Genomic DNA, 135,256 nt, shown 5'->3' with positions numbered 1-135,256 from the left:
AACCTGGGGGGGGTAGAGGATGAACGATGAAAGGGATGAAGAAGAATAGGAGAACAAAAGCTATTGCTACAGCTTTTTCTTCTTTGTCATCATCTTCTACTTCTATTACTTCTTTTATCCCTCTCCCTTGCCTCCTTCCCCTCCCCTCTCTCTCTCTCTCTGGCAGCTCCTCCACCCCTGCTCATTGCTCCATCCACTGCTCGTTGCCCCTTCGCCCGTTGCTCCTCATCGCCCTGCAGCCCACCTTGGAACTTCGCCTGCCGCCCTATAACTCCACTACTAGTCGCCCTCGCAGCTCCGCCCTCCGCTCGCTATACTGCTCCCCTTGCTCTCGACTCCTCATGTGCCTCTACGCTGGCTCGTTTGTAGCCCGATGTTGCTCTCCTACCCGCACCTCTCCGCCAGCCTCCATCTACCCCTGCTCTACTGCCTCTTGGCCTGCAGTCCCTCTGCTTGGCTGCAACTCCCCACCCGCTATAGCTCCACCCATAGCAACCCTGCCTTTAGTCCCCTCTGTCGAGCTCTCCCACTACCCGTTGCCACCATCGTTGCCCCTGCTGCTCTGTCATCGCCTCCTCATCAAGGCTGACCCCCCCTCCCCTCCTAGCCTCTAACTTAACCACACACACCCCCTCCTAGCCTCTCCCCCAGCCTCTTGCCTCGAATTCCCCCTCTCCCATAGCCTCTCACTTCCTCTTTGTTTTCAGCCCTCGGGATTGGGTGTGCCTCCCGCCATTGGGGGGGCTCATGCTCCTGCACTAAGACCTGCACCCAACACGGGATTAACCAAAAGAAATGGGGAAAGCTGGCAAAGATATGGATAAAGCTGCCAAGAAAGACGACAACAAAACCAAGAAACAAATACAACTAAAACTCGAGGATGTGAATGCATGCTACAACCGAAGTGGACTCGGAGCAGCAAAGCAAACACGAGGTTCACCTCAGCCTCAGCTTTAGTCTCAGCTTCCATCTCAGCTACATCCTCATCCTCAGCTTCAGCGCACCAGTCTCAGTTTTAGCTTCAACGTCAAGCTCAGTTTTAGTTTCAGCTCCAGTTCCAGTCATAGCCTCTACATCCGCAACTACAGCTATACTGGCAATGATATACCCATACCCATGACATCGATTGCTCCACCCTCGCTTGGGATAGAGGTATTATCACTGACATCATCTCTCCCTTCCTCTCCCACTACAGTTTTCTCACCGATTATGGCACCTACTTTAGAGGGGTCATACTATGTTCCACACTATGCCTCGACCTTTCTCTCCCCTCTACCTCTCAGTCAGCCCACATTCCCACACCCTATTGAAATCGCCTCATCTAGCCCTCTCCATATCGCACCCATCTCACCCAATCATCACCCAGCCTCTAGTCTCATCCTCACACTTTCATGCCACAGTCTTTTCAGTTTTCGCTAGCACAGACGAGCTGACCCCCGTCAGAGGCTTGGGAGAACTTGCTGATAGAGGTACATAGTATCCGAGAGCACGAGATGGAGTTGTTATGCTTCACACAAGAGTAGATTCACTTCACCCAGGAGTAGGCACGTCTCATATAGGAGCAGGCTCAGGCTATCTGAGACCAGGCTGATCTTATTCAGGGACCTAGAAAGGAGATCTCACAGCTCCGACAAGAGGTCACTGCTATACGCACAGTCCCAAGGAGCACCCCAGTTGTGGAGGCACAGATTGTGTGCAATTTGCCATCGAGGAGACATCCAAATGGGTCGACGTAGCCAAACGGGAACCTACAAGGGTAACCATTTCAACTACCCTCCTAGAGCAACAGTAGAGAGTCCGTAAGCTCTCAACATCAGAGTATGTGGGATCCCATGCACTGAGGCTACACCAATGGCAGATGCGACGACCTTTGTGGCCACTACTTTGGGGGTGAAGGATTGAGAGAGCATGGTGAGTGGGGGGATCCCAATCAAGAGCAGCCCCTGATCATACGGTTCCATGATGGTTAGGCACGACTTTCAGCTTTACATCACAGGTAAGCCTTATGAGACCAGCTAGTGATCTCCATGGATGAGGTCCTCACTCCACTATAGGTTGAGGAGAGTTGTTTCTTGTTGTAGCAACAGGATCAGGCCCACAAGGAATGGAAGTGGGTAGTATCACGAGATGGACGACTCCTTACAGGCCCTCGTCGGGCACCCACCTTCCCTCCCACATAGGGAGGTGGGGTCTATGAGACTCAGATATCCAAGACCCTATCCTGCACCATTTGGAACTGTAATGGTACCTTATGGTCAGAACTAGGGAACTTCTCGAAATCCTATACAAGTCACGACATAGTCTTTTATATAGAGCACATTAGAGCCCAGAGTGTCCACTATCAGTAGTCAACGGGGTATACTTGGGAGTGTGCCTACAGAGATGAGATGAGGGATACAGGGGGGTTTCAAGGGTCAAGAGGAGTCGCAGTCCTTTACAGATTCACACTTTTGGGGGCCATCTCAATAGAGCAAAGAGATGCACATTCCACGTTTCTTTGGATCCAGATTTGGCACATGGACAGCCGGGATCTGTTTGTTGGCAATTTGCTACTTCCCCCCTTGAGACCTCCCACTTTGCCAGAGATATTCGAGGTGAGGACGAGACATCTCCATTTTCTACTTTTAATTAGTCCATTGTTGACTTCTTTAGCTGCAGAGAAGTCCTCCAAGTTGGGGACTTCAATGCAAGGAGAGGCGCTCGTCAGGCACCACTCAACTTCAGGGATGATTCCACTCTACTACCAAACATTGACCTTGAGGAGATAGGTATGCTATGGGTCTCTTCTAATAGACAAGGACTATTCACATCTTATGGGTAGGTCCTATTACACCTGAGCAAGATGCATGATCTCATTATTTATAATGGTCTTGACAAATGGCCCGCCTCAAGTGGTTTCATGTGCTTTCCACATGCGGGAGGCTCCAGTGTTGACTACATCATGGGATCCACTGCCTTCACATCCCGCATTAGTGACTTTACCATAGCACCTCTCCCTCCAAGGGATACATGTCTTTTCTTTAGCATTTCCACGTCCCGTTGCACATCATTTCCCACCCCGCTGAGTTCTTACTCCACCTACCATGATATACGCTTTGACCGAGATCACTCACCTACTTACTCTGGCTGTCTGCACATACTTCTCGCCTAGATTGACTTCATACCCCTATTAGAGGATCGTGTTGCCCTAGTCACCCGCTCATGATATCCCAAATCAGCTAGTCCCTATCCTCTCAGATATGCCACGCCCCACATCCTGCACCCTCTTCACTAGGGGGACGGTAAAGGATGCCATCATGAAACTTCATAATGGCCGAGCAAAGGATCATGAGGGACTATGCACTAAGTTCATTGCATATGGGATTAACCTCCTTGCCCCGATCTTAGCAAAGCTATTTAATGAAGCTGTTTGTTTGGGGTTGGACCATTTACACTATCTCACCCATCCACAAGGCAGGGGACCATAGTAAACATTTTGATAGCTCATTTGTTGTACCATGTGCACTCTTCTTTTCATTATAATTTTTGCATGCTCCCCTCGACTTTTGATGCATTTTGATTTATGATTTGATGGGATGTGCAAATATCACATTTGGATAATGTGCTTGTCTTTGATACACTTATAGTTTTGAACCTCGTATGCCAAACTCTACTGAACGTAGACCTAGACATGCTCTTGTGGTGCAAACTAGTTAGTGTAATTTTCACCTCTTACAAGATATCTATTTGCTTATACACTAATGGATTGACAATTAAAAGTTGTGTCTCCCTAGAACTATTAAAAAATGTCATGTAACCCTTATGTGGCATTGTATCTACATTCTTATCTTTGCGAAACCCATGAGCCCAGAGAACTACAGGACCATTATGATTGGACATGTCATATCTAAGATTTATGCATCAGTACTTGATTCTGAGGTCATGAGATTTGTGGAGTGTCGAGGACTTAGAGCAGCATGGAAGGCCAAATTCTGGTGTGATCATGGGACCATGGACCACATTCTCATGCTCAGATGTATCATCAAGGAGGCGAGGGCACAGAAGCAGAGGGTTTACTATTGCTTTGTGGATTTTCGCAAGGCTTTTGACATGGTCCTGAGAGCCCGCCTCATACGATGCCTACAAGATTTGGGTTATGACCAGAAGAGCATTTGGGCTATCATGGCACTTTATGAGAGAGTTTCAGGCATAGTCCAGGCAGGATCTGGGTGGACAGACGAGATTATGAGCACTATCGAGATCAAACAAGGGTGTCCATTAGCACCTGCCTTGTTTGGCCTCTACATTGATGAGCTTGAGATAGTGATGCAGACACGGGGGGGTAGGTTGTTCTCTTGCAGGCACATTGATTTGGATATTACTTTACACAGATGATGTGGCTCTCTTGTCTTCCTCAGCAAAGGGGCTCCAGAGACACCTTGATGCACTACAATCCTTTTGTGAGTCTCATGATTTGAAGGTCAACCTGGGTAAAACCAAGGTTATGATCTTCAATACATCTCGAATCGTCATGCACCAGGAGTAGTTCGTATTTGATGGGTCACTTGTTGAGGTAGTTTCATCATACACTTATCTTGGTGTTGTCTTTTCTGGACCCATCTTCACTATGAGACCCGCAATGCAGGCACGCTTGAGCAGAGGATATGCTTCATTGGCTTCACTAGAGAGATAGTGCTTTCGCTCGTACTTTTAGGATCCATGGACCAAAGGGTTGCTTTTTGACTCCTTGGTCTGTCCAACAGGATGTACGTTAACCACTAGTGCTTGGCCCATGAGCAAGAGTTTGGCAGAGCTCCAGTATGAGAGCTTCCGCCTAACACTCTCTAAGACTAGGCTGAACTGTCGCTCTATCGAGATGTCGATGCCTAATTGGTAGCCTAGGTATCTTGCTGTCTCCCCTCGCAGGATCCATTGAAAGCCAAAATCAGCTCCCAATCTCGAACCTCCTAGATCTCCTCTATGCCTATGAAGAAACCAGTAGATTTGGTCTAGTTTATGCGAGCTCCAAAAGCCTCGCAATAAATGGGCAGGGCCCCCCTGACCCTCTCCAGACTAGATGCAGAGCCGTTCACATAGAGTGTTGTATCATCTGCAAATGTACAGTCTAGGAGCTCCTCCTCTTGTCTAATCCGCAGCTGCATCCCTATAAGGACAAGTGCCTTGGAACACAAAAAATATCCCAAGGCCCCTACCACAAAGAGGGAAAAATAAGGGGCCAATCGGCAGCCCTACCTCACTGAATTGGAAAGAGGGAAGGTCTCGCCTATGTGGCCCCAATAATTACCTGGCGATTGCTACCCACATAAAAAGTTGAAACCCCTCTGATCCATCTCTCTAAGAAGTTGAGTCTCTGGATACTCCCCTCCAAGAAGGACCACTCCACTCTGTCATATGCCTCCTCAAAATAGAGAAGAAGAATGGTGAGTGGTTGCACCTCCTCCCTAGCCCAATCCACTACCTCCCAAAAAGTGAAGATGTTATCCACCAGGATGCTACGCTCATGGAGAAAATCGATCTATGTCTCATGAATACCCAAAAAGGTCGGGGTTAGGCCATCTTCTCCTTGGCACTTCTGGGTTGGAAGGGCCTATAAGGCCTCCCACAACTCCTCCTCTCTAAAGGGTGCCTCCAAACGTCTACTAAGGCCCTATGAAACAATTGAGGGGACCTGCTTCCAAACTACCTCTAGCTAAAAGAGTGGTGGGCAAGGCCTTCTTCGATTGAAAGAGCTGGTAGTAGAAGGTTGTAGTTATCTCAAGGATCTCATGAGGGTCTGTGTGGATATGCCCCTGTCAATCCATGAGCCGCGGTAGCTGGATCACTGTAAACTATGGTCTTATGGGCTGAAAGAATGCCTAGTCATCCTATCACCCTATTAGACCCATCTGGCCTGAGAGGAGTGGTGATAGAACTCTTCTCTGTGGAACTCCATCTCCTATAGCTCCAAACGTGCACACTCCAAATGGTCCCTAAGCCACTAAGACCTTGGATTCTGCTCCCCGAGTCTCTCAATAGATGCAAGATCATGACGGAGAGCTCTCTCATGATCCTGAAGGGCGGCTCTCCTTCTAAGGGCCTAGCACTGGAGCTCCTGACTGCTTCACTGGATCATCTCAGCCACGCATGCTGCCACCTCCCATTGGGTCTAAACTTAGGCTATCTCCAGAGTCTACTATGAACTGCTGGATGCCCGCCTCTTAGAAGAGATCATCTGATATACAGAACCCCTTTTGGGGGAGTTTGTGAATAGGGTTTCTCCAAGTGAAGAATTGATGGAGTGGTCCAACATCGTAGTACTTGCTAAATGCCGGTGGAGGTGCCATGTAGTAGAGCCCAATCATCGATATAAAATCAGTTTAGATGCTCCAGTAGCCCATCATGTTGCCGTTGGCCAAAGGAGAAATGATGGCTACTCGGAAGCTTGGTAAACTTAGGCTCACACCATGGATCTCTGCGGCCATCAATCGTAAAAATGAACTGCTCCCATGTACTCCTCTCCCCACTTGGCATCTTTGCAAAGGAGACTCCTTCCTGCTTATCCTCCATGAACTCTAGGTTGTTGAAGTCCTCTCCAACAATCCATGAGTCCACCTCTTGGAGGCAATCCGTGAGCTACTGTCAAAAAGTGGGCATGCTCTCTGCAAGTGGGTGCATACACATTCAAGATATCAATCGGGCATTTCCTGCCTGAAGACCCATTCGCACTGCATGACCTGGAATGAGTTGGGGCCATTGCTTGGGATACCAAAATGCATACAATCCATTCTTGCCCATTGCTAGGGACCAAACCTCTGGGCCCCACCCAGGGAGAAGGCGGTGTCGATGTGTGATGTCTGATGTGCTCCTGAATCAAGAAAGTCAAATGGTCTACCTACCAAAGCCCATTGTAATTCTTGACAGAGAATCAGGTATTGCAGCTGAGTGCATGCATGATCATGAAGCCCACACATGTTCCATCTCACCACCGCCAATCTCATGGCGATGGGATGATAAGCCTTGTCAGTGCATGGGAGCCTGCTCTAGGAAACCAAGTTTCAATGACTCAAGCACTCTAGGGATTGGAGGGAGTGCACCAATATGCTACTATTGCCACTGGCTCAATCCTTACCCTCCCATGCCCAATATTACATGAAAGAAAACATCTACACCAAAAAGGTTGACGCATTGCTGAAGTGTCCATTAGTGGAGCTATGAGAGAACCATCTATGGGCAAACGAATCACTACTACTACCAAACATGACCCTCACATCATTGGGGAAAAGCCAACCTGAAAGTAGGCAAAACCACCATGAGCGAGCCAAGGATCCATGCCTTGAGATCCCATCCACTCGTCCATCATCTAGTATACATGGTGCACCATCACTTCATTGAAAAGCCCTGGAGTCCATGACTCCACCCCTATGGAGGCAAAATGGAGGACCCAAACTAGGTGGATGTGGGATCCTACCTTGCTAATTCCCCCTTCCTAGGGTTGTAGGATCAGAATGGTCAATTCTAGGGACATGGGATATGAATCCGAGATCTCCAAATAGTTCCATGGTCCCAACAGCCAAAATTCCCATGGTAGAGGCCTCTCGGCCCACGTGAGGATGCCTGAGGACTCAACATTAGAACCCCTCTCCCTAGAAGTGTGAAGAAAAAGTTGAATCCTGGATGGCCAAAGCATTGCCTTGCTGACGGGAAGAGGTCGGCACAAGAGCCTTTGCCTTGCCCATGCTCGCGAATGAGGGGTCTACTATTGAACCTAGTAGGGTGCATGAGGAAGAGGTCTCAGGCAGGCTTCTACCATCTAAGGGGAAGGAGAGGGGCAAGAGGGGGGGGGTGTTGAGGGTTATCACCATAGGAGGGGTAGGCGGCAGAGGCAAGGGTGGGGAAGGTACAGAAGGGGGTTGCAGAGAAGGGGCTAGCGAGTCCAAGGGGACGAGGAAGGTGGCTGTGCAAGATCTACCATTGTCCTAGTAGAAGGACATTGTGGCCGAAGACACCTATGTCCTATGAGGCTCCTCCTCCAAAGTTTAAGGAGGGTGGGTCAAGGGGGCTGTGGGCACTGGTGCTTTGGGGGTCTCTCATGCCTGCTCATGTTGCACTGGAGGATCCTATAATGGGCGAAAAGTCTCCCCTCTGGAGGGACCTGACGAATGTCCTGAGGTCAAGGGCTCTCTCTTTGAATCTCATGGTATGCCTACTTGTGGGCCATCAACTTGATCTCCCTATGATTGCACAGCTTCCTGTGCTCACCTCTTATGGTTGGCGCATTGTCGTTGGTTCTTGTTGGCCCATTTACTCTGCTTCTTTTTTCCCACCTTGGTCCACCTTCTCTATGAAGGCTTAACCCAGAGGGTCTGCGTTTCTACCTGATGTCACTGAAACTGTTGCTATGTCTACCTGAAAACCTCTAGGAGGGTATGCAAGCTCTTTGCCACCAGCCTAAGTCAAGGAACCCCATCATCTGTCAACACTACCACCTCCAACTCTAACAGGTACTCTAAAATTGTGCCAAAACCTGCTAGGTGGAAGGGAGGATGGACCTGTATTCCCTCAAAAGCCTTGAAAAGTGGAGCATCACTAGAAAGTGGGGCACATGGTGAGGCGAGTCCATGTGCACCACCATGAATCCATGATACCAAGGGATAAGATATACCAAATGAGGGCCCAGGAGAATAGGTCTTCTCTCCACAAGAGCTAGAGCGATATCTAGGGAGCCAAGCTAGAGGAGGAAAACACCGCGTCCAAGATAGTGACCTCCTAGATGTGGTCACCATCTAGTGCCTAGCTAAATTGGATCTAATCCCTAATCTATCTCCTCAAGGGAGTGGGGCCAACTATCTTGCCTATGATTGCCTTGTCTCTTAAGAGATTCATTGCCTGCTGTATGTGTTGCTTGTTTGCTAGTGAAAGAATAACTTTGATAGTTGGGGGACTCAAGGGTACTACCGTAGAGCCCCTTTGGCCGTATCACTACCAAAGTCCCAATCACTAGCAATGAGCAATAAATTACACCACCCACAAAAGGTGGGATACTAGAAGGAGAAAAAAAAAGAAGCAAAAAGGCACCCGCAAGAGTAAAGATTGCCAAGAAGCTCGTCTAGCCACGTAGTAATACAAACCCAAAGTTCTTCCACAAGCAAACTCTCAATCATGGAGAGGATAGTGAAACATACAAAGTGAAGTTGCCAAAAGAAAGAGTAAGCGACCAAAAAACTTTGAAGCTCTCCATGAACTCAGGATTATCTTTAACTCTTCTTCTTCTTGAGGGGAGGATTACCAAAAAGCGAGCGAAGAAAAGCGAGCGAGGCCAAATAAGCGAGCGTGGACAAACAACAATGCAAGATGTTATCTGTTTAATAACAGCCACATCATATTCAACCAGGACAGCCAATTACCACAATTTATGCTCCAAGAAAGCTTACCCACTCGCCTGCATCTTGGCTGGCATGTTTCCAAAAGTACATGTTCAAATCATGTTTCCTTTGCTGTGAAAAAGTAATGATAAAATAAAACATTGAATGCTTTCAATAATGAGAATAGTAACATATTACATTAACTGCTCTTCATGTTGTCAGAAGACACCTTTTTTCTAAAAGTTATTAACTCCATAGCACAAAAAGCATATGTCATACAAAAACAAATTAATATAAAAATTTGATGCTTCAAAATATCTTCCAACCCTTGGAATGATTGTACAAAATGTTTTTGTGTGCATTGCCAAAACATGGAAGCACACCTATGTATATCATCCGCTTCCAAAGGAAATATAAAAAAGGGACATCTAGGGTGCCTACTAAATGCTTGATGGGTTTCTTTCACCTTCAAAAAATACAACTTAGTGCAGCTTCATGCAAGGAAGCACACCTACATATATTATCCGATTCTGAAGGAAATGCAAAAAAAGGGCATCCAAGCCATACACTACATACTTGATGGGTTTCTTCTACCACCCAGAGCTTGAAACAATTCAACTTTTATCAATGCAGCCTGATGCATAAACTGATGCACCATTTCAGTTAAGCCCAAGACAACAATAAACACGAAGTATATGTGCTTGCAAGGCATGTAGGGACTTTTTCTTGCTTCCCTTTCTGTAAAATCAAGGCATGTGCAACGTGGAAACTCTGAAATCAAGACACTATATGTTAGCCCCTTGGACATTGATCCTGTTGTACGAACATGGAATAGATGCACCTCATGTGGAATAATGATGTTCTCTCTCACCACCTCCCCATTTTTTGTAACTGCCTTGTGTATCCTTTCCTTGAAATCTTTATTCAACTTACTTCTCCATGAAACAAGCTTTCCATCACGATGAGAAGGGCGCACATGGCTAGGTGTATGGATTTGCTATGCATAAGGAGGTCCCATCACACCAATAGGATCATCACTATTAAATACGAACCCTGCCCTTACAAGGGCACCCCTCTCATCTACAGTCATTGATGTCCCACTTGCAACCTTCCATACACCTGGGAGGCACCTCGAGAGACCCCAGGAACACCTTGAATGGATTTATCCACATTCCATGTATGGGTGACAGAAGTATTACAAAACCATACAAACTGCTCTATCACTCCATGAGAATGTTGCCTTCTTCCCTTAAAACAAGGGGCTGGCACACCATAACTTGCACTTCTACCAAGTGAATTGATTAGTGCCCCATATCGTCTCTGACTCTCTACCAAGTAGCCAAAGCATGTGACAACGCTATGTGGTTCGGTTCTCCTGATTGCCCAATTGGCTTCATGAATATCTATCTCTCTACAAACCACGTCCTGTGATGGACTTTTAAAATCAAATTGTCTTCTTTTTCCTATCACTCTCCTTGTTGTCACTGTCATGTATTCTGGGCGATGACTATCACTTCCATGGACCGATGTTGAACATTTTGAACCCCTCTTTCTTCTTATGCTCACCGGTTCTGTTATTGGCCTATTCATCTCAGGAGATTGTATCCCAGCCTCTTCAATCACTGTGTGTGATAAATCCACAAGCCTATTTCTGTCCCCTTTACCAGATCCACTACCATCAAGTATTCTTCGCCGGAGAGCATCCAAATTTGGTCCTGTACCCAAGTGTCTTCCATTCATAAAGGCATTGTAGTGGGCACTCTGAAGGACACTCATTGCAAGATCTGCTACACAAGCATCATACAATGTTATGTGTTTTGCATATCCATGTGCTGCTCTCATGCTAGAATGTTTTGTCTCTAAAAGGTTCACTGTAGGAACAAATCCAGAGTGCTCTTCTTGCCGCAAGAACATTCCCCCCCACTGGTTGACTCTAACATCCCACCAAGCAAGCCACGTATGCAATGTTGGTAGCTCACCCTCCTTCACATGAGTCGGGGACCAATACAAATTCAATGTTTGTTTGCATTGGTCTGCAGAAGTTGAAGTTGTTGCCTCTCTCCACTTCCAACATAGAACTTTATTCTCCTCCTGAAATTGTGGCTTAATGCATCGTCTGGTGTGCTCAACCATGCTCATCTCCCAATGGAAAACACAAGTTCTTTCTCTACCATCCATCACATTTTCAGGTCCACCATTGTAAACAGTGCGGATAGCCAGCCAATTTGCTCCTGCTCCATTTGCCATGAATCCACGGAATTCAGGTTTTTTAAAACCATTCTTCTCCATTGTATTGTTCAGTGCTCCCAGAATCTAACTTGAGCATGGTTATCCTCCACCTTGAATTCACATATTGCTATAGTTAATAGTTCCCTTATGAATGGGTCATACACATGAGCACCCATTGTTGACCATCCCCTCACTCAATGCACATGGTCAAAATGAACCCATTATGATCCCAAGCTTCCACTAGGCCGCATGCGATTCACTAGATCAACTCCTGATCCTGGACCAATGGTCGACATTTTGAAGATATGTGGTTGTTGTTCATCTTGCAATTGTTCAGGAAATAGGATACTTTCTAGGTATGGATATTTGCATCTCCTCTTTAAATCAAGTATTAAATCCATTCCACCATCCCCTCCTCTAGCCTCACTTCTTGCGCTCTGCACCACTCTCTGAAGCCTCCTTCTTTGGGTCATTGGTGTAATGGTTTCAAGCACTTCTTCGAACTTTTGATCATCTAGCGGCTCCACAACAACCCCATCCTTTGCTAGCATCATCTCCATCACAAGGTCTTGTGCCACAGACACCTCGATATTTTTGCAAGAGGAATTTCCATTCAACCTAGCACGCATTGAAATGAGATCCTCTACTTGCATTTCCTTTGCTGGACTTCTACCTTTTTCAACTGGATGGTCATGGAAACCCACATGCACTGCGCATCTCGTTGTCTTCACTCGTTCATGGGGAAAGCAATAATATATAATAGCACTACATAGGTAAACACACTCTGGTATTGCATCACAATGCTTGCACACAAGTGACCCCAAGGCTGGATCAATGGGACCAGGTAGAGGAGGTGTCCTAAGCTTTCCTTTCCATTGTGTATCATTTAAAATTCCCATTCGTTCAAGGAAAGGACAATCCAAATTACAACATCTCAAATAACCCGAACATCTACTCATTCTCACAACACCATTGAAGCAGTCTTGCGAACATGTGGAATATTTTGTCCAAACATGACCATCAGCATTCTGTTCCATTCCAGACATTGGTGAACCCTTAGGCATAGGTGGAAGTTCAAAGACAATATATCCATCGTAAGTTAGAGGAAGCTCAGTAACCTTCTCCACCCGAACTGCAGATTTGAGCGCAACATGAAGAGAACTATTCAAAGGCATCCTCTCTATAAGTGAAACCACACTATTCAGTTCATGATTCATAAAGTCACCATGAGTACCTCTCTTATCGGACATGTGAACTCTTAAGGTAGATTGTTGGCCACCACTAATCTTGAACCCTTTTTTACCATCCTCTAAGTTCACCAATGGAAGTACGATGGCAAGCTCATCTATTCCAATTTCTTGATGCAGCTCAATGTCCTCGTTCTCAATGTGAAAGTGTTTCTTAAGCTCCACCAATGAAACCTCCAGGAAAGGAGTGTCAAAACGAATGGTCAATGATTCGTGTTCTCCAAAGTGAATGAAAACTGAGAAAGGCATGATTCAAATGCTAGAGCCAAGATGTAGCACCAGACGACACCAACCAAAGAACAAGAGAAAAGCTAGCTACACAAAGGGTCCGAAAGCAGGGAGGCAAAAGAAGAAATGGCATAGATGTGTTGGAGACCGAAGAGAATGGAGCAAAGAGAAGTGTTGAAAGAGCCACTGAGAGGGATTATGGGAGAGAAGCAAGTTCGTCTCTATAAGTGTCAAATGCAAATGGATGTCATTGTTAGCATCCAAGGTGGTCATTTAACTACAGGTCTTTATTGAACGAATATGTGTTTATTAGCTACAAGAAGATGCCTTCATGCATTTGAATGACGCCTCCATGCATTTCATTCAGTAAGGGTGTACATTTAATATAAATGAATAAAAAGAGAAGTAACTTTCAAATCTATATATTGGTATTGAAAGACTAAAATATCAAGAAAAAAATTAAAGATTTATAATTACTATATTTTACTAGCAATAGTTAGAATGAGTAGTATCTTCAAATCCATATCCAAAATGAAAACTATCGAAATGTGTTTGTTTACTTCACATTTGCATGAACAAGCAACATTACTATTTCCATCATGAGTCATTACATGGTGTTCTCCTCACTATTACAAGGTGTTAGTTATGCGGTCGTCTCTTACCGTCTAATAATGACCAGGCCTGCAAAATCCCTCAAAAATCATTTCTCTAAAGGCTACGCCTGCAAAATCTGTCTAATAATGACCATCGCCTGCAAAATCATTACTACAAAATCGCCTGCAAAATCTGTCTAATAATGACCATCGTCTGCAAAAGGAAGGGTGTGGTGGGCTGTCTAAACTTGAAGCGATTTTATCTCTCTTTCTCTCCAGCCTTGAAGCTTCCCCCAAATGCTCCTCACACTCCTCCAAATGTCCAAAAAAATTTATTTTCCTGCCCTCTCATCTTTTCACAGTTCAAAAGTTTAGCGATGTCGACTCCTTCCTTTCCGAGGTGCCTGCCATGACATCGAGTTGCTTGTGGCTTTCAACAAACTTCAACGACATCAACCTCCTTGCGGCCTTCAACAAACATCAACGGGCAAAGAGCTTTTGAGGTAAGTACTCTTTTCTCTTCAGAAATTCAACGACCATAGCCTAGGGAGGCAAGTGTAACGGCAAGAGTGCAAGCAAGAAAAAGATATGAAGCAAAGTGAGCCGAAAGAGATATGAAGCAAGGTGGCTCACTGTGGTAAAAGTTGGACTCCCTGGGGCAGCAAAAGAGGCAGCGCGTTAACGCGCTGCCTCTTTTGCTGCCCCAGGCAGTCCAACTGCCACCACAGCGAGCAAGGTTATCCAACTTCCTTCCCCGGACTGCCTAGGGCAGCAAAAGAGGCAGCGCGTTAACGCGCTGCCTCTTTTGCTGCCCCAGGCAGTCCAGGAAGAAAGTTGGATACCTCCGGAGCTCGAGGCTGGAAGCTTGATGGTGAGGTCGACAACGGGTTCAGAGGCAAGGAGATGGTGACGTCGACGACGGGTTCAGAGACTTGTTTGAAGAGGAGGAGCTCACGGGTGGTGAGGTTGAGGATGCACAAGTTAATGTGGAGTCTGGAGTCCACACTACATAAGATGAGATTGCTCTCAGACCCCCTCGTTGTGTCCTGAATTTCCTTCTACATTTAGTCGCATTGTTTGAATTGTTTTCAGAAGAGATTGTTTTTCCTTATACAATCTCAAAATACGTGAAGCCTCCGATTCTGCAACCGAAACGATAAGGTATGGAGCGGATTAAACGCAGGGCACCAAAGCTCTTGGATCACTATCTCCAACTGGGCGCTTTTGCACTACCTACATTTCTGCATTCGCCTCGTTTTGAAACGAGGGAGAAGTGGGCTTTGTAGTACTTGGCCGAGACAGGATACCAGCAAAAGCATGTCTCTCATTCATCTTCTTCATGAATGGAAGGACAAGGAAAGAGGAAAAAAAGCAGGCATTTAGATAAGCAGCGAATTATTGAAGGCAGGAAGCTATTTAGGAGATTCCAACTACCAAGCCAGGAGATGGTGGCAAGGAAGAGGAAGAAGAAGAAGAGGGAGCTCACCGGTGAGCTCCCGCCTTTCCTCAACCTACAATGAATTGAGTACTCTGCAATTGTAGGTTGAGGAATTGTAGGTTGAGGAGGGTGAGGAGGAGCTCATGGGTGGTGAGGTTGCAGAAGAGGAGGAGCTCAAGGGTGGTGAGGTTGCAGAAGGTGAGGTGGCAGTTGGACTGCCTGGGGCAGCAAAAGAGGCAGCGCGTAAACGCGCTGCCTCTTTTGGTGCCCCAGGCAGTCCAGGAAGGCAGTCCAGGCAAGTGCGAGTGTTCGGACTACAGCGCTCCTCCATCATTCGTGTGAACAAGAACATCCTCCCAGCGAGTGTTCGGACTGCAAGAGGGCTACGTCACCTCGGCCTGCCTTCAGCAAAACGTATATGATTGTGTTATAAGTACTAGTGTTTGGAAGGCACCCCATAGCTATCATTATCTCGAACAATTCGAGAGCTTCATCTATCTTTCCCTCCTTCCCAAACCAATCGATGAAGATATTGAAAGTCCCAGTGTCGGGACTGCAGCCCTGCTCCATCATTCGAGAGAATGTAGAGAGAGCCATGTGGCCTCGGCCTGCCTTGAGCAGGCCAGATATGACTGTATTATAATTTATGGTGTGTGACTGGCAGCCCATGGAGGCCATTTGCTCCAACAATGCCATAGCTTCACTGATTCTCTTCACCTTGATATGGAGGAGGGCATTCAAGAGTGCGTTGTAAACAAACACATCGGGCTGGCAGTGGAAATCCTTCATGGACAAGAATACCTTCTCCGCGTCTCCGACCATGCCAACCCTTCCGAAGATCGCGACCAGGGAGGTGAAGAATCGGGGAGGAGGGTGGACTCGGGCCTTTTTCAAGGAATGGAGCGAGGAGAAGCCAGACAGCTTGGGGCTCATTTGGGGCTCATTTGCGGCAGAATGACAAGAGGGCAACGACATTCCCATGGGTCCCCAGTCATCTTTACAGGCCGAAAGTTCAAGGAATATGTACAAACCAAGGCGATTGATTGATGTGATGAGGATACCGTTCTTGCTCTCTTCCATCGTCAGGAGCTCAGCTGTGACATCCATCAGAGAAGCTTTCTACTTCTTTGAGAAGTTCTGATTATGGATTTACAAGAGCAAGAGCAGTTAGAGTACCCACTCTTGATGGTTTTGCTTGTTCATGGCGATAGAGGAGAACGACTCGGGAGTCGGTATGATGGCTTCTTGTCGCCCATATTCTTAAATCAAGAGTATAAAAGCTAGCTGATTGCTGCACTGGAGGATCCTAGTGAGCGTAACAGTGTCACGCACCTTGACATGAAGGAGCACGTTCTGGTTTGCTTCGATGAAGCTGCTTGTAGCTTCTCCATTCCCGTGTGGCATTCGTCCCAATATTCATCGTCCTCTTTGTAGCCGCCTGCAAGCCACGACTGATTCTGATCCTTGAACTCGTATGCAACTCGTATACAAGTCCAAAACTTACACAATGGTTCTACTATGGAAAGCATCGCCGCTAAAGTTCAAGACGTATAGGACATCCGTACAGACGCGTTTGCACGAGCTTTGATACCAGAGACTCCTCGATTTTTAAAGCTTGTAACCTTGACGATTCGAGCTCTTCTAACTATGTGGCGCTGAATGAGAAAATGAACAAGGACTCCAGTGGATCTCATTGCAGATACACACCGGAGAGAAAATTGTCTGGCCATTGAAAAAACTTGTTCGGTTGTCGTATTGATGCAGCCCAAACAGATTCGGCTCCCCAACAGGCATTGTGATCTGCATCAGAAACGTATGTCAGTAGAATGAGCATCGGGACTCCCGTCCGCCCAATCCATATATATACACTGATCCATTACTCAAGGAGACAAAACTAGACTCGCTGTCTTGATCTTGGTTATTACAATCCAGAAAGCAGAGCCTTGAGTTCGTCTAGCTCTCGCAAAGCCATGCACGACGTGTGCAACCTAGCCAAGCAATTTGATTGGCAAAGAGAGACTCCTGTTAAAGCCTTCTTACAGCAACTCGTATGCAAGCCATAAATGCATGCAAGAGGCGAAACGTGCAAGTTAGTGAGTGTGTGTGTATAGTGCCGATCGAATAGAAACCAGATGAAATGTCCAGGAAGTTCACAAAGACAATTTAAGTGATGAAAAGCTTTCAGCAGCAAAACTAAAGCCTAGACTCTTGAATCTAAAGCTGCAGAACTGGAATTACACTAGAGAGCTTCCATGGTTGCTCTCAAGAATCAGAGATGAGGTCAGAGTAAGAGGACTTTAAACCAGTTAGAAGAAGAGGAACATCTGGAATGCTGTGCAGCAAAGCTTAGGCAACTCCAGCAGGTTCTCGGCTTTTGTGAGGAAGTTGTAATGATTCCGCACCCTCAGACCAAGCTTTCCCCAGCAAACGAGTCTCGACCACTGCATCCAGATTTTCAGCAATAGACTTGGCCACCTTCTTCTCCTCTTCGTCCTTGAGAATTTCCGATGGAGGAACAGCTTAAGCTCCAGAAAAGCAAGCATCGCAGAAATTGGGAGCCTCCATTCCTAGCATCCCCCTCAACCTCTCCAGAGGTAGAAATGCAAGAGAGTCTGCTCCTATAAACTGCCTCGTATCCTCCACATTCATTTTCATATAATGAATTGTAAGTTGAGGAGGGTGAGGAGGAGCTCACGGGTGGTGAGGTTGTAGAAGAGGAGGAGCTCAAGGGTGGTGAGGTTGCAGAAGGTGAGGTGGCAGTTGGACTGCCTAGGGCAGCAAAAGAGGCAGCGCGTTAAGGGTGAGGAGGAGCTCACGGGTGGTGAGGTTGTAGAAGAGGAGGAGCTCAAGGGTGGTGAGGTTGTAGAAGGTGAGGTGGTAGTTGGACTGCCTGGGGCAGCAAAAGAGGTAGCGCGTTAACGCGCTGCCTCTTTTGCTGCCCCAGGCAGTCCAGGCAGTCCAGGAAGAAAGGAGCTCGAGGCTGGGAAGGAACGAGCTTCCTCGGCTTCCTCACCGCAACAGCAGCTATGGCCATCCCCGCCGCCCTTTGGGCTTGCTCACTCCCTTTGCTCCTTCCCTGATCAAAGAAGAACGACTACTCCACCGCTGGGAGCTCTTCGGTCTCATCACCTGGAGGTACATCGATAGCAATTCCTTGCTCCGTTATGAAGCTCACCGATGTTTCAATGAGAGCATCGGTGAAGAGCATAGCAGAATTTGGATCTGAGCTTCTTTGTTTTGGCTTCAGTTGTGGGTAGAAATTAATGCAATAACTACATGCCGGGAGGCTCTTTCAGCCAACCCTGCCTTCTCTCTCGTAGCGCCTCTCCTTTTCTCGATACCTGCTTCATTGGCGTTTCCTTGAAAGATTGCATCGTTTCCCTCAAAGATCCCGATACCTTCTTCATTGACGTTTCCCTCAAAGATCCCGATACTTATAGCGTTATTATTACTTTGCAAGGGAGGGGAACTTGGACTGTCGGGGGTAGTAAAATAGGCAGCGCGTTAACGCGCTGCCTATTTTGGTCCCTCGGGCAGTCCAATAGTCCCCTCCTTGCATAGCATTCAAAAGACCATGTGACCTATCCCTCCAAGAGTCCAATAGCATTCCAAAGACCATTAGACCTGTACACCAAAGCATACTTGTAGACAAAAGATGAAATGGTCGAAGCAACCTTTTGTGATTATGAAAGAAAGTATTGATACATGGAGGATTGAGTAGAAAAGCTTTCATAAAAAGCCTTCATGAAAAGACAGCTTGAGATGCCAAAAAGGATAGCGCGTTAACGCGCTGTCCTTTTTTGCATCTCAAGGTGTCTTTTCATGAGGGTAACGGGCAGGCATAGAAGTGCATATTTACCATTGCAATTCCATATATCCAAGTGTATAGATACCACTGCAAGTTGATATACTATGTGAATTAGAGATGAACCTTTTTCTTTTAGGACAGAAGTGGATGAATGTTCCCTAAACCAGAAATCAATTGCATTGGTAGATACATGTATTTGTTTTTAGTTTTGGTTTTTATTGAAACGGTTTTGAGAACTATGATTGGAAAAATGCCTTGTTTTTTGTCTTTTCAGGATGACAGGAAAAAAAGGCAAAAAATGTCAAGTGGCACATTCTACAAAGGTGACAAGACAAGAGGAACAAAAGTAGATCACAATGTTGAATCATCAGTAGGTGGAATGGAAGAGCAAGAAAGTGTGGTGGGTCTAGAGGTTGAAGTATCATCAACTCAAAGAGATGAAGGTCCAAGAGTGGAGGAGGATGAGTTAGATGATAGCGAAGTTCAGGTGGAAGGAGGAGGTGATGTGATTGGCAAATGTAGGATGCTTGATTCAGATTAGTGTCCTCGCATTCCCTTGTGTAGGTTGATACCTTATGCAAGAGTGAGAGGACTTCGTGATGATGTATCTTCACTCAAAAGTACATTTCAAGTGGAGGGCTATCTCCCAGAGAAAGGGTCTTTCATTGTATCTGTCTGCAAGAGTGATGGAGAGGAGATAGTTGTGACAGATGATATGAGGAAGTGTTGGTCTCCCACCTAGAGAGAGGTGGATGGGGAGTTTGAGAAAGATGTGATGTCTAACACTGATTTTCATTTTATGTCGCAAAAGATGTTATTTGTTTGGGAGGGCACTCATAGGACCACTGCATGGATGAGTGTCATCAAGGAAATCTTTCCTACAAACAAGAAAAGAAATGTACGAGTGGTATGCACAATAATTGACCCACGGAAAATTAGTGAGATTGCTCTCTTGGCAGGGCTACAACGAATGAATTCGTAAGTACATGGACTCTTTGAATCTTCTCCACATTTGTGTTTTATGCTACTTTGCATTTATTGATTGGGTTGTGTACTTTGCTGTTTGTTTTCTAGCATGAATGAACATGCCATTATCAAACCCAGTCTAAGGGACATACTCATAAATGCACACAACATTTGTGAGTGTGACTCTATGGTGTTTATGAGAACATTGTCTTCGAGTGAGATCAAATCAATAGAGAATTGGAGGGCTCAAGAGAGTAAAGGGAAGAAGCCATGGTTTCCATTGACAAGAGGTTATCTGGCAAGGCTTGTCTTCCAGGTAGAATGTTGCATTTGTATTGATGCTTACATCTTTATCACTCCTTTGCTTTCTCTAATTGGAACTTATGTATGTAGGTTGAGTACAATACAGAGCTTAAAAAAGCAATGGACAAAATATCTACAAAGCTACCTTTAGATCAAAGGGGAGAGGCAGAAGGAAAGCAGCGTACCATAATTCAAAAGAGAATTGCTGATCGGATGGGAAAGGTGTGAATTGAATTTTCTATACTTTGTTGCATTTATTTTGAAGTTAAGTGACTGACATGTCATCTTTGGATAGGTGTTGAATTGTATAGATCCTGATCTTGGAGAGGCTTGGTTGGAAAAGTTGTTTGCCTTGCGCTTTGATGGTACAGACTCTTTCGTGACATTGGAGAAGCTCCAACTCATTGCAAAGTCTGATTTGAGATTAGAAAAAAAAAATATTTTCCTTTCTTTGTTAGAAGCCACTAAACCTATGCGAGACATGTACTTCATGCCTGTGGGTGACCTTGAGTACAGAGGGTGTGTTTCTTATACCAATACAAATCATCTTTCATGGTGTTTGTTTGTTTCTTGCCAATGGCATGACTCTTATTTTTTTATTATAAAATTGAGTCAACTTTTACTGTTTAGGTGGATTAGTAGAGAGATATTTTTGGAGAAGGTGGAGAGACAGTCATTGAAACTGCTTGAAGATTTGAGGGTGATCACAACAATGGGCATGCCTTTGGATACCCCTAAGGATTACACATTGCAGCAATACATGGAGGATATAAAACTGGAGGGGAGAAAACATATGTTTGTGGTGCTAAGATCAAAGGAAACAAAGATGGAGAGCAAGGGTGGAAAAAAAGGAGATGGACTATCTGAGTTGGACATGGCTGCCCATAGGGTGGTTTATAGGTATGTTGTCAATTCATTTGAAGGTTCATTTTTCATTTATCTATGTTTCTGCTGTTGATTCATGTAATTACACAATCATTTATGGTTGTTCCACTTGATTTCTTGACCTTTTGATGGTTTGGGACATCCAATTTTTTTTTGTTTCTTGGTTGATAGATATCTCTCCCACTTGGCAATAGAGAAAAGGATCTCTGACATTCCAAATTTGTGCAAGAGTTGATTGGTCATGCTGCATGCATGTATCCACGTGGCATGCACCGTCTCTCTCAATGGGAATTAGCACATTGTCCCTGGTGGATAGATTTCCCTAAAGGACAAGTACTGGTGCGAGAAAGAGACTTGTACAATACTTATGCTTCACAAAAAGCCAATGAAGCAAGTAAGGACAAAGTGGAGGGAAGCTCAAGGAGAGATAAGAAAGAGAAAGAGAAACAAGAACATCCTACAGAAAAAGGTAAGGAAGATACAATATGATTGTTTGTTGATGTTGTCTTCAATTCGTTTTGACATTGCATTAATAAGTTTATGATTGTTCTCTTTCTAGATGAGGGACCATCTAGTCCTATGCGGCATGAAATAGATCACATAGAGAGTGCAGGTAAGGGTGTTGTTGTGTTCTACATATGTAGTTGTTCCTTTAACACTAGTTTTACTTGTAATTGATTTGCTTTTGCATATAGGTGGAGAATCAATCTCGGGACTTGTGAAGCAATACGTGTTCCATCGATCACAGTCACCTGACATTTCCTTGGCCCATGGCATCACACGTTTGTTTGCTTGTACAGTTGGAGATTACATTGCAATGGGCAAAGACTTTGCTGACTCTAAAAGAAATGATAAGTATGCTATTTTGCATGAGTTTTTTATTACAGTGGCTAGTCGAGATCAGGACTACAAGAGGATGGGTAAGAAGGTGAAGTGGGCTTCAGATTTTATATTGCTCGATTTTCCATCTGGCTATCCACTTGATGAGAGAGGATCCACTCCTACTTGGAATGTCTTGCTCGAGGACCATGTGCGGCATGGGCTTGCAGTTGCATCAGCTTCTTTGTCTGATAGTGGTTGGTTGGCATGCATATGTCCTTTGGCAGGTAAGGCACAATACCACAATTGACATTTCACATTTTGTGTTTCCATTCTACTAGTTTTAAATAAAATTAATTGCTTGCAGGACAATGTATTGGTTGGATGGAACGGTTTGCATATGTCCAGGGCTTGGAGGTTGTCAGACGTGTGATCATTCATGACAAGTTTCCATATGGATTTTGTAGAGAACATGATAAAAGTGTTAAGGTAAGCTACCATTACCATTCCATGCATTCTATGTTTGCATTCCATGATAAAAGTGTCTTTGACAAATGTCTCCTCGTTAGTCCTATGCATGCTATGTTTGGAAGGATAAGTCCTATGCATGCTATGTTTGCCATCTTTCATGCTATAATGCTTGCTAGTTGAAGTCAATATGCTATACATGTTTTTCTCCATGTGGTTTCCAGATGCAATCTTCAGTATTAGCTCTAATACGTAGAGCAAAGAAGAATCCAACAGTTTTTTGGGAGGAGAGCTTTCCACTTTTCCAATAGCTTTTGATTGATCCACGTGAAGATGTCTGGACTCATCACATACCTCCCTCTGCAAGGACAATCGTGCCGATGTCTTCTCAGCTAGCACAAGGTGGACTAGAGAGGAGTAGTTTTTTTGTAGGTTGCATTATGTCTCTTCTCTGTGCTCCTAGAGGGCTGGTTCTAGAGATGGGTTGTGGTACAACCCCTCTTATGTGTGCTTGTCAGGCCATTGGCAGGCCTTGTTTTTCATTTGATTCAGACAACGGTATTGTGGCTAGCATTGTTGAGCCACTTGTGGCAGATCATTCTGGAAAATGGATCAGGTCAGAGCATGATGGAGAGGGGGAAGAAGAGAGAGTGGAACCTATCACAAACCCCTTTGATGAGTAGTATGCTACTGGCCCGAAGTTTTTTTGTTGTATATTTTGAATGCTAAAATTGAGGACTTTGAAAGTGTTATTTAGCATCTCTATAATATGGTAGATAGTGAACATTTACGGGTGCCTTTGAATCAAGAAAGTACAAATTTTGATGCTTTGGATAGTGTTTGTAAGGCCTTGATCTAGCAATTGATTTTTTCTGCTTTTTGTTGGTAGCGAATTGTCTTTTGTATAACACATAAGGATGGCAAGTTCTTCTTATTGGAAATTATTTTCATTGTTCCACTTTGACTTACTTTCCTTTGAAATGTATGTTTTGTTGTAGTTTGTTACCATGCTATGCAGAAAAAATGGCAAGATTCATGACAGCCGACAAGAGATATGATGAGTGCCAATTAGATAAACCACATGCGCGCAACTACTTTCTTGATGATGAATGTCAGGGGGATTAGAATATGGTTTAAAACACCATTTTGTTCATAGACTGATAATTGTTGTGGTGAACCATGGACACATTTGGAAAGTTTTGGTCTAGTGCATTTTGCAGGTGAAGTGGTATTTCAACAGTCATCTATGTTATGAGTTTGGTAATTAGTTTATGTTCTTCAAGTGAAAGATAGGGTGGATTGTAAGTCTGATTATTGGTATTCTTATTATGACAACATCTTGCTATAGTAAATTTGGTCTCAAATTTGTTCTCATCGGAGGAATTGTAAAAAAACTCGCTCGCTTCATTGGGCCCGCTCGCTTTTTCTCGCTCACTCTATTGACTACCTCTCTTGAGGGGACTAGCCAGACATTTGAAAGAAAATCTTGAAGGTTGGTCATACAATGCTAGCCCCTAAAGCATGAGCTGCCTACATAAGCTACTTGGAGCCTTCTTTGGTCGATGAAGATGTAACCTCTAATCGAAACGTGCCAAAGAAGGGCTAGATGACTGATAGCAGCAGGCTGAGGGTTTGTCTTCTTACTTGAGGTGAGCTCCAAGTAGAGCTGAATCATGTGGGCATGGGTTGAAGACTTGACCATGAGAGCTACAATAGCAGCCTTGTATGATGATTGATGGTAGCCTTGCTACTATTGACAATAGCGAGCACCTGTATAGTGGCCATAGCCCATATGGTGGGCTATGGCAATGGAACTACATGAAGATAGATGGAACTGCATGAAGATAGGGTCGAGTGATCAGTGCACCCCCTTAGGAAGAAGCTTATGTGCTCTCAGCCTCCACTTAGGCAAAAGAGCATGCAATGGTGTAGCTCATAGGTAGAGGCTAGCTCCTATTTTGTTAGCTGATTGAGTATCACAATATATAGCACCTAGCTTTGTTTCATCAAACTAATCCATTTTTTACAAGATTCTTATGAGCCATATACATTCACATACCCTTATTGTGAGAGCTCTATATTCGACTTCTATTGAGAATAAAGAAAGTATATGTTGTTTGTTGGATAACCAAGAAATAACACATGCTAATATCTATGTGTCATCTTTGTGGTTCATGATCACCACCATACTCACTATCATAGTATCCATGTAGTCTTGTATGAGTTCCTCTATATTCTATTCCAAACCATTTTTTGCCGATGATATATCTTAGCACTCTTTTTCCTACATTCTAATGTGTTTGCATAAATTGAGTAGAGTGTTGACTGCATAACAAATATCTAGGCTGCTCCTTGTAAGATAGATAAATGAACTGATGAGTTGCCTACAGTGCTTTTTAGTGACTATAATATTTTATTCTTCTTTTGTTGATCTCATATTATATTTCATAGTTGTAGCTATAATCTTGCACATGGAATTTCTATAGTAGTTTATCCACATATTTGTATTGACTTATGAAGGTGCTTTCTACATATTTTCAAAATTCTATTCCAAGACAATAATGCATAAGACCAAGATATTTTATTTCAAACTCTATAGATAGATCTTGATTTAGTTTTCTAATGAAGTCTTCATTACTTCTTTTGACAATCAAATAATCTACATGCAATAGTATAATGGCCCTATGTTCCCCTTGAACTTTGTAGTAGAGTATATGATCTGTGTAAGACTTTGTATATCCAAGATTAACAAAATATTTGTGTATTTCTTTATTCCAACTTATTGGTGCATATTTTAAACCATAGAGACTCATCTTTAGTCTGCATATTTGACTTGGTTTTCTAGTTTCAACATATCCATAAGGATGGTGCATGTAAACTTGTACATCCAAACATCCATCGAGACATGCATTCTTGACATCTAGTTAATACATGTTCCATTTGCTAATGGTCGCGAATGTTTTCCAATGAGGCCAATATTTATAGAAATATGTATAGAAATGAGGCCAATATCTAGCCAATTCATGTTCCATTTGCTAATGGTCGCCAATGAGTTTCCAATGAGGCCATGTATAGAAATAAAAAATATTGGATGAAGGGTTGCGTGAAATTCCATGGAAATGAGCATATTGGTAGGTAATCAATGCATGTTATTGTATAGAAAAGGAAGCAATTGGAGATTCATATATGAAACTATAGATAGAATGCCAGACAAATGACGTACAAGTAGTACCAAAATAACGGAAACACAATATATATATTGCCAATTTTGTAAAAAGACAAGGACATAATACATGAAATTAATGATGTGCAATGGGTGGTCATGCCCAAAGGAATCTAACAAGCTACTTTGTCTCACATGTTAAATAAAGATTTCATTTAAGAGGTACAAATACCACCAATAATGGGTTTCTTAAATGTGTCACATGCATGTCATCATTGCATTTGAAAATATGTCCACCCAGATTGAATGTGAGATATCAAAGTACTTCAAAGAGAGAGAAACATATGATAAGATGGACCAAGAAAAGCAAAAACTACCATTGCTATTTCCTCCATCAAAGGATAGAAGTCATATGTTCCAATTAGAGATGTCACTAACACGAATGTTGACCAATGGACATGGCCACAATGGGTTTGGGAACTTTGGCTTGGGGGTATGAAAAGGTGATTCTAACGTCATAATTGGGTCACTGGAAAAATGTCTAGGAGACTTAAAGACATACCAAAAAGTAGAAAGGGTTCTTTTGTTGACCTTTTAATGTACCATTTGCCTTACACTCTTGTTCTTTCTCAAGCAATGCTGCGACACATCCTTCCAATATTGGATCCGATAGATTTTTCAAAGTTCTAGTCAACTTAGTATACTCTTGTAGCATGCTTTTGAGGAGGATAGCTAACGCATCTTTTTCTTCGACTGTTGCATTTACACCTTCCAAATGTGTCATGATGCCTTTAATTTTGTTTACAAACTCTACTAAGGACTCACGAAATTTGATTTGCAAACCATAAAATTCAATTTGTGGTGAATCTCATGGTTCTTTGCTCTAGCTCCAAACACCATATTGAGTTCATCCCACTCTTATTCTGCCCATTCCTTTGCATGTATGTGAGGAATTAGATTACTCCCCAATTGTAATCCAATTAATGATATTGATTGTTCATCCTTTTCTATCCACTCTTCATTTGGTTCATTAGGTGCATTTTCTTTCACAAATTTCCATAGATTCTTGTGCATTAGAAGGCATTTCATTTGCATGCCCCATGTGTGAAACCCTTCCCCTCTGAACCTTTCTACATACATAATATTTGTTGATGACATTTTTGCAAGGTCTTACTAGAGTACTACTCGCAGAGCAGTGCTTACAAAATATTTGTTGATGACATTTTTGCAAGGTCTTACCAGAGTACTACTACTCATAGCAGTGTTTACTTGCATATGATGCTTGGGATATGATAAATTTGTAGATTTCAAAGAACTAAGTGGCTTTGCCTCTTGTCAAAATACATCATGAAGCAAGTTATAAGGCTTTAAAAGGTTGATGATTGGCATATATGTTCACATGCACAAGCATAATGCTTCACAAAAGGTGGATGTGTGCCATGTGTCACCTACTAAACAACTTTAAGAACTTTAGGGATAAAGGAAAAATAATTTTAGAATCATCCTCGATGCAAAAAGCTAACGGATAGATTGAAATGATGATGTGACGTGATGAAGATCTCACCATTGGAGCTATTTTGCCGAGCTGAGTCATCTAGTCAAGGTCACTTCAAGGCTACTACTACTTAGCACTAGTTAGCCTTGTGTGGCATTGCCCAACTCAACCAGCAGGTCGATGTGTAGGATGGTTTTGAGCAGCTAGACCAAAATATTAGGTTCAGAAAACTATATCCACTGGAGTTGCAACCAAACATAGTATCTCTGCTTCACTATTGATGACAAGCTGCAGACAACGAATTGCAAATGCCGTTGATGACCCGATAGCTTCAATGCTGTAGGAGTGCTGTCATGGAATTGGAGAAGCTTAAGAGGCACACTCAAATGGCACTATTTGAACTCATGTAGGTGGTGGCAAGACCTTGTAGGGGATAACCAATAAATCGAGGATTAAGTGAATCCTTCAACATGATTGCAATATTCGATTAATGCTTGAAGGCCCAAAGTATACAACACTAAGCAAAACACAGAGCACGCTATTGCTTATTTTTGTAGTCTATCACATAGTCAAATAACAACCAGATAGGAATAAAATGAGCAGCATCAGTAGGGAAAAACACTTGAAGGTAGACTATGAGCTACTTGGTTGTAGGAAAGACAAGTTGAGGATTTGAAGCTTGAGTGCTAGTGAGATGACAACGAGGAGAGTACTAGGAAAGAGAACTTCAAGAGACTCTGACACCACATGTTGAAGATAAGAAAGGTAAGGAGGCTCAAAATAGATACACATGGCAAGAGATACAAGAAAACCCCACACGCTTTCATATTTGATAGTGCCTTAATGTATAGGAAAAGTACATGATCAACATCGTCTTCTCCAGTACACCTGTCAATATCTGGTTGATGCAATCCATAACCTCCAATCATATATTTTCTCTCTTATACCACTCTACTAGCCCTCTCTAGTCCATCATCTTTTGCTCTTGCAGCCACCATACTTTCATTTTCTCAACAAATTTCCCTTTCCCCGCCATCCCCCCCTCTCCTCATGCCCCTTCCAAATATCATGTTCTACCATCCTTTCTCTTGTCCCCCCATCCTCCATCCCCCTTCTCCCCATCCTTTCTTCCCCCTTACCCATCCCCCACCTCCCTTGTCGTCCCTTTTCTCCCCATCCCCCTTCTCCCCATCCCTCATCCTCCATCCCCTCCTCCCTATCCCACCCATTCCCCCTTCTCCCCATCCCTTATCCCCTTCCCCTTCATTCCCCTCCTCCCTATCCCCTCCATCCCTCCTTCTCCCCATCCCCTATTCCCTTCCCCTTATCCTCATTCCCCTTCTCCCCATCCATCCCTCCTCCTCGTCCCCCTCCTCCCATCCCCCATCCCCCTTCTCCTCATCCCTCTTCTTTTGTTCCCCCTTCTCCCCATCCCTCATCTTCCATTGCCCTCCTCCCTATCCCCCCTATCCCTCCTTCTCCCATCCCCTATTCCCTTCCCCTTCTCCTCATCCCCCTTCTCCTCATCTTGCTTCTCACCCCTCCTATCCCTCTTCTCCCTGCCCCCCTTCTCCCCATCCCTCCAATTCCTCTTCTCCCATCACCCTTCTTCTCATCCCTCCTTCCCCCTCCCTTGCCCTTATCCTCATCCCCCTTCTCGCCATCCCATCCCTCCTCCTCCTCATGGCCATTCTTCTCATCCCCTGCCATCCCTCTTCTCTCCATTCTTCCCATCCCTCACATCCCCCCATCTGCTTCCTTAATCCTCTTTTTCCCATCCCTCCTATTTTACCCTTCTCCTTGACTTCCCCATCCCCATCTCCCTTCTCCCATCCTCGTTCTCCCTCTTTGTTTTAGAATCTCTTTTTCTCATTGGGATTGTGTCTTTGTTTTGGTTTCATATATATTTTGCATGGCATCTAGTGGGAGTAAGCATGGCAAGTGGCCTTACAAAAGGCACTAGTGGTTCATCAAAGAATAAGTTTTTAGTTTTCAATAGAGTGCAAAAAAGCTTCTTCGCAAGCTCAATCTCTATGAACAAGAGAAAATCATCAATAAGATAAAGCAAGCACACGAGTGTTTGCTCTCAAACTCAAGCCACAATTTAGGCATCATAGGCATCGAGCATTAGGAGCCATCGCTCCGATCGTATGAGCACATCTCATTCACATGACTTGAGTGCTAGCTAATGATGTGATGCCCCACTTGATGATAGTGTCCATATTCAATATTCTAATGATGGTGATGGGGGCCTCATTATGGATGCAAACAAGAATACCATGCTCTCACAAATGTATCAATTATGCTATACAAAATTTAAATAAGTCATGAAGGTCTTTATATTGCAATCGAAAGAAAATAAGATAAATGTCCTCCAATGTTTGCATAAAGAATTTTGGATGCTAGAGCCTCTCACACCTTTTTTTTTTTTTCCAAGAAAGATCTCACACCTTTGACTCAGGGTGACTAGAGGAAGACAAGGGATAAAGTAAAGAAAGCCCTTGAGAAGCACCAACAACATCATGCAACTACAATCCCACTTTGGATAGTGGGAAAAGCTAGATTTATGGCATACTTTGTCTTTTCTTTTTCCCTACATCTTTATTTACTTTCTTTTTCATACATATCTATCTCATATGCCTTATCATGTAATGATTCAATTGTACAAAAGCACGTAATAAGATGGGACTACACCTTTACTAAATACATGTCACCCCTACTAAATACACGTATGCATATGACAAAAGTATGATTGCTTCATTGAAAGGTTGGAGGATAGAGGTGAAGATGTTAGGGCTATCTTCTTTGATGTAAGAAATTATTGAATCTTAAACTCAAAATTTAATTTATGCAAGCATGAACATTAAGAGAGATTCTAAATAGATACCTTTTGTGTCTTTGATGCATAGACTATTGAGGCCAACTTTATATATGCATACAAAGATTGCCTGTTCGAGTCACTTGCAACACAAGTCTTCTATACCAGTGAGTATATTTGAGTCACGTGCAACACAAGAAACCTTTTCTGCATCAACATCTGTTACTATAATGTCCTCAATACCTGTGAGCATGCCATTATGATACTCTTGATCACTACTATAGCTTCTTATCAAATTGGATCCCATTTGTGTTATAGTCCTTTTCTTCTGATAATATTCCGTTGTGTCTTCCATGACATTGAGGGAAACTGTCTTGCGAAAACTTGATTTCAAGAAAGCTAACCCCCATTTACAAGTACTACGAACTTATAGATGAGACGTAGTATTATGGATGTCTAGATGTGAAGTACTATCCATTGCATTTTGAATGACACTTGCACTAGTCAACTTAATTATCTCCACTATATAGAGCCTAAACTCTGAGCATAGCCCTTAAAGTTGCCAATGTAGATTGAAGTATTCCCACATCCCTCCTTCACATCCACTTCTTGTAAACATTTCATATAGCAGGTAAGGGAGACAATAGTGGATGCATTGGATGTCACGATTTCAAGACTGGTGAAGGAGTTGGCAAGAGGGTTTGGACCTCAAAGTGTGCAAAGTCACCCATGATATGAGGAACCAAGTTGCAAGGAGTAAAAGAAGCTTCGGAACATAGAGCACATCTTTGACTAATCCTTTTGTACCAGTGAAATTTTTCATAGGGATAACACCTGTCCCTTGAACTAGATTCGGTGTATTGTCTGTTGTGTAGATGACATTCTTCTGACCTTCTAATGGCTTCATTTCTGTGAACCATTCCTGATGATTTGTCATATGAGATGATGCACCGCTGTCAATGTACCAAGGATCCTGTTCCACTTGGTCGACTTGATAGCTGTAATCCTCTTTGGGATTAAAATCAGTGTCTAGGTACATTGTATCAGTCTGATGCAATTCTTCACTTGCAAGAAACATATTTCCATGTTCATTTGCAAAATGACTGTGACTAGAATGTCCACCATGATGATTTCCTCTTCCTCGAGAATTCCCTCTCGATTACTGTTGGATTGACCGCCTTGGTCGTACTGCTTCTTGCGGCAATCTCTTTCATAGTGTCCAAACTTGTGACAGTAGTTGCATTGAATGTTTGACACATCGGTATGCATTCCCTCATCCTTGAAATCTTCCTCGGTTGGAATGATTTCCTCTTTGCTGATTCTGATGTTGCTGAGGATGATGCTGATGCTGATGCTGATTCTGACTTTGCTTTTGTTGATGATGACCACTTTTCTAATATGATCTACCTCTGTTTCTGCCTTTGCCTCTGCTTCTGTCTGAAGCTGTGAATGCCTGATCATTAGAATGACCTTTACGTGCTTGAATGGCCTGAGTCCTGACTTCTTCACCAAGTAGAACTGACTGAAGTTCTTCCAGTGTTGGAATTTGCCGTTGGATGGCAATACTCTGGACTAGATTCTCATATCCTTCTCCTAGTCCATTTAGGATTACTTGAACCATTTCTGCGAGATTCATAGTCTCTCCTGCTGCTGCAAGTTGATTGTTGTAGTCTTTGATGCGGAGTACATAAGCATGACCGGTTCCAATGCTGTTGCGGAAACTCTGCTTGATCTGATTTCTTAGGGTGAGAATCCTGGATGTGTTCTTGGACTCGTATAGAGCTGCGAACATATCCCATGCTTCTTTTGATGTCTTGACTGTGTTGAGCTGTCCTAGCATGACATCTTGCACATTCTGCTTGATCAGGTGATAGGCATACTTGTCTTTCTTATCCCATTCTGCGGGCAATGGCAGGATCTACTACTGGTGCAAAAACTATTTGTGTAGATGTAGATCCTGTTGTAGATCCCGTTGCTGGTGCTGTGACAACAGATGTAGAGCTACTGGTGGCTGGATCGGCCAATGGTCTAGGTGTAGACCCATCGACATACTCCCATTTGTCCTGAAGCACAAGAATGGTCTCTATTCGGTATTTCCATGTACCGTAATTGGAGTTGTCTAACTTAGCAGATGCCTCCAGATTGAGATTGCTAGTCGACATGGTGCAAAAAATGTACTCAAAAAGTGTCCTGAAAAACTCTGTATGAATCAACTGCAAATACACTGAAGATGCCAAGTGAAATCTCTATACCATCGATGAAGATAGAACTGCAGTATGTAAAATCTAATCTGTGTTACAAGGCTTGTGGCAATGATGCCGGGAATAGCCAAGAGGCTTTACAAGGCTGAAAATGATGTGCACGATGCCATGAGATAGCCGAATAGGCTTTACAATGGTGGCATGTGTGTGTGAAATCAAGTGCTATCTGCCCACTGAATCAATCTGCAATGCCTCTGAACTCTGAAGTCTACTCACTGAACTAATGAACATAAGGTTTCAGGTAAGGTAATGATGTGAAATCGGATGTGAGCGTATGGACTGACTCCGAGTAGGTACTAGTCGAGAATTTGGGGCATGGCTTAGATTGGCAACTTGGGGAAATTCAAAGCGTCCCCTCTATGGTGATCTAGTCTACTCTGATCTAGATCTAAAACAACCGTCGATCGATGAAAGAACAGCAAATAATTCCTTTTATTTTGTTCTTTTTAAGTGCTGGGTCAGATGCGTCGATGTAGAGGCAATTGTGCGTGAAGGAAGTGGTTTTGTTGGCGAGGCTCAAATGTGAGTGTAACTTGCACCGAAATGTGCATGTGATGTGACGAGAGCATAGAGCACGAAAAAATGAGCGACTTTCCTTTTTGGAGCACCCTCAAATTCTTCCTGGATCAAGAGATATGACTTGATCTAGGTGGAGGGGCAAAAGGAGTGCAAATGGTGCTCAATGATGATGTGTCACTGTGAGTCACATGCAGCGATGATGTGACACTGTGCCTAGCAAGAGGTGTGCCAGTGAAGCTCTGTGCTGAGGTGGCAGGAGTGTGCACATGCAGTGTGTGCACAGTGTGCTTGGCAAGGGACTGTGCCTGCAGGAGTCAGAGCTGAGGTGGCACAGATGATGTTAGCAAGGTGATGTGGCAATGCTGACGTGGCACTGATGACGTGTCCTTGATGACATGGCACATGTGACGTGGTTGATGACATGTCACTGATGATGTGGCACAAGTGATGTGGCTGATGACATGTCACTGATGATGTGACAAGTGATGTGGCTGATGATGTGTCACTGATGACATGGCGCAAGTGATGTGGCTAATGATGTGTCACTGATGATGTGGTACAAGTGATGTGGCTGATGACGTGGTAGAATGACATGTTTGTGCTGATGTGGCAGTCGGTGGTGACGTGGTAGAATGAGCTGGCAGGGTGATGTGACAGTCTCACGGGGCTGCTGATGTGTCAAATAAGGATTGCCACGTGGCAAAATTTTAACCAAAGACCAAACCTAGGGTCCAATGACCTGCTCCGGGTCAAGCCTATCTCCCACGTGTCACAACTGTGATCAAACAATTGACCCAAGGTCATCTTAATCGGACCCTGGTTCTATTCTATATGCCACGTGTCTAACTGCTGGGCACCAAAGTCTTTGGAAGATTCTGATGGAATCTTAAAGATTCCATCTTCTTCTTCATTGGAGCTCGTTGGAGAGCGCGGCTGGAGCGTCGTTTTTTGTTGGAGATGGTCGTTGCCCATGCGTGGGCTAGAGTTCGCTCAATGGAGGTAGCGAGCAAGAGCATTGGAGCGTTGCTTGCTAGAGCTACGCTGGAGCTCGTGTAGATGGCGCCTTGGACAGTCGTCTGATACCAGCCTACCCATTGGAGGCACAGTCTGATGGAGCTTTGGCAATAACAAGTTCGTTTGGAGCCTTCAAGGCTGTGTCGAAGAGAACTATAGGCCCGTGACGAACTGTGTAGGAAGCTTGATGTTGACAGGCTGGTCGGCCATGGGCATTGGAAACGGTTGCACGAAGCCTGGCGTTGCTGTTGGCGGTGGCTTTGGCGGCAGCTTGTTGTAGATGTTGCTTGTAGGAGACGGGCTAAGCCGCCCATGATGGATAAGCACCCGTTGAAGGGAGAGCCTGGGCTCGTCAATTGTTGCTGCTGGTAGGTGAGGCTTGGAAGGCGGATGAGGGAAACGCCGTTGGAGAGGCTCGCTTGACAGAAGTAGGTAGTGTGAGTCTACCTATACCAACCAGCCGAGATGAGGTAGAGCCAGTGTGCTTTTGCAAAGAGAGCTTGAGCTCTCTCTCTATCCCTCGAGAGAAATCTTTCTCTCTATCTCTTTCGCAAGCAAATAGGAGTAGGACAATATTCTCTCCTTCTCAGTAGATCTTTCACCTGAAGAAGGAGAATATCTCACAAAGAAGACCACAAGTAGAACTCTCTTTCTTTCTCTCAAAGTCAATCTCTCTCAATTGGTGTCTCAATAGAAATCTCTCAAATCACAATGAATGGAAATGGATGAGATTCACGGAAATCTCATGAACATAAGTCTCTCTCTCCCTCACAAGAAACTATCATAAGCACTCAAGCAATGAATGGAAATATGGACGGAAATTTCTCTCAACGGAAGTGAAGGGAAGGATCTCACAATCACTCAAGAACTCAACTTCAAGTACTTGTTAGATCTCAGGAATCAGAATATGGCAATTGGGATTCCGAAGCTACAGTTTCTTGGAAAAGTTTGCAAAGCATGCTGTTTCGGCAAACAAAAGCGAACCAACTTTGTCAGAAGTACCTCTTGTGCACGAGGTATTCTTGATTTGATTCATACAGATGTATGGGGTTATGCCCAGACCCGCGCAGCATCAATGGTTCAATTTATTACTTGACCTTCATCGACGACTACAGCAGATATTGTTGGGTCTACTTTTTGAAAGAGAAATCTGAAGTGTTTTCCAGATTTCAAGAATTCAAAGCCATGGTAGAAAACCAAACAGGTAGAAAGATCAAGGTCATGAGATCAGACAGAGGAGGTGAATACATGTCTTCAGCATTCATGAACTTTTGCAAAAATCACGGCATACGAAGACAATTCACATGTGCAGATACTCCTCAACAAAATGCAAGAGCTGAAAGGAAGAATGGGACTTTAGCAGACAGTGCTAGAGCAATGCTTAGTGAAAAGCACCTTCCGAATTAGAGTTGGGCAGAAGCAATAGCTACAGCTAACTATTTGCTTAATCGGGTTCCTACCGAACCGATACAAGGTATGACTCCTTATGAAGCATTCACTGGACACAAGCCATGCATTGGGCATCTCCGCATATTTGGTTGCATAGCTTATGCCCACATACATGATGATCATCGTAGAAAATTGGATGCAAAGTCATGCAAATGCATCATGGTTGGCTACAGTGAAGAAAGCAAAGCATACAAATTGTAAGATCCCATCAACCGCAAAGTCATTATCTCCAGAGATGTAATCTTTGATGAGGAATCAGAATGGAAAACCTCACCTACACAGGAGAGAAGCATCAACTTCACAGTCATCTACAGAACAGGTTGATGAAGAAGAGCAAGAATTGCCAGCAACACCCCAAGCAGCGCCACAGCAGCTTAGATGGTCTACTAGGGAAAGCAAACCACCAGCCAGATTGACATATGCTCAAAAAGGCAAAGCAATTCAGGTGGAAACCACCAACTACGCTCTTATGACTACCATCATGGCTACAGAAGAGCCAGTGTACTTCGAAGACGCAATAGACAAGCCAGAATGGCAAACTGTTATGAATGAAGAAATGGATGCTTTGTATAAAAATAACACTTGGGAATTATGCGACCTTCCACTAGGAAAGAAGGTTATAGCCAACAAATGGGTATACAAAGTGAAGTACAATCCAGATGCCAGTATTTAGAGATACAAAGCCAGATTAGTTGCAAAAGGATTTGCACAACAATATGGCCAAGATTATGATGAGACTTATGCTCCAGAAGCAAAGATGGATTCCATACGGTTCTTGATATCACTGGCGACACTCAGTAAATGGAATGTGTATCAGCTCGATGTTAAGAATGCATTTCTCAATGGTTATCTAGATGAGGAAGTCTACATGCAACAACCAGCAGGTTATGTTGAACCAGGAAAGGAGAAAAAGTTTTGCCATCTCAAGAAAAGTCTCTACGGCTTGAAGCAAGCACCCAGAAGTTGGTACAGCAGAATTGACAAGTATTTTGCTAATCTGGGATACATGAAGTCCAATGTAGATCATACTCTCTACTACAAAGTTCAAGGGGAAGACATTACTATTGCACTTTTGTATGTAGATGATCTGATTGTGACAGGAAGCAAGGATAGCTTCATCAAAAAATTAAAACAAGACTTATCTGCAGAGTTCGACATGAAAGATCTTGGACTTATGCACTATTGTCTTGGAATTGAGTTCTGGAGAGATTCAGATAGCACATTCATGAGTCAGCTCAAGTATGTTGATAGTCTCCTGAAGAAGTTTCATATGGCAGATTGCAAGATTGCAGCCACTCCCATGGAACAGAGTTTGAAACTTACTAAAGATTCAGAAAAGTCTACAGTCAATGATAGATACTACAGGCAGCTCATTGGATCTCTTATATATCTGACAATCACACGGCTAGATATTTGTTATGCAGTAAGCTCACTAGCATAGTTTATGGCAAATCCAAAACAGTCTCACTGGAATGCAGCCAAAAGAGTCTTGAGATACATCAGAGGTACAAGACAGTTTGGGATAGAATACAGAGGACAGTGACTATACTGGAGATCATGAGACCAGGAGATCGACATAGGGATATGCATTTTTCCTTGGTCAAGGTGCTATATCATGGTTGTCAAACAAACAACCAACTGTTTCTTTGTCTTCGACTGAAGCAGAATATAGCGCACTCACTACAGGTGCATGTGAGGCTATATGGCTCAAAAGGCTATTGTTAGAAACATATTACTTTAATGAGTCAAAGCCAACAACAATATATTGTGATAATCAATCGGCTCAAGCATTGGCCAAAAATCCAGTATATCACTCCAGGACAAAGCACATTGATGTCAGGGAGCACTTCATCAAAGAAAGAGTGTTACTTGGTGACATCACACTGCAGCATTGTGATAGCAAAGAAAATGTTGCAGACATCTTTACCAAACCACTCGGTAAAGAGCTATTCAAGAAACACCGACTAGCTCTTGGTTTGACGCAGAGGAAGGACATTCCCATTAAAGGGGTGTGATGGAATGTAATGCTCAGTCCTTCTTCGATTCCCCAGAATCATCATCTTGAGGGAAGGCCTACTTCATGATGTTGATCTTGAGGGAAGGTGTTGAGAGTTCACGCTCAACATCATGTGATCATGTGTGCATAGCACCATCACGTGATCATATGTGCATAGTACTAACCTTATAGAGTGCTATAAAGGAAAGGGTTAGATTTCCTAACCCTAACCCTAAAAGGATTTGTATATATTCTATTTTTTCAACTAAATCTAGTGTACAGTTAGTCATTTGTGGTGTGCTCTCTAGCTGTGCCCTCTCTCCTCATCTCCACTCTTCTCCTCTCCCCTCTTCATATTTTGTCAGGCTCAACATCATGTGATCATGTGTGCATAGCACCATCACATGATCATATGTGCATAGCACTAACCTTATAGAGTGCTATAAAGGAAAGGGTTAGATTTCCTAACCCTAACCTTAAAAGGGTTTGTATATATTCTATTTTTTCAACTAAATCTAGTGTACAGTTAGTCATTTGTGGTGTGCTCTCTAGCTGTGCCCTCTCTCCTCATCTCCACTCTTCTCTTCTCCCCTCTTCATATTTTGTCAGTAAGTAGGAGAATAATTCTAGCATCTATAATAGATGACATGGTCCTCTTGGACAATCTATTTCTAGTCACAGTGTGGTGGAGGAAATGGATCAAAGTGTGGGATCAAATTACGCATTAGCATAGGAGCATGGATTTTCCCCAATTTAATGTACTCTAATGATTTACATTAAAGGCCTATAAGTTAAAGTAGAAGCCTGGTGGCCCAACAAACTTCTTCGCACAGTAGGATCTAATGAGCTTTGGAATTGATTAGGCTCTAGTGGCCGAGAAATTTCCCTAGTGACCCAAATCTTTTCCAAGGATTATATTTTAATGTAGGCTAATGATTTATATGATCACCTCTGAAAGTCTAGATTGTAGAGGCTAGGCTACTAGTAGCAGGTGGGCACTGGCTATTTATTTGGGAGCCTACATGCAATTTTTTGCACCTTTGTCTTCAAACTCATCTCCACCCTCTACTTCAAGTTGTCATCCTCTTGCTCCACCCTTATTCTTCAAGCTCCACCAAGACGTGTCAACATTGACAATAAGTAAAACTTTAAACTCCCAAACTGATACGTCTGCTCCACTTTAGGCTCAATTCATTACTTTGTGTTCTATTGTTCTAGGTCAATGCTTGATCACCCTTTGCCTCAGATCGATACCCGATGATTCACAACCTTACCTTCTCATAAAGTAGTGGGCCCTGTATTGCCACCACCGATGTATCTCCGCTATCACAACAACAGACCTCATATGGAGGGGTGTTCCAACTTACTCAAAAAAACTTCCCCATAAACACATTTATCGCCTCATCAATAAGGGGCATCTGGGAGAGTGCACAGCGTATTCACTAGAGATTGTGGACTTGGACATGCCCAACATATGTTGTGCAAGGTTATGTAATGAGTAATGCCACAATTTTGGTAAAAGGAAAATTTAAAGATCAGCTACAACAGATATAGGAGCAAATGCACTCTTCTTTGGAGCTTGATGGAAATTTAATGCAAGAAATATCCATCTTTTGCACTAAGGTGACTAAAAATGCTAGTTAATGTTGTGAATGTGCACCTCATCGAAGGAAGGTGTAGAGAGGAGTTGCAAGAGAGAGAGACCAACTCATGGAAGGAAGGTGTATAGAGGAGTTGCCACATATATATAGAGAGAGCGAGAGAGAGAGAGAGAGAGAGAGGGGATTTGATCATACTAAACCGAGATGATGTCTAAACGAGAGATGATGTTGGCATGTTACGGGCGAAATCCAATATGCAATTTAAGGGGAGTTCTCATGATAGGGAAATCATGCGTTCATAATTACATAATGGAATCGATGGAATCATTAAAACAACCCAATAATAATACTAAGAAGAATAATATTAATAAGAATAATACTCTCATGTGACGTTAAAAAAAGTTTCTCCTCGCCCAATGCATTCCAACGGCAACACGAGAAAAAAGGTTACTACAAAAGCATGCCTACCTCGGGCCAGATGGGAGTCTGGAGCCATGATGCAAATCTAAACGTCAATCCGTGCTGGAAGGGCGAATTTGATACACCAACAAGAGCCCTGGAAAAGAAGGCCAGCGAGGGAGAGAGACGTCTGAGCGAAGCGAGCTTTCGGATTAAGAATAAGATAATAAGAATAAGATAAAAGGTGGAGAAGGATTCGCAAACGAACACAAGGTGGGCTGGATAATAAGAATAAGATAAAAGGTGGAGAAGGATTCGCAAACGAACACAAGGTGGGCTGGTTGGCTGGCGTTGTGGTTGGGCTGGTTGGCTGGCGTTGTGGGTGTTGTGGAAAGAGCTCAAAGCCTAAAGGGAGGGGGACTGAGGAAGGGTTTGAGAAATTTCTGGTACGAAAAGGATAGTGGAAGGACCTGAGAAATCAATCCAAGGTAGAAAGGCGTTGTAATTCCGGTGAGAAAGATGAAGAACTGGAAAGCATGATAACAGCTACGACTCTCTGCGAGTGAGAAAATGTGGGATGAGCTGTTGATGCGTAGGAGTTATTGCATGCGGAGTCAGAAATCTTTGATGAATTTTGGTCGGTGACAGTAAAATGGCCTGCAAGTCGAGTTGTTAACCACACTGCAAATCTCATTTCTCCCATAAACAAAAAGTGTCTGAATCTGCATCTAAAAGCTACTATTGGTACTACCCATCGCTTCAAATGCTAGCTTTTTGCCAAAAACGAGCTTAGATCTAATCATGTATGTCAACCGATTGAATACATAACAAGGAGACTGTATTAATTGAGTACATGCTCGAATGATTGTAATGTATGAATCAAAATCTTAACCGGTATTGTACAAATATACGGTATGAATCAAAAATCTTAACGGTATTTAAAACACAAGGTTTTTGTGTTAGCACCTCCATTCAAGCAGACTGTTGCATCTCAAAACCTATCAATGGTCTTATCTGTTTTTTATCTCAAAACCTATCAATGATCTCATCCGCTTTTTAAAGACGAGCTGGAATCTTAGCCGGTATTTCTCAATTTCAGCAGTGCAAAACACACTAATTCACTTTGCCACAAGTAAGGGTAGTAGGTGGCCACTGTTATCACTCAAAGTAAAGGATACATCTGATTCGGTTCCCCTCGTAGCTCTCCTCCGCGAATCAATCTATCTATGGTTGTTTGTTCACTCAATTTACTACTCACCCTCACATTCCCTATCCTCACATTCCCTACACAATTCTCTTCCACCCACAATCTTCCATCAGAAAATCCCACCTCGTCTTTGTTTGTTAGCTTCTGGCGAGATTACTTTTATATTCAGCACTGCCGCCCGTTCTGCTTCATAGCACCATTCACTCAGCACTGTCGTCACACTCGCGTTTCGGCTAACTGCCTGAACTTCGTTTGATCTCAGCGCTCACTCTTTTTTCTCTCTTCTCCCCGTTTTCATCTCATCCATTTTGCATTATTCTTTTGCCAGCCCAGCTCACCTCTCCTTTTCCTTTTCCTTTGCTCTGTCTCGTCATAGGGCTTCCTTCTGGGTCCCAAGCCGACGTAGCAGGCATCACTGAAAAACGTTTTTCTCGAACTCGTTCACAAAAATCCTGCGCGCTTCCCCTAGTAAGAAACAGCATCATAGGATTGTTGGGGAGTCGACGCTCGGCTACCAGAGTTTTCTGTCGGAGTATCTTGCCTGTGACGGAAGTTAGCTGAGCCGCCGAAACTGGGTTACCATAGCCCACAGGAGTAAGGGTTGGATTCTCCACACTTTCCCTGGAAGCCGGTAGTGAGAGGCTGTCTGGTCACGACCGAGCAAGAGGGCATGAGGTGTAGAACGAGACGCAGCAGCTGCCGATCGTTGGGATGGACTATCAACCAGACGATAGGGACTTGGAAACAACGTTGCATTATGCAAAGGCCCGAATGTAGAAGGCATCAGAACAATGCAGGTTCCGTCTCTGCCGCGCGGTAGGCATTCTTAAGGCCCCCCGAAGAGCAGCATTCCAGAGCAAAGAGTTGTAAGCCTATAGAGCACCATACGGGGGGCACTAGGGGGCGGGTCAGAAGCCCAGTGCTAGCTTTTGCAGCTCGATCAAGGGCAAGAGCTCGCCTACCTGTTGAGTGCCTCCATAGCTGCACGCGCTAGTGCTGCTTCTTTCGAGTCCAAGGAGCTCGAAGCGAGGTCACTATAGTAGGCTGGTGATCTGCTAATCGCTTACAGAGTCGAGATTGAATTTGGTAGTGAGGTGCTTCAAGAGTCCCGATTGCAGCAAAGATTCTGAAGCTGGGCTTGTACTCGAGTGCGCACTTTTCCCCCGAAATCTTATTGGGACGGCGAGAAAGCAGTGTTCGGCAATGCCGTGCCTGGCCACCATAACAGGCAAGTCTGTAATCTCAGGTTGATGCGAGCTGGGCTCTAACAAAGTCAGGTCTCTCTAAGCTCAACTTCTTGCACCTGCAATACCGGAGATCTGATCGCACGGGGTCTATCCACGTTCATGGCAGGTGTTTGAGGCTAGGAGCGCAAGCTGCTGTGGAAGAACCTTCCTTGCACACCGGCGGGAAGCAAAACAGAGGTTCGCAGATCTAGCTCTTTACAGTCTCACAATGGGTCGCTCTTCCCAAAGCATGATTGCGGAAGCCGGTCAATCAGAGCCGGGCATGACCATCGTCGGGCAGCTAGCTGACTTATGGTTTCAGATCCGAGCGCCCATTGTCGCCCCCCTTGTGCAAATGGCTGTCAACATTTGCCTGGTAATGGTGGTAATGATGTTCGTGGAGAGAGTTTACATGTGTGGTGTCATCGTGTTAGTGAAACTCCTCCGAAGGAAGCCTGAGAAGCGCTACAAATTTGAGTCGATCAAGGACGATGTGGAATTAGCCAATTCTGCGTACCCAAAGGTTCTCGTACAGATTCCGATGTTCAACGAAAGAGAGGTACATGTTTGTTTTTGGATTGCTTGTGTGCTTCATGTTTCAAAGGTCACATTGTGGTGCAGGGCAGTAGGAGAGATGCTACTCGATTTGTGTCGATAAACCTGGTCATTTAGATTGCGTGGGACGTAATTTGAGACGAAATCAATCGTGAATGCAGGTATACCAGCTCTCTATTGGGGCAGCTTGCGGTCTGTCCTGGCCTTCGGACAGAATTATAGTGCAGGTGCTGGATGATTCAACCGATACTACGATTAAGGTTTGCATCCTCCAGCTTTTCTTTCTGAGCATTGCTACCTCTATTCCTTATATAACGTGGGTGAACCTTTTTGTTATGGGTCTTTGCTCTCCCTTTGTCGCTTTAATTGTTATGTGAGTGCGCAGTAACATGCGAGTTGTTGACTGTGCTCAATTGTGATTGTAATTTAGCCCTTTATCCAAGCGATGACATCCTGCAAAGTTTTACTTAAACAAATTGGCATTTCATTGTAGCTATGAATTATATCAGCCTAGCGAAAAAGTGATTCATTGCACTATTTAGCTTCTCTACTTGCAAACTTTTATTACAGGAGATGGTGCAAATGGAATGCCAGCGGTGGGCAAGTAAGGGCATAAACATCAAGTACGAGATTCGTGACAACAGGAATGGCTACAAGGCCGGGGCTCTCAAGGAGGGAATGAAGCACAGCTACGTGAAGGAGTGCGACTACGTGGCGATTTTTGACGCGGATTTCCAGCCAGATCCCGAGTATCTGTGGCGGACAGTCCCGTTTCTGATGTACAATCCGGAGATAGCGCTGGTGCAAGCGAGATGGAAGTTCGGTAAGGAGGATATAAAGCTTGAAGTATGCTCTCAAGATGCATGTGTGTGTGGGGTTTGAAGTATGCGAGTTGGTTGACGCCTCGTTTTGTAAGGTTGCGTTGATGGGGATCAGTTGAAGGATGGTGCTGGAAAGCTGGTGGATGATTGGGGGAGGAAGGTTAGTGGAGAATACGTAGAGTAGGACGCAAAAGAGAGCAAAGCTGCAAAGGTGGAGAGGGATGGGAAGGAGAAAGGGGGACGTTGTATGTTTTGTCTGTTTTGTCTGAAGAGGCGGTTTTTTTTTTGTGTGTGTGTGTGTGAGAGAAGATCGATAGAGAGAGAGGCTATGTGCAGAGTGTGAGAAAAAGACAGACTTTGAGTAAAGGATCGTATCGAAAGAGGAGAGTGAAGGAGAGAGAGACTATGTCGTGAAGGATCGTATTGAAGGAGAGAGAGGGAGCGAGGCTCTATATGTCTTGAAAGAGGGAGCGAGGGAGAGAGAAAGACAATGCACGGAGAGAGAGAGAGGCTCTCTGGTACTCAGAAAGGTCAATGAGTGACAGAGACTATGTAGCGAGAAATGCAAACGGAAGTAGTAAAAGAGGAGAGAGAGAGAGAGTTATTGAGAGAGAGAGAGACCTATGTAAATGCCAACGGAAGTAGTGGAAAGGGGGAGGGAGAGCGAGTTTTGCCCTTGTAGGAATATTTGAGGTTCCATCCCTCTCCACCTTAAGGGTATAGTAATGCCAGAGCCAAAGAGATTGTGTACTGACGCACAGTATGTACCACGAGGGAAAATAGCAATGCCAATGAGCGAGAGCATGTACCCACTAATGGAAATAGTAATGTAAGTTTACAATTTTTGTAACATTTTTTCCCCGTTTTGTCTTTGGGGATTACCTTTTAATACGATTTTGAGCTTGTTTTTGTTAAAAAAAAAAAAAAGCAAAAGCCAAAAAGAGAGAGAGAGAGAGAGAGCATGTACCCACTCAATGTAAATAGGAGAGAGAGAGAGAGAGAGAGCATGTACCCAGTCAATGTAAATAGGAATGCAAAAGCCAGGAGGGAGAGAGGAGAGACAGATTGATGGGGTAGAAATAATCACCCATCAGAGAGGGATTGAGAAATCGGTTATATACACGAAATAATAAGAGAGGGATTGAGATTGCAGAATCGAAGAAAGGTGCACTACAATGGAGAAAAGAGAAAGAAGGGCAGTGGGAGACAAAGTGGGGCTGTGCAGTGCTGCCCATAGCGTTGTGTTGACGTCTCACCTGCAAACACCAAAATACACCCCAGGGCCCAAACCTTACCTTTCTGCTTTTTACGCATCCCCTGCCCTCTCTCTTTTGTCAGTAGCATCAGCAGCTGCACTAACAGTCCCTTCCCTTCTCGAATCTTGCCCTGACACCTGTCCCCCATCCCCCTGTCCCCTTTAATGCCCCTAGCCTACCCCCAGATGATGCATTCATGCCTTGCCTTGATTGCGAAATTTGTACACCCCACCTTTTTTTAGCCTCCCCATTAGTATCCCAATCCACTGCCTTCTCATGTTTCCTGCTTCGAATTTTTAGTGGCCATGTTTTTCGTCTGTTTTATCTATTTATTAGCGCTTGATTTTGCTAGAACCATCCCTTCCCATCCCTTCTCGCTTTTAAAGGACATGACGGTGGCTCCACGTCTTCTCCACCGACACCTCCTTTTTCCCATTAAGCAAATATATTTTCAGATGTAGTGGCCTAAACGTTTAGTCTTCACTCTTTCCTACAGCGTCAGGGACCAGGGTGTTCATGCACTCTTCGTATTGTACGCTGTTGATGGGCGCTGAAACAATTTTTTTATTGTCTCAGACCGCATCACCTGGCAAAAAACTGTGTAGATAACAAAACAGCTTACTAAGATATGTGTGCGTGCTGGCATCGTTTGATTAGAATGCGATTTTTGTATGATGTACACCTTCTATTATATTGTCGAATAGATACAGGCCCTGCTGTTCGTTAGATCATGCCATGTCTGGTCACGCCCCACCGTCTTTGTAAGCGTGTCGCAACTGCAAGCTTAGGTTTTTAAAGTTTGCGTTGACTGATCGGATTTATTCCCTCCAGTAGTACTGACGGCGCTAATCCAATCTAATAAGCACAGACTGTAATCTTTGTTGTATTCATTTAGACGGTTTATTGACCGCAGGCGCAGGCGGTGAATTGTTTCAAACACGCCCAGTTTTCGCCGATGTCCCATTTAGATCTTCTGACGATGATTATCAAATTTATCATATACGTTGTGTACACACACACGTACTAGAAGATCTGTCGTCTTCTGTAATCAACGGAAAATCTTTCAAATTTATTTCATTGTTTATTGGTTGCTGAGATCGCTGTTTTGTCATCTTGAAGTGTGCAGTGACCGTTTGTTCTTACGACGACTTCCACTAGCGGTTGTTCTGATTATCACTGTCCTTTCGTGGATTTCGCAGTGAATGCAGACGAATGTCTGATGACCAGAATGCAGGAGATGTCCTTACATTATCATTTTTCGGTGGAGCAAGAAGTGGGCTCCTCGACCTACGCTTTCTTTGGGTTCAACGGTATAAAACTCAAACATCTCAATATATCAACGGCGCCGTCGGGCTAGGGAAGATTTGCACAGTAACATAAACGCCGTCGTGCTTTAAGCAAGATTATTGACGAACACATAATGCGGCTGATTATGCAAAACTTCGAATGTTGTTTCAATGCGTCTCATCATTATTTCGGACGTGCAGGCACGGCCGGTGTTTGGCGCATCAGCGCCATCAACGAGGCTGGCGGCTGGAAAGATCGAACCACAGTGGAGGACATGGATTTGGCTGTCCGTGCGAGTCTAAAGGGATGGAAGTTTGTGTATCTCAATGATCTCGGGGTATAATTGTCTGCCTTCACATAACCTTTGCGTTATTCTCTGCCAAATTATCTGTTGAGGTGAAACCCGCCAAAGCGGGCTGTCATCTGGGCCGAAATCGCCAACATTAGCGACTGTTTCAACGATCAATGCAGGTGAAGAACGAGCTGCCGAGTACCTTCAAGGCTTTCCGTTATCAGCAACACCGCTGGTCTTGCGGGCCTGCTAGTTTATTCAGGAAGATTCTGCCAGACATAATTGGAAACAAGGTGAACTTCTTGAAGATCATGTCAGAGAATCGAAACTAATCTAGTGCCTACCTTAAGTTGGCTTGTAATTTGTGGTGCTGCGTTGAATTATGCCCAGTATTCTTGGATACAAAGAATCGATCAAACGTAATGCTGCATTTTCAACACCTTTGACGGATTTACTTCTTTGTTTTCCGGCAGAGAGTCAAATTCTGGAAGAAGTTTCATATCCTCTATGCGTTCTTCTTCGTCCGGAAGATCGTTGCTCATATCGTCACTTTTGTATTCTACTGCATGGTCATCCCTACCACTGTCCTCGTGCCCGAAGTGCACTTACCGAAGTGGGGTGCAATTTATATGCCTTCTGTCATAACCATACTCAACGCCGTGTGCACTCTGAGGTACTCAGCTTCTATTCTTATGTGTGGCTTCAAGTGTTATATCTCCTTCAATCGCTAACCTTGGATGCACTTTACCCTTGCAGATCGCTACATTTGCTCGTGTTTTGGATCCTGTTCGAGAATGTCATGTCTCTTCACCGCACAAAGGCGACGTTCATCGGGCTTTTCGACCTAGGTCGCGTGAACGAGTGGATCGTTACAGAAAAGTTAGGAGATGCTTTGAAGAGCAGGCTAGGAAAGCTGGGCAAGAGAGCAAGGATGAAATTTGGGGAGAGGTAAGTCGTCCATGAGTCTCTTGCCGTTTCGCCATTCTTTTGGTTCCATCAACTTTTTGTAAATTGCTTTTTCTTGTTGGGTGCAAAACCAGGTTGCATGTCTTGGAATTGCTCGCTGGTCTCTACATCTTCTTTTGTGCTGTATACGATTTCCACTTCGGGCACAACCACTTCTACATCTACCTCTTCCTGCAAGCTGCAGCATTCTTCATTATGGGATTTGGATACATAGGTACCTTCGTCCCGACTTAGCCCATCCGTGTAAAGGGTATACTGAAGATTGATGTCGACAGAAAACGGTCGGAGACGGCCTCTCTCATGTCGGTGGAGGAATTCTTTACATTATTTAGGCTTATCGCCACAAATTCGGTGGACGGATGGAAGGAAGAGTCGTGTAAAGTACTTCTATGTGCGCTGCCAGACGTAACCTTCAATAAATCAGATTCAATTGGTTGGCATTCAGACTATGGACAAGCGGTTAGAAACTGCGTCCATAGCTTTTGAGTAGCCTTCCTCCATTTTCTTCCCCCGAGGCTCAACTACAGCCTAATTGTTGTGTAGTGGGGAAGAAGATAAGAGGATCTCTGTAATTACTGTCAACGAATTTTTGGGACTATCGGTTTTCTTCGACTGCGCGAGATCATCCCTGACATCTGTGCACCGTGCTAGAGTTTGTAGTGGCACAAACCAATAAAGAGCCTGGGAGTGAGTCATAATTTGCCAGGCTCCTCTATTCTGGAGTATTCATAGCATTGGATTCTGCTTCAAATGGTTTTAGAGGGTGAGACCTCCGGCTAATTGCCATGCACATACCTGTACAAGCAACGGCTGATGTATTCAACTATGTACCAGTAGTGTTGTGACCTTCTGACTGTTCAAATTTGAGCTGGAGGGAATATATCGGCTTTCTGTCTACATTAGCTGTCGAATAAGTAACTCGGAGGCAATTTGAGCCCGAAATTAATGTGAAGGACCGCTTGAGTGTGAAGTTGCAGCCTCTGTTAACGAGTATTCATTTTGCTGATTTACCTCCTGAAAATGTCATTGATTGAGTAAGTCATACCAGTTAGGATAATAGCTACATACAGGACCAAACCATATGTAAGATCTTTAAGGAATAATACTCGCCACCAACCATACAGCTGCTACATACATTTAAAATCTTTAATGGGACCAAATCACATGTAAGATCTTTAATGAATACTACTAGCCACCAACAATAATAAGCATATAATCTTACATACGTATTACGGCTATACAAGACTTAGAGGGCAATTTCTTGTCCAATTGCAAAGCTCTGCATCTTTTACTTCCTTCTCTTTACAAGATCATAATCTAGATACGGCACAACAAGAACTGAGCAGTTTTAATTCATCGCTACATCATCCACCCATGCTGCAGCCTGCCAGCTTTCCTTAAGAGGTAGTCACGCAAAACTTTCCACATCCAAACCAAACTTTCTACAAAGGTGACAACTCCTATGCGTCTAGTCCCACGTCAAGTTCAGCTTGTCACTGTTATTAGTTTGCATTTATGAATTGTTAATACAATGATTTTCCTTATAGCTATTTCTTTTATTAACATTCATTGCTCTCCCCAAATTTGCAGCCTTTCAAGCCAACGAAATAAACTACTTAGAACTAGTTTGGTAGGACATAAAAATGTCATAGGATGCTTTTGTGTCCTTGTTAGCTTAGCTACTTCCTAGAATTTTTCAAAAGAATCCTTCAAACCAACTAAATAAACTAGAACTAGTTTGGTGGTAGGATATAACAAGTCTAACAAGTAACAAACTCAACCATACTTTGTATGTCTTCAATAGGATACATGGAATAGCATGAGTTTTTAGGGCACCTAATATCATGTGAGACACTAAATTTGAACCTTATTTTGATTGTCTATTATGCGATAATTCATGCTAATTTCAAGATATAAGGATTAAAGGAGAACATAAGAACCGTCAAACGTTTAAATTATACTTATAGAGTGTCTCTAAGCATGAATGAGTGGTGCCAATTTAAAAAATTTATATATCAAAGACTTATATATGAGATAATTAAAAAATTATAAAAGCGATATCTAATGCAGAACTTGTTTTGGTAGTTAAGATTAGAAGAACTTAATCTCTTTTTACTTTTAGCCTTTATTGTCAGGAGTAGCTTGACCCGTCAAAGATGGTTAAAGATTTCTTACCACCCTTTGTTTTTTGGCCTGCCATATATGAAGGCTGCCATATATGAAGGCTTGAGTGAAGCCGATGGCATTTGAGAAAGCTCATTTTTTTGAGGGATTGGCCCCCCGTGGAGCCACACCAACACTTCAAATCCTCTCTCTCTCTCTCTCTCTCTCTCTCTCTCTCTCTCTCTCATTGCTAATTTCTTCCCTTCAAATCCTCTCTCTCTCTCCCTCTCTCTCTCTCTCCCGCTTAACTTTCTCTCCCCTTTTCCATGCTGCACATTCAATTCATCTTCTTTTTCGATCTCGGGCAAGCCTTATGAATGATACTCATCTTGTTTCACCCACTAAGCTATGGACTCTTACATAACCTTTAGTTCCTGACATGCTAAACTAAAATGAACTATTTTCTCAAACATTCTCATCACCACCTCTGAACTCTTTTGTTTTGTCCTTCCCTCTCTACTTACTCTCCTCTCCTCCCAGATCTCTCTTTACCCTTTTCTCTCTACCTCTCTCTAAATTCCCCTCATTACTTCATGATACCTGCCACCTTGCCTCTTCATGACCTTCACCCCCTCGCAACAGTTGCTCCCCTCATCTGCATTTCAGCTCATTATCCCCTCCTCACCTCCCCTCTTCTCGTGGTTCCTTCACCCTCCCTTCACCTCCCCTCTCCTTGTGGCTTCTCCCTCCACCCCACTTCTCTGCTCATCACCCCCCTTACACAATTGATGTCCACCTTTGTCTCCTTATTCTTGCAAGCTAGCCTCCTCACCTTCGCTCTACCTCCCTCTCCTTATAGCTGCTCTCTCACCTTTTCTCCATGTCTCCCTCCTTTCTCCTTGTGGCACAATTGCTCCCTTTGCCCCTCAACCTCTGCTCCCTACCACATTAGTTCACCACTGTTTGCTTTCGGATGTCTCTCAAGCCCCCTCAATTTTGTCCAGCTCCCCCACCCCACTCCTTATAGTTGCCTCCTTCTCCTAGAGTTGTGTAGCATCTTTGCTCCACCCTCACCTCCCCTCTCCTTACGGTTGCTTCCCCTTGCTTCTGTCACCATCACTCACCCACTCCTCCACCCCTCCACACCTCACTTCTCACTGACTCGTTCTTAACCCCCTCACCTTTGCTTACCAACATTCCTTCTGGATACTCTTGGAGCCTCTCTCACCTTCATTCTACCACCCCTTTCATCTCATTGTGGTTGCTTGCCTCCCTTTACCTCCCCTCTTCTTGTGGCTACTCCCTTAGTCGCTTTATGTGTGAGGTTGTGCTTTTATTCCAATGGCCATGCATGTGCATGCCCTCCTTTCATGTGTCTCGAGTTCTCAACATCATGAGAAGGTATTCAGTCAAACTCTCTCTCTCTCTCTCTCTCTCTCTCTCTCTCTTTCTATGTATATATATGATGTTCTCTATATTATATATTATATGATATATGTAATATCTTATATAATATGATATATTATACAATATAATATATTATATACTACAATGTGTAGATGTAATATATTATATTTAATATGTATATCACATATATTAAGCAATATATAATATAGTCTCTCTCTCTCTCTCTCTCTCTCTCTCTCCTCTCCTCCCCCCCTCTCTCTCTCTCTCTCCCCCCCCTTCTCTCACTCTCTCTCCTCCCCCGCTCTCTCTCTCTCTCTCTCTCTCTCCTTCTCCCCCCCTATAATTCATATAATATTATAATATATAGTCTAGAATATATATAAATATGTATACATACTCCTCTCTCTGTCTCTCTCCCTCCTCTGTCACTCTCTCTCTCTCTCTCTCTCTCTCTCTCTCTCTCTCTCTCCCCATCCCTCCCTGCCCCTCTCTCTTAAATATATATACATTCTCCTCTCTCTGTCTCTCTCCCTCCTCTGTCACTCTCTCTCTCTCTCCCTGTCCCTCCCCCCCCTCTCTCTCTCTCTCCCCTCCCTCCGTCCCCCCTCCCTCTCTCTCTCTCTCCCTCTCCCCCTCCTCTCTCTCTCTCTCCCTCTACTTCTTCCCCCTGTAATTCATATAATATTATAATATATATAGTCTAGAATATAAATATATATACATGCTCCTCTCTCTGTCTCTCTCCCTCCTCTGTCTATCTCTCTGTTTGTCTGTCTGTCTATTTGTCTCTCTCCCCCGTCCCTCCCCCCCCCCCTCTCTCTCTCTCTCCCTCTCCCCTCCCCCCCTCTCTCTCTCTCTCTCCCCTCCCCTCCCCTCCCCTCCCCCCCCCCGCTCTCTCTCTCTCTCTCTCTCTCTCTCTCTCCCTCTCCCTCTCCCCCCCCTCTCTCTCCCTCTCCTTCTCCCCCCCTGTAATTCATATAATATTATAATATATATAGTCTAGAATATTTATAAATATATACACATGCTCCTCTCTGTGTCTCTCTCCCTCCTCTGTCACTCACTCTCTCTCCCCCCGTCCCCCCCCCTTCTCTCTCTCTCTCTCTCTCTCTCTCTCTCTCTTTCTCTCTCTCTCTCTCTCTCTCTGTGCCTCTCCACCCCCCCCCCCTCTCTCTCTCTCTCTCTCTCTCCTTCTCCCCCCTTGTAATTCATATAATATTATAATATATATAGTCTAGAATATATATAAATATATATACATGCTCCTCTCTATGTCTCTCTCCCTCCTTTGTCACTCACACACACACACACACACTCTCTCTCTCCCCCCATCCCTCCTCCCTCCTCTCTCTCTCTCTCTCTCTCTCTCTCTCTCTCTCTCTCTCTCTCCCCCTGTCCCTCCCCCTCCCCTCTCTCTCTCTCTCTCCCCTTGCTCTCCTCTCTCTCTCTCTCTCTCTCTCTCTCTCTCTCCTTCCAAAGGATAAGATTGTAGCACTGTGCTCGTGGCCTTTGGAGAATCTCTAATCTAGGAGTTTGCCTCCACATTGTCTGCACCACCGTGCCACATCATGCTAGCGGGCTTGTGCTATCAGACTATGTCAGTCATCTGATGCTTTGACCTACAGTTTGTAGCATGCAACCCAAGCTATGGATCACCTCTCCACCACATTGTGTGGAGTCATGCACTACAACATCATCATTTATCGTGTGTCGTGCTAAGCTGGCAGTCCACGTAGGTGGCCATGAACGTGCATTGTGCCACATGTCAGCCGTGCGTGTTGTCATGTCAGGACCTGATTTTAAGCCACCCTTCTATGCTCGTGGCTCACTGTTAGTCTTTTGCACGTGCTGTTAGTCTTCTACATGCGTGTGCTACCACGTCTCATCACACCGCACGCGCCCTGTTCGATCTGCTTTGCCCTTTCCTCGCTACCACGCAGTCTTGTCAATGTGGTTCGGATCTCTCTGTGCTTGTCTAAGTTGTCTCTATCTCAGGCGCACCACGTGGCGATCGTGTGAGCTACATTGTGCCAAACCTTGTATGCTGCGTTTAATCCAATGGCAATCCTGCACCCCGCTCCTCCCGAGCCTCTCCAATCCTTCCCTCAGTCCCAAAGCTCCCCGAAGCTCTGTAAGGCTACTGTGAACCTTTGCGAGCCTGCCTCGAGCCACCCTCTCCTATAAGATATATAGAGATGTGGTGACTTTCCCTTATGATAGAATATTGTTATTGTTAAGATATGACACTTTGTGGCTATTATGTGTACACTACATACCATTCGATTAAGTCTTCTTAACTATTATCCCCTACGGCCTCCTTTTCCTCTCCAAACTAGCTTGGGGCAAAATACCTTCCAATATATCAATAAGCTGCTTATAGGATCTGATCCTTAATTCTTGAAGGGTAAAGAGGGAAACCACTTGTGTCTCCAATAAATATATCTATAGGATCCAACCCTAGCCCAAAATCAATAATGAGCTCATAATGACTTGTGACAACCCATGCATCATTAGTTTTTTTTAAGCGAAATGATGATTATTACATTAGAGAACTTCAGTTTTAAACCCATCTCGACGTTCTGAGTGCACAATGTCAATATTATGGAGAATAGTTTGGTGCAAAGAAAGAGACGACCACTAATGATGCAGATAAGCATGTCTGGAAGAAAGACAGTGACAAAGCAGTTGGGACACTAGGAAGAGCACTTAGAGAGGACTATTTTCATTACCTAAATGTTGTGAAATATGTTGCTAACAATGGGACCATTCTAGAGGCTTTGTTTGGGGTAAAGATGAGACATTCGAAAGCTTCTCTCAAATAAGAGTTATTCGACTTGCATATGGGAGAGAGTGAAGACTTGGTAGCATTTTTGAATCGCATGCAGGCTATTTTAAAACAACTTCATGAGCTTGGTTCAAAGGTAAAAGATGAAGACCAGAAGGCAATTTTATTGGAGAGCTTTCCCCCCAAGAACAATGAAACGGTTCAAAGTCTTAGGCTTGATGATGAAGCATATTTTATTGACTGTGTGGCTCTTTTATTGAGTGAAGAAAAGAGGAAGAGTCACAACTAGCCACTTACTTGCGCTATGAAGGACAACATGAAAGTTATGACAGAGGCTATAATCGACACTCGTTCATGTTATTATTGCGGGAAATCGGGTCTTCAGAGAGGTTTTGCATCAAGAAGCATAAGGATGAGAAAGCAAAATGGGGAAAAATTGATGCTAGTGGGGCAGAGGAAACTCCATCGACATGTGAGTTGTAGGTCTTGTAACAAATGATATTGCTAACCTGGATTGGGCTTTTTGAGAACAAGAGCATGTCTCATAACTGTCTATGATGACAATTATTCAAGGTGATTGGGCTCAGGGTTGGAGCTGGTCATGTGTTAAGTGCTCTGTCCTTTTTATTTGTCATTTGGTTGTGGGGGGGATTGTTTGGTATTAGTTGTTGGTCATATGTTAGGTGCTCTGGTCTTTTTATTTTTTCAACTCCCCATTTAGTCGTCGGGGGGATTGCTGGTATTAGGGAATGGTGTGGCATTGGTATCTGCTAGGTGCATAAGGGTTGAAAATCAAAGCGTGTGATTGGTTGCATGGAAAGGAGGTTTAATTTGATTGGTTTTGCAATGTCTTGTGCATGGCTCAGGTGGGCACTTTGAACTGGATGACTTGTGGTATTGCATGGTTGCCAAATGGTAGTGTTTTGCATGGTGATTGGAAAATAGTTACATGACAATGTGGAAGACACTCGTAGCTAAATGTAACGGTAGTTGAGGTGGCAACGATACAATCCTATGAACTGATGCACAGGCCAAATGCTCCTTTCTTTTGGCCTATCAGTTCGATGAGAGTCGGTTTCAGCTGTGTGATTAGATAGATATAGGGTAGCTGCTCATAGTCGAGTCTTTTGGAGTCTAGAGTCTTCAGTTAAATCTCCTTTGTAAACCTACAACAAACACTTTAGTGGTGAGCAAGGTGTCTCAGCCTTGTTAAGATTGAGAGTCGCAATGAATATATGAGTTTTTGGTCACATTATGTCGCCTTGCTCTATGCATTTGCGTAAACGAGTGTTGTGATCAACAATTGATATTGTATGTGGAGAACTTTGATGGTTTATGTAAGAGTTTTTATTTGAGTTGCAAAGTTCAAGTATTTTGCATGTAGTTTCTAGCAAAGACCACAACCGACTGCACATATTGATAGTCACCACATGCTTCTTGCCACACAACTACCTCACACATCAACACCTCCCTTATATGGTTGATGCACTCATCGGCTCCCTCATCATGAGCTTAAAGATTTTATCTTTATTATACCGACACTATAATGATTAGAATTATGGATTTTCTTTTGTGTTTGTCATGGGTGTTGATGCCCGTATAGTGGCTCCAACCCCTAGCTCATTATATCAGTTTCCTTTAGTCTCGTAGACTCCTTTTGGACTTGCCAAGACTTTTAATAATCTCTCTCTCTCTCTCTCTCTCTCTCTCTCTCTCTCTCCCCCCCCCTTCTCAAACTTCAACCTATGGTTGAGAGTGTGGGGGTTAAAGGCCATTGTGCCTTAACGCCGGTTATGTACAATACTCAAACACACATAAATATGGATGGCATAGAAGATTAGGGTGTTCTGCACCCACCAAAGCTTGCGTGGCTCTCTTCTGGATCTCCCTCTCTCTCACCCTCTTCTGTTGAGAGCACTCTCAATTGGTATAAAAGCCTGGGTGGTCTATCCGATGCTTGTGGGTGGTCTAGCTGAGCCCATGTGTGTGCTTGGAGCCTGGAGTCTGCTGTTGTAGCTCTGTGGGAGGACGGTGGAGCAAGCCTGTGGGTGCTTGTTTGAGCTACCTAGTGGTATTAGAACCTTGTAGAAGCTTGCAAGTGGTTTGTAGAAGTCTTTGAGTGGCTTTTCGATTTGGAGCAACAAGACGTTTTTTGATGATTCTCCTGTGACTATTGATGACTCAGAGTCCAGAAGGACTTGTAGAGGCAACCATTGCTTACTTTTGGTATCCATTACACTTTGGGAGTTTGCAAACCCCTTCATTCTTGAATTTGGGATCATTTTGTTGGATTTCTGATTCATTGTCTCTACTTCAACGTTTTTATGCCAATGCGTTAGAACTCAAGTTTGAATGACCATTCGTAGATTTGTCAAGCCCAGTGGACTTAGGAGGTCGTAAAACTTCTATGTTGCTCATCATTCGCACTCTGGTGGTGTTTACAAATAGATCGATTTGCTAAAACGTTTTTCAATCCATGTGTTGGATCCGGTGATTGGGACCACAATTTCCAAAACCATCTGTTCCATTTCATTCCAAAGACTAAAAAACCCCTATCTCTCAACTCTTGTTTGATTTCGTGGATATTTGGGAAAGTTTTGTCTCTCTAAGAGGTCGAATTGTATGTTTCTCTCTCAAAAATCCATTTTTGACATGTGGCATTTTTATTGAACCTCAGGCTTCAAAGGTTTCATTTACAGGTCAATTGCAAAGCTTTGACTTGGATTTACTTCACATCCAAAGTGAGTTTTTGAAGTATTCTTTGAGCTGCAAAAAGTGCAGGTCATGTCATTGATGCCATGTAAGCAAAGATTGCAGTGGTTTGAGGCATCTCAGGTTTTACTTTTAGTGGTGGTGGTCATTGCCTTGAGGGCATGATTTTGAGCATACCGTAAATCGCTCTGGTTGCAGTCTGCACTCATTCATGGTTTGCATTGGGTTGCAATGGATGCTTTACAAGCCATTTGGATGCATTGTAATTTTTGTTGGATGCGCTGATAGGCCCAGATTGCCTTTGGGATGCTTTATTGATGGATGTTTAGCACATAGATACTATTTTATGCTGAGGGACAGTTTTGACACATTGTAGTTGATGCACTGATAGTGCTATGCTCTCTTGGATGACATTATAGATGCTTATGCCCATGGGTAGTGTTCATGCTTGAGACTTTTGGCTCTTATTAGCATTGGGTCTGCCATTGTTTTGTCATTGCACGTTGACATTTTTTTTGGGTCCAGATTTGCTCATATGGATGTGTAGTATATGCACATGAGTCAGATGCATTTTGATGCTTTGAGCTTTGAGCTTTTGGTGATATTACCCTCCATTGTGGCAAACATATTTGGGTGCACTTGGGTATTTCGTGCAATTCTTTCTTGTAGGCACTAGCCTTTGCTTCTTGGGGCTCTTGAGGGATCATTGGACCATCCTACACTCCAATGGGAGGGCCTTTGGCATGGTGTTAGAGTCTCTACCTTAGACAACAAAATCATTGGTAGAAAATGAAGGAGTTCCTCGTCTCAAGATGTAGTGGAGTGCCCAAAGACCTTATCTGAGGAGATTCTCTTTCAGACTCTCAATGACGGAGAGTTCAAGCAGTGTATTGAGATCCTACACTCTAGTGGGAGGGCCTTTGGTATGGTGTTAGAGTCTCTACCTTAGACAACAACATCATTGGTAGAAAATGAAGGAGTTCCTCATCTCAAGATGTAGTGGAGTGCCCAAAGACTTTATCTGAGGAAATCCTCTTTCACACTCTTAATGGTGGAGAGTTCAAGCAGTGTATCAAGATCTAGGTCTTCCAATTTAGTGCATGTAGTGTGTCCATATGGGATATTTGGCTCGTAATTATCAGAGGAGTTCAGAAGGGCTCCTACTCAGCCTAGTCAGGGGCAAAAGGTGGCTTGCCTAGAGATAGCACAACATGAGTTTGGTCAAAAGAAGGAATTGCACATCCTAGGTAGAGCCTTTTGAGGGGTCCCTGCACCAAGTTGGGGTGCAAGAAGCCTAGCAAACAAGCTTTGAAGAACCTCAGTTGTTGGTGTGCCAAGCTTATGAGCATGCAAGGGCAGAGGGTGAGGTAGCTCTCTAGTCCTAGGGAAAGTAGTCAAAGATGCCTTAGTAGACCACACCCATACCCCAAAAGATGAAACTTTCTTCGATGTTCAGGAAGACCCCTTGGTGGTAGGGGTCCACAGCACCCAGGCGCCAACACAATGATAGGACTTTGGGAGGCCCTCATCTTCAAGTGTTGCTACTTCCCCAGCTGCCCCCTCCCTCCCCCTATTGGATACACCCTCTCCCCCATCGGATCTTCACTTTCCATCCCATCCCCACCCTGCTTTCTTCTTCTCCCTCTTGCTTGATCCCCTAGTTGCAAGCACTTTCACCACCCACCCCCTTCCACCTCCCTCTTCTCCTCTTCCCATTGCAACGACCTCTTTCTTATCTCATTCCCCCCTAGACCTCGGCATCGACCCAAAGCCCTTGGGTAAGGGTGTAGCTAAGTCTTTTCCCCCTCTACAAAGCTGTGGCCTCCATTTCTCAACCATCTTCTACTCCCTCTCATCTTCAATACTCAGCTTTGTGGTTTGTTCTTCCAGCTTCCATATTGAGGCCCACCCTAAGCAACCCTTTCTGAGGGAGTTTTGGAGGATTGGACAATCAAACTACCTTGAGATTTTGGAAAAGTATCCCATCACCTTAGAGATGATAGAGATGATCTTGTAACCCCAAAATGGGGACTCCATTGAGAGTGTTTGGTTCTCACACTTGCCCTTTCTAGGGCTTCAACTTTGCCTCCATGGTAGGAATAATTGGAACCCCCACTTTATTTGATTTTATGATGAAAGAGCAGATGTTTCACATGATGATAGAATGGATAAGCCTCCATGGGAAAGATCTTTCACTCAACCATGGAGACTGAGCTACTTTTTAGCTTGGTTTCTCTATAGAGTGGCCCGGCATAGGCATGGCAATAGGGTAATCCATTTGGGGTCAAAGTTGCAACTTACTCACGCTATGCAATGGACTCTTCAATAGTGCACAACCAAGCTTGGGATGGATATCTCATTAATGATGTAGTGGTCTATAAAGGAAGGCGTGAAACCTATCATGCCTCTAGTATTATGTTGCATAGATGTAGATTACTCCCCTTCCAAACCCTCCTTGAAAATGTAAAAGTCTAAGGTGGTTGTGCAACTCCTACTCTCATAAGCAAGCTTTGTTCTCCCATGCCTCCTCCCATGAGCTGGGTCATCGTGAGTTGGAATGTTCATGGGCTCCATGATCGTGCATGATAGTAGGCACAGTATTTAATACTTAGGTAAAAGCATGGTTATGTGTGATACCATTTTCTACTTTTTAGGTGGAAATAATAAAACTAATTATAGGATAATTATTGTTCCTAAACTTGTAACTAAAATTCTTGAAACTACTTTTATGGATAGAACTCTTAAAAATTACTATTATATCTAATAACAATGCATCTACTACTCTTATAAGTAATGATATCGTGACTAAATCTAGTATCAACAATTAAACTTCTTTTTGGTACCACTTAATGATATCGTGCTAAAAGTAGTGTCAATGAAACTACTTTTTGGAACCACCTAACCATGATTTCACCCACTTTGTCAAAAGTTGTAGAGGGTGGTGGTAGGATGGGTAGTGGACTTTCTCCTAATCAAAGATCATATGTTCGCAATAGTAGATGTCCAATGCTAGCATCACCTCCTTCCATGCAGACGCCCAGAGGTGTCGTCCCCCACATGGTATGTAGAAGTGAGGCATTTGCATTTCTGTTTCACAAGCGATGGTAGCAGATGTCTATGATCAAGGTGACCTGATCACAAGGAGGGTGGTTTGGATGGGGCTATGTTCAGGAAACTCTAGGATATGCATTCTAAATGTTTAAGTCCATGCTTATAAGAATAGCACCCCATATTTGGGAGATGATTGACGGAGAGCCTTTTGGATGTGGACTCTTGGATTGTTGGGGGTGACTTCAACAACTTAAGAGTTTGGAGAGGACAAGCAAGGTGGGGCGTCCTTTTCAACTATGTTGGCACTTGAGAGGAGTACCTAGGAAAAATTTTGTTTTCATGATCTATGATGGCAGGGACCCTTTGTGGGAGGTAGAGTTTTCCAAAATTCCAGACAACCTTTACTTCTCCTTTAGGTAGCACCGACATGATAGATTTGTAGAGAGGTTGGACAGGTTTTTTGTGGGAGATTGGGTGATGCATAGGGGGAGTCACTAGCATTTTGGCATGTACCACGATGTCTGATCACTCCTCAATTGTTCTTCACCTTAAGCAGCCCTGTCATGGGCTCCCTCGGAGAGGGATCTGCATTCTAAATACCCTACTATAGGAGGAGGAGGTACAAGAGTTGGCTATAGAGATTTGGAGGTGGCTCAAGGCCTTTCTAGAGGGAGGTGTGGCCCTGTGGGTAGTAGATGCTATCCAGAGGAGTAGTGACAACCTTCAGTCTTAGGCTCTCCTCCATCACTAGAGAGCATTGAGGTAGGACCTGGCTTCCATCAAGCACCTCAAGGAGAAGGACCTAGGTCCACAGTGGCTTGCATATTGACATCGGTGTGGATGGCTTGACATGGAGACCCAGCATGCATAGTTCTATTATCACTCATCCAAGGCCAAGTGGGTACAAGAGGGTGATAGGGTGACCAGAGAATTCTTCCAAGCCACAAGGCCTCGATCAAACGAGCCAAGAGATTCTAGAGATGTGAGTGGTCAGATGCACTCAGACCCCCAAGAGATTCTAAGGATGAACACATATTTCTACTATCAGAGTTTGTTTTTGTACCCATAGGAGTTTCCCCTTGTGCATGTAGCTCAAGAGTCTGTTTGGGTCCACATCCTAGCATCTGTATCTTAGAGCATGCAAATAGCTAGCACTCTTCACGGATGAGGAACTTTTGGAGGCCCTAAAGGCTCTCCCTCCATAGAAGTTCCCTCGATAGGAGACATTGACACCATATTTCTTAGGCAGTTTAGGAGCACATCCACATCCCCCTTCAATTAGCTTTATGGGAGATTTTCAAATTAGAATCTCTCCTGCTGCTGTCTCTGATTCATGGGGAATTTTTCTGGTCCCAAAGGGTGGAGACATATTAGATCCACATCAATGGAGATCGATTACTCTACTAGACATTGCATACAAGCTCTTGGCCAAGGACCTGAGCTTGTGGTTGCAGCCTCATCTAGTGGATAGCATTCAGGAATTGCAAACATGGCTTGTTTAAGAAGGCAGCATCTAGGACAATGTCTTCAGCTTTTGGGAGGCACTAGATTTGGCTTGAGAGGAGTCTTAGCCTCTCATTGTCCTCTTGGAACTTTAGAAGGCTTATGATAGGGTGGAGTGGCTTTCTTGAAGGGCACCATATGGATATTGGGTTTTTCAGGTAGATGGATCAGAGGGGTCTCAGCCTTGTATGTAGGAAGCTCCACTCATATACTTATTGGTGGCTGTACAAGTGATGCCTTATCCCTCTCTCGCTTAGTTCGGCAAGGATGCTCTCTTGTCCTTTTTCTCTTTCTTTTGGTTGCATAGGGGCTGGGATACATTTTGCACTCTCAAGCCATGGACTCCACAGGGATGAGCCTCCCAATCTGATGGGAGGAGGACTTGCTAAATCTAGAGTTCACGGGTGAGATGGCACTTTATGTGGAGGGTTCTATAGAGAGCCTTGAGTTTGTGAGGGAGGATCTTTCCACATACTGTGAGGCCTCTGGGGCTAGGATCAAATGGTTTAAATTAGTTATCTTCCTTACAATGACGAAGGAGGTCCAAGGTTGGGGGATTGACCTTGGTTTTAGATGGATTCCACAAGGGAAAACAGTGAGATGCCTGGGGTGCCAAGTGGGTTTGGATGTTTCAACAAAGTAGTAAATTCCACTGGTACTAGAGAGTGTGTGGTGCTTTTCTTTACTAGAGCTTGGCCAAACTATCCTTAGTAGGTAGAGTCTTCGTGGCCAGCCATGTCCTCTTTGCCACAACATGGTACAAAGCCTCATGTTGGTGTTTTCACGAGAGGTGCAGGGGTTAGCTTAGGCTCTTAGTGCACAACCTCTTATGGGTAGGATCGGATGGCACATGGAATGCTAGAGCTAGATTAGTGTGGTAGATGGTAATTTTATCATAGGCTCAAGGAATCCTTTGCATCATCGACCCAAAGATGCAAGATAGATCCCTCCTAAGCAAGCTAGTAATATGCAGTCTTACGAGAGGCTCTGATCCCTAAAAGCTCTTGCTCTAGCAAGGGATTCTTAGGCTGCATTGGTGGCCAATGGGAGTAGTACCAGATATGGACTTTTTCAGAGGCCCCCATCATAGGGAAGGGCTAGATGAGGAGCCTTTTCAAAGTTTAGAAACACTTATCTTGGGGACTTACCTAGGCCAGTCCCACATGCCATGAGGAGTTTGAGCGATATCCAACCATTTGGCACCCAGGAATTTGAGATCCTGAGGGATGTATGCTTGGACAATAGTCACATATTGGCTAGGCATGGTGGGATAGTGGCAAGGCAAAGGTACACAGAAGACAAGGTGTAGGCACTCTTGCATCTGAGGGGTGCAAGCATACAGATGGAAGAGATTGACGCAATGAATCTTCACTCTTGGTGGGAGGGACTAAGAACCAATTGGACCCCCCATCATTGGTCTTGATAGCTCTCAAGGATAGGAGTGCCTCTTAGGATTTGGTACCTTCAACAATTATAAGGTTATTACTAATGTGGATACTATATGGTGGGGTTAGGGGCCTCTTGCGAGACGAGACAACAATAGATAGTTCGGATGAGGAGGTCTTCAATGGGCTAGTGTGGCAGAGGATCAAGTTTGGGGGCTGCTTGGGCAAGGTTTAGACTATTGAACTAGACATGGTCCTCTCATATTAGGAGGGAGTATAGTGGTGCCTTTGGTTATGGAACCCGAGTAAATGGTTCTAGCACATTCATGTAGGGCACACAAATATAGTGGAGGAGGTTCCCTTCTTCTCCTTGATCACCCAGATTGGCTATTGCATGTAGCTTGAGGGAGTAGCTTGGACTCCCTCGAGAGAGTGTCATTGGGTTGAGCAGGAGGTCCCCCCTAAGATTATATCTCACTTTTGGTCATGTCTCTGGACTAGTGTGAGACCACAAAATATTTCATATTCCTTTTGGATGGTGGATCACGAGGCCTTACCCATCAGCCCTTGGTTGGAGTAGATGTGGGTGGATGGTACCTACCATTGTTACATAGACAGGGTGCAAGAGACAATACCCCAACGTCTAGGGTGCCCAGTAGTGTACATGATTTGGAGGGGATTTGGTTAGTAGCTTTCAGGTTTGTGGCCAACATGTCGTAGATCTAGCAACATTTTACTTGGGCGATGGTCACATAGCTTACAAAGGGGGTCCATGCGCAACATTTTACATGGGGGATGGTCGCATAGCTTACAAAGGGGGTCCATGCTTTCTTGATTGATCGAGCCTCTCCATCTTACTGGAACATAGGTGACATAAAACTTTAAAGAAATTTGTAGGCTCAATCATTTTTTGGATGTACACATTGAAAACCTTTGCTAGGATGGAGATCTTTAACTCATGGCAAAACCCTCTTCTAGTGCAATTAATAGCGTACTAAAAAATGGGCAAAAGCTCTAGAATTGGCATGTAACAAAGAAAGAATAATACTCCTTTATGATTGTAGCACCTCCTAAACCACATTCAGATCAAAGGTTCTCCTTAGCGATACTTCAATAAAAATATCTTTGTAAAGCTAAAGAAACATCAAAAGATGTTAAGGACAAGAGATCTACTTCTCTAACATCATGTAAAAGTCAGATGCATAGAGGGAGAGAGAGTAAAAAATATGGAGACATAATTGAGGGAACAATTAAATTTGCTTACTCATTGTATAGGTAGAGGATGCCTTATCTTCCCCACACACATACATCATTAATAATGTCAATTGAGAAGAATCTCGCTACCATCATAGATAATGTCACACACAAACTAAATCAAATCAAAGCCCCAAAGGTCAATTGACCCTTTGAATTCACACAAGACAAACCAAACCCCTTTTACACTACAGACTCTAAAATACCCCAACAAACTTATTGGTAAAAATGACTATACTTCTCTTTGAGGGTAAGTCACACATTTTCTTCAATATCGAGGTGTACACATATGTGACATCACTTTCCCAAGCACCACCCGATTTGTCTTCTCTACCCAAGCCCACCTTATGCATATTTTTCTTTTCTTTTTTAGCAAAAAAAAATTATTGCATATATTATGAGTATCCGCAAGATGTTGCAATGAAACTTTTGAGCTCCTCAAAGCTCTTAGCAGGATCCTTCTTGCATAGAATGTGTGAGTTGCCCTGTACAGGCTCCACAACCAAAAAGCTCAAGACCGTGAGGGGTTGCGGATAGAATACTTTGCACATGGGTAGAAGGTTTTGATTGCGAGCCTAGCACAGATTTTCAATCATGTTGTATGTCATGGCTTCCCACCTAGCTGGAGTACCACCATCATTGTGCCGATACACAAAGAAAGGGATCCCATGGACACAGGAAACTACCATCATGATTGGCCACACATTGGACAAGACCTATGGATCTCTACTAGAGAGAGAGAGAGAGAGAGAGAGACAGAGTTCATCTCCTACATAGAGGCACATGGGCAGTGGATTGGGGATAGGCTTGCTTCCAAAGGCAACATTCCACTCTTGACCACATCTTTAGCCTATGGGTTGTCATGAAGGAGGTCATAGATCAAGATCCTAGAAGTCTACGCTTGCTTTGTAGACTTTCAAAAGGCCTTTGACACAATCCCACAAGCTCGTACGGAGCTCGTATGATCAGGAGACTCTAAGAGATGCAGATCTCAAAAGACATGATTTGGAGAGTCATGAGACTATATGAGTCAGTTAGAGGGAGAGTACGTGCCTCAGGAGGCCTGTCAGCTTCAATTGAGAGCACTATTGGCGTAAAGCAGGGATTCCCCCTCTCATCAACACTCTTTGGGCTCTATATTGATGACATCATGACTTTTATTGACCGCTTATGAGGGGAGGGATACTTGCTTACTCATCTGATGATATAGATAATGTTGTACGTGGATGACATAGTCATTGTCACCTCTTTAATGGTAGGTCTACAGAGACACCTAGAGGCCCTAAAGGTGTTCTGCAGGAAGATAGACCTGATAGGTCAACCTTGGCAAGACCAAGGATATGATCTTTCACACCTCACTGGGAGTGCTTCCTTGACACAGCTTAAGTTACGAAGGAGAGCCAGTTGAGATCGTGCATTCATACACCTATATAGGGGTAGCTTTTGCAGGGCGAGTTTTCACAATGATTCATGCAGCTAGGGAATGGCTCACATGAGGGAAGGGAGCTCTGGCTCAATTAGAGAAACAATCCTTTTAGCCACAATTCTAGGACCTTCCAACGAGTTGATGGTTATTTGATATGCTTGTGAGGCCGGTAGCCATATATGCAATGCCCTTTTGGGGGAGTGAACTATCGAAGATCGATTGTGGTGGAGATTCAAGAGGCTACAGGTGATCATGAGATCTAGGATGATTCAAAGTAAGCCCTCGGTTCCTCATCAAATTGTACAAGCAAAGTTTGCTATGACACCACTCCAAATTGATGCCATCTTCCAGATGCTGACATATGTTCACAGGGTTTGGACCTTGCCCAAATGGAGACTAGTGAGGGTGGCAATAGAGTCATCTAGAGGACTGGCTGAGAGCAGGGTTTACAAAATCTGGTATGCACACATATCTAGATGGTGTGCTAGTTAGGATATTCAAATGGACTGCATCAGCCACTTCAGTATAGCTTGGATGCAACGTTCCTCCAGATCTCATGAAATGAGATCAATCATATCGTTTGGTTGGATCTACTCTAGCTCTACACATCATGGACTCAAGTGAAGGGGACCAGGAGTTTGCCACCAAGATCCAGTCTTACCACGACCATTTCTTGGGAGTGTTGGAGGAGGGGTGATTATCCACCTCAGTATTTGGAGAGCAAATGGTTCTCAGATGCATTGAGGATTGCCATCGGCCAAATATGAGTCTTGTCCCACCACTAAGGATCAAGGAAGAGAGATCCATAAACATTCCTAAAACAAAGAGGATATGCAAGCTATGTAAACTAGCTAAGGTGGAGACAAAGGAGCACTTCCTATGTACTTGCCTAGCATACCATGATATATGAGGATGGTACCATGATATATGAGGATGGTACCACTATCTCTTTTAGGCTCCATGGTTTGGGCCACTCTCTCACTTTCATGACCAAGTGCATGGCCTCTATTGATGGAAGTGCGGCAACAAAAAGAGACTCTTTTGCAATAGATCATGCAGTAGGAGGTGACAGTGCCACAAGAGGTTGACCATGCAAAGTGACATGTCACATATTTTTATGCTTTCAAGTTTGCCATGACATAGTGGAGTAAGGGAGGAGGATCATGAGGACACCGTGGATCAACGAAAAGAGATGGCATAGAGTGGTGGAGCCAAGGACACATAGACCACACATCATGTAAAGGTTGACTACAACACCACAATCAAGGTCCAACCATCCCAACTCTACTCATAGGGGATCATGCGTGTTGAGGCATCACTCTTAACATGGCCCATAAGGTATAGACATCACAGTCCATGAACCTTGCCACAAGAGACGACCCAAAAGAAATAGATTCAAGACATCTTTGCAACCCATCGAAGAGCCACCATGGCCCCTAGTTCTCACCTGGTGATATCGTTTGAGTACTAGTTTCAGAGCACCAGATTGGAGTACTAGTTTTTGAGTTTGAGTTTTTTTAGCACTTAGCAAGGGCCTTAGCGAGCCATTTACTTCAGCCCACAATGGTTTCACGAGTTACTCTTGGGTTTTACTCTTCAGCCCACAATGGTTTCACGAGCTACTCTTGGGTTTTACTTTTGTCTCATAGGCTTTTAGGGCCTCCCAAAGACGGGTAATGCTCTCTTTCTCTCTCTCTCTCTCTCTCTTTATGTCTCTATCTATCTATCTATATAAATAGATAGATGTATAGATAGATAGATAGACTTATATACATATATGTACACACATACATATGTATGTACATATGTACACACACACACACACACACACACACACACACACACACACACAGAATTCATGCTACATTTCCCCCATGCTCATTTTGAAAATGCTCATGAACTCGAATAAACACACACACACACACACACACACACACACACACACACACACACACACACACACACACACACACACACACAGAATTCATGCTACGTTTCCCCCATGCTCATTTTGAAAATGCTCATGAACTCGAATAAACAATAAACTACCTAGACATTTCACTCGATGTATGATGAAATGGTAAATATCTTAGGGTGTTCCAACTTACTCAAAAACACTTCCCCATAAACACATTGATCGCCTCATCAACAAGGGGCATCTGGGAGAGTGCACAACGTATTCACTAGAGATTATGGACTTGGACATGCCCAACATATGTTGTGCAAGGTTATGTAATGAGTAATGCCACAATTTTGGTAAAAGGAAAATTTAAAGATCAGCTACAACAGATATGGGAGCAAATGCACTCTTCTTTGGAGCTTGATGGAAATTCGATGCAAGAAATATCCATCTTTTGCACTAAGGTGACTAAAAATGCTAGTTACTGTTGTGAATGTGCACCTCATCGAAGGAAGGTGTAGAGAGGAGTTGCAAGAGAGAGAGACCAACTCATGGAAGGAAGGTGTATAGAGGAGTTGCCACATATATATAGAGAGAGCGAGAGAGCGAGAGAGAGAGAGAGAGAGAGAGAGAGAGAGAGAGAGAGAGAGAGAGAGAGAGAGAGAGAGAGAGAGAGAGAGAGAGAGAGAGAGAGAGAGAGAGGACCCTCGTGGATTTGATCATACTAAACCGAGATGATGTCTAAACGAGAGATGATGTTGGCATGTTACGGGCGAAATCCAATATGCAATTTAAGGGGAGTTCTCATGATAGGGAAATCATGCGTTCATAATTACATAATGGAATCAATGGAATCATTAAAACAGCCCAATAATAATAATAAGTGGGATTGGAAAATGGATCACTTTGCTCGGGGAGTCCTATGTGCAAACCCAATATATCACATGCATTCAAAGCCTATGTCTAAAATCCCTTACCCATGAATATTGTATGATCAAAAGACACCCTTTTTCTATAAAAGTCTATAGCGTTTCCTTATAAAATTTTGTTTATGATACCCCTTTATAATAAAAAACTCTTTGGTGTAAATGCAAGGGACTAACGACATTCACCCCACATGGGACCTCTTGGCTCAAACTAAGGTTTTAATGCCTTGTTTCCTTTGTGTCACATGTCATGCATAGGAGTATCTGCCTCTGTTTGTTTGTCTTTGTTTGTTGGTGACGTTATCAACATCATGAGCTTTTTTTTGAGCTGCATCACTGTAATTTTAAGCTCTTATTGCTTGTCACTAGAGTTGCCAAAGCCTCCAAGTTGCTATTGAGGAGCTTGGACTTTCTACCAATCCTAAGGAGTTCACTCTGTCCATAAAAACTCTTCCCCTATGTGTGAAAACTTCCCCACACACAAAAGGCTAATTAATACAAGAGAGCAAATGAAGAGGCACAATCAAACTTCCCTCTCTCACTAGGATGAAGCATATAGCTCCAATACCATGTTGGCATGTGGTGGGTCGTAACATAAATACCATGTTGGTGTGTGGTGGATAGTAGCATAGACTATAGAAGATAAGGCCATAATTCGTTGCTTAGAAGGATTCTTTTTTGAACCAAATTTGCAAATTAGGGGAAAAATTTTATTCGATGGAAATATTTCCTCAAAAGGTCACTTTTTGGCCGCCTTTTTTATTGCAAGGTTTGGCCAAATATCACCCTTTGACAGGGGGTTGTGAAAAGAAAGGGGGGTCACCAAAAAATTACCAACTATAAAGGGGAGGTATGGAGGGATGTGGAAAAATTTGAGGTGTCAGCTGCCTTTACATGACTACTATGAGAGTTTCTTACCTTAAGAGCTTGCTTCAATTGCAAGCACCATTCTGCCAAACCAAGTCATGACTTTATGCAAAGCCACCCTTGCATCCAAAAAATAGCATAGGGGGAAAAGGGGAGTTCACTCTTGGGCAAGCAAAGTTCCTGACAAGTCGTGAAGGATGTACAAAATGAAGGAATAGTCTTAGATTATAGTTTACGTGGTCAAACGTGGTCAAGACCGTGTGTTCTTGTTAGCCTAGCGTTAGGACTCTTGAGTGTCAATCCTCGAAGGCGTGTGCGGCGATTTAAAATTTCTGAGGTGGTGTGCAACCATGTGGCGAGCGTTCGTGGTCGCCTTCTTTGCTTTGGCTATTCAAATTTTGGTGGGCATCATGCAAGGCATGGGTAGCCACCTTCTCTGCTCTAGTCCTTATGCACAACTAAGGCTGGGTTTATACCACCCGCCCGCCATCCTCCAAAAGGTGGTAAGAAGGAGGGACGGGCTCGAACACTTACACAAGATTTATTCGATGAAAGCTACCCACCACTCCTCAAACTATTACATGATTGGCCCATTCCAATTGCTACACCAATCGTAGGTTGATGACATAAATTAGCAGCCTAATAAGTGTCGGGTGGTGTGAACCAACCACACCGGGCGACCATCCTCCAATTCTATTTCCTACTCCATGGGTGGGTGGGTGGTGTGAACCCAACCTGAATCACCACATGGCATCTAGGTGCTCATTCAGAATTGTCCCAAAATTACTAAATGATCATCTCTCTCCCACTATTTTTTTGGGAGGCGCGTGGAGTTTCAATTCTACATTAACATTAATGTAGAAGTATGGAAATTTTATCTCATAATTCAAACTTTGTGTAAGAAACCAAAATTTGAAAACCACCTTCTGATTATGATGGAGTCGTTAGGATGATCTAACTCCGCTTCCATTGGAACATAGAAAAGTCGAGTGTAGAGCGGGGAAATCAACAACAAATGAACGGAAGGATTTTGTGGAAGAATGTACGCGTTGAACTCGACGCGCTAGGAAATCGCTACAAAACGCGAAATGCCAACTTGAAGAGGGCGAACATTCGATTTGCTTTTTCTGCTTTGCTATAAGGACAGAATTCAAATTTCTTAAGCAAGGCGAATTGATCGAACGTGCAACTTTCATGCGTCCCTATAGGGGAGAAACGTTGATTTTGAAGAGGGCTGTCTTACATTGGAATTCGATTGCTTTTCTGCTTTCAAAAACTCAAGGGCACAGACCATACCGTCCTGTAAGGACAAGCCTACTCAAACATGATATCGATGCGGGAGGAAGACTTCCAAAGTAAGACGATGATTATTAAAGTCATTTTAAGTTTTCCTTTTATCCACCATTCTGGAGCTCTCCGCTAGAACTGAATCATTATCAGCCTTTTTCAGGGGAATTAAAAATTGTCATTGTAGGGAATGGTAGTGTTGGTAAAACGAGCATGATACGCCAGTATTGTAAAGGAGTCTTTCCAGATGATTATAAAAAGACAATTGGAGTAGATTTTCTTGAGAAAAATCAGTGAGTTTTCTTAATTGCATTTATAAGCATTTCCCCTTGCGAACTCCATCTTTTAATTTCTTCATGCTTTTGTCAAAATTAAGTGTTAAGGAATTTTCCTTGAATATTAGATACGTAAAAGCTCTTCAAGAGGAGGTGAAACTGATGCTATGGGATACAGCTGGACAAGAAGAATTTGATTCTATGACAAGATCATATTATAGAGGTCATAAATTGATTTCTTTGTTGCTTTGTTATCTGCGTGATGATTTATGAATCAAAATCAGAGAAATTTCCTGCTATTTGGGTATGAAACGAAAGGAACCAAACAAGTCTATTCTGCATGGACTTATGATGAAAGCCTATCGAAGTCTTTAGGCCTAAAAGAATGCCCGCTTTTATGTTGAATTGGGTTTTGTGCTGGTCTTACATCAAATTCACGAGAAAATTAGTATTAAAAAATGATGCACAGATTTTTTTGAAATAGTATTGAGACTTTCCTTGTAAGCTTTATGAAATGATAGTTCATGTGGCGCCCATAGAACTGAGGATTTATGTTACTTACATTTTATTGGTGCAGCAGAGAGAGAATGAAAGAAGGGAACGGAAAGAAGACTAGTGTGATTAAAAAGAATGAAAAAGAACCTTATAAATGGGCTGTCTATGTTGAGATGGGGAGAGTAAATACTATCTTTGTGAAATAAGCGTGATGGTTTTTAAGTGTAGCTAAGTGTGGTTTCAAATTTGTGAAATAACGTGATGGTTTTTCTAGACACTATCCTTGTGAGGAATTAATGTGCCATTATTTTTTAGATCTAGTTTTAAGCATAAATCTTGGCAAAAGGATTGCAAGAAAGGCCTTACAAATGCCAAAAATGCAGGCTTATACAATCGGGAGATCTTCAACTGAAGTTTATTCTTTTTGCCACCCACACCACAGGCTTGTGTCATTAAATGGAACACAAGTGATAAAATGGAATATAAGATATATCGATGTAGCTGATGCTAGTGATCCTACTCTAGATATCATGATGGAGCTATGGGACATATAGGCTGCAGATATCTCAGAAGATATGAGAGGAATCAGAAATCTGATTAGGGACAAAAACACAGTTTCACAAACAAGAAATCAACCCCATGGATGGATATGAAACGCAAAAATACCTCAGGTATATTGATGCTCAAAAGACATTTAATCTGCAAAATCAGGACCAGCTCTCATGACCTAGAGGTGGAAAGGGGCAGGTGGGAAAGGCCTAGGGTCCCAAGGGATGCAAGGTTCTGCAAAATCTGCCCCATAGGGTTAATGGAAAATGAATTACAAACAAGATATGAAGGCGAAAATACCTCAGGGAGGATAAAAGCATTTAATATGCAAAATGAGGACCAGCTCTCATGACCTAGAGGTGGAAAGGGGCAGGTGGGACAATCTCAGGGTCCCAAGGGACGCAAGATTCTGCAAAATCTGCCCCATAGGGGAAATAGAAAATGAACAATAGGTGCTAATACAGTGTCAAGCCTATGCACACACATTAGGGGTTAAAACAGCAGCACCGACTACCTAAAAAGTCTCTTGGAACAACCAGCCAAGCCGTTGGGAGGACATATAAAGGCGATTTAGGGACACCACAACAAAGTCTTCGGCAAATAGCAAATACTCACAAGAAGCTATGCCAAATTTCTTCTCAAACTTTTCGGATGTAAAAGAACCACTATCAATTAATAGTGGTTACCAGTCCCATAGATTTTGAAGGGTCTTAAATGGACTTTGATATCATCATATCATATAATCATATATATCTACACCAAGTTTTTCCATGCTGTGCTCAAATGCTCATGCTTGTTGTAGTACCACATACACGCAGTGCTGACATTGTATATGGACTTGTTCTCATGGTTCCCTCCCATGGAGCGATTGTGAAATTTGAATGCTCCCTTGTCATCTTTCCTCAAAGTTGTTTAAGAGGTTCGCACTTATAACTAAGACTTGCCCTTGCTTTCGCTTTTACTTCTTTTTTGTCTAGAGAAAAGAACATCTACTAATGCTTGAAATATCACCCATAAAAATCAAGTCATCCATGAGTCATTGATCATGGGAGAAACAGCCTATAATTTTTCAGAGAACCTAGCTCACTGTCGAGAGAATCTGTGAAACTGGGGCCAGCAACTAGGGTGGAGGACTATACATCCAGACAATGCCTTGCTCAGTAATACATAGAAGATACCTATAGGCCAGACTCCTAGAAATGCACCCGCCTCTTAGGTTGTCTAAATCCTGACATCACATGCTCCCCCATGGTGTGCATGGTGTAGATAATGTCATGGCAACTAGGATGGCTGCTAGTGGGGCCTGCTAGCGTTCCATCACAAAACTATAGCAGGCAACCCATATGTTCCAAGTAGTGATGCTGGACACCATCTCCCATATGTTGTCCTCAAGCGATGGCACAGGGCGCTGTTGGAAGGAAGGCCTCATGTCTTGCATCTATCCAAAAGACCCACTAACCTTGGATGCTATAAGCTGGAGAGGCTAGGTCAATGGAGAAGGCATGACACCCTTCCACCAGCCACGTAGCCATCCCCCCATCTGAAGTATTGTCGCGGCTGTATTATCTGTGTCGTGGCTACAATCTGGAGGGCCCTCAGCCAAATCCCTTGTGGTGCAGGGCAGCTCACAGACAATGCTCTAGTTTATCTTGGCAACGTTTGTCACTCATTGCAAGTGTCAAATCTGCCCAGCTAGTATAACCCCTAGTACAAAGTAGTGACCATTTGATAGTCACTTTTACTTGGTGGGTGCAATGCTCTACAATGTGTTGGATCTTTTTATCTCCCTATTGTTTCGCAAGAAGTCCATTCCCTAATGTCCAGTAACATATTGCTTTCATATAATCAATCATTCTGTTTAAACACGACTTTTGCTTCTCAAAATGCTAATTGAGGTTTTAAATAGAAAATTCACTCTATGATAAAATATAGATCATGTAAAGAACCCTCAATACTGTAGCTTTCATTCCATGTTAGGAAATGGAGTCAATTTGAGTGACTTCTGTGAAAATCCACACTTTTTGAGAATGCAAATGTGTGCAATGCATGCAGAATTTGAATGCCGATTGGCCCTCCAATGGGGAAGGGCGCCCTTGTGAGAGTACTTGTTTCTGTTTCGACCTACATGCAAGGTAGGAGAGAGATCACGGATGAATGCAATGTGGTAGAGAGAATGCAATGTGAGATTCACAATGAAAGGATGATACCCTTTCATTAATGTCCCTTGAGATCACTCAAGTTCCATCTTCCCATTTACACCTACCCTTAGCCTATGACCCATGCATCTACCATTCAATGCACCTTAATGCACCCTTCCCTTCCTATTGCCCCTAGGACCTAGACACGTGTGTGCACATTTTTATTAATAGAATAAGTATCACATATCCAAATTCAATGCCGTCTAAAACAGTGGCTCCAGCTCGACTAGTCCTATCTACTCAAATGATCCCTTGCCATAACAAATCGGTCGGTGTCCATCATAAATACAAATACATGTTACACCATTGGCGTATAACATAATAATAATGTTTTAATGTCTACTAATCACAGATTAGTGATTTCTCTTGTCATGACACTCCCTCCTGCTTGAATGGGCAGAAGTCCTCTTCTAGATCCTCTCTTGTCTCTTTCTCTTGCGTACGCTTCTCTTTTACTTTTGCATTTGCATCTCCTCTTCATAATTTGCAAATAATCTTCTCCTGGTAGTACACGATCTCTTCTGAATCCAAACTTAAATCTCATCTTCAAGTTCTGGTTCCTCTTGATGTTGAATATTCAAAATGCAAAAGTACCACTGCAGTGCCTCTTCAGTATCTCTTCATGCTCAGAATCCTCTTATGAATACTTAGCTGCTGAAATCTCTTTACAGTAACCTGCTCAGTAAACTTAAACACATTCTTAACAAATTGGTGAGTATTAAAACGATTCTCTCACCCAAATGTTTTCATTGAACTAGGTAGACCTTGGCTATGGATGATTTTGTGATGGAGAGCTACTTAGTCTAAAGAAACTATAGACCTTCAATCTCTTTTTCCAACTCTTCTATTTCAGCCCTATTTATCTTATTAGACGCTCTACACGGAGGAGAAAAATATTTATTCTCTGTCCATACTCTACACTGAATATGCCTACTCTCTATTCAGTTCACACATCCATACACCAGTGTTGGCTGAATGGATAGCATTTACTCTTGGTTCTATGTTCATCGTAGAGTCTTGGGATGAGGAGGTAGAAGCCTCACCCTCCTGCTTGGATGCTTTGCCTTTCCCTTTTACAGAATTGGTTTTGACAACTTTGGCTAATAGAGTAGGACATTTATGCCATGGATGCCCTGGCTTATGTTTCTTACATCCGAAACATTTTCCCCCTTAATTAGCTTTTTCTTCTCATCGTCAATTATGGAAGGAAATGGTATTCATCCAGGACGTGATTGGCTGTTAACATTTTGTACAATAGCTTTCTCATTTCCTTTGTTGAAGGGTTTACGCGGATCCAATTTCCTCTCGGCTATTTCAGCTAGCTTAGTGAGGTCCTTAAGCGTGGTCGGGTTAAACATTTCAACCTCGTATCTTACTTTTGGGCTTAAAGCTGCTAAATACTTCTTTCTCCTATCTTCCTCACTCTTTTCGGGTAACTCTAGAGAGTTTCCAAAATTTGGCTGTAAAATCTACATTACTCTCATTATCGAATTGCCTAAACCTCTCCCAACGAAAGGTTAGGTTCTCTTCATGCCTCGGTGGCATGAAAGTGGCTTTCAGTTGCTCCATGAACTTAGCCCATTCATGAATAGGCTCTTTTCCTGTTTGTGACAAGGACCACCACATTAGAGCATCCTTCTGCAGATGCAATGTGGCAAGAGTAAGCTTCTCTTGCTAGGTCTTGTCTTGATGGGCAAAGTATAGCTCAAAATGGCGAATCCAATTGAGGATTTTGTCAGCCTCCCTTGCCCCATCATATTTGGGGAACTCAATTCTCTCTCGCGGTTGGAATTTGGACCTCTTAGAAGGGGTACTCAACTCTTCATCCCCGAAGTTTAAAGTCCTCTTAGTCCCTAATCTTGTCATAATGGACTGCTCAATCATATTGCTAAGCTGGAAAATCAGCTTATCAACAGGAGTCTCCTCTCTTTCTCTTGCACTTGGATTATAATCCATGTGTACTGGGCTTTGAGTTGAAGGCGTGAACTCATCACCTTGTTCTTGGCTAGTCTCATTTCTTCTTTCATTACGAAAGGAGAACTCCCTATCAAGAGGTTCTTGAAGGAGAGACTGCTGTAAATCTATTTGTGGGTTATCATACTCAAGATGTGTATAACTCTCACCTAATCCATCCTCTTCAAGAGGGGGTGAAGGTGTTCTTTCTCTCTCTCCTTGGGATAATGGAGGAAAAGGAGTAAGTTCATCGTTATATGTCCCTTCCCCTTCCATTCTTCCCTTTTAGTGATACAAGAGAGAAAATGTCTTGCTGTAATTAAAAAAAAAAAGAGGTTTATTTTACAGCAAAAGTCAAGTGTTGTAGAGTTGGTGGTACTTATCCGACTCCCGCTTCGTTTGTGTTGAGAAGATACTTAAAATGACCTCCTTTCCCTTCTCTTTCAAGCTTTTCTTCTTGTATTTTTGCTGTAAACTGGTACGCTCTGTTTGGGCTACTTGTTTTGAGCGGATTGGAGCTCTAGATACCGTTATAGGGGGTACTTGATGGGTGGATCACCCCCTTAAAATCTTATTTCGATCTGACTCTCCGTTGGGGAGAACGGGGGATCCCTTTTCCTCACGGTTTAAGGCTTTTATGGTTACATTCACATTGGGGGGGGGGGACAATTCACCTCGTGAGGACACCCCGTTCACCGTTCAAGACCAGAAATTTTCAGAAAAATCCCTTGTCTCAGAACCTCGGAGATCAGTCGGTTGTGATCCTCTTCCGCAACTTCTCTTGCGACTTCAGTCGTCCGCAATTGTCGCCCTCTTCTCGTCCCGCTCGTGGATCATCACCGCTCTGATACCAAATGTGAAAATCCACACTTTTCGAGAATGCAAATGTGTGCAATGCATGCAGAATTTGAATGCCGATTGGCCCTCCAATGGGGAAGAGCACCCTCGTGAGAGTACTTGTTTTTGTTTCGACCTACATGCAAGGTAGGAGAGAGATCACGGATGAATGCAATGTGGTAGAGAGAATGCAACGTGAGATTCACAATGAAAGGGTGATACCCTTTCATTAATGTCCCTTGAGATCACTCAAGTTCCATCTTTCCATTTACACCTACCCTTAGCCTATGACCCATGCATCTACCATTCAATGCACCTTAATGCACCCTTCCCTTCCTATTGCCCCTAGGACCTAGACACGTGTGTGCACATTTTTATTAATAGAATAAGTATCACATGTCCAAATTCGATGCCGTCTGAAGCGGTGGCTCCAGCTCGACTAGTCCTATCTACTCAGATGATCTACCGCCATAACAAATCGGTCGGTGTCCATCATAAATACAAATACATGTTACACCATTGGCGTATAACATAATAATAATGTTTTAATGTCTACTAATCACAAATTAGTGATTTCTCTTGTCATGACAACTTCTAGTGTGTTTTATTGAGTCCTAGAGTGAGTTCTAGACTATTTTATATCTTGGAGTGCCACATGTCCTTTTGGGAGGTATCCCATATACATTTGGTACTTAAGAGTGTGTGTGTGCATTGTACTTTCACTTGTCAAATCAATCAAGCCTCAAGCCTCTTTGGTTATGTTAGTACTTTCCTTTGGTTGTTCATTTCTTTCTAAGCATTTCATTTGCTTTCCATTTCCATTCATTACGTTTGCTATCTAGCCTAGCCTAGATCTAGTTTTATCATGTAGTATCAGAGCCATATTCCTAGCCATCCTCCCTCCTTCCTTCATTTCTTCCTTTCTTCCTAGCTCAACATAGAGGTTGAGGGAGGCCCACAAATGGAAGCTTTCCTCCTCCTTCAAGGAAGAGCTAGCCCTTCTTCTTAGCCTCTCCACCTACTATAGTTGTGGCTGTTTACTCTACTCTACTACCTCCATTGAAAGCTACTTGCTAAGGCGGATTGATGCGCAGTTTTTTGAGACTTGTGGACCGTGCAACGAATATATCCAGAGATACACGCTGAATCTTGCTCTAGAGTCTATAGGAAAGTTGTAGAAGACATTCAGCTCTACATTTTTTGTTTCTATTTCGTCGCAATCCGAGGTCCGTATCAAAAGATACATCACCTGCAAGAAATGACAAAAATCTGATGCTGTCCGTAATCTGCTGCCTATGACTTAGATCTTCTGGCCCCTTTTTTGCTCCAGCATGCTGCTGATTCCACCTCAGATTTCAGCCCTTTGCTGCTCCAGCTGCTCATGCTCTAATTGCCCACTATTCTGCTCCATGTTACGCTCTAGCCGAGGTAGCATGACCTCGGAAGAATCAGTCGACATTTTCCTTAAAGGATCTATGTTTGTAATTATTTGTTTGCGCTTCATGTAAATGATCGGGAGGGAATTAATATCAAGGTCCTAGGTGAGGGTTGATAGCACCAGACTAGGTGGATCTAAGGCTAAGGGCCTAATGCAAGGAATGTGCCTAGGGGCAAAGGATTTTAATGCATCCCAAGAGAGGGGTGAAATGTTGCATTAGGAAGGCCCTGTGATGATGACATGTGGCATCTAGATCCATCTAGGGAGATGGGGCTTGTTGAAGCTAGAGAGAGAAGAGAATGTGTGATTTTACGTATGTTTTTCTGATTTGGAATTCTCTGTTAGCTCGTAAGCTTCAGCAAGGTTGGCTGGGAGGAAAATAATGGTGCTGCTCCCGTGATCTGCAGTAGGAATAGTAGTTTGTGTTTAATATTTGGTATCAGAGCCCAAGGCAAGGATTAGAGAGACAAACTAAGTGACGGAAGAAAGGCGTGGAGTTGTGTCGTAGAAGGACCAGAGCGCCAGATCAACGGAGAGCCTATGGTAGAGGCTGGACGGACAGGCTGGACGGACGGGAGAGATGTGCAGCGTGATAATCGGTTGCCCGTGACGACGACCTTCGTGGTGGCTGGGCTCGAGTTGTAGGCCTGGACCGCCCTGGTGGGCTGACGACGTACGGCTGATTCCCTGACGGTATCGAAGCTGATCTACGAGGAAATTGGAGGGGGCTGCCCGTGACGACGGACAGTAGGCGTGAAGCGTAGAGGTTGGCGCTGCCTGTGGTCAACGGTGGGCATAATAGGAGCTCGTGAGCGGGGAGACCTTCTGACACGAATAGCCCGGCAAACGAATGAATGAAGGCTTGGTGAAGGAGGCCTTCGATAATTCGGCGAAGGTGACGCAGAACATCGTGGAGCGCTAGTCGACGAGCAACTGGCCATGTATTCAAAATTGGACAGCGAACACGTAAGCTGTGTCTGGAGCGACACTCGAACAAACTCTTGGTTGCAGACTGGTCGCAGGAGCGCAGGGGCTTGAACAGTGGCGGGATTTGCATGGAACCAAGAAGGCTGTGACGAAATCGTTGATAACCAGGGAGCTCTTTTTGACCTCCATCAGTTTCGTGTTTTTTTTTCTTCTCGATTTAGTCGGTTGATGCTCTACTTTCATAGACAGGATCTCTTGAGTGATCAGCCTGCATGAGGCTTTGATGTTGTAGCAGGGACAGATTATGCTTGAGGTTATGCCTATGCGCTACAGTTTGAGTTTGTTTGTAGGAGCTTCCCTAGGATAGGGAAAAGCGTTATTTGAGATATATGCCTGTGTCAAATGCCTAGTAAGTGTGCATGTGGGATTGCAGGAATTCCCTAGTATAGGGAATTGTGTCAGAGTGTCAGTACATTGAATTGCGTTAGTTTGTAAATACAGTTTTCTAGCGGTGTTATAATTAAAAAAAACAAAAACAAAACAAAACAAAACAAAACACCCATTGAACTGAATGGAAGCGGAAGAAGGGGCTTCCCGGAGGGACCCTAGTGAGTCAAGAGTCCGGCCGACCCAGCAGGTGTCGCGCCGAGCAGCTCACACTTTATCTGGCAGGATTGCATTGCTGGAGGATGCCTTGCAACCGTTGTTAGCGCAGTAATTACAGGCCAATGCAGGGCAGTCTGAACTTAGGAGAGCGATACACAGTATGTCTGCCAGACCTTTTCGAGAGGAGAAAGAAAGGCTCCAATGGAGCCAGAGTCTAGTGTCCATACGATCGAGCCTAGGAAGGCTAAAGTGCCAAATATTGCCAATTACAGGCCAGAAAAGTATTCTGGTCGGATGAACGACCGTAGTTTCGATGTCATTGAGACCTGGTTACACAAATGGGACGAGGGGTTCGCCATTTGTGAAATCAGAAATGACATCAAGAAGATTCGCGAGGCCACCCACATGTTTAGTGAGGCAGCGGATCGGTAGTGGATTAAGCAACAAAAAGATGGTATAGCATCCACTACCTGGGAGGGGTTCAAAAGAGAGTTCAGGAAACACTTCTTATCTCCTGATGAAGCATCCCAAGCTTGGGATCAATATAGGAACCTTCGTCAGAGAAATTTATCGGTGGCAGAATACACTGATAAGTTTCGAGAGAGTGTGATGAAGGTTGACGAACCCCTGCCTCAATCAATCCAAGTGAAAGATTTCATATTTGGATTGAATGATCGAATAAAAATGGAAGTTTGGGCTAAGTACGTGAACACGTTAGATGATGCAATAGCCATAGCCTTGAACTATGAAGATGCCAAGGGCAGCAGGCCAAGTGGGTTTGCCAAGGTCGGAACCCAGTATGGGTATTCGAAGAAATCTGGGTTTAAGAAGAAATGGATTAGTAAAGGGAGTGGTTCTCAGCCGAGTGGTCAAGCCAAGCAGGCGAAACCGGCTGAAACTCCTAAACCAAGTACCACCATTGGAGTGAAGAGGAAAGTAACCCCAATGGCAGCCCGGGCTTGGTCTAAGTCTCCCTTAAACCCAGAACAAAGGGAAAAAGCGAGGAGAGAAGGCTTATGTTTTGGTTGCCTTCAGCCTCATCAGTGGAAGGATTGTCCACGTAACAAAGATTGTCGGATGGCTGAGATGGTAATCTCAGAATGCGACGTGGAGATGGAAGGAAGTCCCAGAGCGGAAGAGATGTAGATTCAGCTAGCGGGATCTTCTCAGAGGTTAGTATCTTGTTTGTTATGTGTATCTGTTGCTAAGCTAGTGACGAGTGCACCTGATAACATCCTATCTAAGCCCGTAGCGACGGGGTATACAGCCTTTAATGATACGGAGTTAATCAAAATGATAGGGCAAGTGGCCAATCATGATGTCATTGTGTTGTTTGACACTCACAATGTGATTAACTCCAAGCTCGTGAAGAGGCTGAAATTAAAGACAAGTCCATCTGACTATGTGTATACAGTTAGGATGGTAGATGGAAGTTCAACTGAAGTATGGGACCAAAGGGTTACCCAGTTGGAGCTTCGGATTCAGGACTATGCTGAGAAGCTTGATTTTGAAATCACCAAGCTTGCTCATGCAGATATAGCCCTGGGTATGGCGTGGCATTCTAGGAAGAATCCAGCCATTGATTGGAAAAAGCACGTATATCAATTCAAGATGAATGATGTGCTTTATGTCTTGCGAGGTGAGAAAAATATACCTCAGGGACCGTTGGTTTCCATGATGGAAATCCGAAAACTCTTCTTCCGAAAAGCTCAAGAAGAGTTTTTATTCCTTTGCACCGCATCAGTAGAGCCGATTGATGATTCTTTGGCTAGCACTGATGTTACGCAAAGTGGTGAGATGGCCAAGCTGGCTAATCTTATAGCAGAGGAGTTCTCTGAATGTTTTAGGGATGAACTACCTTATGGGTTACCTCCAGAGCGGAAAGTTCAGCATAAGATTGAACTAATCCCGGGGGCAGAACCTGTAAATAGACCTCCCTATAGAATGAGTTTTACTGAAGAGGCGGAGGTGCGTAGACAACTGGAAGAATACCTCAAGTTGGGGCAGATTCAACCAAGTTTCTCACCTTTTGCTTCACCAGTGATATTAAAGAAGAAAAAGGATGATACGTTTCGCCTCTGTATAGATTACAGAGCATTGAATAATATCACTGTTAAGCACAGGTATCCGATGGCTCGGATCGATGATTTGCTAGATGCATTGCATGGAGCCGTAATTTTCAACAAGATAGATGTTAAGTGTGGCTACCATCAGATCTGTATTAGAGCCGAGGATGTGCATAAAACTGCTTTCAGAAGTAGGTTTGGTCATTATGAGTTTTTGGTAATGCCCTTCGGACTTACCAATGCTCTAGCGACATTCGTCATGCTTATGGACAATTTACTACGTCCGTATATCAGAAAGTTTGTAGTACATTTTATTGACGATATTCTAGTGTTCAGTAAAAGTATTACTGAACATCGTGAACACTTGAGAATAGTGTCCGGTACTTTGAGGAAAGCCAGTCTTTATGTAAATAAAAAGAAAACTATACTATGTATGGTTAGGCTTGAATATTTAGGATTCATAATTACTCCGGAGGGGGTAGAAATGGATCCGAAGAAAGTGGCTGCAATACTAACTTGGCCAATCCCTCAGAGTCTGACCGCGTTTTGCGATCATTCTTGGGATTTGTCCAGTTTTATAAAAGGCATATCAAAGGATATTCCGAAATAGTATCGCCATTGACTGATCTGACCTCAGATAAAGTACCTTTTATTTGGGGACAGAATCAACAATAAAGTTTTAACACCATAAAACAAGCTGTGGTCTCAGGACCGGTGTTAAAAATAGTTGATCCCCAGAAACCGTTGTTCCTGGAAACCGATGCAAGTGGCATTGCGGTAGGAGCAGTTCTCCTTCAAGAGGGAAGGCCAGTAGCCTTTGAAAGCAAGAAGCTTTCTTGCTCTCAAAGGAATTAGCCAACTCATGAATTGGAGTTGTATGCTGTTATCCATGCTTTGAAAACATGGAGGCATTATTTGTATGGTTCAGAGTTTTATGTGGATGTGGATCATGATACTCTGAAACATTTTTGTAAACAGCTTGACTTGAGGGGCCGCCAAGCTAGGTGGGCAGAGCTCATGCAGGAGTTTAATTTAACGATTTGTTACCGAAGAGGAAAAGACAATAAGATTGCTGATGCGTTGTCTCGCATTATGCACAACCTGAGTTTCACGGTATTAGAGAGTGCTCTAATGACCGAAATCAGAGAAACTCAAAAGGTGGACGAGTTTGTCTAGAGCTTATGGCCTAAGGCTCATGTGTTAAAACCCGGGGAAAATGAAAAGGATGACCTGGCATCTAGAAAAGGCCAAACATATGCAAGATATACCATAAGGGATGGTATGCTAGTTAGAAATGGCAAGGTTGTAGTACCTAGTCAGAATGATCGCAGGCAGAGAGTCATTCGACAGTGCGATGATAGCCCGTGTGCGGGACACCCAGGAGTCGAGAAGACATATGATCTCGTGAAGCGAGATTTCTTTTGGCCAAAGATGAAAAAGCATATTCATGAATATGTGACACGGTGTTTCTTGTGTCAGGTAAGTAAGGCCGAGCGGGTGAAGCCACTCGGACTTTTACAGCCCTTGGAAGTACACTAAGTAAGTGGGAGAGCATTTCCATGGACTTTATTGTAGGACTGCCTACAACACAAGGAGGGTATAATTCTATCCTTGTGGTGGTTGATCGTCTAACCAAGATGGCTCACTTCATTCCGACTAGGGAGTCTGTTGGTGCCCCGCAAGTGGCGGATTTGTTTATTAGACATATATTTCGTCTGCATGGATTGCCGAGATCCATAGTGTCAGATAGAGATGTCAGATTTACCGGTCATTTTTGGACAGCGGTATTTGAGACACTAAGGACTGAGTTGGGAATGAGTAGTGGGGATCATCCTGAGACGGATGGTCAGACGGAGAGAGTCAACCAAACTTTAGAGGATATGCTGAGGGCATATGTGTCATTGAGGCAACATACATGGGACAAGTGGTTGCCATTGTTGGAGTTTGCCTATAATGATAGGAAACATTCCTCTACCGGGTTCAGTCCGTTTGAGCTGAACTATGGTTATAGACCAGCAAATCCAACTATAGTTGGAATACCTCAGAAAGTGCCTAGTGCCGCGAACTTTGTAGTTCAGATGCGGGAGATGCTAGCACTTGCGAGAGCTAATATCCGCCAGGCTATGGATGGAGCCAAGGTATATGCGGATGAAAACCGGTCTATAAGAGTATTTAAGAAAGGAGAAAAAGTTACTCTCAGAGTTCCTTCGCACTCGAAGTCGTTGACTTCAGGAGAGTATGCTAAGTTATCACCTCGATACCGTGGGCCGTGGTTAATTCTAAAGAGGATAGGCAAGGTAGCCTATAAATTAGAATTGCCACAGGGGTGTAAGGTGCACCCGGTTTTTCATGTTTCACGCTTAAAGAAATTTTTACACACAGGTGACTCACGAATCGAAGGTGTGGTTTTGTTTCAGGAGATAGAGGATAATGCGAGGCGCAAACCAAGAAGAATCCTGGACCGAGGAACAATGCAAATACGAAATCGGAAGATATCCACGGTGTTGCTAGCATGGCATGGTCAGCCTCTATCCGAAGCTACCTAGGAATCCATATACCAGTTGCGGAGAGTGTTCCCAGACTTTTTCATTGAGGACGCTGATATCTGAAGAGGGAAGGAATGTTTCGCTCTAGCCGAGGTAGCATGACCTCGGAAGAATCAGTCGACATTTCCCTTAAAGGATCTATGTTTGTAATTAGTTGTTTGCGCTTCATGTAAATGATCGGGCGGGAATTAATGTCAAGGTCCTAGGTGAGGGTGGATAGCACCAGACTAGGTGGATCTAAGGCTAAGGGCCTAATGCGAGGAATGTGCCTAGGGGCAAAGGATTTTAATGCATCCCAAGAGAGGGGTGAAATGTTGCATTAGGAAGGCCCTGTGATGATGACATGTGGCATCTAGATCCATCTAGGGAGATGGGGCTTGTTGAAGCTAGAGAGAGAAGAGAATGTGTGATTTTATGTATGTTTTTCTGATTTGGAATTCTCTGTTAGCTCGTAAGCTTCAGCAAGGTTGGCTGGGAGGAAAATAATGGTGCTGCTCCCGTGATCTGCAGTAGGAATAGTAGTTTGTCTTTAATACTCCACGTGACATCAAATTCTTTCCACCTTGGAACTCTCGCCTGTTGTGCACCACCTTACTTCCGCCTCATTGGTCGTGGAAAAGTTCAAAGGGGAGGGATTTCCTACCTGGCAAATGAGGATGCAACTTCTTCTTATGCGTGAAGGAGTCTGGGACGTTGTCGAGGAAGACTATGAGGCCACACTTGATCAGCCACAATGCAAGATATGGAAGCAATAAAAGGCTTAGGCCATTGCTATTACTGCTTGGCCGACTCACTTGTACATCATGTGGACTTCAAGAAAACTGCTAAGGAGATTTGAGAGTGCTTGGAGAGCCTTTTTGGTAACAAATTACAAATTCCAAAGTGTTTTTGAAATTACAATTTTACAAATTGCAAATGGAGGGTAATGATGAGTTCCGTGATCATTTAGCCAAGTTGCAATTGCTTGTGCAATAACTATCCAGTTTAAAATGTCCACCAGATGATGAGGACAAAATGGTGGTTCTCATGAAAAGTATGGAAAGGGTCTCCCGTTTTGAGAACACCCTTGAAGTTCTTCGCCTTGCAATGACCACCTTTGATGACATGGTGGCTCTTCTCCTTGAGAAGGATCGCCGCCGTAACAAGGACACAACTGCAAAAGACTCAACGAAGACTAGTCACTTCTTTTGAAAGGCAAAAGCAAGTTCAAAACCTTCAAGTGTACTTACTACAAAAAGCTTGGCCATTTGGAACATCGTTGCTGTCAAAAGCTGGCAAATCAACAATCAAAGGAGCATGCCCACTTGGTGCAGGATGCCACCAATGAGGACGACACTCCGGAAGAACTTCTTACCGCTGAAATCTGTAATCTATCTCTCCCTCTAGAGGTAGACGAGGATGATAAGTATATTTTCTGAGATTGATGCATTTGGGTACTTTGCCCTGGGTTGTTTCCCAAAAATGAATGATATAATGATGTGTGTTAGGTCAAGAAAGGTTCTTTGCCTTGGATAGTCCTCCTAAAATGATGTATTGCTTTTCATATCTATGGCATGTGGCTCCATGTCCCTAATTAGTCCTTGGAGCCACGAGGGAGATGTACTATGGGAGCTATGTATTGACTTTGATAGGGTCTCCAGGATGTTGGTGTATTCCCTAGACCTATGAGTTGGTCATGTAGCCATGCTAAGACACGAGCCTTTGAGCTGTTGAGTCTCAAGCCATGAGAGTGCTTGGATCAACCTCTGAACGCGCTCAGACTTTAGCCTTTGAGTTACATAGGGTGCACAGATTAGTAGTCTTGTTTCTTGTTTCTTCATTACGTGGAGATCAGTGGCTTGGCTCTCCGTGTCAGGGCCTCAGATCTTCTTTGAGTGGCAGGATGCTTCTGGGGCCATATTGATTCGACGTCACCTAGTCGAGATCTGCTCTCTAGAGGATGTGCCTCTCTCCCGCTATAGACCAGTACATGCTGATGGGGATACCGCTTGGGAGATATTGGCTAGCATCATTGCTTGGCAGATCTAGAGGGCCAAGTGCACAGAGGCCTTAGACGGATATTAGGTCCATCCCTCACACACCCTGGCCAGTATTTGGGCTGACACCGTTCACACATTGATGGCTAGTTGGGTGAGCATGCAGGGTTCTTCCCGGGCAGCCTCAGTTAGGAGGGTTATATTCCTTAAGGAATGGAGGGGTTCCCCCTTTTTCTTAGAGACTACAGCAGGGTTGAGGTGGCACTTTCAACCTCAACCTTGGTTTCTTTCCAGCTCATTTTAACTTTTTTGTTCCCTATTTTAGGGGTGTTTCCATGCACATCATGATGTATCTCCGCTTTCAGCTTGCTCACCTGGGTATTTTTCATACTTAATAGAAGTCTTTTTAATGGGGAAAAAAAAAGATTCTTTGACTAATGGTATAGGTGTCGTTAGCCACTTCAACCTTTAAGATGTGAGATAGCTGCTTCAAAGAATGGATAGATTTGGAGTTTATAAAGCTATGAGAGCTTCCACTATCCACTAGAATGTAGGAATCTCTGTCCCTTACTTGGCCCTTGATTCTGAAGGTGCTAGGGCTGCTCACACCCTTTAAAGCATGGGTAGATAATGGCATACAACTTTGGTTGGGTGTCCCATAGAATCTCCTTCTCTCACAGTCCCATTGCCTTCAGCATCCCTCCAAGGTTTATAGCAATCAAAAGAATCCTCAAGACGATAGGAGCTGTGCCTTCCCACTGCTGCCAATGAATTCTGAAAGGCATCAAATTCCAGGTCCTTGAGCCATTCATGGCTCTCAATTCGTTATGATTGAAGCCCCCAGGGTTGAACACATAGTTCTCATCCTCCACCTCGTCATCCCTAGAGGTGTCCTGTGCACAATCATGATATTCCTAGCATCTTCAGATTCTTCCTTAGATTTTGAAACCTTAATAATCATACTTAGCTTACCCGGGTTTGATTTAGCTTTGCATGCCTTGTTGTGGTCCACACTCCACTTCTCCCCACAGCTAAAACAAAGTCCTTTCTTCCTCCTCTCATCCATTAGTGATTGAGATAGCTGCTTGTGAACAACCTTCTTTTTCTTATCAATATCTGAGTACCTACCACCAGATTTAGAATCCTTGCCAAAAGTATTGGTCTTTGAGACCTTGACAATAGGATATTTAGGAATTTTACCTGATGTTCCATAAGTTGGTGGAGAAGACTTAGAACCCAAATGAAGTTTTTGCTCACCCACGGTCTTCCTCCCACTATGATCCAAAGTAGATAGCTTCTGGAAGGTCCCAATTCCAATAGATTTCTCCCTAGAGCTGTACTTAGGCTCATATAAATCTGCCAACTGCATAGCTTCATCCAATGACATGGGTCTAGATGCCATTACATCTGAAGCAAGTGATGATTGCAGCCCATGTATAAATCTGATCATTCTCTGCTTTTCATATACTCCTGTCACAAACAGGGAGAGCTTTCAAAAAATTTTGATGTAATGTCAAATTGATCCATTTTGCACCAAGTCATACCACTAACATACATATTGATCCACAATCAAAAGGGAGAGGAATCTAACAACCATTTCATGTTTATAAACTCTTCCCATGTAGCCATAGCTTGTCTAAGTCCACTGTCCACTTCCTGAAGGTAAGGCCTCCAAATGAAGAACTGCAAACTGGATTTTGGCAGCATGACTTCTTGGTCTTAATTTAAAGTAGTCTTCCAGCTTACTTGTCCATTCTTGCACCTCATTAGGTGAATTAGATTCCCCCTTGAAATTTTGTAAAATGATCTTATCCTTATACTCCTTGCCCAAGCTTGTACCTTGTCCCAACTCCTCCTGAATTTCACCTTGAGTAGCCTTCACAAATTGAGTAAAGGTCATGGCTTCTCTCACAAGGTCTAAGTGGTTGTAGGCCTGTGATATGGTCATCTCACGCACTTGTGGTTTTGGCATGCGTTGGTTTTCCATTTGTTGCAAAGGTCTTACCATGAGCTTTGTTTTGCTTCAATGGCAGTGTCTAATTGCTAACAATAATTTTGACTTGACAGGTGCGTAGAGCTCGAAAAGACAATCACTTTTCCTTTTTGGAGCGTGTGCAAATTCTTCTTGAATTGGAAGTTCCGGCTTGTCGAAGTTTTATGAAGAAGAGGTGGCTTGATGTGGCATTGGGGTTCATATGCTACACACACACTGTGCTTAGTAAGGGACTCTGTGCTTAGGTGGCACTATGCCATGTGGGCACACACACTGTGCTTAGTAAGGGACTTTGTGCTTAGGTGGCACTATGCCATGTGGTAGTCTTCTAACCCAATTGAGTTAACCCAAGGAAGTACACTTTAACCATGGTTCATTGTGGGTTGAGTTGGTCCTATCTGCCATGTGTCAATTTGTTGACCATGAACAGACCCTTACCTAACCTCACCTCGGTGGGTTCACTTGACTAACCCTATCTGCCACGTGTCTTGTCAAGGGACTGCCACGTGTCTTAATGTCTATACCTTTGTGAGACCTTTGCCTAGCTGTGTTGGTGTCACCCTCTCTTCATGAGTGCATGATGAAGAGAAGCTCGAGCTTTTGCAGATTTGGCCTCCATTTTCGAATCAATCGGATCACTCCCTTTTTTCGTCCCCAAAATCGGGTCATTTTCCAACCAAATGGCTTGGGGCTACCGCCTAAAAGGCGAAAACAATTGATGTTTCTAATTGTTTTTGTCCCGATCGTCGACAATCCACTTCGATCAACAACAATGCTTTTCCCCAGTCCCGAGGAGACGTCGTGGGACTCCTTTCTAGGACTTGACAGTGGACAGACCAAGCTCTGAAACTGAGGACCGATTTGATCGGGAGCAGCAGACCGTGCACAAATTTGAACTTGGAGCAGCAGATTTGAACTTGAAGCCTTGGCTTGTAAGGCTTCCCCCCCTACCCCCCGCTAGACGGGACAACACGCTGAAGATTAGAATAGGGGGACTCCCAGAAGATTGGTACAAAGAGGAGGACACATTTAGTGAAACATTGGCAAAGGTCAAAGCAAGCTTGCCCAACATTGAATGGACGGATGGTGAGGAGAAGGAGCATGACGACTCCAGACCAGCTTCTATTGGACTTCTTGAGCACATTGCTTTCCTCCATTGTAGTAAGAATTACTGTGACAAACTTCCTTGAGGAGGCCTCCTTGCAAGACTTCCTAAAGGAAGTAGTAAACATGAAATGGTCTCAATAAGTTTTGAACCATCACAAATCACTACCACTAAGTTTCCAATGTAACCAAGATACAAGCTGGTTGTGGTCTTGGTACCAACGTTAATGTGTGGTCACATACCAAACTTGATCGGTCACTTTGGTGACCAGAATTGTTGTGTCACTTGAGCGACAATGCATGGACGGCTCATGGAGTGACCAAGGTGCTTGAGTTGATGTTCTCAAGTGACCTAAGCATTGGACGTCTTTTGGCTCATGGAGTGACTATGGTACCAGGCTTTTTGATGAAGATGAGGAGACCAAGTTCTGGATTTGTTATTGTACCAAAGTTTATGTAGTTCAATAAGAGTAAACATTGGTTCATTAAGAAAGAGAGTCCAATTGGCTGTGATCACTTGCATTAATGTAGTACATGAAGCAAACAAGACACAAGACTTGAAGTAAAGACTGTACCTTAACCACGTGGTCACTTGAGTCCTCATTGGAAAGATAAGTACCAGACTCGATGTGGGCATTAGGTGGACAAAATGCCAACTTGGGGGGGAGGGGCAAGGAAAGCAAATGGTACAAGATTGAGGTCCAAATGGTATAGGACCAAACTCCAAATGATACAGGACCAAACTCCAAATGGTACAAGAAAACTGAGCTCCAAATGGTGCAGGCTCGATCTCCAAATGGTACAAGACCATAGCACCAATGATTGACCAAACTCCAATGGTACATGAATGGACCACACTCCAAATGGTACTAGAAGGGACCCAACTCTAAATGCTATAGGAATGGACCACAATCCAAATGGTACAAGGATGAACAACACTCAAAATGCTACTAGAAATAATAATGATATCCAAACGGTCTAGGGGAGTACCACATTTCAAATGGGACCATACCACAATCCAAATGGTCCCTAGAACCTTCCAAATGGTTCAGTACCAAACTCCAAATGGTGCAGTACCTCTCTCTCTATCTGCCTATAGTGTCCCCCCCTCCCCCTGCAAATCTCCTTCCCCCTTCTCTTCCTATCTGCCTACAGTCCCCTCCCCCCCTCTATGAATCTTGTCCCCCCCCTTTCTCCCTATCTTGCGTACACCCCTCCCATCCCTCTCTATTTTCCGTCCCCTTGTTGGCCGTACATACCATCCAGCCCCCCCTCCCCCTTTCTCATAGAGCCTCTACAAATCCCCTCATCCCTGTGCCTACCTCCTGTACACACAGCCACCCCTAATCCCTCTACAATCCCCTCAACCCCCCTCCCTATCTTCTGTAAAGCCTCCCCCCTCCCTCAATTTTGCCCTAGAAACACCCCCCACAACACCCCTTTCTACCTGGAATCCTCTATAGCCCCTCCTCTGTATTTTAGGTAAGCTCTCCCTACCAGCTCCCTCGACATCCACACCCCTTGGCTCTAGTTGTGCAGCTTGTAGCCCCCTCTCTGGTCGTACATCAACCCCTCTCCATCCCTCAAATCCCCTTATGTCTCAAAGTGTAAGTATCAGCCCAAGATAGCCAAGGATACAGTACTTGGCTACTATGGATCACAACGTAGGGTGTCAAAGAGACAAGCAAGTGACCGATCTGGTAGGGACCCAGCTCCTAGTTCAAGGTCAAGCATTGCACAAAATCTTGTTCCAATTTATAATGATGAACAGGATGAAAGGAACCTTGATGCTCTAGATTTTGAGGGATCTTCTTCTCATGGAAACATTGACTTCACACATAATGCAGAATCTGAGTACCATTTATCTCCGAACTCTACGGTCCAAGAGGAGGAACACTCAGATGGAGAGTCCCAGTCATTGTCCCTCACATCACTAGCCCCATCTGTGTCTGGTGCTACACTCTAAGTCACATTTGTTCTTGTGAATGACCCCAATGTGCACCTAGCCACAATTATTTCCGAGGTAGATATCGACGCTATGTATCTCACCACCTTTGATGCGAGTGTGTTTTCACCTATGGACAAGTCATTGTGCAGGGAGTTGATTTCATCCTATGCAAGACCTCCAACGCTTTCTTTTTTTTTTGGCTCTAGGAAGGTACTCACTCCCACTATGGTGTTTGCTTATCTTGGAATCCCAATGGCTCGTCTTACTTTACTTCAAATCATAATACATGCTATGAATGGTTCTCCCTAATCCAAGGCCTAAGCTAATGGTGCATGTCTACCTCTTTTCTTACAACCATAGGCCATTCATATTTGTGTGAATTCCTAGAGCTATCCTAAGCATGTGTCCATACAAGGCCATAGCATTTCTTACCTTTATTGAGGATCAAATGATCTATCATGCCAGCCAATCTGTATCATTTATGAAATTGTATGATTCCTCCTATCCTGAATTGCAGCTCAATGAGACATTTTACCTTAACAATTCAACTTACAGGTGGTTTTCTTTTATATGGGTTGTAGGTGCAAAGGCTGCTGTTCTTTGCTTTTCCACAACAGATAGATCATCATTTGAATCAATTGAAACTTGGAAACAAAAGGTAGAACACCAGCTCCCCTATGCCAAGAAGCTTCAGAATGATTATGCATGCATATAGCAGGTGCTGAAACCCTTTTTAACAGGCCTTTTAAAATTTTTCTCTGATTCCTTAGGTTGAGGAAGAGTGTGGGAAAATACCTATGGTTCTAGTCCAAAATAAAGTGGACCTTTTGGACCAAGTTGCTGTTGAAAGGTGCACACAGTTTCCTTTTGCAAATACAGTATTTCAATGAATGCAATCTTTTTGGTAACTCCCCAAAAAAGTACCGATCCAGCACTAATATGTGTCTTCGTTTATTTAAAGACTATCTTAGGAGGTAATCACATTATGTCTTGCCTTGAGTGAAAAAGAAATTATCTGGTTATTCAAATGTTAACTCCATGTAACATCACTGCTGCAGACATGAGACTGAAGCTCTTGCAGAGATACTTGGAATGCGCTTTTATAGAATATGTGTCAAGCAGAATCTCTATGTTTCAGAAGGTGATTCTCCTCTTAAAATTCTGACTTCTATATCATTACTGGACTGATCTTAACCAATAGATAAATGTTGAAATTTCATGATATGTTTACTCATGCAGTGTTTGAGTATTTGGCTGAGCTTTACTTACAGTGGGATTCACAAATGATGCAGACTCCCAGGATAGTAATCGGTGAGACTTGTCCTTAGATGCCAGTTATGGTTCATAGGTTTTTCTCACACTCTAAAGTTTTCCTGGAACTCGAACATACCGTTAAAAACCAAAAGACTTTATGGAGCGTCTCTCTATATTTGGCACTGCAATCATGCTGTAATGTAAAATGCATCCGCCTATGCTATGGTGTATTTATGAATAATTTTAGCAATTCAGACCCTTATGTTTCCTCTAGTATCTTGGCTAGAAACAACTTACTCTGCACATTTAGCGGTAGAAGGTCTCATCTTGGTGCTGATAACTTAGCTGTTGTGTTCTTCGACTGTCTCTGACTGTCTAATTGGCCTGCTTAAATATACTCATGACTGGATTTGGTTCCCACTTCTCGACTAGAACAACCCTACTGACTTACCATTTTCCCAGCGCCTGGATCAGTGTTCATGTAGCCCTCTATGTACATATTGCACCCAATGGATGTGTTTGTTGCGTCGATGTTCAATTGATATGCAAAAAACATCAAAACTAATTAGTTTAAATTAAAAATGGAGTGCTTTTGAGTTCCAACCCTTTGTAGTACATCTATTGCATTTCCTTCTTTTAAATTTTGTAATATCATCTTGATATACAGGATTTACACAGGTTTGAACTTCAAGTGTCATGTCTCTCACATGCTTTGTTGTGTCCCAATTTAGCAGATTTGCTTCTATATGGACCATTTTTTCGAAGAACTTATGTGAAGGTCTTTGTCTTTTAGCATGCTCTTGGCAATTTCTAAAGTGCTCTCATTTTCCTATTTTGCAACACCCTTCCAGTGTGATCTAGTATAGCTGGTGTCAGCTCCTTTTTGTGTAGAGATATATACAATGATACGGTGGTGTAGGATAGACTAGGACTTAGTCTATTTTAGAGTTTTTGTGTGCTCTAGTACTTGTACTTCATTTGGTTGAACATTTCAGTTGGAGTTCACTTGTGTTCACTTCTTGTTCTCTTGTGTTCACAACTCTTTCTCCATTCTTATTCCTACATGTGGTATCAGAGCTAGTCCTTCCAGCCCTGTCACTTGCTTTCCCGCTCTCCCGCGTGCTCTTGTTGCACTTCTATCGTGGAGAAAGAAGTTAGTTCTTGCTGGTCGACTTCTCTTTTGGCTGTCTTGAGCTCCCACGAGCTTTGCGTGATCTCGAGCTTCAGTTTTGTTGCGAGATTTTGCACCAGGAAGCACTCCTTAGCTGGGCGACTTCATTTTGCATCGCGCATGCAGTTTTTTCATGCAATTCTGGTTTTACCCCCCTTTCAGAGCTGTTTGTGCTCTCAGAATTTCATTCTGATAAAAAAATCGGAAGATACCAGCAATATCATTTATGTTTTGTTGATTTTTACTGATTTCCGTACATTTTTCCTTTGTATCGACTCTCCAGCTCGACATTTGCCTTGCCCATTGCCTCTCTAGCTCGTCACTCGCATCTCCAACTCTAGCTACGACTTGGTGTTTCGACTTTTGCTCCTGCTCCAGCTCAAGATCGTTGCTTCAACTCATTTTCAGCCTCTCCCAGTTGGTTCTTGCAGATAGCATTGCGCAGGTGTCTTGCAGACTGCATTGCACGATATATCAGTGCATTTGGGACAGTTTTTGGTTACACATTGAGTGGAAATTATTGCTCAGGTGTTGTGTATTTTTGAAGCCAAGTGTTGGTTGTAAGTGGATGCCTATTGTGTATGCCTACCCATGACATCTATTGTGTATGCCTACCCATGACATCGATTGCTCCACCCTCCCCTGGGGTAGAGGGGTTGTCACTGACATCATCTCCTCCATCTCTTCCTTCTTCTCCCACTACAGTTTTCTCACCAATTATGACACCCACTTTGGAGGGGTCATACACTGTTTCGCACTACGCCTCGACCTTTCTCTCCCCTCTGCCTCTTGTCACCTTCGGACAAATTGCCAAAACTGTCTGAAAGAGTCGACATGATGCAAAATGGGATACCCACAAGCTGCAAATGTACCTGCAAAAAGAACTGCAGTCCCAAAAGTGCAACTGGCTGCAAATGTTCCTGCAAATCCCAAACTAATACTGGCTGCAAATGCAAATTACGACTGGCTGCTCTGAAATGCCACTATATGCACAATGCAATCACTGCAAAAATGGCATCAACCAATCACTGCACTCTGCTGCAATGTGAAGTGCAATCCCAAATTGAAAATGCACAACCTAAATCTGAAATAGCGCACCCATGAGTGCTCAAATGCATCCAACGGAGCTCAAAAGCATCCACAACTATAAAGTACCTGCAAATGCGCCCAACAATGCAGAGTATCTGCAAATGCACATGAGAGTGCAAGAGTATGGGCTGCAAAAACAGTCCTGAAGCAAAATACACAGCTTAAAACACTTATTGAAAGTGCACCTTGGCCTGAAACACCTGCAAAACATGCAGAGTATCTGCAAATGCACATGAGAGTGCAAGAGTATGGGCTGCAAAAACAGTCCCGAAGTGAAATACACAGCTCAAAACACTTATTGAAAGTGCACCTTGGCCCGAAACACCTACAAAACAGTCCACTGACTGTGTGGGCAAGCTGGAGATGACAAAGGAGCTGAAGTGAGCTGTTTGGAGCTGAATGAAGTTGTTGGGAGTACTTTTGAACACAATACACGTGTAGAGAAGAGCTTGGAGCTGTTGGAACACACCGGGGAGAGGTTGGAGCTAAAAAAGAGTCCAGATCTGAGCAAAAGTGCCGAAAAACAGCTGAAAACTGCTCGAATCGCCTTCTAACAAGTCGTATGGACTCGAAATCAAGTTCCGACAAGTCGTACGGACTTGCGGCACTGTCGCGCAACTGTACAAAGAGATCCATACGGACTGTATGGACGAAAAAAACTAGTCAGTTTGTTTTTTTTTTGGGGTTTTTTTTTTTAAATTTTGTTTCCCCTCGCCTGAAATGGTGCGGGACAGATTTGTTTGTATACGGGCAGCTCCAAAATTTTTAAAAACGTTGAAATCGGATCTCAAAAGGTAAGTGAGCAAGAGTGCACACACAAGAAAGATCCAATAGAAATGTTCAAATGAAACAATACAAGTACTTGGTATATATAGTACCCAAGTACTACTGGTCAACCATAGGTTTGACTTTATGCCTACAATACCATATCTTTGTAATCTCTTACAAAGGCTTTACGCTGTCAACTCAGATTCGAAACAAAAAACAGTCTTCCGAGCGAACCAGAGACGCTACATGTGTACCATCAACTAGTACGCAGAAAGAAACTAGACTTTGTCCGCCGGAACGAGGAGTAGCTATTGAACATTGTGTTCAGTAACAACTCTAAGGACTTTTGGCAGAGATTTCTAGAGGGACGGTCCCTCCCACCACTCACTCACACTTAGGTGTGGTTTGATTATGCACGCACACTCTATGATATCCCAAATCAGCCAGTCCCTAACCTCTCACATATGCCACGTCCCACATCCTGCACCCTCTTCACTAGGGGGGGTAAAGGATGCCGTAATGAAGCTTCATAATGGACGAGCGAAGGATCATGAGGGACTATGCACTGAGTTCATTGCATATGGGATTAACCTCCTAGTCCTGATCTTAGCAAAGCTATTTAATGAAGCTGTTTGTTTGGGGTTTCCACGCACCTGGACCATAACACTATCTCACTCATTCACAAGGCAGGGGACCCCATGATCCTTGAGAACTACAGGACCATTATGATTGGACATGTCATGTCCAAAATTTATGTATCAGTACTTGATTCCGAGGTGTGCAGATTTGCGGAGTGTCGAGGACTTAGAGCAGCAGGACAGCAAGTTGGATTCCGGCGTGATCATGGGACCAGGGACCACATTCTTATGCTCAAATGTATGATCGAGGAGACGAGGGCACGGAAGCAGAGGGTTTACTGTTGCTTTGTGGATTTCCGCAAGGCATTTGACACGGTTTCGAGAGCCCGCCTTATACGGCGCCTACAGGATTTGGGTTACGACCAGGAGATCATTTGGGCTATCATGGCACTTTATGAGAGAGTTTCAGGCAGAGTTTGGGTAGAATCTGGGTGGACAGACGAGATCATGAGCTCTATCGGGTTTAAACAAGGGTGTCCATTATCACCTATCTTGTTTGGCCCCTACATTGACGAGATTGAGACAGTGATGCAGACATAGGGGGGGTAGGTTGCTCTCTTGCGAGCACACTGATTCACATATTGCTTTATGTAGATGACGTGGCTCTTGTCTTCCTCAGTAGAGAGGCTCTAGAGACACCTTGACGTAGTACAGTCCTTTTGTGAGCCTGGGTAAAACCAAGGTTATGATCTTCAATACATCTCGAGCCGTCATGCGCTAGGAGCAGTTCACATTTGATGGGTCACCTGTTGAGGTAGTTTCATCATACACTTATCTTGGGGTTGTCTTTTTTGGACCCATCTTCACTATGAGACCCGCGATGCAGGCACGCTTGAGCAGAGGATATGCTTCATTGGCTAGACTAGAGAGGCAGTGCTTCCGCTCTCACTTTCAGGATCCACAGACCAAAGGGTTGCTTTTTGACTCCTTGGTCCGTCCAGTGGGGATGTATGGCAGTCCATGCTGGGGCCAGACTTGTCGGATATAGAGTGGGCTAGGGTGGAGCGGTTACAAGTTCTCATGTTATAAGCCATCCGTTCCTCACCAAATCATTCGGGCGGAGTTTGGGTCACCCCCATTACAGCTAGATGTTGCATTTCAGGTCATCACGTATCTGTACCAAGTCAGGGAGTATGGGGATTACACCTCTGGGCGTAGCAGGCTACCATGGCTAGCACTGTCCTCTTCTATGGCACTTGCAGTAGGAGGAGACCAAAGGTGCTGGTATGCATGCAGAGAGAGATGGTTTGAGGGACGGGGGCTCCACATGGATAGACTACCTCCATTCTAGTATAGCATGGATGCTCCGTTTTCTCCCCTCATATCGCACGAGGTCAACCAGGTTATAGGTGAGGATCTATTATAGCTACACATATTCCGGACTTGGCTGGGCCGGAGTGATCTTCTAGTGAAGTTGGGCTTCTACAGAGATTACTTGTCACATATCATAGTGGAGGGTTTTATTGATCCACCAGGGTACACGCAGATTTACTTACCCCACTCACTGAGAATCTCTCTGGGCAGTTCCGGGTCTCCTCACATAGACTTTGTATCGAGAGCGGCAGAGCAAAGAGACTACCCAGGGAGAGGCGCATATGCACTTTGTGTGACATGCAGGAGGTTGAGACAGCGGAGCACTTCATCTTCAGGTGCCCTGTTTACTATGAGATTCGAGGACGTTTTTACTGCCTCTTTAGAGACAGTTATGGGATTTTAGCCTGATTCATCTCCTAGCCAGACCGGCGATGTTTGGCAGGTTCATTCATGAGGCACTTAGACACTGCGAGAGGATACTTCGAGCAGATCACATGGACACCCACGGGACGAGGCCTCGACATGACCTTGACCTAGAGCCCCGACAGCTCAAACAAAGGGTTGACACACAGATCACACTTGGGGACATCCCCTCCATGTTTAGAGTCAGGTCCCGCCTGACGGGGGTCACAATAGCCCTAGTTAGATGCAGAGCTATGACCAGGAGACATGCTAGGGCTGCACCTTTGAGTGGCTGACAACACTCTATTGCTGATTTCATGCCCCCATTGCCTCATCCACCCTGTTGTCTTGATGGTGATGATGATGATGAGATAGTTGACTACCGACATTACATGACTATGTTGTACTTAGGATTTAGTACTGACATTTTGCATTTTTTGCATTCGCATTAGTGTGGATGCTCATTTAGTAGCTCCACCACCATAGGTCATTTGTACCAGGTTTTTCACAATCTCATAGACCCATCGGTCTTCCGAAGACTTTAATAAACTTACTTTCTTTCTTTCTTTCTATTGCAGTGTGAGCCATTGTTTGGCTGAGATTCAGGCTGATTTTTTGGGCAGAAGCACATTGCATTTGATCCAGTGTTTGGCTGTGGTTGAGGACAATGTTTTGGGGCAGAAATATTGTGCTTGATTGCATTTTGTGTCTAGGAAGGAATTCAGGTTTGAGTAGAATTTTTGGGGCATATTTATTGCTATTTCAGAGCAGCCACTGTCAGTGAATGCCATTGCAGTGATTGCATAGCAGTCAGTGGTCTTTCAGTTGTCCATTTGCTGTCTTTTCCTTTGCAGATACACTTGCATTTATTCTTGAGCTTGGAATCATGTCTCTCAATGAGAATTTCGGTACCATGACTGAGGCAGATAAGTTGGATGGACCCAACTATGCTTTGTGGTCACTTACACTCAATAATATCTTGGTTGGAAAGGCTTATGGGACATTGTGAACGGGGATGAGATTAGACCTGGTGCATCTAGCTCTAGTGCATCTTCCACTACCACTCAGGGTTCTATTGACACTACTCATGTTGTTCCCACAGAAGATCAGAGGTGGGTTTTTTTTTTCCCCCAAGAAAGAGACTTCCATTAAGTAAGAGAAAAAACCCGCGAGAGCAAGCTCAAAGAGGAGTACATCATGAAATCATGAGGATAAATAAAAATCCCCTCAGAGTGAGGTGGAAAACAACCAAGGCTGAGGCTGAAAGGGCCACCTCAACCCTGTAGTAGTCTCAGAGAAGAAAGGAGAATCCTTCCATTCCCTGAAGAAAGAAGCCCTCCTAGCTGAGGCTGCACGGGAGTCTCCCTGGATACCCGTCCATACGGCCATCAAAGTATGTACGGTGTCTGTCCAAATACTAGCCAATGTGTGCGAGGGATAAACCTGAGTACCCTCTAAAGCCTCTGTGCATCTGGCTCTCCAGATATGCGAGGATGCTATGCTCGCTAGAATCTCCCAAGAAGTATCCACAGAGGCATGTACAGCTGTAAAAGGAAGGTGTGGTACCACATCCAACGAACAGGACTCAATTCGATGACGTTGAACCGAAATGGCCCGAGAGGAGTCAAATCTCTCATAGAAAACCTGAGGTCCTGTAAGAGAAAGCCAAGCCAGTGAAGCCCCATGTCATAAAAAATGGGGAGTGGGCAAAGTGATTGAAAATCCTGGCTACCCCCATCCAAATCATCCTCCCTGTTTGCAATCCCAGAAGCAATGCTGAATAGTCTCCGAAGCAGAGAGGCATCGAGGGCAAGTAGGGTCGGCTCCGAACCTGGACCTCCAAAGGTTCACTGCAATCCCACCATGGATAGAAAGCCAAAAGAAGATAGTGATCTTTCTATTCCTGTGGGATTTCCATAGTCTCCTCCAGAAGCACCTCTACAGATCCGCAGTGATATCAAATGTCTCCTAATGAGGAACTCTGGAAGGTCTTCAACCTCTACTACTGAGCTGAAATCTCCTAGCATTACTGACCGTGTAATGAAAGAAGGGGATGCTCTTCTCTCGATGCCCTGCATCAATCCACTCCCACTCTTCGGGGTCCCACTGCAAATACCTGATGGGAACTCCCCCATAGAGCCAGAGCCTCCAAGACCCGGTGGAGAGTAGCTGGGGGTCTGGGTCTAGGAACCACTCTGAATTTGATCCCTACACAGCCTGCGGAAAGCTTTCCAAGACCCCATAGATGATCCAGTCCCCTCTCCCACCTGGAGCACTGCATGTAGAGTGAGGCACCCAGTGGTCTGCCATGATCATCTAAAAGACTATCATTCCACATGATGGGTTGCCTATCAATCTCTTCCCGAGAGGAAGGAGGAATCCTCTGAAGAGTGCTTCCGAAACTGGCCCAAGCTTTCAGAATGCTGATCGAAGGGATGCCCAAACTTTGTCTTTGATTGCATTGTCTGTGAAGACACACATTAAGTCCACTATAAAGTCTTGCAAGACTTTAATGGCAGCTTGGGATAGAGTGAAAAGAATGAAGCAAGAAGCATTGCTTTGAATAATAAGCTCAATGACTTGTCCATGCAGGAAGGTCAAACTATTTAAGCTCGTATTGCAAAGATTATTGACATTCGGGATGAGCTCGCAGTTATTGATGAGGATATAGAAGCAAGAAATTGGTCTCTGTCACCCTCAATAGTATGGCACCCTCATATGATACGTTTGTTACTTCCTTGACTATTATGCTTAGGGCTGTTCCACTCAGTTTTGAGGAGTTAGTTGGCTTGCTCTTATAGGAAGAAATACGGACTTCCAATTCAGCCCGTTCGAGTGAGCAAGCACTTGCCACTCATGGAAGGGTAAATTTTAGAAAAAGACCAGCCATGCTTGTCAGCCTAGGAAGGAGGGGAATGCAAACACAAATGCAGGGAATGCAGATAAAGGTGCAAAGATGAAGAAAAGCAAATGCAATTATTGCAAGAGACCTGGTCATTACATTGCAGAGTGCGAGAAAAGGATTGCCAATGAGAAAAAGAGGCAAGGCACAAGTAGTAATTATGTGGAACGAGCTGAAAATACCAATGCTTCACCATATCATGCAAACTTTGCACAAGAGGGAAAGGATTATGTGTTTACTGCATTTGAGGACAGTTTTGGTGCCAGGGGGGATTTAGTTGCACATGATGCTTCTCTTGCTTCATTTGGCGATTCTTCATTTGTTGCTATAGATACTTGGTATATAGATAGTGGTGCATCGAAGCACATGACTTATAGGAAAGAGTGGTTTGAAGAAATCAAACCTATTTATGGCAGACAGGTTACTTGTGCCAATGATGCCACTCAGGACACATCACAGGAGTGGGAGATGTTCCCATCCTTCTAGATTTAGGAAAGAAAAAGTATATCCGTGATGTCTAGTATGTTCTTGACTCGAGGAATAATCTTGTTTCCGTTCCATCCATGGCTCATGATCAACACATGCCTATGCAATTCCAGGATGATCAATGCAGGATCAAGGATCTAACGAAAGGGTACGAGATTGTGCCTATAGGTTCTTATGAGGCCAGCATGGATCTTTACAAGCTTGATGCTCAGCCCTATTTGGTACCAGCTGAAAAATCCAAGCTTGATGATAAAAGCATTATATGCATCTTTGTGGGATATAGCACTGAAAGCCGAGGCTTTAGGCTTTATGATCTAGCCATGAGGAAAGTAATCATAAGCAGGGATGTTTTGTTTGTAGAGCATGATAGCATGCAGCCCATGAGTGAGGAGTTTCCTCCATATGATGATACACCTCTGGACCTCATTGGGTTTGAGGATGATGCTGATTTGGGTTCTCCAGTTGATGTTCCCTCTACCTCTCAGACTCCAGCAGGGTTGCCACATGTTGAGGGTTCTTTTCCCTCAAATGTTTCAGATTTGCAGCCAGCTCATGGGGAGGGACAGCCCAATATTTGGAAGCATTATCAGCGCTGTGCAAAGGATGTTACTCCAGATGCACTTCTATATGCTATTCCCAGCAGGACAGCTGAGAATTCAGTTTCTTGATGGGCTAGGTTGACACTTGCAGATGTTAAAGATCAACCTATACTGGGGAGAACCAGGGCCAGCAGTACTCAGAATGCTAAGAAGCAGGTGAATTTCACTCTCATGACCCAAGTGATGGAAGCTAAAACTGAAACTCAACACTTTGAGGATGCTTAGGGCAATCCAGCATGGCTGAAAGCCATGGAAGCTGAGATTAGATCTATTCAAAAGAATGCTACATGGGACTTGGTTGATGCGCCCATTGGCAAGGATGTGGTTGGCACCAAAAAGATTTACAAAATAAAGTATCATGCAGATGGTACAGTTGAGAAGTACAAAGCCCATTTAGTTTCCAAGGGGTATGCACAAGAAGAGGGGATAGATTATGAGGAGACTTTTGCTCTGGTGGCCAAGATGACTACCATTCGCTCTATCATCTCTCTTGCTGTGTTTTATGGTTGGTCTATGTACCAGATGGATGTCAAGTAGTACCACCTTCCTTAATGGGGATCTCAAGGAGGAGGTCTATGTGCATCAGCCCTAGGGTTTTGTTGTTCAGGGACAAGAGCACAAGGTATGCAAGCTCAGGAAAGCCTTGTATGGGCTGAAGCGAGCGCCTTGTGATACATCAGTTCTTGTTGTCCTAGGGCTTTGTCCACACTCATACAGAGCCAAATTTATATGTTCTGCAACAAAAAACAGATTTGGTCATGCTTGTGCTTTATGTCGATGGCATCATACTCATTGGCAATAATTTGCAGCAAATTGCAGCAGGGCAGTCGGTCTTGTGTCAGACCTTTGACATGACAGATTTGGGCCTCTTACACTGCGTCTTGGCATTGAATTTTGGCAAACCCAAGGAGGGATTTCTATGTCACAAACAAAATATTCGAAGGGGTTGTTGCATGAATTTAAGATGGAGAACTGTAAGCTTGTGGCCACTCCATTGGAAAAGGGAATCAAGTTGAGTAAGCATGATATAGCTGAAAAGTTTGATGGCACATTGTACAGGCAGTTGGTGGGCAGTTTGATCTACTTATGCTCCACACGACCAGACATTGCCTATGCCACAGGGCTTCTTGAGCCAGTTCATGCCCCACAGTCATGCATTGGAATGCAGTGAAGAGGGTTCTCAAATATGTACAGGGTACACTTTCCTATGGGCTACATTATGCTCCAGATGGTGGCATTTCTCTAAGTGGCTTCACCGACTCAGATTGGTTAGGGGACATCGATGATCGTAGGTCCACTTTTGGCTATTGCTTCTCATTGGGCTCAGCGTGCATCTCATGGCTTAGTAAGAAGCAAGACCGCGTGTCTCTCTCCTCCAGTGAAGCATAATACAAAGCTACAAATTCAGCCACCATGGAATGTATGTGGTTAAGGAAGCTTCTGCACGACTTGCATCATGCTTAGGAAGGTGAGGCAACTCCGATCTTTTGTGACAGCCAGAGTTGCATTGCTATTGGAAACAATCACGTATTTCATGCTCGCATGAAACACATAGAAAATCACTATTATTATGTGCAGGATTGTATCACAGATGGCTTCATTGATCTCACATGTTGTTCCACTGGGGACAATGTGGTAGATATCTTCACTAAAAGCCTGTCAGCGCCTCTTTACACATGACATTGACATGGCTTGGGGATAAGAGACATTCAAACAATGTCAAGGGGGGTTGTAAAATGACATTGTTTTCTTTTGTACTCCCATAGGTTGCTATATCCACATGTGGATGAATTTGTGCAACCACGATACTTTAGGTACTGCAAGTGCTTTTGAGATCATTCCAAATCATTTCAGCCATATCATTGAGGGGGGATTTGTAGCGATATATACAATGATATGGTGGTGTAGGATAGACTAGGACTTAGTCTATTTTAGAGTTTTGTGCTCTAGTACTTGGACTATACATGCCAAGTAGTTCATTTGGTTGAACATTTCAGTTGGAGTTCACTTGTGTTCACTTCTTGTTCTCTTGTGTTCACAACTCTTCTCCATTCTTGTTCCTACATTTTGTACCCGTATGAAAGGCTTAGCACGATCCCTCACTTTCACATGGTATAAGAGCATAGGTTTAGCTAAGCCTAGATTTGTTTTTAGATTGAGAGTTCTTCATTCCTTTTGAGTATTCGAGAGAAAACCTTCCACTTTGCTTGATAGATTTCATTCTTTCCATTCAAGTCACAGGTGTCTCTTTTATTCAATTCAGAAATTTCATAGAAAAGAGATCTTCCAAAGCTCTAAAGAGACTAAGGATCTTTCCAAGATTGCCTATCCTGTCGAGATCTATCTAGCTTATTCTACTTCTAAGAGGCAATCAACAAAGCAAACTAGCAGCAAGCACTGAAGCATGAGCGGCTTAATAGACAAGTAAGACGATGGCAAACCAAGTGACCTATGGAGCAGCGAGATTGGCTAGACAATGTGCAAGCGCAAGAACACACAAGCAAGCGAGAAGTATACAATAGAGCATGACCTAGAGATGACTTGAGCGACAACTACAACAACTGGCTTAAAAAAAGAGCAGTGTGGAAGAGCTGTGACCAGTGTGCAAGAAGAAGCTCACAAGAGAGCTCACAAAAAGGCCTCAACAACCCACACCACAATACAAAGACAGATGGACGCTCGAGTAAAATTACAAGCAACAACAAGGCAAAGGCCCACACAGTCAAGCACGACTGAGCACACAAGAATGGAGCAGCTGCAAATGAAGCTTCCACGCTTTGTAATAGCAGCAACAAGCTAAAAGCAAGGAGCCAAAGCCAGTCTTTGAGCAACAAAGAGTAGCACCAGAGAAGCTAGAGCAGCCGCCACACTCAACGGCTCGACCAACAATGAAACACAAAACACAGTGATGCTCAACAGACTCAATGACGTGATTGCCTTCACTGGCGGACTGATAGACGAAAGCATAGACCGGACGGCGAGCCGAACTCCTACTTTCCTCATGCCTCTATGCGCAGAATACGTCGCCTTCGTTGTCAAATCTTCTTTCTTTTTAAAAGGTTCTCATTGATTGACACGTGGAATGATTGGAATTGACCATGGTTTAGTTTGTTAGCTTCGGCTAAGGTTAGAGGCCTGCCACGTGGCTTAGTGCCACCTAAGCATGCTCCCCCTTGCTAAGCACAACTTTGCATGCTACATGTGAACATCCTCTGCCACATCATCATGTTCATCTTTATTGATGAAATACTTTGACAAGCCATAAATTTCAATCCAAAAAGAATTTGTATGCGCTCTAAAAAGAGAAAATAACTGGTTTTCTCTGAGCTCTACGCGGTTGTCAAGTCAGTTTTGCTATATGCAATTAGACACTGCCAGATTTGAAAGTTTCTTCAACTAGTGAGACCTTTTGCAATGGCAATACGCACCCCAACTGTTGAGAAGTTCACTTGGAAAGGATTTCACACTTGGGCTACACAGATGAGGTACCTACTGATGCATCACAAGCTTTGGAAGATTGTAAAAGAAGACATACCCACTACACAAAATGAAATGTGGAAAGAAAAAGACAAAGTAGCACTATCACTCATTGGCTTGAACTTAGGTCTGAACATAATTCATCACATAGACTCTAAGGATCATGCTAAAGATGCATGGGATGAGTTGAGTACAGTGTTTGGTAATAAAGCAAAGAACCAAGAAATTCATCTTAAGATTGAATTCTATGGTTTGCACATGAGCTTCCATGAATCCATGACACAATTTGTCAACAAGATCAAACGAATTATGACCCAGTTAGAAGGCATAAATATAAAAGTAGGAGAAAAGGATGCACTTGCAATCCTTCCTAAAAGCATGCGTGAAGAGTACAATGCACTGACAACAACTTTAAAGAATCTTCCAGATCCAAAATTCTTCTTTATGAGATCACGTAACAAAGAAGCAGAGATGAAAGCTCCTGCGAGCTTCCCCTCCCCCCCTCGCCGTTAGCCCCTACCTCCCCCCTCGCTCCCCCCCCCCTCGCCGCGACCACCTCCACCCCTCCCGTCCGCCCTCGACCCCCGTCCCCTCTCCTCCCCCCCCGCCGGCACCCCGCTACCCCTCGCCTCACCTCCGCTCCAGCCGCCCCTCGCTCCATCCCGCCCCCTCGCTCCATCCCGCCCCCTTACCTCCGCTCCATCCCGCCCCCTCGCTCCAACCCGCCCCTCGCCCCCGCTCCAACCCCCCCCCTCGCCGCCGCTCCAACCGCCCCCTCCGCTCCATCCCGCCTCGCCTCGCCTCGTCCCCCCCCCCCCCCCCCCCCCTTTCTCTCCAGCCCGCCTCGCCCTCGCCCCGCCTCCGCTCCATTCTGCCCCTTGCTGCTCCCTCGCCATCCACCCCGCTCCAACCCGCCCCCTCGCTGCTCCTTCACCCCCTCGCTTCACCCGCCTCCGCCTCATTCCGCTCCCCCCGCCCCCCCGCTTCACCCCTCCACCCCCGCCATTCCAACTTCACCCCCCGCCCTCCCGCCCCCTTCCGTACTCCCCGCATCCCGCAGCCTTCGCCCCGCCCTCCGCTTCGACCCCTCCGACCCTTCATTTCGCCTCGCCCGCCTCACCCCCAGGCTCCACCGCCGCTTCATCCCCTTCTTGGGTGGCAGCCTGTTTTTCTTCATCGGAAGCTTGCAGTTAGTCTTGGCGGTATGGCGGCCCCCAGCCCGGATCCGGAGGCCCAGTCGGACCCTCCCTCTCCAGATGCCTACCGCGTTATCCTGACAGAGCAACAATCATCCCGTGTTCAGGAGGTAGCCAGTGACTTTGCTCGTACCTCTGTTTACGGTAGAGTCATTGGACACTCCCCCTCCAGGTCTACCATCAGGGACTGGCTCCAGTCCACTCTCTTGCTAGAGGATGGCCATATTGAGGAGGTTCCGTATACCTCGCCACCCAGTGACACTAGTTTTTCCAGGGCTTGCTACTGAGCTGCGGCCGATTGTCAGGGACTTGGGCTCCCATTTTGGCTGGGTTATGCACGACACCTTTGCCGACGCGGTGACCACGGCAGGAGCTCCCCGAGTCCGTGTGGCTGTGGCGGATCCTGCGACTCTCCCTGCAGTGATCGAGATCGTGACAGGTGCCGGCAGTATCACCCAGAGCATGATAGTCACCGGACAGCCAGGTCAGTGCCTGCGGTGCCATGGCTTTGGGCACTTGGCGGCTGCTTGTCCACGCTTTGCCAGCTCGTCTCGACCCTCCCCGCCCCCGCCCCCTCCGCCCCCACCTCCCCCCCCCGGACAGCCACGTCAGGAGGAGCCGAGGCAGTCGGAGCCTGGGCCAGAGGTAGTGGGCGGTTGGACCGAGGTTCGAAGGAAAAGAGGAAAGAATAAGAAGATCTCGGATAAAGGCAAGGAGGCAGAGGTCACCCTTTCTGCAGCAGCACTCCAGAGACCTGACAGGCAGATGCCCCAGGGACCTGGGAGAGCTTCTTCTTCGACGGCAGCCCGCCCTCCACAGCCTCAGATCCTCCTCTCTCCCACCCCCCCGCCTTCTCCCCAGTTTCCCCCCCCTTCGCCCGCCCCGCAGTTTCAGCCCCCGCCTCCTTTTCCTCAGTCCCCTCCCCCTCCCCCTCCCCCTCAGCCCCAGTTCCAGATGCATCCCCATCCCCCCCCTTGCTCCCCTCGCCCCTCCTACAGAGTTAGTTGCACCGTCGCCTTCCCAGCCGAGTGCAGCCTCCGCTCCACCTCCTCCACCTTCTCCGCCAGTCGCCTCCGTGGAGCCCGAGTCGCCTATCCCGCAGCCTCCTCCCCCTCCCCCCCCGATTGCAGGACACCCGGAGTCTGTACCACCAGTGGAGCAGGTTTCCCTTCCCGCTAGCCCCTCAGTGGCAGACTCAGCTGGGTCTCAGCTCCAGGAGAGAGAGCTCCCTCGAGACTTTTACAGATCTGGCCCCTGGGACTACCTGGATGTGGCCGACCTTGGGACCTTCCCGGCTTGTCTCGACATTAGTATCTTCATGCTCCGCAAAGGGGCGGATGGGAAGATTGCTGCCTTGGCTCCCAGGGATGGCCCTAGCTTCGCCTTCACGTTCCTCAGCGATGGCACCGAGACCTGGACAGACGACTCGGTGTGGGAGGCTCTCAGAGAGCAGACACACGCCCAGATTTGCTCCTGGATAGGCCCGTCCGGTGGGCAGCTCCTCGAGACTCAGTGGTCCGAGGGCGATGTGCGCTTGCGGTGGCGTTGCGCTGCCAAACGTTTCCGATTGATCGTGATCCTCAGACCCCCCCTGGCATGGCCTCTTCCCCAGGATGTCAGAGCTTGGTCCCAACAGAAACTCCGAACCTTCTACGGGATGACCACTTCAGAGATCTCGAGCTGGCTCGAGAAAGCATTTGCTCATGGCACTAGAGGCCTCTCGCCATTGCTGAAGGTGTTGAAGAACGGGCAGGACGACCCCGTCTCCCCCTCCAAACCTTCTCACAAGCGGCAGCGCCTCCACTCCGATATGTCTGATTCTTCTTCGACTTCGACTGCGAGCAGACAGCTGTTCGCAGCCCCCCATCCCTCTCCATGAGCCTACACCTCGTATCCTGGAATGTGAACGGGTTTCACTCTTCGAGCACCCGTGGTCCCAGGAAGCTCATTTTGCGTCAGGAACTTCAGCCTGCAGTGATTGGTCGATTGGATGTACTGCTGCTCCAGGAGCACAAGCTTTCTGCGGCTCATGCCCGTAGCTGCGGGAAGGTTCTCCCTGGACGCTCCTACACTTATTGGGAGCCTTCGATCGGCGCACAGGGGAGGAGCGGGGGGGTCTGTACCTCCGTGTGCGAGCAGTTAGCTCAGTTAGTTTTCGGTCACGGCACGTTGATCCCAGGCCGAGCCCTTTGGGTAGGCCTGAATTTGGAGGGATCCAAGATAGGAATCCTCAACATTTATGCTCCCACAGACCTCCGATGCAGAGCCACCTTCTGGAGGACACTTACAGGGATTCTTCCAGACATGGATTCCTGGATTGTTGGAGGAGACTTCAACAACCTGGAGACCTTGGAGGACCAGCAGGGTAGAGATCCGGAGTTCACAGGTATGGCTCAGGCAGAGCAGTCAGCTTGGGACTCTTTCATCTTCGCGACAGGAGGGAGGGACAGTTGGAGAGACCCGTCCTTCCGGCGTTGGCACGGGAGCCTGGACTTCTCTTGGGGCTTCCGCAGGGAAGGAGGCAGACTCCTGGAGCGGCTTGATAGGTTTTATGTCAGTGATTGGGCCATCAGCAGAGGTGGCCAGGCGGGCATTGTTCCAGGGACGACACTCTCCGACCATGCGCCTGTGCTCCTTTCATTAGATTCGGCAGCCCAGACTCTCCCCCCCCGATCATGCAGGATTCCCGATTCCATCTTCTCGAGGGTGGACGTCCGTAGCAGCATTTGCAGTCTTTGGGACAGAGACTGGGGGGAGGGCGTGGATCTGGTAGACTCGGTCGCGCAGGCTCTGCAGGAGTCCAGCCAGATCTGCCAGCTCGCAGCCCTACAGGTTCGACAGGATTGGTGGGGCAGAGAGAGAGCTCTTCGGAGGGACCTCGCCTCCATTCAGCGACTTCAGCAGTCTTCCCCGGGCTCGGAGGAGCTTCGGATCCAGGCCCTTCGAGCCAGAGCCCTCTTGGAGGAGACCCTCCAGCGTCGCTCCGAGTTCTCCTATCACGCCTCTCTCTCCTTCTGGGCCCGGAAGGGTGACCGGATGTGCACGGAGTTCTTCAGGACACACGGCCGGAGAGCTGCAGGTGATCAGCTACGGAGTCTCAGGACAGCGGATGGTCACATTGTTACGGACCCGGGGGAGGTCCTGGGGTTGGCCACTGACTTCTACAGGACCCTCTTCCAGCAGGAGCCACTTGCCCCTCGTGCTAGTCGTGACCGTGAGGAGGTGTGGAGGCACATTCCATCCCTGGTCCAGCCTAGCATGCAGGCGACGTTGTTGGCGCTGTTCACCTCGGATGAGATGTTGGAGGCCTTGATGGCTATTGATGGGCAGAAATGCCCAGGTGAGGATGGGCTATCCCGAGCTTTCTTCACCTCCTTCTGGGACCAGATCCATCAGCCCCTCCTTGCAGCTCTGCAGGGGATTTTCAGCAGCGGTCAGATGCCAGAGAGCCTTTCCTCGGGACTGATTTGCCTCATCCCGAAGGGAGGAGATAGACAGGAGATCCGCCAGTGGCGTCCGATCACTCTCCTTACCACTGCCTACAAAATCCTCGCCAAGATGATCAGTGCCAGAGTTCGACCTCTACTTCCAGACCTCGTCCATGACACTCAGACAGGCTTTGTCCAGGATCGCAGTATCCTGGATAATGTCTTCACCTTTTCAGAGGCGGCGGAGTGGGCTTAGTACAGCGGATCACACCTTGCCATTTTACTTCTCGACTTCGAGAAGGCCTACGATCGCGTGGATTGGTCCTTTTTGGAGGGGACTCTGGAGCGGCTAGGTTTCCCGGCAGGCTGGATTCAGGGTATCTCAGCTTTGTACAGGACAGCGTCTAGCAGAGTCATCATTGGAGGCAGGATGGGTGAGCGATTCAGCTTGGAGAGATCAGTACGTCAGGGCTGTCCCCTGGCTCCTTATCTGTTTCTCTTCTTCGCCGAGGCCATGACTTACTACCTTCGGGCGAGGTCCACAGGGCTCAGGGGTGTTCGCCTTCCACTCCGGGAGGACACGGAGCTTCTGGACTCAGAGTACGCAGATGATACAGCCCTTTATGTCCAGGACGATGAGAGGATGCTAGAGAGGGTGCGGATGGCCTTGGAGGTTTTCTGCTCGGCCGTTGGTGCGAAAATCAACTGGAACAAATCAGTTGGTTTTCTCACAGACCCGGGGGCGTGTTCTCAGTGGGGGCGATTTCTGGGCTTCAGATGGATTCCACGTGGACAGACAGCTAGATACCTTGGTTTCCAGGTTGGCCTAGACATTACGCCAGCTCAGCAGTTTCTCCCGGTGCTAGATTCCATCCGACGGAAGCTGGCTTTCTGGAGCACTGCTAAGCTTTCCCTTGCAGGTCGTGCTTTAGTAGTTAACCAGGTCCTTCTAGCCACGGCTTGGTATGTGGCTTCCTGTTGGTGCTTCTCGAGATCCAGCGTGGCACAGCTCGGGAGGTTGGTTCGGAACTTTCTTTGGTCTGGGGAGGATGGGCATAGAGATACCAGAGCCAGGGTTGCTTGGCAGACAGTCATTCTTCCGCAGGCTGAGGGTGGTCTGGGGGTCATTGATCCAGAGCTTCAGAGTCAGGCCTTGTTAGGCAAGCTTATCATCCGCGGTTTGACCCCAGGGGGGCAGACGTGGAAGATGTTACTTCAGCAGGGAGTCGGCTCTTGTGTCCCGCGCCGAGGTGGAGAGTGGCTACCGTCCTTCAGGTGGATCTTCACTTCCGCCCCGCTCACTCAGCCCCGCTCCCCACTCGTTCGTAGCCTCCTCATGGTTTGGAGGCGGCTCCGTCTCAGTCTCATTCAGTCCCAGCCCAGCTGTCAGGAGGAGATCGATCGCCAGCCGCTCGTCTGGAATGGGCAGGTCAGAGACGCCGAGGGCCTTCAGTTGGGGGAGAGATCACATATCAGGTGGGACGGCTGGATGAGGGGGCCAGCCCGGTCCCTTCGAGTTTGGAGGGATACGTACAGACATCTGGAGATGGCCGATCTTGCAGACGCAGCTGGAGGTGCACGCGGAGTCCAGGCGAGACGCACGGAGATCGACGGTGCGATCCCAGCCGCTTGGTTGGCTCCACCTGAGCCTCAGGTCCTCATGCCTGGAGACACCCACTGGCTGGGACAGTTCACCCCCCGTGGCATCCCACTGGTGGTCGCAGGACGTTTGGATGACTCCTCTATCGCCTTCTTCGCGGTTTCAGGGGATGGACGACTCAGGAGAGAGGATGCGCTCATTGACCCCCTACTCCCGTGGCAGAGGGTTAGGGTCGTAGGCCTTCTGGGGAAGGTCTGGCATACCGACCCTAGTATCGAGCAGGACCAGTTGCAGCTTTGGCGTCTTTGGCTCTGGGAGGGGCGGGCCTTGTCAGAGCTTGAGTGGGACCCAGGAGAGTGGTGGTGGCCAGAGATTGTGACAGGACAGGGGCCGACTTCCTTCTTCGCTTACAGCACGACTCTGGGCAGGCGAGTTCTCGGGAGGATGCAGAGCCGCCCCCCCACCCAGCGTCCTAGCTGGTACGCACAGGGTATTTCCAAGTTCTTTTTGCAGGCATTCTGGAAGGCCTTGTGGGAGAGCTGGCGGTCGCGGAAGATCTCATACTTCCTGTGGCTTCTTACCCACAAAGGTCTTCCAGTGGGGAGCTGGTTGAGGCAGATAGGCCAGGACGGTTGCTGTCAGATTTGCCATGCGGATGAGGAGTCACCAAAACACTGCCTGTGGAGATGCACGCGCGCCCAGGAAGTGTGGAGGTGGACTTTCGGGCTTCTTACTCGTGCAGCACCAGAGCTAGGAGTGATCACTTGGGGCGCGTTCTGTTGGTGCAGCACCGCACCTGGTCTTCATCACTTGTTCGAGGCATGCCAGCAGGACCCCACTTTCCTTATCACACAGGGGACGTGGGGGCCGCTTGAGGGTATCCCACAGCACCTAGCAGAGGCTGATACAGGAGTTCGGGAGAGGCAGCCAGTCTGGGAGATTATCAGCAGCATTACAGGATGGCACATCTGGACCTCGCGCTGCGCGCAGATCCTCGGTGGCACCTCCTTATCGACTGCCCAGATCATGGCGGAGATTTGGAGTGAGATTATTCATACCCTCAGAGGCCAGTGGGACCAGATTCAGGGAGACTCCCGGGCTGGTCAGGAGAAGCGGAGACGCTTCCTCCAGGCTTGGGACACACAGAGCCTCTTCTTCGAGCAGACTACGCAGGGCCTTCGGTGGCACTACTCACCACCCCGATGGCTGTTCATTCACACTCAGCATATCCCTCCGTGAGAGTATGATTTATTATGCTACCTTTTGGGCTGCGTCCGGTTTGTGAACGCAGCCCGTCAGCTATAAGCTGACCTCTTGTATCTTGTTCTCGAAGTAATATAATTAGCACTGTTTTTTCGGCAAAAAAAAAATTCTTCTTTATGAAGAAAGAGAGTTAAAGGCATCCACATTGACATCTACATCAACACGCAGCAACAATCATGAAGAACAAGCATTGTTCAGCAAAGCATCAACAAAGTGTTATCATTGCGGAAGGATGGGTCACTACCAAAGTGATTATAGATTGAAGAAAATACCAAAGTGCCACCATTGCAAGAAGCTGGGACACAAAGAAGAAAACTACAGATTGAAGAACCATTAGGTCAATTACGTGGAGTTGTCATCAAGCCATGAGCAGAATGATGACAACATGTATTGAGAAGCAAAAACCTTGCCATCTTTAGCCTATATTCTTGTAATTAAACCTGACTACCTGCAAGTAGCCATGCAAGCACTCGGGGGAGGTATTGACATGTAAAAACCACACTTGACTACCTTAACTAGCAAGGTATGCACTAAGGGAGGTGATGGATTTGTAACTCACAATTAACCACCTTGCGGTAGCCAATGGATCATGGCACCAAGGGGAGGTGTTGAGATATGGTGCCGTGAGCACATAAATTAGAGGCTAAGGTATGGTGTTGAAAGAATTAAAGTAGCCACCTAAGGGTGTGGACTACATGATGTGAAGATGTGGAGCAAGGACTACCACTAGATGATATGAGGATCTGAGGATCCCACATGGTTTGACTATTCTAAACGCTCTCTATATAAGAAGCCTATCTCTTGTATTGCAATAGCACATTGGAATAGATTGAGTGTTGTCTACCTTATGTCCATTGTTGACTTCTCTAGCCGTGGGGAAGTCCTCCTAGTTGGAGACTTGAACGCGAGGACAGGCGCTCGTCAGGCACCACTCCTCGACTTCAGGAATGATTCCTTTCTACTGCCAGACATTGACCTTGAGGAGGCAGGTATGCTACGAGTTTCGGCTGATAGACGAGGACCATTCACATCTTATGGGCAGGCCCTATTAGACCTCGGCAGGATGCACAATCTCCTTATTTATAATGGTCTTGACAGATGGCTCGCCTTAGGTGGTTTCACGTGCTTTTCACACGGGGGAGGCTCCAGTGTTATTGACTACATCATGGGATCCCCTGCCTTCACATCTCGCATCACTGACTTCACCGTAGCACCTCTCCCTCCAGGGTCTGATCATACCTATCTTTTCTTTAGCATTTTCACTCCCCGTCATGCAACACTTTCAACCCCGCTGATTTTATACTCCACCTACCATGATATACGCTTTGATCACGATCACTCATCTACTTACTCTAGCCGTCTGTACATACTTCTCGCCTACATTGACTTCATACTCCTATTAGAGGACCATGCTGCCCTAGTCACTTGCTCACTACACGAGGCTACTCTTCACGCTTTTTCCCACACCACCCGCTCCACCCGCCCACCACTACCTGGAACCGTACCCTGTAATAGCTGGTATGATGATGAGTGTAAGGCTTTACGCCGTCAGCTCACAATTGACACAAAAAACAACCTTCCGAGCGAACTAGAGACGCTACGCGAGTACCGTCGTCTAGTACGCAGGAAGAAACTTGACTTCGTGTGCCGGAACGAGGAGCAGACTTCTTCCTCGACTGATACCTCTCAGAGCTCTATCACGGAGTTCTCTCAGCCAGATCACATAGACCCCCATGAGGCGAGACCTCGACATGACCGTGACCCACAGCCTGTGACCCGACAGCTCAGACAGAGGGTTGACTCACATACCATACTTGGGGACATCCCCTCCTTGTTTAGGGTCGGAGCCTGACCAACGGGGGTCATAGTGGCCCTGGTTAGATGCAGAGCTACGACCAGAAGACGTATCGGGACTGCACCCTTGGGGGGGCCACAACACTCTATTGCTGACCTCATGCCTCCACTTCCAAAGCCTCATCCATCTTGATGTCCTGCTGCTGCTACTACTGATGATGATGATGGTTATGATGATGTCGACGATGATGCTGAGATTGATATATATAGTCGAGATATGACTATGTTGTACTTAGGAATTAATATTGTCATTTTTCATTTTTTTGCATTTTGCATTGGTGTGGATGCTCGTTTAGTAGCTTCACTACCACACCTCATTGTATCAGGTTTTTTACAGTCTCATAGACCCATCGGTCTTCCAAAGACTTTAATAAACTTTCTTTCTTTTTCTTTCTCATGGTGCTTCGATCCTCCTTGATCATCTTGCTCTTCATGCATTAGAGTAGGCTTAGCATGATCCGTCACTTTCACAAAGTGTGTCCACATTTGTGAGTTTGTTATGCCAAGGCATTCCAACTGTAAAATCAGCATCTTGAATCGGGCCAATCGTAAAAGACAAGTGATGCCCTTGAATGTGAACCTTGAGTTTGTCAATGAGAGGATACACCTTTTCTTCATGACACTTGAAAGCACCCAAGTGCCTCTTGTGCTTCACATTTGTCTTTAGCAGCTATGCCCAAACTTTGTGCTTACTCATATGATATAAAGTTATGTGTTGCACCATCATCAAGCAAGAAAAGCGGTGAAAGATCTTTTACCTGACCCCAAGTTTTAAGCAAAACTATAAGTTGATAGATCCTAAAATTTTTGTGGGGAAGTCTTCATGTTATGGGCTGTCGGTGCCTTCTCCAAAGCCTGTTTGTTGTTGTTTTCTTTGACAAATTTCTTTTGGGGACACCCGTAGAAATTGTGGTTACTCTGTCCACATTCAAAGCATCAACCTTTGGAGTAATGCCTTTTCTTTTGCTGTTGAGACAAATTATTTAAAGACCTCTCTTGATGGACATGCTTTCGAGGTGGTCCATTGGATCCTACTTGATTCTTCTTCGATTTTTTTGGAAGCTGCTCTTCTTTGGGTCGCACTTACCGGAGAAGAGTAGCTTTTTCCCAAGCTTTAGTGCCACATCAATGGTGTCCTCTAGAGTTATGGGGCTAATGATGTCGACCTTCTTTTGAATGGAGTATCTCAACCCGGCATAGCACTCCCTTTTTTTCTCCACTAAATCCATTTTACTGAAAGCTTGAACTTAAAGATAAGTGTCCCAAAAGAGAGTAACATACAAACTTTTTTGTCTTGTCGTTGCAGAAGGATATTCCATTGCACCATCATGTCTCTTATGAATTCTTTTGGCAAGAAATCATCTTGCAATTGCTTCTTAAAGATTCTCCAAGTGTGAGCTAGTTGTGACATACTAGCTATAGCAGCCCACCATAGTCTTGCAGGTGTAAGATTGCAAAGCGGAGCTTTGGTTTTTCTTCATATTTATCTCCATCAAAGAAGTAGTCAAAGTAGTAAGGCTGCAAAGCGGAGCTTTGAATTTTTCTTCATATTTCATATCCATCAAAGAAGTATCAAGATCTCATATCCATGCCAATAGATCTACAGATGATTTTTGCCTTTGTATTTATTGAACTTGAACAGGTTCTCTCCAAGTTTGATCTTTGGCTCAGCTGGTCTTCTCTCCCTCTTTTGCCTTAAAGGAGAGGGGTTGTGATGCCATCTTATTTGTCTTGAAGGAGAGGCAGTAAGTGACTTACACTTCCTTAAAACATCTTGCACATATGCACGACATCCTCCTTCTGATGGAGGCCTTGGGTCATGGGAATCAACATGGTTAACTTCATGAACACAAATTTGTTGGGCTATACTAGTCAGGATCTTACTCAATCAGAGTAGTAAGTAAACAATGTCTCAAAAGATAGCCTACCTAGGGTGCTCAAGGCTCCAAGGGCGCTCCAATCTTGAGGGAAGATGCCTGCACAATTACCATTGCTTCTACACATTAGTAATACTTGGCCAATGCTTTGAAAAGGAGATTCTTATTTAGCATAACTGTGTGCTTCTAGTTCCCTTGTGCAACTTCAAAAGATATACAGAAATGATGTACATCTGCTACACAATTGCGTCAAAGATTGGGTATAGCTGTTGTGAGGAGTAGCACTGCATAAGGGAAAGTTGCACCAACAGAGGGAGTAGAATCGCATATTGAGAAGTGCTGTTGTAGGAGTGTGTAGAGAAGGAGCTTGCAGGAGAAGGAGCTTGAGTAGGAGGCTGCTGTAGGAGGGAGTACTGCTGCTGCAGGAAGAGAAACTGCTACAGAAGGATAGGCTGCTGCAAGAGGGCTAGTGCATAAAGAACTACTGCAGGACTCTATTACTGTGGAAGAATTATGGCAGGAGGCTGTTGCTGCTGCAGAAGAATTGTTAGTGCTGTGGAGGAAATGCTGCAGCGAGGAGGAGAGTTTGCACCAGAAAGAGGGGGAGAGAGTAAGCACAATGAAGGCGGTGGGGCTCCTTTTATACATGTAGGAGGAGAGGTTGTGTCTGAGGGGTGGTCCGATCACTTCCGGAGGTGTTACCGGAGGCCTAAGGCCACTGATGTGATAAGTGAGGAGGGGGTGGTGCGTGGACCTATGCACTACACAACACTGTGCAAGGATCGCGCGTGATGATACAGGGGGTGCTATAAATCGGAACAGAAAGAACAAGCTCTAAAAGAAGACAAGGTGCAAATTCCACCTTCAATTCACGAGGATACACTAGTGGACTCTGCTTTAGCTTGGGCTGTCCCTCCAATCTCACCTCACACGGTCCGAGACGCTTCAGCTTCGACCTCCTCCCCGGTTGTAGCTTCTCCCCTGGAACCAGTGGTGCCAGACACTCTCCCCGAGGTAGTAGAGGTCTCCGCGGCTGTGCAGACACAGGGTCGTCTAGAGCATTCCTCACTTCCTCCCTTGGATAGGGGGAAAGGGATGGTTTACACTATTGATCCTCTTCCCTTGGAAGGAATCCTTCGCACTTCGGTGTCTGGCCTGATTCACAGGAACTCATTTTCAGCTCTGACAAATGCTTCAGATTTCCCAGAGGAGGAGTTTGCGCTCTCTACTTTTGGTGAGCTAGTGATTGGGTTTCCTGTGGACAGCGTGTCAGGTGGCAGGGTTCTTTCCCTTGTTGATTTACCGCCACTTGGTTCCATTCCTCGCTTCTCGAGCAAGAGGTCTTCCCCTGTTGAGGGGTTTGTTTCCGCCACTAGGTCGGGTAAGGTGTTCTATTGTACATCCTCGTGTCGATGAGGATTGTTAGCTGGAACATACAGGGCCTCCTAGGTGGCATCCCACATCGCTGCCGCAGACAGCTGATCCGGGATCAGCTTCAATCCAGGTGTTACTGGGGGTTTCATTGATATCTTACTTATTGAGGAGCACAATCTGGATTCTAGAGATTGTGCCAAGTCAGGCAAGTTGCTTTCTCGCCATACATTTTGGTCGCTTGCCTTGGGCACTAGGGGAGGCACTTCTATTTCTGTTTCACAGTCGGTTCTCCCCTTAGTTGTTGGACACGGAGTCATTATCCTCTCTAGGGCTTAGTGGATTATTCTCTTGATTGGAGGGCGTTAGGTTGGTTTCCTTAACCTATATGCCTCCAACATTAGAGGGGAACGTGTCATTATGTGGAAGGATTTGCTCTCTTGGGGCCCCATTGCAAATTCATGGGTGATTGGAGGTGACTTTAACATGGTTGAGTTACCGTCAGACAAAAAAGGGGGTAGAGAAGAAGGACTTCACTCTTTGGAGAGAGCAGCTTGGGATGCCTTCCTTTTTCACCACTGTGGCAGAGATACTTGGTTGGATGATGCCTTTCTTATTCAGCCACAGTCTCTCCTGTTCTCTTGGTCGAACAGGAGGCAGCAAATGCCTATTCATGCATGCATTGACAGATTCTATGTAGATGATTGGGCACTAGACAGAGGTGGATCGGCATGCATTGCTGCTGGGGTTTCCACTTCATACCACTTTCCTCTCAGAGCCTCACATGAGAGGCCGGTCTGACAGTATGGGGATTCCAGATGCCTTGTACACAAAGGAGGACCTTACAGAGGCAGCCCTGCAGATATGGGTTTCTCATGTACGGGGTGGGCAGCCATCTCCATCATATGTAGTTGCTAGTTGCTACATGTGATATTAGCGACTTCTACCACTCAGTTGCTAGTACCAGGAGATGAGATATTCTCAGACGTGAGATTGGTGTTCACCAGTAGTTGGCAGCTTTGCAGAGGGAAGAGCAGAAACAGTCTTCAGATGCTTGGATTCAGGAGCGCCTTGCTGTAGCAAGGGCTCATCAGCAGATATTGCTTGATCAGAGAGCAGAGTATGTCTTTCATGCACGGGAGTCCTTCTGGATTTAGATGGGTGGCAGAGTCAATAAACACTTTTTCTCTACTCTTGGCCCTAGACATAGTAGAGGGAGTGTATCCCAACTTATTGACTCACATGGGGTTTTACAGACAGATCCAGATGACGTCATGCGCATAGCTTCAGAATTTTAAGCCGCCCTTCTTACTGTAGATCTTGACACACAGGATAGAGAGGATGCTATACAGGTTATTTGGCAGAGCATCCCTTTGTTGGTGAAACCGGATATGCATGTTTTGCTTGATGCACCTTTCACCAACACAGAGTTCAGGATTGCACTTTTAGCCCTTCACAAGGGCAAGTGTCCTGGTTCGGATGGCCTCACCCCTTCTTTCTTCAATGCATTTTGGGATATGATTGGAGACTACATTACATCGGCCCTGCACGGCATTTGGGACTCGGGTGAGATGCCTGGGTCGCTTACAGAGGGTCTCATACACCTTATCCCGAAGTTGCAGAAATTTAGTGTCCCAGTGGAGGCCTATCACACTTTTGGGGGCATGTTACAAGATTCTAGCCAAAGTAATCAGCCTCCAATTGCAGCCCCTTCTCCCAGATCTTATTCATGACACTCAGACGGGATTTGTGCATGGCAGAAGCATTTTTTATAACATTTTCTCCTTTTGGGAAGCTTCAAAGTGGGCCATGCAAAGCGGCCAAAATCTAGCCATTCTACTCTTGGATTTTGAGAAAGCTTATGACAGAGTAGATTGGGGTTTTTTGGAGGGCACCCTTCTACGTTTTGGCTTTACAGATGCTTGGATTAGAGGTGTTTCCTCTTGCTACAGATCAGCCCACAGCCAGGTACTCATTGGTGGGGTAAGGGGTGAGAGATTTCAGATTTCTAGATCAGTCCGTCAGGGATGCCCCCTCGCTCCTTTTCTTTTTTTGTTCGTGGCTGAAGCTATGAGTATCTATATTAGATCTCAAGCTAACATCTTTGGGCTGAGACTTCCCATTAGAAAGGAAGAGGAGCTACTTGACAGTGAGTTGGCAGATGACACAACAGTTTACTTGGATGCCACACCACAGACGTTCACTTCTTGTAGGACAGCATTGGATTTATTTTGCTTGGCGGCTGGTGCACAGATAAATTAGCATAAATCCAATGGCTTTTGGATCAGTGACGAGGACACTCCAGTTTGGGGGCTTGACATGGTATTCACTTGGGTTTAGAGGGGTGTGCCAGTTAGGTATTTGGGCTGCCAGGTCGGCTTGGATATTTCTTCCACGCAGCAGTTTGCTCCCGTGTTGGAGAGCATCAGGAGGAAGCTCCTTTTTTGGAGCTCAACCAAGCTGGATCTTGCCTCTAGAGTTGTGGTAGTGGTCAACCAGGTCCTCTTGGCCACGGCCTGGTTTGTTTGTTCATGTTGGTGCCGTTCTAGGGATTGCATCATTTAGCTCACGAGACCAATCATAAATTTTCTTTGGAGTGGGCTTGATGGCACAGCAGATGCGTTAGCCAAGGTGGCTTGGGAGACCCTCATCCTCCATACACAAGCCTATTAGGTATTTGCAGTGGACCTTGGAGAGTGGGAGTGGATTGACGCAGGGCATTGAGAGAAGAGCATCCCCTTCTTTCGTTACACAGTCAGTAATGCCAGGAGATTTCAGCTCAATAGTAGAGGTTGGAGACCTTCCAGAGTTCCTCATTGGGAGGCATTTGATATCACAGCGGATTTGTAGAGGTGCTTCTAGAAGAGACTCTGGAAATCCCACAGGAATAGAAAGATCACTCTTTTTTTTTGGCTTTCTATCCATGGTGGGATTGCAGTGAACCTTTGGAGATCCAAGTTCGGAGTAGACCCTACTTGCCCTCGTTGCCTTTCTGCTTTGGAGACGATTCAACATTGCTTATGGGATTGCATATAGGCGAGGATGATTTGGGGTTAGTCAGGATTTTTAGTCACATTGCCCACTCCCCATCCTTTATGACATGGGGATCAGTGGCTCGGCTTTCTCTTACGGCGCCTCAGGTATTCTATGAGAGACTTGACTCTTCTCGGGCCATTTCGATTCGACATCATCAGGTTGAGTCCTGTTCTTTGGATGTGGTACCATACTTTCCTTTTGCAGCTGTACATGCCTCTATGGATACCTCTTGGGAGATTCTAGTGAGCATAGCAGCTTGGCATATCTGGAGAGCCAGATGCACAGAGGCATTGGAGGGAACTCAGGAACTCAGGTTCATCCCTCGCACACATTGGCTAGTATCTAGTCAGACACCATACATGCCTTGATGGCCGTATGGACGAGTATGCAGGGAGACTCCCGTGCAGCCTCAGCTAGGTTTACACATTAGTTAATACTTGGCCAATGCTTTGAAAAGGAGATTCTTCTCCACACACTCCTACAGCAGCACTTCTCAATATGCGATTCTGCTCCCTCTGTTGGTGCAACTTTCCCTTATGCAGTGCTACTCCTCACAGTAGCTGTACCCAATCTTTGATGCAATTGTGTAGCAGATGTACATCATTTCTGTATATCTTTTGAAGTTGCATAAGGGAACTGGAAGCACACAGGAGTGGAGGGGGCAATGGGAGGATGTGAAGGGATGAATATAGGGATAATAGCCGTGGGGTAAGCTGCCCATTGGTATAGCAGGTAAGTCAGTTGGAGACCTCAGGTACAGTCGTGCTTACCATGCATCTTCCTGATCATGCTCTTGAAGCTCTCATAAAACAACTTTGCATAATCATAGGGTCTGGAGCTCAACAGTGCTGCTACGCAGGTTTGTAAATCTTAAAGTGACCTGCTACTGAGTAAATCCAAGAGAAGAGATGCCTAGTTAGGAAAGCTTCTGGTGTCGAGGCCTCAATTACATCTGAGCACACTTGCGCCGTACGGATGGACCGTACGGATGGACTTTGTAGGAGACAGAAAGGTCTCAAGGTGGCTGCATGTAGTGGAGATGACCTTGGACGGGAGGTGTTATGTTAGACCACTGGGAGGGTGAGTACCTGTCGTGTATCGAGATTTGAGAAAAATAATTATCTGATGTCTTGTCATAAGAAGAGATCAAGTCTGTGAACATGGACTCATCTATAGGAGGAGGTACATCCCTTTGACGGAGAGAGTTGTGGACAAGGAGGGAAGAGAAGGTGACCCAGAGTGTAGAAGTGGAGAAGCCGGTGCTATTGATGTGAGCAAGAGGGACTGAGACTGGTTGTCATCATGGTCCCCATGCAGTCCTAAAGGTTGGTAGTCGGAACCCATAGCATGGGAGGAGTTAATCTGGTGTTTGGAAGAAGACCCCCGCCAAAATCGATATCATCTAAATCCTGTTCACTCATCATTGGAGGTGTGCGCAGTGTTTTGTGGTAACCCTGAGGATGAACCCGGAACTGGGTCGGTACCAGGTGGACCACCTATATGCCTCTTTGATGTCCAACTTCTTGACTTGTAATAGCCATGTAATGTGTCTTTGAAAACCTTGGGCTGATATTTCCTTTTGGGAGCCATGAGAGAAGAGGGTCGGGTGTAGAGGCTTGTGTGGTTGTCCGCGTAGATCTCTTGAACCGAATAGCAAAACCCCTGGCTACAAAGGACTCCTCTAGAAGCTCGCAATAGAAGAAAGGGTGATCAGGCTGCAAAATACCAGAGAGACTCCTGGAAGCACAGGATGAGAACACTCTCGGCCAGCACATCCCAATACCACTTGGGGAGTGTGCCAACCAGCTCTAGACTAACTTGAGGAGCACGTCAACTCATCCAATTCCCACGTGAGGATACGCCTGTCCTTGAGATCCCTTTGCTAGTCGGTCACCCCTAGATTGTTCCTTGTGCTGAAGTCTCCTCAACCATAGGAGAAGGGGAAGGGTTGTATGGCTGATATGGAAGGAGGCAGAGAGAGATTGTGCAAGAGGAGGCTAATAGGAAGAAAGGCTAGCTGAACAGTTGATATAAAGAGAGGGAGCGTGATATGGATTGAGGAGGTACGGCTGATTGATTCGAACCAAGGGTAGGATCATTTATATGCAGAGAGAGGTCCACTGTGTTATCACGATGGCCAGGAGCAAAAGCATAAAAAAAGCAGGGGCAGGTGCTTTCCAAAGCAAGGAAGGTCAGGGAAAGCTAGGAAGGGCAGGAAAAGAAGGGAAAGGAAGGGACATTAGGAAAAGCATGAAAAGCTTGGAAAGCAAGGCAAATCTAGGAAAGTAGGGAGAGTAGGAGAATTCGTGGCCATGCATATGTGGGGAACAACAGGAAAAGCGAGTGGAACACCTGGATCTACCTTGTCATGCAACGTGGAACCGAGGAAGAGTGGGAGAATTCGTGGCCATGCATGCATGGGGAACAACAGAAATAGCACGTGCAACACCTGGATCTACTTGGTCATGCAATGTGGAACCCAATGGAGATTGGGTGTCATTTGACATGTGTCCCATGGAAAATACGATGGGACCATTTTGATGTTGCTCCTGACCAAGTAGATTTTGGGGACATCCTTCACCCATCGAGAATTGGTCATCTCTTTGTACTGTGTATGTTCTGGTATCGCACCATTCGGATGTTGGTCACCCCGGCACCACATGGTACTTGGTCACTTCGTGGACCATGGAGATTCTGGTCCCGCACCATTTGGCTCTTGGTCACCTTGGGTACCACATGGATCTTGGTCACGTACCATTTGAATTGTGGTCACCTCCGGTACTACAAGGAGTCATATCCCTTACCATTTGGATCATGGTCAGCTCATTACCACTTGAAGCCCGGTACCATACCGTCTTTACTCATGTACTACATCCACATCCCGTCCCAATCATGTATTGCCTCCAGCCCATGCCCATGACCACGTCCAAGTTAGAAGCTCCCCAACCTGCATGAATGTGTGTTGCCACATTTCTTTGTCCTTGGGCAAGTATGATATTGAGTCGCTCCATGCAGGCCTCATTCTTGCATCGTTGGAAGCTGAATTTAAGGACCACATTTCTTTGTCCTTGGGCAAGTATGAAGTCTAGGTCATGGTCGGTGAAGGACCACAACACTCTTAGGCATTGGTGTGACCGTGTCAGGACTACAATGCTCTTTGTCACTCAAGTGACCACAAAACTCTTGGTCACCCAAGTGACCAGCATGAGACCAAAATAAATTTGGTCACCCAAGTGCAAAAAGAAGTTTGGTCATTGAAGCGACCACAAAGTGCTTGGTCACCTAAGTGACCACAACAACAAAAGAAAGCTTGTGACCTCGAGACCTTTATGGCTCCTAAAAAGTCCATCTGTAGGGGGCAAGTGTTTGGATGTAATTAAGGCCTCGACACTAGAAGCTTTTCTAACCCGGTATTTCTTCTCTTGGATTTACTCAGTAGCAGGTCACTTCTACCTGAATAAGAGTTACAAAGCTGCGTTAGCAGCACTGTTTAGCTCCATACCGCATGATTATGCGAAGTTATTTTGTGAGAGATTCAAGAGCACGGTCAGGAAGCAGCATGGTAAGCATGACTGTACATGTAGTCCCCAGGTGACTTACCTGCCACACCAATGGGCAGCTCACCCCACGGTCATTCTCCCTATATTTATTACTTCACATCCTCCCATTGGCCCCTCCACTTCCACTTCCCCTCTTCTCCTCTTCTACACATTCTACACCCCTCTCTACCACTCTTCCCAGTACTCTCAATGCTTGTCTCTCTACCCCCCACTCTACCACTATCCATCTTACTCCTCTACCAATGTCCCTACCATCTTCCAGTGCTCCAAGTGCAACCCTCATATCAACCACTCTCACCTCCACTGCTCCTCTGTATTCCCCTCCACTTTCTCCTTAGGCTCCCCCTTGCTCCCCTACTCTTGATTCCCTACTTACTTCTTTGGCCCCCACTTCACCTTCTCCCCCGTTCCCCCGTCCTTCTCCATGTCCGACTCCATCTTCCCCACCGCGGAGCCAAGTCTAAGTCTTTCATTGGATATCGGGTGGAGTACTACAGCCATGAGCTCAGCCGAAATCTCATCTTCTCCTATTTTGGGCACATGTGCTCAAGTTGGCATCCCACTGGCTCGAGTCTCGACAATTGGCACAGTACCTGGTCCTGGTCGTGAAAGTGAGACCATAGTATGTCCTTAGTCTGCGGTCACTAGGGCTTTGGGGGTCACCAAGGAGACATGTAGGCAACTTCCACCTCCCTCGCAGTACCGGACCTATGGGACCACTGATTCCACCTCTGGTTTCTTCTGGCTCCACATTCCTTGGAGATTTGGGTTTGTTCAGTTCCTCACTTGGCCCTTCAGCTCAGACAGCCGGTATTGAAGAAAGGCGATCTTCCCCAAGATCCCACAGAGAGAAGACAGAGGAGCACAAATGCAACCAAGTTGTGATAGTGTTTGATAATTCGGAACTGCTTGGTAAGGAAGATTGCCAACCCATCTGTAGAACTCAATTGTTTTGGTGGTCTCGAGACACAACTAAATATGGTAAGTTCACACAAGAAATTCATCCCCACCGGTTCCTAGACGGCTTTCTACATCTCATGAGGGAGCACTGCAAACAGACCGATTAGACTTGGACGAGATTTTCACTTATCCCATGGCCAAAAGCATGACTCCTGAGGGCAAGCAGCCTGCACCGGGCCATTTCATAAATATTGACTCTCTCGTACTCGTGGATGACTTGGACGCGGAAGAAGAAATGATAGAAATAGCCGCCTTCACTGATCTGGGATGGATGACCAAAAAGCACATCGTTTACGGTTCTCAGACAGGCATGTTTGGGCGAAGAGTTCCTTGCATATGGTCAGTCGTGTGCTCGAAGATAGTTTTAGCCAGCTGGGGACAACACTTCTCTCTTCTCTCGGTCACAATTTCCTTAAGTTCAACCGGCTGGAGAACCAGGTACAGGACACAGAGAAGGCCAGGGAAGAAGCATGGTTGCAATTTGCATTTACACAAGCAGCCTTGGAGATGCAAGTTTTAGAACTCAAAAAAGAGAGGGACGAGCAGGATGAGAGAATCAATGAGCTGCAGCAGGTGAATACCATGATTGAAGAAAAGCTAAAGACATTTCAGGGTGAAAGAGATGAATGGGAAGCTACCCAACTGGTGTTTCGGGCTGAATGACAAGTTGCATGGTCAGAAATGGAGAAGCTGCAACAAGATCTCACATTGACTAGGACAGATTTGGCGAATATGCAGGCTGAACTCTCAGCCATGAAATTGCAGCTAGAAAAGCAACTTTTGCAGCAACATGAGGTGTACCTATGCGAGTAGATAGAACTTCGTGCCATGTCTACCTCTCTCCAGGATAAGATGAATGCTCAACAGGTCAATTTGACTGCACTCTAGGATGCCTGGGACTGCTACCGACAGAAGGCTGCCACTTACAAGATGGGATGTGCAAAGTATAACAGTAAATACAGAGAGCTTCAGCAGATGATGGAGACCATGGACAGTGATGACCAGACAGACACAGAGCCGCACTCATCTGCACCTGATTCCACTGCCATTCTTGAAGCTCCTGCCTCTACGGGTTTTGCCTTTGCCTGAGGCAACCACACTTAAAGCTCCTGACTCTATGGGGTTTCCTTTGCTTCCTGCAACCACAAAGATTCCCTCTTTGGGATGGCTGTTGTTCTTGTTACAGTGTTCATCTACAAATTTTTTGGATTTGGATGCATGATTATAGGTGGATACTTTGGTTTTTTCATTTTTGATAGTACTTTATTTCTCTACGTGTTTCAGCTCATTCATGGGGCAACCAATTATTCACATGTAATTATCTTGAGTATTTTCTTTTGCTATTCACATGGTTAATTAAACTTCTTTCAAATTGACCGGGTCTTGGTGTGGTACGTGACCGGGACTTGGTGTGGAATATGACCAGGTCTTGGTGTGGTATATGAGAGTCCCATCGCACTGAAACCGGCCTTCAATATATTAAAGGGCAGTAGAACTTACAAATAACCAGCCAACACTGTTACATCAATTATTCAGCAAATATGCAACTAGCAGATTGGGAGCTAGAGTGCCCCTACTCAAAAACAAAGACAAAGATTAGCCCCAAACCTTGGCGTCCTTTTCCGAATTTCTTTAATTAAGTGAGAGGTCCGGGATCCAAGCTATACAAAGGATACAATTTCCCTTGCATCTGGGGCATTCCACATCCCTTTAGTCATCCACATACCTCTACTGTTCATTACTCTCACTAAACCAAGTAAGAAAGCATATATAAGCTTTGTCCTCTGTCTACGACTGCCACTACCTAAATTCTCTCACCCTATGGGCAGCACATATCCTGATACATCAACTTGTTCCCCATAAGAGAACTGGCATCACAGCGCAGCAAACACCATGGCACACCTGTACCATCTCTCTCTGGGTTCTAGGGATACTTCCCATTCCAAGCATGGATTCCCGACCCTTGCCTACTTAGCAACAACGAGGATGTGCCATCTGCCTAGCAACCACTGCCTGCATGTGACGTATCTCCTAGTGAAACCAAAAACATATTCCCACACGGAACATATTACCTGCCAAAGTCAGCAAATAGGGATACATTGTGAATTCGATCCCACTTGCATTCAATGCATTTTCCTCCTTTTAGTAGGCATCGATATCCCAAGCAATGACCTTGCTGGGTTCTGCTCACACCCCAATGGCAATAGGCATCCATCTCTGTCCATACACTTGCATGAGGCTTGGAACTAGCAGCCTGTACGAGGTCACTCAACTCCCCTCACTGCCATGGGTGTCCACAGACTCCCTAAAATACCCAAGCAATGGGTGAGCTCATAACTAATCAGCCCACAACCTCGGAAGAAAGAACCTAAACTGCAAGCATCCAATGTAGACCACCCTGCCAACTAGACTTCTCCAAAACACTTGTACTCAGCTTAGGACTATTCCTAGCAGCCAACACACAATCCCTCACAGCTGCCTCAATTACCCTCAGAGCCTCTTACCAGCTCAAGGCAGAGATACAATGCATAGGTGCACAGCCCATATGAACTATCATCTCCCACAAACAAGCCGAAGTACTTGCGTGCCCACTTGCTCTTCAGAGAAACTCATAGTCAACTACTTGTGTAACTGGGCCAGCTTCCAGCGCACCCATGTGAGAAAGCCTTTGTGATCAACTGACATGCATATGCAGCCCTTGCTCCATTCATACGTCAAATCAATCTCAGCCTGAACACAATCTATTCAATATCCATACACAATCTAAGCAACCTGTACCATGGCTGTACGCAAACAGCGAGCAGTCCGTACAAAGGCCTTGCTCAGCCTGTAGGCAATCTATTTTGTCCGTACAAAGACACCAGTCCGTACATTAGTACGTACGTTAGTACGCTGTCAAAAGGAAACAGAGTCTCTTAGAGACTACATCACCAGAACACTTAAACTCACAATGTGAACCTCGTGAGAGAATAAGTGATGCAAAACTATTGCCATGCTTCCTCGTAGGTTTGTGGGACTGTAAGCTTTATGACCATCTTTTTACCATGAATCCCACATCATTTGAGTTATGCAGCAAGACTACTGTGCACTTAGATGACAACATGAAAGAAAAGAACCAAGGAGGGAAGAACACATCCGCCCCCTCAGAAGCATCCCAAACAATGAAGGCCATTACTTCAAGTGAGGTCCCTCTGTACGGTCACCAACACGCTTGTTGTACTACTAGCAAACCAGCTCACTTACGTCAGCAGCCCAAACCATAGTTCACCATACCGGTAACCGAATGCTTTTCCTTTTTTGCATGTGAGCGCACGCATGCGCCTAGTCGTCCTCAGCCAGCCCGCACGACACGCATCCAATTCCTTGCCATGGAGCCTTCCAAGGTCCTCCTTGCCACATTCATTTGGATGGGCATGCCACGTGGCATCCCACGATTCATTTGCCCCTTGGTCCTTAGTTTTCCCCGAGGCCTTCTATGTGGTCAACACCAATGACCAACTTAAGGTACATTTGCCCCTTGCCCCTTCTATGGGAACCATTCCAATGACCAACTTTGGATCCTTAGGGATTTTTTCCCCCTCTTTGGACCCAACCACAATTTTACCTTCAAGGTATTAATTGCTACAGGTTCTAGCACACCAAGTAACCCAAGACCTTGCTCCTTTCTTTCCCGGGGTCCTACTAACATGCAAGCCAACATGCATGATGCTAGAAATCACACCCTCGTGACATGTACAATGGGTCCCATGGTCAAGATTGAGAATTTGCAGAGTATCCACATGGATACTATCCTCCACATGCAAGAGTTATGAGAGAACACATGCAACTGCCACTGGTCAAGCTCCTTGTTAGAGACACAGGTGGTGCACATGAAGGAGTTACGACGCACCAAGTTGGCAAAAGCGGGCTGCTGCAGAAGACATGAAGAGATGGAGCGGCGGGATGGGGGCGAGGAGGGAGATTTCTAGAAAGTGATGGCACAAAGCACAAGAGAGGAGGCCTCTCAATGTGTGCTACAATGAGAAGCTGCTTGCATCCGACTTGCATACAATACTCATATCCCTCACCCATTGTGTTGAGAATCCCAACCGCCACATAGTATTCTCCGTGGCCTCCTAGAACGTAACATTGTTGTCGAGGATGCTCGGCTCCTACAAAAAACTTGTTTGCATTTAAGTCATGATCTTTTGAAGCACTTTACCAAGCTAGAATATCTACAAACCACTCAACCATGGTTCTTGCTTAGGCTTGGAGCTGATCCTATTCTCCCTACCTCCGAACAACATATCCTACTTGTCGAACCTCCTTACAAGTTCTTGTTCCTGCTAGAGGGGGTCCTGTCACCTATCACACTTAATTTTCTAGCCCTGAGAACAGCTTATGTACAAGATTTTTCTTTCACATACAAGTCTTGATGGATTTTTGGCAAAAAGGTTAGCTTGAAGGTCCCATGGAACATCATAACGGATGATTAAAGAACTTTGACTAGAGGATGCTAAAAAGCAAGAGCAACAAGATGGAAAAAGTTTAAAGATTGATAGATGCACACTATGCATATATTGGAAGATAAACGCACATGCTCATTAAGTCTTGTAAAGGGTTATGAAGCCAATTGGAGATGCTGAAAAACAATAATCCAACCGTGAAGGCTGAAGGCGGCCACCAAAACCTCTCAGGAAGGTTATATAATATATGCTACGAAAAGTCTTGAAGCCTTTCCATCAGCGATGAAGCCATGCCCATAAATTGAAAACTAACATTGTGGACTTGCCTTTGGCCTCCAATTATGAGTGCTTAAGATTAATATGGTATGTGTGTGTGTGTGTATGTCTATCAGAGCTATCTCTGGTTGATTATGCAGGCTCTTTCCACATATGGCTTTAGCTGCTGGTTTTCATGTGGATTTTGAGAAATCCAAGTTATTGCCATTGCATGCTAAAGATTGGCATAGTCTTTTGTGGCCGAGGAAAATTGTTCCACCTTCTCAATTGATTCGACATCTTGGCTATCCTCTAGGTTGGGGGCTCACTCGTTCTCAACAAATTGATTGGGTGCTCACAAAATTGAGGAAAAAACTTGAATATTGGAAGCTTGCAACTTGGCCATTACATGTTCATTTGCAAATAACGCAATCCATTTTAATAGCATACATACAATTCTATTTGCCCCTCATCATGTTTACTAAGGCAAATTTGGTTTCCTTTATATTTGCTATCATGGAGATTTTCTGGCGTTCAAAAAATGGCAAGAAAAGTCTCAGATTACGCTCGATGCATCGTCTCTGTTCTCCAAAGATGCACGAGGGTTTGAACATACTCAATATTCAAATGCATATAATTGCTCACAGGGGGAAAATGATGTTGTAGTTTATGCAAGGGGATCAGCCTTGGGCTTTCATGATCCGCTCTCTTTTGTTGCATATTGATACTTCTGCTTTTGGGCATTGGCAGCCTACACAGTGGGATTTTCTATTTGGCTCTATTCAAGGTAAGATCAAAGGCTGCCCTTTTGTCTCTCGTTTGCTTCTTGATTGGAAGCATATTTTATCCCACTTGGAATGGAATGGCAGGGATTCTTTGTTGGGCAATTCCTTGAGGGCTGAGAATATTTATTGGTCTAAAGTATTCCACCCTCCTTTGGCTATACAAGAACCTAGGCGTTCTTATTTTATATCTTTCAAAGGTATTGCTTTTGTGGTAGGTGTACTTCAGGATGACGGCACTCTTTTATCCTTTTCTGTGGCTGCTAGCAAGTATGGTTTGGAAGCTCATTATTGTCCTTTATGGCACAAAATTTCAGAAATGCTTCAACCTTTCTTGCCGGTATCTTGTTTGGAACTTCAGGATAGGCTTGAGGATTGGACTCTCCATTCTTCCTCTTCTTCAGCGCGTCCTTTGAAGCTGTCACATATCACAGTGCCTTCTCTGTATAAAGTGTTGTTACCTCCGCCTTGGGTTTTTGACGGAGCCAATGCTGTTTGGCATATGGATCGCCCATCAAAGTGGTGGAGAAAGCGGCTGCGTCTCCTTTGGCATTATAAAGTTTCTCTTCGGCAACAACTTTTCCTTTGGTGAGTTCTACTTGGCATTTTTCCATCTAGGCAGTTACTCGCGCATAGACATATTGCCCCGGCTGTTTGCCACAGATGCCTACATTCTGCTGAATCTGTGCCTCACATTTTCTTGCACTGTCCACATACTCGTGAATTCCTCACTCTCATTCGTCAGGGTCTTCGAGCGAGATTTCCTACTATTACTTTTGGTAGGTTCTTTTGGTTATTTGCTTTTCATCCCGCTAGATAGGGTTTTGATCTATTTTTCTATTTGGATGCGCTACTGGGCACTTTGGACTCTATGGATGGACAGAAATCATAGAGTCTTTGGTGATCCTACTTTTCCATCTTTTGATTTTTTTAAACGGTCTCTGCGGCAATCGTTTTATGATTGCTTTCAGACTCATTTAATTGATCATGATGTATATATGGCTTATACTAAGATTTTCAATTGAGTAGTAGTTACTCCGCCTTTGGAGTACCTATGAATGTAATTATTTCATAGCAATAAAATATTTCTTCTCACAAAAAAAAAAAAGTGTGCGTGCACGTGTGCACATGTGCATGCGCATGTGCCTCTGCATTTGTGCCTGTGTCTACCTGAAAGAGATCATTTGGCCAAGCAAGCTCTTTATAACAACCATCCCACATTTGTCTATTTTGATTGATTTCTACCTAGCTTAGATCTTTCCTAGCAAAACTGACAAACTATTATGTTTTGTTGCTTGAAAAAACATTTAGAAAAAACACTAGGAAGATAAAGGAGAGTATTTAGTAAAGTGTATGCATACCTTCTCTTTATTTGCATTACTAGTGATTCCATTGACGATAACCTCACGGCTTGCATCTTAGCCATACCTTGCTTCACATATGACATATATAGTGAACTCCATTGGCAATAACTTTATGTCCTAGCATTTAGAAGAGACTATAGTGGAACAAATGTGAGTCGGGTACCTAGGTTCTCTCCTAGATGTATGACCTTGCCAAATGTTATAGAGGTATTGGTATATGGCACCATCTTTGAACATAAAAGATGTACAATATATTGAAAGGGGAGACAATTGGTATTAGGTAGAACACCTTCGTTAACAATTACATTATGTCCAAGCGTACAGAAGAGACTAAAGATAGAAATAACATAATGACATTTAAATAGAAGCTATACATTGTAATTCCATGAACAAAGGGCACCATGTAGATGTTAGGAAATGGAGTCAAGATGAGTCAATTTGGTGTCTTCTAGTGTGAGTTCTAGTCTCTAGTGTCCTATGGATGCCACGCGTCACATTGGGAGTTATCTCATATGCATTGGTGTTCATATGTGTGTGTGTGCTCTATATAAAAGCTGTACTTATCTAGTGTCAAATCAATGAAGTATCAAGCCTACAAGCTTTTTGTCTACATGTGAGTACTTTCATTTTGTTCATTTCTCTTGCTATTTCATTTCCATTTCATTACGTCTCTCTTTGAGTATCATTATTTCTCTCCCTAGCCTACCCTCTCTCTCTCTCCCTCTCTACCATGCACCTTCAATAGATCTATATAATTTACACATACTTTTGGTTGACATTTAGAAAACTTTGGATTCCTTTACGTTTTTTGTCTAAAATGCTATTGTTTTTTGTAAACAAGATTTCACATTAGATCGATTTGTACTTTAAGTTGACAAATAAGTTTCCATTCAAATTGTGAATTAACTCTTTGAATTGAGTATGCTTGACTAGCTCTTATTGATATCTTAAAGAAGATGTGTTTAAGTTATTTTTTTGTTAATTATTTTGATAGGGCGACCACAAGCAAATAGACTTTGCCAAAAAGAGGAGGCATCCAATATCGCAAACTTTGGGAAGAGACCGTTAGATTTAGGGAATCTAGGTGCAACTATTGATTCCTTTGGTGATACTCCAAAGAAACTTGAAGAAAGAAAAAGGAGGAAATTGCATTCTCTACGATGTGTAATCCTTTAAAGAAACCTATGAAAGCATCCATTTGATTTTTATTTTCTTTTAAATGTGGCTTGTTTTTTCTCTTTTCTACAAGTTTCATCCGCATCAACCCCCACAATCCCACACATGCACACACCAATGTCCACACACATGAACACTGAGTTGGCCATGCACATACCAATGCCCTTGTTAAGGCACAGGTGCACACACATCCATGCGTGGTTTAATCACCAAAATATTTCTTTAAAACTCTTGGTATTTCAAAAACCTGAATGCTTTCACAACATTACAAGATTGCAAAAGTTTATTTAATATTTATCTGGAAAAGGGATACAATGTTATATTGTAGGGCTCATTAGGCTCAATATGAGATTAATTGCCTTTTTTGTAGGAAGTGGCTTATTGTCAGTATGTCCTCATGGGGAGTTAATCAACTCTAAGGTTGATGAAGGGGTCAAAATGAACTTGACATGTGGCAATATTGCATGCAGCCTTCTATGTGCCTCTATAGTGGTGACCTCTTGTCACCTTGAGGAGATCTTCTTCCCGGTCGGCTCGTGAGCTCTTGCCTCTTCCGGAGAGAATCCGTAGACTGATGGCGACTCTTGGCAGACCTCAATGGTCAATTTCGTGGCTGTTGGCGCTTCCATGGTCGCAGTGATTCTCTTTGATGTGAGGAGTGCATTTTAGTGGTGTGTATGCTCCAACAAGGTCGGTAGACCTGAGGAGATACAGTAGAGTCTTTGTGGCTATGACGTTGGTTTTTGGGTGTCGCTCTTTTGGGTGCGAGTCTTGTAAGCCTTTGTGGCTCTATTGCATGATCTTGTAAGCTACAACAAATCTGCCGGTAGGGGTGAGTAGCAGAGTCTAGAGTCTTCAGTCCATATTGTGAGAATCTTTTTAGTCGAATAAATAGAAGTCATCTCTCTGTGTCTATCATTTCATGTGTGATATCTATCATTTTATGTGGTGATCAATCTAGCACTAAGTTAGCTTGCATCTCTGATTTCCAACATTTGGTATCAGAGCAGCGTCCAGGTCTTGAAAGTTCAGATGTGCATCAGGATTGAAAAAAATCCTAGCATATGTCGAGGTGGTCTAGCTCTATTGATAACCAAATTGTAGTCATTCCTCAGAAGCTTAAAAATTCGAGAAGTAGAGGTCCCAGGAAGGAAAAAACGTCATTGGATGTGCTTGCTGAAGTGTGTTTTCGTGTTCTATTAAATCCCTTTAGGTCTTGGTGATGGATACAACAAAGAAGGACAAGAACGGAGGAGTTCTTGTGATTTTCAACGGCAAGAATTTCGTGTCTTGGCAACTTGCTACACGATTACTGTTCGCGCAAAAAGGGTTATGGGGAATTGTAGCAAATATTGAAAAGAAACTCAAGGGTAATGCATTAGAAGCAGAGAATAATGCATGGGAGACGAAGAATGAGAAGTCTATTGGCTACATGGGACGAGTTCTAGGACCTAAGTTCTTCCACCATCTCGACATGAAGGCCACGGCATCAGAGAATTGGTAGATGCTAGAGACATTGTTTGGAGTACGCATGAAACACTCCAAAGCTAATCGTAAGCAGGATCTGTTTGATTTATGTATGCAAGAAGACGAGACACTCGGGGTGTTTCTGAACAGGATGCAAACATTGTTGAGGCAATTAAATGAGCTTGGAGCGAAGATCGAAGGATAAGAAGGCAATACTGCTCAAAAGTTTACCAATCGATCATTATGGAGAAGTGGTACATATATTGCGTCTTGATGAGGAAATGGATGTTCTTGATTGTGTTGAGATGTTACTCAGTGAGGAGAAGCATAAAAGTGCATCTGTCTATGATCCAAGAGTATATGTTGTGACTGATAAGAAAAAATCTACACGTGATGCTCGAAAAGATAGGAAATGTCATTACTATGGTAAAGATCGGCACATCGAAAGGTTCTACTATACCAAGCAACGTGATGATTTATTGAAGATGGATAAGGGAAAGGACAAGGCACTTACAACAAGTGAAGACAAGAAAGAAGAAGTCACTATGTTGATAGAAGATGATTGTATCAAAGCTCAGGACTGTCTTTTCTAGTTTGCGGTATGGCAGAGCTTATTTTCAGTTTTCTTTTTGAGCTTTTTGTGAGCAAATGATGATTAGATAGTTGGTGGTCGACGGGTCCTTTGTGGACATTGGTATCAGTGTGCTCTTTGTGAGCAATTCGTGTTGACCTCCTTGTGAGTGTGATACTTTGTCATTGTTGTTAGCTCTTTGTGAGCAATTCGTGTTGACCTCCTTGTCAATGTGATACTTTGTCATTGTTGTTAGCTCTTTGTGGACATTGGTATCAATGTGCTCTTTGTGAGCAATTCGTGTTGACCTCCTTGTGAGTGTGATACTTTGTCATTGTTGTTAGCTCTTTGTGAGCAAGCTCTGGTTCTGTTGAAGACGACTTATTGTCCTTCTCATTTTGGCCGACGGGGGGTATGTAGGAAGTGGTTTATTGTCAGTGCGTCCTCATGGGGAGTGAATCAACTCTAAGGTTGATGAAGGGGTCAAAATGGACTTGACATGTGGGAGTATATGGAAGAGTCGGTAGTGCTGCCTCTTGGCTGGAGCGAATCAGTAGAATGATGGCGACTCTTGGTGGACCTTGATGGTCGATTTCATGTATGTGGGCACTTCCATGGTTGCAGTGATTCTCTCTAATGTGAGGAGCGCATCTTAGCGGTGTGTATGCTCCAACAAGGTCGGTAGAACTGAGGAGATATAGTAGAGTCTTTGTGGCTATGACGTTCGTTTTTGGGTGTCGCTCTTTGGGGTGCGAGTCTTGTAAGCCTTTGTGGCTCTATTGCA

At 44.8% G+C, this 135,256-nt stretch overlaps 3 protein-coding genes across 6 annotated transcripts; all 3 read left to right on the top strand.

The window, feature by feature from the left end:
• Positions 1–21,895: 21,895 nt before the first annotated feature.
• Positions 21,896–22,674, top strand: LOC147882393 (uncharacterized). The gene is made up of 3 exons (XM_087400300.1): positions 21,896–22,144; positions 22,225–22,346; positions 22,550–22,674. The coding sequence occupies exons 1-3, from the start codon at positions 21,955–21,957 to the stop codon at positions 22,634–22,636; spliced, it is 399 nt and encodes a 132-aa protein (XP_087256426.1). The 5' UTR covers positions 21,896–21,954; the 3' UTR covers positions 22,637–22,674.
• Positions 22,675–40,274: 17,600 nt separating this feature from the next.
• LOC147882392 (glucomannan 4-beta-mannosyltransferase 9-like) lies at positions 40,275–47,600 on the top strand. The gene is made up of 9 exons (XM_087401155.1): positions 40,275–42,032; positions 42,190–42,288; positions 42,599–42,851; positions 45,305–45,415; positions 45,593–45,729; positions 45,864–45,977; positions 46,158–46,357; positions 46,441–46,632; positions 46,725–47,600. Exons 1-9 carry the CDS (start codon positions 41,703–41,705, stop codon positions 46,882–46,884), a joined length of 1,596 nt encoding a protein of 531 aa, XP_087257281.1. The 5' UTR covers positions 40,275–41,702; the 3' UTR covers positions 46,885–47,600.
• A 21,281-nt stretch (positions 47,601–68,881) lies between these two features.
• On the top strand, positions 68,882–132,443 carry LOC147882391 (uncharacterized). 4 transcript variants are annotated; one of them, XM_087401029.1, is made up of 8 exons: positions 68,882–69,324; positions 69,420–69,549; positions 69,660–69,754; positions 90,749–90,825; positions 90,938–91,017; positions 91,226–91,308; positions 91,407–91,478; positions 132,253–132,443. In XM_087401029.1, exons 1-8 carry the CDS (start codon positions 69,294–69,296, stop codon positions 132,432–132,434), a joined length of 750 nt encoding a protein of 249 aa, XP_087257155.1. In that variant the 5' UTR covers positions 68,882–69,293; the 3' UTR covers positions 132,435–132,443. The 4 variants fall into 4 exon arrangements, with proteins under 4 accessions (XP_087257155.1, XP_087257158.1, XP_087257156.1 ...); XM_087401032.1 differs by having other exon boundaries at positions 69,410–69,549; XM_087401030.1 differs by lacking the exon at positions 91,407–91,478.
• The last annotated feature ends 2,813 nt before the right edge of the window (positions 132,444–135,256 follow it).

The sequence above is a fragment of the Dipteris shenzhenensis genome, chromosome 29, assembly GCF_047967505.1.
Source record: "Dipteris shenzhenensis isolate YYH24624 ecotype China chromosome 29, Dip_SZ_1.0, whole genome shotgun sequence".
Taxonomy (NCBI): domain Eukaryota; kingdom Viridiplantae; phylum Streptophyta; class Polypodiopsida; order Gleicheniales; family Dipteridaceae; genus Dipteris; species Dipteris shenzhenensis.
The sequence above is the reverse complement of the archived record's forward strand: the minus strand, read 5'-3'. Positions and strand labels throughout refer to the sequence as shown.

Coding starts and splice junctions, on each gene's coding strand:
- LOC147882391 (XM_087401029.1), top strand. CDS start 69,294: ATGATATCGATGCGGGAGGAAGACTTCCAAA. Junction 91,309..91,406: donor GAATCTCTATGTTTCAGAAG/GTGATTCTCCTC, acceptor TTACTCATGCAG/TGTTTGAGTATTTGGCTGAG. Junction 91,479..132,252: donor GACTCCCAGGATAGTAATCG/GTGAGACTTGTC, acceptor TTATTTTGATAG/GGCGACCACAAGCAAATAGA.
- LOC147882392 (XM_087401155.1), top strand. CDS start 41,703: ATGGGTCGCTCTTCCCAAAGCATGATTGCGGAAGCCGGTCAATCAGAG. Junction 42,033..42,189: donor CGATGTTCAACGAAAGAGAG/GTACATGTTTGT, acceptor TCGTGAATGCAG/GTATACCAGCTCTCTATTGG. Junction 45,978..46,157: donor CAGACATAATTGGAAACAAG/GTGAACTTCTTG, acceptor GTTTTCCGGCAG/AGAGTCAAATTCTGGAAGAA.
- LOC147882393 (XM_087400300.1), top strand. CDS start 21,955: ATGGGTAAGAAGGTGAAGTGGGCTTCAGATTTTATATTGCTCGATTTT. Junction 22,145..22,224: donor ATGCATATGTCCTTTGGCAG/GTAAGGCACAAT, acceptor AATTGCTTGCAG/GACAATGTATTGGTTGGATG. Junction 22,347..22,549: donor AACATGATAAAAGTGTTAAG/GTAAGCTACCAT, acceptor TGTGGTTTCCAG/ATGCAATCTTCAGTATTAGC.